Raw genomic sequence first — 121,011 nt, 5'->3', positions numbered from 1 at the left:
GAGACCTGCCTGGGCAATATAGCGAGACCTCATCTCTATTAAACAACAACAACAAAAAACCTGGATATGGTGGTATACACCTGCCGCACAACCCAACTATTCAGGAGGCTGAGGTGGCAGGCTGAGGCTGCAGTGAGCTGTGATCGCACCACTGCCCTCCAGCCTGGGTGGCAGAGCAAGACCCAGTCTCAAAACAAACAAACAAACAGTAGAAATTAGAGGCAGAGAAGTAGATCAGTGAAAAGATTGGTTATAAATCAAAATTACAAATGCACCTAAAATTTTGGTTCACAAATCCACTTCTGGGAATTATCCTACCCATATAGTTACACATTTGAAGTAATTTAGATGCAAGATTACTTATAGCAGTGTGGTTTATAATAGCAAGGGACCATTGTTTATAACAGCAAAACCACGTAAATATGCATCAATCTCAACAAAGCACTAGTTATACCACATCCATCCAATTACATGCTAACTAGTTATAGCACAGAATGAGAAAGGTTTTTGTGTACAGAAATGGAATAATGGCCAAACTCAGTGACTTACACCTGTGATCGCAGCACTATGGGAGGCTGAGGCAAGAGGATCACTCCAGGCCAGGTGTTCAAGACCAGCCTGGTCAACATAACGAGACCCCATCTCTAGAAAAAATTAAAAAATTAGGCCGGGCACAGTGGCTCATGCCTGTAATTCCAGCACTTTGGGAGGCCCAGGTGGACGGATGACAGGGTCAGGAGTTTGAGACCAGCCTGACCAATATGGCGAAACCCGTCTCTATTAAAAATACAAAAATTAGCCGGACGTGGTGGCGTATGTCTGTAATCCCAGCTACTCAGGAGGCTGAGGCAGGAGAATCGCTTGAACAGGAGGCGGAGGTTGCAGTGAGCTGAGATTGTGCCACTGCACTCCAGCCACGGCGACAGAGCAAGACTCTGTCTCAAAAAAAAAAGTTAAAAAATTAGCCAAGTGGCCGGGCGCGGTGGCTCAAGCCTGTAATCCCAGCACTTTGGGAGGCCGAGGCGGGCGGATCACGAGGTCAGGAGATCGAGACCATCCTGGCTAACAGGGTGAAACCCCGTCTCTACTAAAAATACAAAAAATTAGCCGGGCGTGTTGGCGGGCGCCTGTAGTCCCAGCTACTTGGGAGGCTGAGGCAGGAGAATGGCGTGAACCCCGGGAGGCGGAGCTTGCAGTGAGCCGAGATCGCGCCACTGCACTCCAGCCTGGGGGACAGAGCAAGACTCCGTCTCAAAAAAAAAAAAAAAAAAAAAAAAAAAAAAAAAAAATTAGCCAAGTGTGGTGGCTCACACCTGTAGTCTCAGCTACTTGGGAGGCTGAGGCAGGGAGATTGTTTGAGCCCAGGCGGTGGAAGCTGAGGCAGGGAGATTGTTTGAGCCCAGGAAGTGGAGGCTGCAGTGAGTTGTACTCCATTGCACTCCAGCGTGGGTGATAGAGCAAGACCCCATCTTGTTAAAAAAAAGAAAAGTAAAATAAATGGAACAATCTCCAAGGTACACTTAGTTAAAAGAAAGTAGAGGACAGTGTATGTAGTTGCTGTTTGAATTAAAAAGAGGGAAAGATATATACATACATTTGCCCCTCTGAATCTGTTGGGTTCCGCATCTGGATTTAACCAACCACAAATTGAAAATATTAAGGAAGAGCATTTCATTTTTACTGAACATGTACAGACTTTTTCCTTGTTATTCCCTAAACAATACAATGCTATTTACATAGCATTTACATTGTATTAGGTATTATAAGAAATCTATGGCTGGGGGAGGGTGGCTTACGCCTGTAATCCTAACACCTCCAGAGGCCGAGGCAGGTGGATCACCTGAGATCAGGAGTTCGAGACCAGCCTGGCCAACATGGCAAAAACCCATCTCTACTAAAAATACAAAAATTAGCCGGGCATGGTGGCGCATGCCTGTAATCCCAGCTTCAGGAGGCTGAGGCAGGAGAATCGCTTGAACTTGGGAGGCCAAGGTGGGTGGATCACCTGAGTTCAGGAGTTCAAGACCAGCCTGGCCAACATGGCAAAAACTCATCTCTACTAAAAATACAAACATTAGCTGGGCGTGGTGGCACATGCCTGTAATCCCAGCTACTCGGGAGGCTGAGGCAGGAGAATCGCTTGAACCTGGGAGGCGGAGGTTGCGGTGAGCTCAGATCGCGCCATTGCACTCCAGCCTGGGGGACGAGAGCAAAACTCTGTCTCAAAAAAAAAAAAAAAAAAGAAAGAAATCTAGAGATGAATTCAACAATATGCAAATACTATGCCTGGTTTTTTTTTTTTTTTTTTTGAGACAGAGTTTTGCTCTCATCCCCCAGGCTGGAGTGCAATGGCGCGATCTGAGCTCACGGCAACCTCCGCCTCCCAGGTTCAAGCGATTCTCCTGTCTCAGCCTCCCAAATAGCTGGGATTACAGGCATGCGCCACCACGCCCAGCTAATTTTTGTATTTTTAGTAGAGACGGGTTTTGCCATGTTGGTCAGGCTGGTCTCGAATTCCTGACCTCAAGTGATCCACCCGCCTCGGCCTCCCAAAGTGCTGGAATTATAGGCGTGAGCCATGGTGCCCAGACATACTATGCCATTTTATATAAAGGACTTGAGCATCCACAGATACTGGTATCTGCCAGTCCAGGAGAAAATCTCAACAAATGGATACTGAGAGACAACTGTATTTACATTTGAGTAGAAATACATAAAATCTCTTGGACTGAAAACAAGAAACTTATTAATTGCCTGGGTGGCTGGAGACAGAGGTGAAAGGGAGTCGTCACCTTACAAACACCCTTGGTATCTTTTGTATTTTGAGCCATATGAATGCTTTATTCCAGAATAGAATTACTTATTTTAAAAAAGAGATTGGCGGTCTGGCGCGGTGGCTCAAGCCTGTAATCCCAGCACTTTGGGAGGCCGAGGCGGGTGGATCACAAGGTCAGGAGATTGAGACCATCCTGGCTAACATGGTGAAACCCCGTCTCTACTAAAAATACAAAAAATTAGCCGGGCGTGGTGGCGGGCGCCTGTAGTCCCAGCTGCTTGGGAGGCTGAGGCAGGAGAATGGCGTGAACCTGGGAGGCGGAGCTTTCAGTGAGCCGAGATCATGTCACTGCACTTCAGCCTGGGCGACAGAGCAAGACTCCATGTCAGAAAAAAAAAAAAAAAAAAGAGAGATTGGCAGCCGGGCGTGGTGGCTCATGCCTGTAATCCCACTTTGGGAGGCTGAGGCGGGCAGATCACTTGAGATCAAGACTAGCCTGGCCTGGCCAGGCGCGGTGGCTCACGCTTGTAATCCCAGCACTTTGGGAGGCCGAGGCGGGTGGATCACGAGGTCAGGAGATTGAGACCGCGGTGAAACTTCGTCACTACTAAAAAATACAAAAAAATTAGCCGGGCGTGGTGGCGGGCGCCTGTAGTCCCAGCTACTCGGAGAGGCTGAGGCGGGAGAATGGCGTGAACCCGGGAGGCGGAGCTTGCAGTGAGCCGAGATTGCGCCACTGCACTCCAGCCTGGGCGACAGAGCGAGACTCCGTCTCAAGAAAAAAAAAAAAAGACTAGCCTGGCCAACATGGTGAAACACCATCTCTACCAAAAATACAAAAATTAGCTGGGTGGGGTGGCACATGCCTGTAATCCCAGCTACTCCAGAGGCTGAGGCAGGAGAATTGCTTGAACCCAGGAGGCAGAGGTTGCAGTGAGCCGAGATCGTGCCACTGCACTCCAGCCTGGGAGACAAAGCCAGGCTCCGACTCAAAAAAAAAAAAAAAATTTGCAATAGTTAAGTCAAAGATGGCCGCGGGGCTCACGCTGTAATCCAGCACTGGGGCCGAGGCGGCGACACAGCAGGAATCGAACCACGTGAACCCGTCTCTACTAAAAATACAAAAAATTAGCGGGTGTGGCGCGTATCCAGCTACTCAGAGGCTGAGGCAGGAGAATGCGTGAACCGGAGGGTTGCAGTGAGCCGAGATCGGCACTGCACTCAGCCTGGGAAGAGCAAGACTCCGTCTCAAAAAAAAAAAAAAAAAAAAAGTCAAAGATAGCCTAATCTGAAGCAGCAGGAATGAAAAGACAGATTTGTTCATTACAGAAGTAAATACTTGAAACTGAGAGCTGCCCATCACACAAGCATTGCTAGCTAAGACAAAGAGAGAGAAAGACTCATGGGACTGGGTGTCCTCGTCCTCCCTCTTTTAGGTCTTGGCTATCTCCTCTGATAGTTTTCTTATATATTTTGTCCAACCAAGGGAATTTAATGAGTGAGATTACCTGGGCAGAGAAAGGTTTGTTTACTCCACCCCTTGGTTCTCCATATTTATACATCCTGCACTCTTTCTCCTCCAGATATGGGGAGACTTAATGAAATTTATTTCTTTTTCATATCTTGGTAACAGCAAAAGAGACCTGTGACATTTATATGGCTTTATATGCCTCAGGAAAAGACAGAAACCTGTTGCACTCGTTCCTTCTCCACCAAATCTCACCTCCCTTTGAGGGAATGGGGCAAACCCTCTGACCAAGGTCAAAGACCAAGGCCAGGGCTCACTCTCATAGTACAGCCTGCCCTACTCAGGCCACGCTGTCCTTTTTTCTTTTGCGATAAGGTTTCGCCCTGTCACCCAGGCCAGGGTGCAATGGCATGATCTGGGCTCACTGCAACCTCCACCTCCCAGGTTCAAGCGATTCTCCCGCTTCAGCCTCCTGACTACAGGCCCGCGACCAGGCCCGGCTAATTTTTGTATTTTTAGTAGAGACAGGGTTTCACCAAGTTGGCCAGGCTGGTCTCGAACTCCTGACCTCAAGTGATCCGCCCGCCTCGGCCTTCCAAAGTGTTAGGATTACAGGCGTGAGCCACCGCGCCCGGCCTTTTTTTTTTTTTTTATTTTAGAGACGGGGTCTCGCCGGGCGCGGTGGCTCACGCCTGTAATCCCAGCACTTTGGGAGGCTGAGGCAGGCGTATCACGAGGTCAGGAGTTCGAGACCAGCCTGGCCAACATAGTGAAACCCCTTCTCTACTAAAAAGACAAAAACTATCCAAGCTTGGTGGCGGGCGCCTGTAATCTCAGCTACTCGGGAGGCCAAGGCAGGACAATTGCTTGAACCCGGGAGGCGGAGTTTGCAGTGAGCCGAGATTGCGCCACTGCACTCCAGCCTGGGGACACAGCAAGACTCCGTCTCAGGAAAAAATAAAAATAAAAATAAAAATAAAAACGGGGTCTCACTATGTTGCCCAGGCTGGTATCGAATTCCTGGGCTCAAGTGATCCTCCGCCGCCTTGGCCTTCCAAAGTGCTGGGATTACAGACGGGAGCTACCATACCCAGCCAAAGCCATGCTTTTCTACTCCTACTCCTTCCCTTCCTTGTCCTCTTTCCAAGCTCTCTCGGGCCCATCCCTGACTTCGCTACTGGCAGAAGCCGGAGTCATCCTCCAGCGGCCCGCGGCGAGGACTTCTTTGTCTCCCAGACTCCGTCTTGGGCTCGGACGCCGCCAGGGTTGCAGGTACAGGCTCTCAGGTCTAGCTGGCTCTTCCGGCCCCAGGCGCGGCAGTCTGGCCGGAAAGGCCGGATTCAGCGATCCAGAACGCGAGCCCGGCCTGGGAGTCCGCCTCCTCACGGCTCCCGTTGAGGCCGCGTGGGAACCCGTTGGCCGCGCAGGCGCCGATCTCCCCTTTTTGACACTGCAACTCCCATGAGGCCCTGCAGCGTTCCTGGCGCCGCTGAAGACGCCCTGGAACTCGGCTGGCTCCGGAGGGCTCGGTGAGTCTGGCCGCGCTGCATTATGGAATACAGAGTCTAAGAGAAAACTAGCCCGGCACCGACTCCGGACCAAGCACACGTGTTTACCTTGTGCACTGGGGTGGGGGCGTCAGTGAAGAGCAGCTAACAAGATTTCGTCATAAGACCGCGACCAGACAGGCGGCGCCATCTTCGAACTTAGACTTCCGGAAGGACTTTGGCGAGGGTGAGTGTACCGCCGCAGCGGGTGTGTGGGGGGCCCCACAATTACTCCTCCCCCTTCTTTTGCCATAGCACTAAGGTATTGGGAACAAACTCCTGGCTCCGCTCTTCTCCCAGCCACAGCAGCGCGCCCTTCAGCGTCTGCGCTCCTACAGAGCACCATCATGCTCCGCACCTTCCCTACTGTGGCCACCGTGCACCCCCCATCTCTGCAAGCCTCGGCTCTTGCCCTCCTCCCCTAACGCGGTGTCGGTAACGCGGAAGCCTGTGTCCGGGCCTAGGCGCTGCATACATAGCGTCCCTCGAACTCGGCGAACCTACAGTAGTCCTTGTTAGAAAAACCAGGGCTCCTCTCCCGCACAGGCTAGTGGAGAAATCTGCCTTCACGCCCAGGATTGAAGAAGGGCAGGTGATGGCCCCTAGAGTAGTTGTGGGTCAATCTCTTTCAGCTGTGTCCCAGCCTCTTCCTCGAGGAGGCTCTTTAACCCCGAGGGTTGTGCCCAGCGCGCTGCAACGCCATTGGCGTAGCCAAGGGCTAGTTGTGTTTCCCTGTCTAGTCCTTTTGTCCCGTGGCAAGTTGGCTGTCTGTTGGGGAAGTCAGAGGTGGCGACTTCAACTCCGTCGGAGGCAACTCACTTTGTTGGAGGGATGTACAGGGTATGGACAAACCTCTTTGTGCCAGAGGCATATACAATTTTAAGTCAATCCCGTGCCATCACTATTTTTGCAATCTCTTCTTATCAACTGTACTATTGTTTTCTGAATAGTTCTCTTTAAATTGACTTACTTAAAAAGTTTAAATGCATTAGTCTCGACCTAAACAATATAGATGAAACCGTGGGTTTCGTGGGCTATTTATAATTGTTTATGTAAGTTGAAATAAAAGCACTAGTCATTAAAATGTTCGTTTTCGTACCATTAAAATCATCTTGCATACCGCCAGTTGTACCCTAGGAAGACTTTAGGAAACAATATATTAAGCCAAGCAGTGTATTCAAAGTAATTTCATACTTAAGGTGCAGTGTTGTGTCATTATTTTTTCTTGGTTGGGGAGGTCGGGCTGGCATCCTGGAGCAACATGGGAACCAGACAGATTGGGGTGCAATGGAAGATTTTAGAAACTCTAGTACGAATTTACTGATCATCTGTTCCTTTACTGTGTATCCAAAATTTGTACCCATCACATCCTGCTGCTGCCTTCCATGAGAAGTGTATTTTTTTTTTTTTTTTTGAGACGGAGTTTTGTTCTTGTTGCCCAGGTTGGAGTGCAGTGGCGTGATCTCGGCTCACTGCAACCTCTGCCTCCTGGGTTCAAGCGATTCTCCTGCTTCAGCCTCCTGAGTAGCTGGGATTACAGGCGCGTGCCACCACGCCCGGCTACTTTTGTATTTTTAGTAGAGACGGGGTTTTACCATGTTGGTCAGGCTGGTCTTGAACTCGTGACCTCGTTATCCGCCCACCATGGCCTCCCAAAGTGCTGGGATTACAGGCGTGAACCACCGTGCCCGGCCAGGCAAATTATATGTACAGGCAATTCATAAAAGACATATGGATGTCCGATATATAGAAAGAAGTTGCTAACACCAATTATTATCAGTGTAAATAAATGGAGTGGGGAAGAATTCTTTCACCTATCAGACTGGCGAAAATTAAAAAGATAAGTAAGGGTATGATAAAATGGGTACTAATATACATAAATAGTTTTAATTTTGGCGAGCCGTTTGGTAGTATCAAATTTTGAAATGTGCATATTCTTCAGTGTAGTACAGTAATTCCATGTTCAGATGATTATTCGAGAAAAATAATTTATTGATGAATTAATGAAGAGATTTGTACTAGAATATTTATTTCAGTATTTTTTGCAATAGTTTTTTTTTTTTTTTTTTTTTTTTTTTTGAGACGGAGTCTCGCTCTGTCACCCAGGCTGGAGTGCAGTGGCGCGATCTCGGCTCACTGCAAGCTCTGCCTCCCAGGTTCACGCCATTCTCCTGCCTCAGCCTCTCCGAGTAGCTGGGACTACAGGCGCCCGCCACCACATCCGGCTAATTTTTTGTATTTTTAGTAGAGACGGGGTTTCACCGTGGTCTCGATCTCCTGACCTCGTGATCCGCCCGCCTCGGCCTCCCAAAGTGCTGGGATTACGAGCGTGAGCCACTGCGCCCGGCCTTGCAATAGTATTTTAACTCAATTGTTCATTAAATGAAGATTGTCTAAATAACTAATTCTATGGAATGCCATGCAGCAATTAGGAAGAATGAGATAAATATGTGTATACTGAGGTAGAAAATCCTTAAAAAAAAAAAAAAAAAAAAAAAAACCGGAATCTTCCTCTGTCACTCAGGCTGGAGTGCAGTGGCTTGATGTCAGCTCACTGCAACCTCTCCCTCTGCCTCCTGGGTTCAAGTGATTCTCCTGTCTCAGCCTCCCAAGTAGATGGAATTACAGGCGCCTGCCACCACGCCAGGCTAATTTTCGTATTTTTAGTAGAGATGGGGTTTCACCATGTTGGCCAGGCTAGTCTCCTGACCTCAAGTGATCCATCTGCCTTGGCCTCCCAAAGTGCTGGGATTACAGGCGTGAGTCACAGCGCTTGGCCTAGAAAATCCTTAAGACGTGTATAGAAGCTCTCTTAACTGATTTCCATTTAGCTCCTTATGTTAACTGACATACCCTGTTTCCTCTCTAAATGCCTGAAGCTTGAAGGTTTTTCTCCTGTAGACCTGGTCAGTCTGCTTCCCCTAGTTGAGTTGAATGCTTGCCAAGAGTCATTGTATTGGTTCCCACTTTTTTTGAGAGAAGATCTTGCTCTGTCACCCAGGCTGGAGTCGAGTGGCATGATCACAGCTCACTGTAACCTTGAACTCCTGGGCTCAATTGATCCTTCTGCCTCAGCCTCTCGAATAGCTAGAGCTACTGGCATTTGCCATCACACCCAGCTAATTAAACATTTTTTTTTTTTTTTGTAGAGACAGGGTTTTGTTATGTTGTCCAGGCTCCCACCTTTTTTTTTTTTTTTTTTTAATGTTTTGCTTTGTCTTTATATATAGGCTGGGCGTGGTGACTCAAACCTGTAATCCTAGCACTTTGGAAGTTGAAGGGAGAGGATCACTTGAGCCCAGTAATTTGAGACCAATCTGAGTAAGATAGTTGAGACCCTGTCTCTACAAAAAAAAAAATAAAAATTAGCTAGGCCTGGTGGTGTGTGCATGTGGTCCCAGTGACCTGAGAGGCTGAGATGGGAGGAGCACTTGGGCCCAGGAGGTCAAGGTGGCAGTGAGCCATGATCGCACCACTGCACTCCAGCCTGGGTGACAGGGGAAAGAAATTTTAATATGAAAGAGTTATTGTTTCTATTAAAACTAAGTTGACTGGGAGGCTAAGCTGGGTGGATCACCTGAGGTTGGGAGTTTGAGACCAGCCTGGCCAACATGGTGAAACCCCATCTCTACTAAAAGTACAAAACTTAGCTGGGCGTGGTGGCACATGCCTGTAATCCCAGCTACTCAGGAGGCTGAGGCAGAAGAATCACTTGAACCCCAGAGGCGGAGGCAGCGGTGAGCAGAGAGCATGTCACCGCGCTCCAGCCTGGGAGACAGCGTGACTCTGTCTCAAAAAAAAAAAAAAAAAAAAAAAAAAAAACTAAGTTGAACCATAGATGGTTGTTTGCTGCTTTTTTTTTTTTTTTTTTTTTTGAGACGGAGTCTAGCTCTGTTGTCAGGCTGGAGTGCAGTGGTGCAATCTTGGCTCACTGCAACCTCCTGCAAGCAATTCTCCTGCCTCAGCCACCTGAGTAGCTGGGATTACAGGGGTGTGCCGCCACACCCAGCTTCTTTTTGTATTTTTAGTAGAAACGGGGTTTTACCATGTTGGCCAGGATGGTCTCGATCTCCTGACTTCATGATCCGCCCACCTCAGTCTCCCAAAGTGCTGGGATTACAGGCATGAGCCACTGCACCCGGCCTTTTGCTGCCATCTTTATAGTATTTTATATCAAGTAAAAGTTTTGTAAAAACAATTCTAAAATAGTAAAGGAAGCAAACTAAAACTAAATTGAATGCTTTAGAAAGACAAAAGAGGTGAGTTTGCAAACAAAAAAGCTGCCAAATAGATGTGAATGAGACAACTGTAAAAATTTGAGAAAATTTTGTAAAACTCTGGAATTTTACTGCTCGTGAATTGCTTCTCAAGAAAAGTGAATGTTTCAAGAAAAGTGAATGTTTCAAGAAAGTAGTGTTGGAGCTGCTGAGAGGTCAAGTTGAATGAGGCTGAGAAATGTCCATTGGATTAATAATACAGTGATTATTGATGATTTTAACTTCACTGATGAGTTGGGGGACAATATGCTTGTTAGGATGATGCAGGGAAATTAAAATAATCAAAGAACTTTTATTTATATCTTAAACTATATACTTTTATTTATGTCTTAAAAGTTTGACTGTAGGAGGAGGAGAATATTAGTGGGAGGAGGAATATGGGGTAAAGGATTGTTATGTGTGAAGATGAGAATTATAAACGTATTTAAATGCTGTTTGGAAGGAGCCAATAGAAAAGAAATGGATAAACAATAATTCCAGTTCCATTAGGATATGGGAGAATGGGGCTAGAACACAAGTGAAAGGTTTGGTGTTAGAGAGTGAATGAAGGTTTCAGAGACAGGGAGTGTTAGCTTACTTGGCAAGAAGTTGAAGTATCTCCCACCTAACGGGTTTGGTTTTATTTCAGAAATCAAAAGCAAAATCATTTGCAGAGAATCAGGGGATCAGAGAATGTGTAGGGGGAGAGCATGTAGGGGCTGACTAGAGAGAAAGTGGGATTGCCAGTGCTCAGCAACTTAGATTCACACATAGAAGAGTTGGATGGTTGAACTTACCAGGGCTTGAGTTTTGCTAAGCATGTGGAACAAGATGATGAAAAGAATATCAACGAGAATCTGATTGAAACGAAGGAATCTAAACTAGATAGGATGTGGCTGACATACAGAGAAATTAGAGAGATCAAGGGATAGCGGCTTGATATAGCTGGAGAATAAAAGTGATAGTGGGTAAGCAGTCTAGCTGTAATGATGGGAGATCAGATAGATGTCTTAGTGATTTTGGAGGTTAAGAGGTTTGGGTGATGACAAGGTTCAGAGAGTGACAGCAAAGTGAGTAGCTGCGGTTTAGGTGAATGTTCTAAGCATCAAAGGAACAAGATTTTTACAAGATGGGGGGAGTGTGGGACTGTTGGTCTGCAAGTGGCATCGCAGAGGAATTGAAGAGACTGATCCCACTTTGAACCCTGAGGTAGGTGGGATGTGAGTGAATGAGCAACCTCCACTTGAGAGCCTGGAAAGTGAGAAATTTCATTTTCTGGAATTTTTTGCATCCAAGATTCTGAATATGATTTAGGTTTTACACATCAAATATGCCCCTGGAGAACTTTGAATCTGATTTTAGAGAGGAGAGAGGCAGACCAGGAGGCATGTATTTGCTGATGCAGATTTTGGCAGTGATGAGGTTCTGGATCAGGAGCTAGAGAAGCGGCTTTCTCATTTAGTTAGGTCACGTTCTGATTACTGCAGACACAACTTGTTTATGGAGCCATTGGCTGTGGTAGGGGCTTCTTGATTCAGCAGGTGGTTTCCCATCATAGCAAATGTTTTGTTATTATTTTATTTTATATTTTTGAGATGGAGTCTCACTCTGTCGCCCAGGCTGGAGTGCAGTGGCACGATCTCAGCTCACTGCAGCCTCCACCTCCTGGGTTCCAGCGATTCTCCTGCCTCAGCCTCCTGAGTAGCTGGGACTACAAGTGCATGTGGCACCACGCCCAGCTAATTTTTGTATTTTTAGTAGAGACGAGGTTTCACCGTGTTAGCTAAGCTGGTCTCAAACTCCTGACCTTAGGTGATCTGCCTGCTTTGGCCTCCCGAAGTGCTAGGATTACAGACGTGAGCCACCATGCCCGGCCTGCTATTTTTTATTTTTAGATGCAGGGTCTTGCTCTGTCAGGATGGAGTGCAGTGCCACAATCATAGCTCACTGCAGTCTTCAACTCCTGGGCATAAGTGATCCTCCCACCTCAGCCTCCCAAGTAGCTAAGACTGCATGCAGTTGCATGCCACTACACTCAGCTAATTTTTTTCTTTTTTTTTTGAGATGGAGTCTTGCTGTGTCGGCCAGACTAGAATGCAGTGGTGCAGTCTCGGCTCACTGCAAACTCTGCCTCCTGTGTTCAAGCGATTCTCCTGCCTCAGCCTCCTGAGTAGCTGGGATTACAGGCATAATCCACCACGCCTGGCCAATTTTTGTATTTTTTAGTAGAGATGGGGTTTCACCACTTTTGGCCAGGCTGGTCAGGAACTCCTGACCTTAGATGATCCACCTGCTTCAGCCTCCCAGAGTGCTGGGATTACAGGCATGAGCCACCGCACCCAGCCTCAGCTAATTTTCAAAAAAAAAATTTTTGCAGAGACAAAGTCTTGCTGTGTTGCCCAAGCTGATCTTGAGCTCCTGGCCTCAAGCGATCCTCCCACCTTGGCCTCCCAAAGTGTTGAGATTACAGGCATGAGCCACTGCGCCCAGCCCAGCATATGATTCTTGAGCCAGCAGCTGTAAATAAGAGCACCTTCCCAGTTTGATAAGCACTTGTTCCTACCAGCTGTTTTTCCCTCAACCCTCCTCGTGATCATTTATTTATGCAAGTGTTTTTCAGCTTGAGTGTGCGTCAGAATCCCCTGAAGGGCTCGTTAAAACACAAGGTGCTGGCCCCCATCCAGAATCGCTGATTCGGTAGGTCTGGGGTAGAACTAGGAATTTGCATTTTAACAAATTTGCAGGTAATACTGATGCTGCTGTTTCTGGGGCCACACTTTGTGAACCACTGATATGAACTGTTTAATACCGTGTAGTGAATTCCTTTCTGCTTGAACTTATTGGAGAGGATTCTGTTCTATGCAACTGAATCAATATAGGGGGGAATATTTATTTTATTTATATCTTCTTTCTTATCTACTTTGTCATTGATTAAAAGAAGTTATTCTATGTCATGAACATTTTGCTTTTATCTTTTGATGCTGTTATTTGATGTTTAAATGTTCATGACATTTATATCTTTTATATGATTTGAAGTTTTATTCATTATAAACTACTCCCTTTTGGGCTGAGCACAGTGGCTCATGCCTGTAATCCCAGCACTTTGGGAGACTGAGGCAGGGGGATCATTTGAGGTCAGGAGTTCAAGACCAGCCTGGCCAACACAGCCAGACCCCATCTCTACTAAAAAATACAAAAGTTAGCCGGGCATGGTGGCACATGTCTGTAATCCCAGCTACTCGGGAGGCTGAGGCAGGAGAGTTGCTTGAACCCAGGAGGCAGAGGTTGCAATGAGCTGAGATCACGCCACTGCATTCCAGCCTGGGCAACAGAGAGGCTCCGTCTCAAAAAAAAAAAAAAAAAAAAAAGTACTCCCTTTATTCCTATTTAATATTTTCCCCCTAAATTCGACTTTACTATTGTCATCAAAACTCCTCCTTTGTTTCTGCTTAGATTTTGCCCTGTACATTTTAGTTGATCTTTGTATTTTCAGCTTTTTGAGTTATTTTGTTTTAGGCATCTCTTGAAAAGCATATAGTTATTTGTCTTTTAAAATCAAATCAGGGCCGTGCGCAGTGGCTCACGCCTGTAATCCCAGCACTTTGGGAGGCCGAGGCAGGCGGATCACGAGGTCAGGAGATCGAGATCATCCTGGCTAACACGGTGAAACCCCGTCTCTACTAAAAATACAAAAAATTAGCAGGGCATGATGGCGGGCACCTGTAGTCCCAGCTACTCGGGAGGCTGAGGCAGGAGAATGGCATGAACCCAGGAGGCGGAGCTTGCAGTGAGCCAAAATCGTGACACTGCACTATAGCCTGGGCAACAGAGCAAGACTCTGTCTCAAAAAAATCAAATCAGGCTGGGCACAGTGGCTCACACCTGTAATCCCAGCACTTTGGGAGGCCAAGGCAGGCAGATCACTTGAGGTCAGGAGTTCGAGACCAGCCTGGCCAACATGGTGAAACCCCATCTCTATTAAAAATACAAAAATTGTCCGGGCGCGGTGGCTCACGCCTGTAATCCCAGCACTTTGGGAGGCCGAGGCGGGCAGATCACGAGGTCAGGAGATCGAGACCATCCTGGCTAACACGGTGAAACCCCGTCTCTACTAAAAATACAAAAAATTAGCCGGGCGAGGTGGCAGGCGCCTGTAGTCCCAGCTAGGCAGGAGGCTGAGGCAGGAGAATGGTGTGAACCCCAGGGGGCGGAGCCTGCAATGAGCTGAGATCGTGCCACTGCACTCCAGCCTGGGTGAAAGAGCGAGACTCTGTCTCAAAAAAAAAAAAAAAAAAAAAATACAAAAATACAAAAATTAGCTGGGTGTGGTGGCGGCCGCCTGTAATCCTAGCTACTGGGGAGGCTAAGGCAGGAGAATCACTTGAACCTGGGAGGCAGAGGTTGCAGTGAGCTGAGATCAGGCCACTGCACTCCAGCCTGGGTGACAAGAGCAAGACTCCATTTCGAAAATAAATAAATACAAAATTAAAATCAAACCAAATCTTTATTATTTTTTCTTTTGAGATAGCATCTTGCTCTGTCTGCCCAGGCTGGGATGCAGTGGTGTGATCTCGGCTTCACCTCCCAGGCTCAAGTGATTCTCGTGCCTCAGTCTCCCGAGTAGCTGGGATCACAGGCGTGTGCCACCATGCCCAGCTAATTTTTGTATTTTTAGTAGAGATGGGGTTTCGCTATGTTGGCTAGGCTGGTCTCAAATTCCTGGCCTCAAGCAATCTGCTCGCTTCAGCCTCCCAACATACTGGGAATACAGGCATGAGCCTTTACCTGGTCCTATTCTTTCTTTTAATGGATGAGTTTAAATGATATGTGTTGTCATGATACATGTTTTTGTTTTTTTTGTTTGTTTTTTTGAGACAGAGTCTCGCTTTATTACCCAGGCTGGAGTGCAGGAATGTGATCTCTGCTCACTGCAGCCTCCACCTCCCGGGCTCAAGTGATCTTCCCACCTGCAATTCCTGAGTAGCTGGGACTACAGGTCCCTGCTGCCCACCATGCCCAGCTAGTTTTTTTTTTTTTTTTTTTCCTCAGACGGAGTCTTGCTCTGTCGCCCAGGCTGGAGTGCAGTGGCACTATCTTGGCTCACTGCAACCTCCACCTCCCGAGTTCAAGCAATTCTCCTGTGTCAGCCTCCCAAGTAGCTGGGATTAAGGCACGTGGCACCACACCCAGCTAATTTTTGTATTCTTAGTAGAGACAGAGTTTCACCATGTTGGCCAGGGTGGTCTCGACCTCTTGACCTCGTGATTGGCCCACCCTGGCCTCCTAAAGTGCTGGGATTACAGGCGTGAGCCACTGCACCTGGCCCTGTTTTGGCATTTTTCTGTAGAGACAGGGTTTTGCCATCTTCCCCAGGCTGGTCTCAAACTCCTGGGCTCAAGGGATCCTCCCACCTCTGCCTCCCTAAGTGCAGGGATTACAGGCATGAGCCACTGGGTCCTGCCCTAAACTCACCCTTTTATAATGACACTAATCTGACCGGTCAGGGTGGAGCCCTTGGGGCCTAATCATCTCTTAAAAGTCCCACCTCTTAATACTGTTACAAATGGCAATTAAATTTCAGCATGAGTTTTGGAGGGGATGTTCAAACCCTAGCTGTTGGATTTCACAATCCATTTGATGTTTTTGAAAGTGCAGGAATTTTTTGTTGGAAATTTGCTTCTGTTTTCTTAATCACTTCTTCAAAAGGGTACTCTTCATCTTTCTAATCCTTTTTATTCTTTTGGTAATCTATGCATAGGTCCTTTTGGTTTGTGACTAATTTTGAATGGGGTAGTTCTGTCAGGGCTTCTTATTTATCAAAGGAATAATATAGATGGATTTTCACTGACCTTTATTTACCTTGGCAGTGTTATAATGTATCTTTAGCACATGTGTTTTCTTGTATCCTCAGAACCTGCCTCAGAACGTTGGCCATTGCTATAGTTTATAATCTGGTTAGACTGTAGCTTCTTCAAGTGAGACAGTTGGAAGCTTTTGTTTTATATTTCTTATGGGATTTGTATAAGCACACTTTTCCACTGAGACTGATGAATTGTTTATTCTTAAGACATATATAGATCTATTCGGTTAGGGGGGGGATCCCATCCTGGGATTTGAACTATGTCTGCCCCTTTGTCACAGACAGGCAGGTTATTCTGGCCAAAAACTGGACCCTTGGAGAGTTCTATGTTGCTTAGGTTTCGGGTTTGGTGGTCAGTGATTTATCTTAGTTTACTTTGGCCCATGGTTATACAACTAATTTTTTTGGGTTTGAAGAAAATGAAGACTCATGACAATTTAGTTAATTCTTCAATGTGAAAAGGTTTCTTGGCCAGACGTGGTGGCTTACGCCTGTAATTCCAGCACTTTGGGAGGCCAGGGTAGGAGGATCTCTTGAGGTTAGGAATTCAAGACAAGCCTGGGCAAAATAGCAAGACCCAATCTGCACAAAAAAATTAAAAACTTATCTGGGCGTATTGGTGCAATTTGAAGTCTTGGCTACTTGGGAAGCTGGGGAGGGAGGATTGTTTGAGCCCAGGAGTTAGTGGCTGCAGTGAGCTGTGATCACACCACCACACTCTAGCCTGGGTGACAGAGCGAGATCCTGACTCAGAAAAAAAAAATTTTTTTTTAATTTTTAAAAATTAAAAAAGGCAAGGCATAGTGGTTTATGCCTGTAATCCCAGCATTTTGGGAGACGAAGTTGAGAGAATTGCTTGAGTCCAGGAGTTTGAGTATGTAATCACGCCACTGCACTCCAGCCTGGGCAATATGGTGAAACTTAGTCTCTACAAAAAATACAAAAATTAGTCAGGCATGGTGGTGCATGCCTGTAGTCCCAACTACTCAGGCGGCTGAGGTGGGAGGATCACTTGAGCCTGGGAGGTCCAGGCTGCAGTGAGCTGTGATTGCACCATTGCACTCCAGCCTGGGTTACAGAATGAGACTCTTATCTCAAAAAAAAAAAAAAAAAAAAAAGGTATCAGGATGGGCACGGTGGCTAACACCTATAATCCCAACATTTTGGCAGACTGAGGTGGAAAGATTGCTTGAGCCCAGGAATTCAAGACCATCCTGGGCAATGTAGTGAGACCTCATCTCTACAAAAAATTTAAAAATTAGCCAGGCATGGTGATACATGTCTGTAACCCTAGCTACTTGGGAGGCTGAGGCAGAAGGATTGCTTGAGCCCTGGAGGACAAGGCTGCAGTGAGCTGTGATCTCACCACTGCACCACTCCAGTCTGGGTGATAGAACAAGAGCCTGTCTCAAAAAAAAAAAAAAAAAAAAGTGGCCGGGCACGGTGGCTCAAGTCTGTAATCCTAGCACCTTGGGAGGCCGAGGTGAGCAGATCACCTGAGGTCAGGAGTTCAAGACCAGCCTGGCCAACATGGTGAAACCCCATCTCTACTAAAAATACAAAAAATTAGCTGGATGTGGTGGCAGGCACCTGTTGTCCCAGCTAATCGGAAGGCCGAGGCAGGAGAATCGCTTGAACCTGGGAGGCGGAGGTTGCAGTGAGCCGAGATCACGCCACTGCACTCCAGCCTGGGCAACAAGAGCGAAACTCTGTCTCAAAAAAAAAAAAAAAAAAAAAAAAGAGGAAAAGCTTTCTTAACGTAATAGGATGTTCCTTAATTATCCCATAGCCTACCCATCACCCCCATCCAGGTGAAATATTGATAGCAGGGCACCAGAGAACTCTTTGACTCATTCTTTTTTTTAAAGACAGAGTCTCACTCTGTCACCCAGGCTGGAGTACGGTGGCATGATCTCGGCTCGCTGCAACCTCCGCCCCACGGGTTTAATTGATTCTCTTGCCTCAGCCTCCTGAGTAGCTGGGATTACAGGTGCCTGCCACCATGCCCAGCTAATTTGGGGTTTCAAATGGGGAGATGGGGTTTCACCATGTTGGCCAGGCTAGTCTCGAACTCCTGACCTCAGGCGATACACCTGCCTCAGCCTCTCAAAGTCCTGGGATTACAAGTGTGAGCCACAATGCCTGGCCAACTCATTCTTTCTAAAAAATAAATTATTTATTTACTTGAGACGGTGTTGCTTTGTTGCCCAGGCTGGAGTGCAGTGGTGTGATTACAGCTCACTGCAGCCTCGACCTCCTGGGCTCAAGTGATTCTCCCACTTCAGCCTCCCAAGTAGCTGGGACTACAGGTGTGCACCACCATGTTTTTTTGTAGCAAAGGAGTCTCACTCTGTTGCCCAGGATGGTCTTGAATTCCTGGATTCAAGCCATCCTTCCGCCTTGTCCTCACAAAGTGCTGGAATTACAGGCATGAGCTATCATGCCTGGCCAGAAAATTATTTTTAAATGTTTTCATTTAAAATACCATACCCAGGCTGGAGTATGGTAGCACCATCATAGCTCACTGTAACCTTGAACTCCTAGGCTCAAGCAATTCTCCTGTCTTAGCCTTCCAAGTAGCTGGGACTACAGGTGCGCACCACCATGCGCGGCGAACTTTTAAAATTTTTTGTAGAGATGAGGTCTCCCTATGTTGCCCAGACTGGTCTTGAACTCCTGGCCTCAAGCAGTCCTTCTTCCTTGGCCTCTCAAAGTGTTGGAATTACAGGCATGAGCCATCCTGCCTGGCCTTTTACTTATTCTTAAATAAACTTATTCCTTGACTAATCTTTACAGAAAGAGATGTTAATATTAAGTATGCCTCTTCACTTTGGTCTAAATTTTGTAGTATCTGGCAGCCCTTTTTTGTAGTATAAGGAAGTTGTGTGCCTTTCCTGGATTCATGATAGACAAATTTTTCTCTCTCTCCTTTTTTGGAGTGTGTGTATGTCTGTGTGTGTGTGTTTTATTTCATTGGGTTTCAGAGATGGAGGTAAAATAATTGTGCATTCACTGCTTCATCCTTACAAGAAAATATATGAGCTTTAAATTAGATAATGTATGTATAGCACTTAGTATAGTGCTTGGCACATAGTTAGCATTTAATAAATGGAAGCTTTATGGCCAGACGCAGTGGCTCATACCTGTAATCCCAGCACTTTGGGAGGTTGAGGCAGGTGGATCACCTGAGGTCAGGAGTTTGAGACCAGCCTGGCCCACAAGGTGAAACCTCATCTCTATTAAAAATACAAAAATTAGCTGGGCGTGGTGGTGTGTACCTTAATCCCAGCTACTTAGGAGGCTGAGGCAGGAGAATTGCTTGAACTCGGGAGATGGAGGTTTTAGTGAGCTGAGATTGAGCCATTACACTCCAGCCTGGGCAACAAGACTGAAACTCCGTCTTAAAAAAAAAAAAAAGTGGAAGCTTTATTTGTTTACTTGTTTATTGTCTGCTTCACCAAAATGTAAGTTCCATGAGGGCAGGCACCTTGTCTGTCTTCTTTATTGTCACATCACCAGTTTCTTCTTTTGTTTTTAATTTTTTAATTTTTTTTGCTAGAGAAGGGGTCTTGCTGTGTTGCCCAGGCTAGTCTCAAACTCCTAAGCTCAAGCTGCCTTCCTGCCTCAGCCTCCCTAAGTGCTGGGATTACAGGTGTGAGCCACCGCACCTGGCTCGTATTACCAGTTTCCAGAACAGTGCCTGACATATAGAAGGTGCTTAGTAAATATTGTTGAATAAGTGAATAATCAGGGAACTTGGGTATGAGTGTGAGAATGAGAGAGAAAAGATGGGGAAACAAAAATCTGAGCTAGTACAAATAGTTTTTGTCTTCTACTCATTTGTATGTCTCTGTATGCAGGGGCAGCCATTTTGGGGGGTGCTGATGGATACCTGCGGGGTCGGCTATGTTGCCCTGGGGGAGGCCGGCCCCGTGGGGAACATGACTGTGGCAGACTCTCCTGGACAAGAGGTGCTAAATCAGCTTGATGTCAAGACCTCTTCAGAAATAACCAGTGCAGAGGCTTCCATAGAGATGTCATTACCTACCCCTTTACCTGGATTTGAAGATTCTCCTGATCAGAGGAGGCTCCCTCCAGAGCAGGAAAGCCTCTCCAGACTGGAACAGCAAGGTATGTACCTTGTCCTCTTATCTTTTTATTCCCCGTGCTGAGCCTAAGATGAAAGAGAGCAGGTTGAGCTCATAGGATCTTACAAACCTGGGTACAGTGTAATCTTTTCCAAAGAGGTTTGAATTCTGGTCCCATCTCACAGACCCATATTCTTCTCTACAGATCTTTCTTCAGAGATGTCAAAGGTCTCAAAGCCTAGGGCCTCAAAGCCTGGCCGGAAGAGAGGTGGTAGGACACGAAAAGGCCCCAAAAGGCCCCAACAGCCTAATCCTCCATCAGCCCCTCTGGTTCCTGGTCTCTTAGATCAATCCAACCCTCTGTCCACCCCCATGCCTAAGAAACGAGGTCGAAAGTCCAAGGCAGAGCTGCTACTGCTGAAGTTGTCAAAAGACCTAGATCGGCCAGAATCTCAATCTCCAAAGAGGCCCCCTGAGGACTTTGAGACCCCTTCTGGGGAACGACCCCGCCGAAGGGCTGCCCAAGTGTAAGGATTGTGGGGCATAGCTTGGTGGAGGGGGGTTGGGTGAAGGGATCAGGGTGGGGCAGATGTTGGAGAGAGAAGACTGATGAGGTATTAGGTAAGCAGGGGTGGTGTCTGGATTCTAGGGACTTGAGCAGTCCTTTAGGCTCTTACCGCAGCACTGTTAATGGTGTGTATTGCTAACTTGGTTTATCTAAGAATTACTGTCTGTACTTTATGTCCTGTGCCATTTTTCACAAGCTTTACCCAGCTCTTTACTGTTTTACTATCCAGTATATGTCTATATATATATGCTGTTCCATTCTTTCTCTTGCCCTCTGTGTTCTTTGACTGTGGTAGAATGAAAAATGTATTGAACTTGGAGTGAGAAGACCTGGGTTCAGATTCCACATTTGTTATCTCAGTCATCTCGGCCAAGTCACATAACTTAGATTTCTGGTTTTTCATCTTCCAAGGGGGAAGGGGAAATTAATAGAGTTAATTGGTTAATCATGGGGTTATTGGGAGGCTCCATTGAGATAAAAATCAACCATGTCTGGAAACGTGGGTTCTCAGTTATATGTGAGAATGGCTGTGACTCTGTCTGTTCCCACAGGGCACTTCTGTATCTTCAGGAACTGGCTGAAGAGCTCTCAACAGCCCTGCCTGCTCCTGTGTCCTGTCCTGAGGGCCCCAAGGTGAGCAGCCCCACCAGACCGAAGAAGATCCGGCAGCCAGCAGCCTGTCCAGGTGGAGAAGAGGTGGATGGTGCTCCACGGGATGAAGACTTTTTTCTCCAGGTTGAGGCTGAAGATGTGGAAGAAAGTGAGGGCCCAAGTGAGAGCTCATCTGAACCTGAGCCTGCAGTGCCCCGAAGCACCCTGCGAGGATCTACTTCAGGGGTAACCTCAATGAACAAGAAAGTGAATGGGGACATAGTAGGATTTTAGGGGACCAGCAAGGTACTGAGAAAGGAAAGACAGCTTTGACCTGGTAACTATAATAGACAAAACAGGTTAAAGAAAAAAGGGTCCATTTCAAAAACAGTTGGCGTATTAGGGAGAGCGCAGAAGAAGGGGTATGGTAAACAAGATTATTCATTCATATATTGAGTATCTATTCTCTGTTAGGAAACACAAACGTAAATAAGACAGTGTGTCCTGCCTCACAAGTTCACAGTGCAATCAGCACTACCCTAGGAGTGAACAAAATGATTTAGGCATATAGAGGAAGGGTAATTAACTGCTTAGGCTTCACAGAGGAATGATAGTTGAATTGCTTCTTGAAGGATAAGTAGAAGTTTGCCAGAGAGGATGGTTTTCCCATAAATTGATTATGGCTAGAGCATAGAGCCTGGAGTAAAGTTGTAGACGAGATTAAACTGGAGAATATGAAGGGACATAGACCGATAGGAACCAGCAAATATTGTTTTTGTTTATGTTTTTTTTTCGGTGGTAAAATGTATATAACATGAAATTTGCCATTTTAACCATTTAAAAATACACAATTCAGGCCGGGCATGGTGGCTTATACCTGTAATCCCAGCACTTTGGGAGGCCAAGGCAGGTGGATCACCCGAGGTCAGGAGTTTGAGACCAGTCTGACCAATATGGTGAAACCCTGTCTCTACTAAAAATACAAAAATTAGCCAGGCATGGTGGTGCGCACCTGTAGTCCCAGCTACTTGGGAGGCTGAGACAGGAGAATCACTTAAACCCGGCAGGCAGAGGTTGCAGTGAGCTGAGATCATGCCACTGCACTCCAGCCTGGGTAAGAGAGTGAGACTCCATCTCAAAAACAAAACAGAACAAAACAAAACACACAATTCAGTTGTACAGAAACTCTGTACAATGAACATTTTTAAGTAGAAAAATAACATCAATTTGGAAAATAGGTCAAACTATGGTTGACAGAAGACAGTTTTGCCAGGCACGGTGGCTCACGCCTGTAATCCTAGCACTTTGGGAGGCCAAGGCAGGCGGATCACAAGGTCAAGAGTTCGAGACCAGCCTGGCCAACATAGTGAAACCCCGTCTTTACTAAAAATAAAAAAAAATTAGCTGGGTGTGGTGGCGCACGCCTGTAATCCCAGCTACCCAGGAGGCTGAGGCAGGAAAATCGCTTGAACCCAGGAGGCGGAGGTTGCAGTGAGCTGAGATTGCACCATTGCACTCCAGCCTGGGTAACAGTGTGAAACTCTGTCTCAAAAAAAAAAAAAAAAAAAGTTTCAATTATCCAGGTAAGAGATAGTGAGGTCCTAAATCAAGCAGTGAAGAAAGAGAAGAGCAGGGAGGGGGCAGATTCAAAAGATATGTAAGAGGCCAGGTGCGGTAGCTCACACCTGTAATCCCAGCACTTTGGGAAGCCAAGGCAGGTGGATCACTTGAGGCCAGGAGTTTGAGACCAGCTTGGCCAACATAGTGAAACCCTGTCTCTACTAGAAATACAAAAATAATTAGCTGGGTGTGGTGGCATATACCTGTAGTCCCAGCTACTGGGGAGGCTGAGGCAGGAGAATCCCTTGAACCCAGGAGGCAGAGGTTGCAGTGAGTTGAGATTGCGTCATTGCACTCCAGCCAGATTCTGTCTTTAAAAAAAGAAGAGATATGTAAGATAATTTTTTATTTTTTATTTTTGTAATTCTTTTGTTTCTGTGTTCTCTCACAGAATGGAATATGTAAGAGAATTAAGGGTATTTGGGAATTGAAGGGAGGGGGAGGAAGTCGAATAGCAGTTTCCAGCTTAAATGGTGGCATCATGCACTGAACCTGGGAACACGAAAAGGGTGAGGGATGTGGGAGGGGCAAAGGTGGGAGGGGAGAAGATGAATTCACTTTCTTTTTTCCTTTTTCTTTTTTTTGAAACAGAGTCCTGCTCTGTCGCCCAGGCTGGAGTGCAGTGGAGCAATCTCAGCTCACTGCAACCTCCACCTCCTGGGTTCAAGTGATTCTTCTGCCTTGGCTTCCCAAATAGCTGGAATTAAAGGCACGCGTCACCACGCTCAGCTAACTTTTGTATTTTTAGTAGAGATGGGGTTTCGCCATGTTGGCCAGGCTGATCTTGAATTCTTGACCTCAAGTGATCTGCCTGCCTCGGCCTCCCAAGGTGCTGGGATTACAGATGTGAGCCACCACACCTGACAGAATTCACTTTCTGACATGTTGAGTTTGAGGTGCCCATTGGCCATGGGTCATTCTGCTGGAGATGTCTGATCACCAGTTGCATATGTGAGACCAGTGCCTTACTTACCTCATGTGCAACATTTAAGGGAGAACAGAAACCCTCAGTAATTCAGATAAATGCTATTTTGATGCAACATTTAAAAAAATCAATACAACAAATCATGGATATTTCGTTCCATGATGAACACAATATCAAAATTTTAAATAAAGACAGGATCTTTACTGATTTTTTTAACTGATTACTGTTTTTTGTTTTTTTTTTTGTTTGTTTGTTTTTGTTTTTGAGATGGAGTCTCGTGCTCTCACCCAGGCTGGAGTGCAGTAGCCCAATCTCGGCTCGCTGCAAGCTCCGCCTCCCGGGTTCACGCCATTCCCCTGCCTCAGCCTCTCCGAGTAGCTGGGACTACAGGCGCCCGCCACCACGCCCGGCTAATTTTTTGTATTTTTAGTAGAGACGGGGTTTCACCGTGGTCTCAATCTCCTGACCTCGTGATCCGCCCGCCTCGGCCTCCCAAAGTGCTGGAATTACAAGCGTGAGCCACTGCTCCCGGCTTAACTGATTACTGTTTTTTTCCATTTGCCTCATGCCCTAATATGGCTTGCCACAACACTGTCTAGAACTTGTAGAGAAGTTGAGACTGAGTCAGGTTTACATTACGGAGATGTAAACTTGATAATCAGGCATAAAGATGGTAGTCAAGCTGGGTTTGGTGGTATGCATTTGTACCTCCTGAGTGTACTTTGAACTACTCAGGAGGCTGAGGCAAGAGGATTGCTTGAGCCCAAGGAGTTCAAGTCTGGCATGGGCAACACAGCAAGACCCTGCCTCTAAATTTTAAAAAAGGCCAGGTGTGGTGGCTCACACCTGTAATCCCAGCACTTTGGGAGGCCGAGGGGGAAGGATCGCTTGAGCCCAGGAGTTCAAAACCAGTCTGGGCCATGGTGAAACCTTGTCTTTACAAAAAAATACAAAAAAATTATCCAGGTGTGGTGGGGTGTGCCTGTAGTCCCAGCTACTCAGGAGGCAGAGGTGAGAGGATTGCTTGAGCCCAGGAGGCAGAAGCTGGGGCTGCAGTGAGCCAAGATTGTGCCACTGCACTCCAGCCTGGGCAACAGAGTGAGACCCTGTCTCAAAAACAACAAACAAACAAAAAGACAGTAGTCAAAGCCATGGGACATGAGATGAGATTACCAGGAGTGTGTGTGTGTCTGCCTGTGTAGAGGGATGAGAAGACGACAGGAACTCTGGGGAATACCATCATCGAGGAGACCTGTCAAGAAGGGAGAACCTGTGAAGGAATATTAAGAGAGGGGAGAGGAGTAAGGGAGACTATTCCATAGGGCGGGAGTTTCAAAGAGGCATAAGGGAATCCTGTGAATCAAATGCCATGGAGATGTTGAGGAAACTGAACAGAAAATAGGTAACAGATTTTGCATTTTTGATGGAGGAGTAGAGCAGAAGGTGAAGAAGTCACTATAATGGTTGAAACACAGATCTTTTAAGATGCTGATAGGGCAGTGATTGGAGGGGGAAGTATTGTCAAAGAAGAGAAAAACTGGGAAAGAGCTGTCTCTGGGACTTTGTCCAACCTGTAGAATTCGCTCCCTTATATTTTCTTCAATTTGATCCTCAGAAGCAGAAGCCACACTGCCGGGGAATGGCTCCCAATGGTTTACCAAATCACATCATGGCTCCTGTTTGGAAGTGCCTCCATCTCACCAAGGACTTGTGAGACTTGGGGACGGGGGGCTGGGGATAATAAAGGGGTGGTAGAGGAGTGCAAGGACGGTAATGAAGTGGGCCCGTGGGAAGGAGAAGCACTCATGGGTGGAATACCGTGATGACATTCATTACTAAAAAGCACTGCTCTAGAGGCAAGAGCACTAGAACTCTTTAATTAAAGTGAAATAAAATGAAAGGCTGTTTCTCAGCTGTGCTAGCCGCATTTTAGGTGCTCAGTAGCTAATTGGAGCTAGCAACTGGTATATTGGGCAGCACAGATAATGGATCATTTCCATCCCCACAGAAAGTTTTATTGGACTGTGCTGCTCTAGAATCCCTCCTCCTTCATTAATGCTTCTTCTGTTTCTCCAGCCGAGAGCAGAAACATTCATACTGGGAGTTTGCTGAATGGATTCCTTTAGCCTGGAAGTGGCACTTGTTATCTGAGCTGTAAGTTGAAGCAACATATCTGAAGCTTAGGGAGGGTGACACTACTGGAGACGAAAGGGTGACAGAGGCTCTATAATGGGAACCCTGAGATGGGTGAAACGCTTCCAAATTTAGACTGTTCCCTTTGTCTTCCCCTAGTGAGGCCGCTCCCTACCTGCCCCAGGAGGAGAAGTCTCCATTGTTTTCTGTACAACGTGAAGGGCTACCTGAAGATGGCACGCTCTACCGAATAAACAGGTGAAGATTGCACATCCACCCTTTTTTCTGACTCTAGGAGCCAGAAACAAGAAAAATGAATGTTGAAAGAGATGACAGATAAGTCCTGTCTTTCCCCTGATGCTGGTTCAGTTGGTCCCAAGAATAAGAGTGCTGGCTAAAGCTGGTCAGTCGTCTCTGATTTGTAGTGTTCATTCCTGGCAGGCTGAGGGAAGCTAGAGAGATTTAGGGGCCAAAGCAATTCACAAGGTTACATCTACTCAGAACTGGACAGACTAGCCTTAGGGAGAATACTATAGTATTCCAGAATGAACAGCCCTCAAGATGAGCTGGAGCTAGACAGACTTTGGAGGCCGGGTGTGGTAGCTCACGCCTCTAATCCCAGCACTTTGGGAGGCCAAAAAGGGAGGATTACTTGAGCCCACGAGTTCAAGACCAGCCTAGGCAACATAGCAAGACCCCTATCTCTACAAATAATTTAAAAATTAGTGGGGTATGAAAAATTAGTGGGGTGCCGGGCGCGGTAGCTCACGCCTGTAATCCCAGCACTTTGGGAGGCCGAGGCGGGCGGATCACGGGGTCAGGAAATCGAGACCACGGTGAAACCCCGTCTCTACTAAAAATACAAAAAATTAGCTGGGCGCAGTGGCGGGTGCCTATAGTCCCGGCTACTCGGGAGGCTGAGGCAGGAGAATGGCGGGAACCCGGAAGGCGGAGCTTGCAGTGAGCCGAGATCGCGCCACTGCACTCCAGCCTGGGCGACAGAGTGAGACTCTGTTCAACAAACAAAACAAAAAACAAAAAAAAAAAAAAAAAAAGAAAAATTAGTGGGGTATGGTGGCATGTGCCTATAGTCCCAGCTACTCCAGAGGCTGAGGTGGGATAACCACTTGAGCCTGGGAGGTCAAGGCTGCAGTGAACCATCGATCATGCCACTACACTCCCTCCTGGGTGACAAACCCCGTCTCAAATAATAATAAGACAGACTTTGGGAAGCAAAGGAGGAAGATACAAGTGATAGTCAAGGACTGTTCTCACTTGTAAACTGTTTTTGATATTCAGGCTCTTGTTTGAGCCAGTTCATACTGGCTCTGGGTGGAGCACCCATTCAGTCCTCATTACCTTTCATTAATTCCTTTCTTCATCCCATCTTTGATTTTTCTCTAGATTTAGCTCGATCACAGCACATCCAGAGCGCTGGGATGTGTCTTTCTTCACGGGGGGACCGCTCTGGGCTCTGGACTGGTGCCCAGTGCCAGAGGGGGCCGGAGCCTCCCAATATGTGGCTCTTTTCTCCAGCCCTGACATGAATGAGACACACCCACTGAGCCAGCTTCATTCGGGTCCTGGGCTGCTCCAGCTCTGGGGCCTTGGGACTTTGCAGCAAGAAAGCTGGTGAGGTGGGGTTGGACACTGCCATGGGAGGGTGGTTGAGGACAGCAGGATGGGTTCTGGACAGGATAGGGGGAAGGGCTTGGATTGGGCTGAGACAAGGGGAGCTTACCTCTGGCAGCCGTACGTCCCTTCTTCCTACCCACCATCCCCACATGCTCTCTCTCCAGTCCTGGCAACAGGGCCCACTTTGTCTATGGCATTGCTTGTGACAACGGCTGCATCTGGGACCTCAAGTTCTGCCCAAGTGGAGCATGGGAACTTCCAGGCACCCCTCGGAAGGTACTTCCCAGTCAACTGTGGGATGGCCCTAGGACTCAAAGCCAGGACAAAGAGGCCCTGGGAATTCTTAGAGTTGAAGGAAGGAAGGTTGGAGTGTGGTGGATGGAGTTTTTCCAGCAACTTCATACACTATTTTCAGGGACTAGAACCTCAAAGGTTTTCTGTGAGTCAACTGAAGGCAGCAAGCCTCAGCATACCTTTTACCCTTTAGGCTCCTCTCCTGCCCCGGTTGGGTCTCTTGGCTTTGGCCTGCTCAGACGGGAAAGTACTGCTATTCAGTCTACCCCATCCGGAGGCCCTGCTGGCTCAGCAACCCCCAGGTGAGTAGCACAGCAAGGAGAATTGGGCTGCTGTAGTGGCGGTCAGAGCATAGCAGGGCCTGTCTCTCTCCCTGGAAACTCCTCTGGGCCAGTCTCTCTAGCACAGAGCCTTACTCAGCCACACACACACCCTGCATTGTGACTCAAGTTTGTTCTCGAGCCCTCTCTCTTTTGCAGTCTTAACAGCTGTACTCTTTCAGCACATTTTCTTTTATCTCCCCCGTCTTCCCTCTTCTGTGCTCTTGGGACTTTTCCTCCTCTTGCTGCCACAGGTAACTGGCTGTGTAAAGAGCTGCTGAGGGCTTGGGCTGATGGATAGGGCCCATCTCCCCTGCCATACTCTTGTTCCCCCAATCCTGTTCTTAGCCTCTCCTGCCCTCACCACCACACAAACACAATGTTTTGTTCTGAAGAGAGGGATGGAATAGAGAGCTGAAGATGAGCAAAAGGAGGAAGGAGTCAGGAAAAGGCAGTTCCTATATATTGAATTTATTTTTCATTAGTACTGAGTATTTAAAGAAGAGGGCACCCAGGTTGGAGCCCTGGGAAGTCCCATATGTGGTGGTCTGGTGGAGTGGGTTGAGGAGGTGAAGGTCAGAAAGTAAAGATAGTAAATATAGACCATTCTTTCAAGAAGTTTGGCCATGGGGCTGGGCATGGTGGTCCATGCCTTAATTCCAGTACTTTGCGAGGCCTAGGTGGGAGGATTGCTTGAGCCTAGGAGTTTGAGACCAGCTGGGGCAATATAATGAGATGTCGTCTCGACAAAAAAATTTTAAAAAGTAGCCAAACATAGTGGTGCATGCCTGTAGTCCCAGCTACTTGGGAGGCTGAGGTGGGAGGATCACTTATGCCCAGGAGGTTGAGGCTGCAGTGAACTGAGATTGTGCCACTGCACTGTAGCCTGGGTGACTTAGTGAGACGCTCTCAAAAAAAAAAAAAAAAAAAAAAATTTCGCTGTGAAGGGGAACCAGTAATTGAAGGTGGTGGATTGCCTAAGTGTGGTCAATAAAGGAAGATTTTTGTCCCTTTATTTGGATAGGAGACATTAGGGCATGTTCACATGGCAATATGGGAGTGACCTAGACTAGGGAGGGAACAAGTGGATGGATGACACAGGAGGAAGGAGGATAACAGAATGAGCAGTGTTCTGGAAAAGGTGCTAGAGGGTGGGAAGAGAGTAGAGTGAAGGGATTGCTCTTCTGATAGGAGGAAGGGTACTATCAGGTGTAACAGAAGGAAAGAAGATGGGAGCAGATAGAGGTAGGTTCATAAATTTGGTGATGAAAAGATAAGGACTTTCTCAATAAAGGATAAGGGAACGTCATTATTCAAAGGATTGGTTGCTGATTTAAGAGCAAGGCTTGTGTCCACAGAGGAGGTCTAAAGGAAAAAAAAAAACAACAAGGCCTGGCTAGGCATGGTGTCTCACACTTATAATCCCAGCACTTTGGGAGGCTGAGGCAGGAGGATTGCTTGAGCCCAGGAGTTGGAGGCTGCAGTGAGCCATGATCATGCCACTGCACTTGGGCCTGGGTGACAGAGTAAGACCTGCTGAGTCCTCGGGACCCATAGAGTTAGTTACTGCTCTTTTTCCCTCACAGATGCAGTGAAGCCTGCCATATATAAGGTGAGTGAGGAACCTGCTACCTTAGCTGAGGCTCCATCTTCTTAGAGCCTCACCTTGCTGATTCCACAGTGAGTCTCCTTATACTTCTGAAAAATACCCTCATCCTGCTGGATTAAACATTGATTTGAGTTTTCGTTCCAAACAGTGTAGGTGTCCCTAACCTAGTCCCATCTCTTCTTTCCCTGCAGGTACAATGTGTGGCAACTCTGCAGGTGGGGTCTATGCAAGCTACAGACCCCTCTGAGTGTGGTCAGTGCCTTAGCCTGGCCTGGATGCCTACCAGGCCCCACCAACACCTAGCTGCTGGATATTATAATGGTAAAAAATAACAAAATAAAACATAAGGAACTATTGCTCTTTAAATTTTTTATATATGCTTGTTTTTTGGTTGTTTCTTTGGTGGTTCAATACTGGACACATAGTTAGAAATATTCAAGCAATGTAAAAAAAATACAAAGAAATAAGTCACTAGACTATTTCTACCCAGAAAAAAAATTAAGAGTACATAGATGCTGGGCCAGGCGTGGTGGCTGACACCTATAATCCCAGCATATTGGGAGGCTGAGGCAGGCAGATCACTTGAGGTCAGGAATTCAAGACCAGCCTGGCCAACATAGCGAAACCCTATCTCTACCAAAAAAATACAAAAAATTAGCTCAGGATGGTGGCGCACGCCTGGAGTCCTAGCTACTTGGGAGGCTGAGGCCTGAGAACCCGGGAGGCAGAGGTTTCAGTGAGCCGAGATCACACCCCTGCACTCCAGCCTGGGCAACAGAGTGAGAGCCTGTCTGAAAAAAAAAAAAAAAAAAAAAAAGAGTAGAGCCGGCCAGGTGTGGTGGCTCATGCCTATAATTCCAGTACTTTGGGTGGCCGAGATGGGAGGGAATCACTTGAGGCTGGGAGTTCAAGAGCAGCTGGGCAACCTAGTGAGACCTCATCATTAAAAATAATAAAATTTTGCCAGGTGCAGTGGCTCACACCTGTAATCCCAGCACTTTGGGAGGCTGAGGTGGGTGGATCATGAGGTCAAGACATGGAGACCATCCTGGCCAACATGGTGAAACCCCATCTCTACCAAAAATAGAAAAATTAGCTGGGTGTCATAGAGTTCACCTGTAGTCCCAACTACTGGGGAGGCTGAGGCAGGAGAATCGCTTGAACCTGGGAGATGGAGGTTGCAGTGAGCCAAGATCATGCCACTGCATTCCAGCCTGGCAACAGAGGGAGACTCCATCTCAAAAAAAAATAATAATAATAATAAAATTTTTAGGCCAGGCACAGTGGCTCACGCCTGTAATCCCAGCACTCTGGGAGGCTGAGGTGGGCGGATCACGAGGTCAGGAGATAGAGACCATCCTGGCTAACATGGTGAAACCCCGTCTCTACTAAAAATACAAAAAATTACCCGGGCGTGGTGGCGGGCTCCTGTAATCCCAGCTACCTGGGAGGCTGGGGCAGGAGAATGGCGTGAACCCGGGAGGCGGAGCTTGCAGTGAGCTGAGATGGTGCCACTGTACTCCAGCCTGAAGGACAGAGCGAGACTCCGTCTCAAAAAAGAAAAAATAGAAAAATAAAATTTTTAAAAAATTAAAAAGTGAGGAACATCATTTCATGCAGTTCTTTATATATAAAAATAAAAAGATCAGAGGAAAGAAAGAGTTTTATAAAAATGGGATCAGCCAGGCATGGTGGCTCACGCCTGTAATCCCAGCACTTTGGGAGGCTGAGGCAGGAGGATCACAGCCCAGGAGTTGGAGACTGGGCAACATGGTGAAACCCCATCTCTAACTAACTAGCTAACTAAATAAATGAATAAAAAATGGGATCATACTGTGTAAGGTATTCTAAAATAAAATATTAAATTTAATTATATCTTAATTTTATAGAAGAAAAAGACACTAAAGTCAGACTGAAATATTGGCTAAGCTCCTGATGAATGTTCCTTCACTATAAGTGACACTAGTTCCTCAAAGATACTTTTAGAATTAAAAAGACTATAAATAAATTACAAATAATATTAAGTAGTTGGAGTTATTAGGTTTTGTTTTGTTTTTAGAGAGGGTCTCACTCTGTCACCCAGGCTGGAGTGGCAGTGGCAAGATCTTGGCTCACTGCATCCTGGACTTCCTGGGCTCAAGCGATCCTCCAATCTCAGCCTCTGGAGTAGTTGGGACTACAGGAACGAGCCACAATGCCTGGCTAATTTTTTGTATTTTTTGTAGAGACGGGGTTTCACCATGTTGCCCAGGCTGTTCTTCACCTCTTGAGCTCAAAGTGATCTGCCTGCCTCAGCCTCCTGAAGTGCTGGGATTACAAATGTGAGCTACCATGCCTGGCCTACATTGTTATTTTTAAATGACAGTTATTGGCCAGGTGCAGTGGCTCATGTCTGTAATCCCAGCACTTTGGAAGGCCGAGGCGGGCAGATCACGAGGTCAAGAGATCGAGACCATCCTGGCTAACATGGTGAAACCCTGTCTCTACTAAAAAATACAAAAATTAGCTGGGCAGGATGGCGCGTGCCTGTAGTCCCAGCTACTCAGGAGGCTGAGGCAGGAGAATCGCTTGAACCTGGAAGGCAGACGTTGCAGTGAGCCAAGATCGTGCCACTGCACTCTAGCCTGGCAACAGAGTGAGACTCCGTTTCAAAAACAAAATGACAGTGTTGTTTTTAGATATAAGTAGACTTTCTGCTGGGAAAATAAGGAAATTAGCACTATTAACACGTCTTTTTATCATCCCTTTCACCATGTTCTTTTTCTTTTGGTGGTATTATTCTTACATTGTCAAGGTACATGATTCTTGATGCTGTTCTGCTTTCTTAATTCCTGAACTTGAGTGCCTCCGCCAGTCCATTTATCTTAGTCTCCCCTCCAGTTGCTGAATTATTTATATTGCATGGCTATAATTCATCATCAACAAACTTTTTCAAGAAAGGTTCATAGGTGCTGCATTCATTCCCTGAGTGGCTCAGCCTTCTGAGTAGCTGAGACTACAGGCATGTGCCACCACACCAGGCCATTTTATTTTTTTTGAGACAGGGTCTCTGGGGTCCAGGCTAGAGTGCAGTGGCACGATCTCGGCTCACTGCAACCTCTAACTCCCGAGTTCAAGCAATTCTCCCACCTCAGCCTCCTGAGTAGCAGGGATTACAGGCACATACCACCAAAGGCTGGCTAATTTTTGTATTTTTAGTAGAGATGAGATTTCACCATATTGTTCAGGCTGGTCTCAAACTACCGACCTCAGGTGATATGTCCACCCTGGCCTCCTAAAGTGCTGAGATTACAGGCATGAGCCATCATGCCTGGCCTTATTTTATTTTTTAGAGGTGGGGTCTCACTATATTGCCCAGGCTGGTCTCAAACTCTTGGGTGCAAGTGTTCTTCCCGCCTTTACCTCCCAAAGTGCTAGGATTACAGGCATGAGCCACTGCACCTAGCAACATTGTGTTGCTTTTGACTTTTTGCCTGTTCTCTTTGTCTTGGGGCAGAGTTAGCGAACATTTTCTTTCTTTCTTTTTTTTTTTTTTTTGAGATGGAGTCTCGTTTTGTCTCCCAGGCTGGAGTGCAGTGGCGTGATCTCAGCTTACTGCAACCTCTGCTTCCTGGGTTCAAGTGATTCTCATGTCTCACCCTCCCGAGTAGCTGGGATTACAGGCGTGCACCACCACACTGGCTAATTTTTTTTGTATTTTTAGTAGAGATGGGGGTTTTACCTTGTTGGCCAGGCTGGTCTTGAACTCCTGACCTCAAGTGATCCACCCGCATTGGCCTCCCAAAGTGTTGAGATTACAGGCGTGAGCCACTGCGCCTGGCTTCTGAGAGTTCTTACGCTTTTTTTTTCTCCTTTTTTTTTTTTTTTTTTTTTTTTTTTTTTTGAGACAGAGTCTGCTCTTGTCACCCAGGCTGGAGTGCAGTGGCACAATCTCATTTCACTGCAACCTCCGCCTCCTGGGTTCAAGCAATTCTGCTGCCTCAGCCTCCCAAGTAGCTGGGATTACAGGCACCCACCACCACATCTGGCCAATTTTTTGTATTTTTAGTGGAGATGGGGTTTCACCATGTTGACCAGGCTGGTCTCGAACTCCTGACCTCAGGTGATCCACCACCTGCATTGGCCTCCTGCAGTGTTGAGATTACAGGCATGAGCCACCGTGTGCCCCGCCTATGCTTTTTAAAAGTCTGTTGACTTTTATTTATAGGGAGTAGAGAGAGGTGCATTCTACTCTCTGCACTAGGTGTGTTCACCCTATCATTTTTCAACTGTAGATTCCAGACAAAGCTATTACTTTTTTGTTGATGAGAATTGGGGTTAAAATATCAGGTTGAGTCTTTAAGCCCTGGAAGGAGTGTTGGATAGCTAATCAGGATCCCCACATCCTTTCATAGTGGTTTGGATCTGAGGGTAGAAGACAAAGGTCCTAGGAGCCCAGAGAAAGAAATTAGAGCAAGGAAGAGAGAACTTGCTTTTAATGCTCACACATTCTGTCCCTATTTCAGGCATGGTGGTTTTCTGGAACCTTCCCACTAACTCACCCTTGCAGCGGATACGGCTCTCTGATGGCTCCTTAAAGCTCTACCCCTTCCAGTGTTTCCTAGCCCATGACCAGGCTGTGCGTACCCTTCAATGGTGCAAAGCTAACAGGTATGGAATAGGTGGTGGTTGGAGGGGGAAGGTGAAGACTGGGACAGGCTGAGTTTTCCAGATTTGTTCGGATTTGACCTTCTTCCATCTTTTTACAGCCATTTCCTTGTCTCTGCGGGGAGTGACCGGAAAATCAAATTCTGGGACCTTCGACGACCTTACGAACCCATAAACTCTATCAAGCGCTTCTTGAGTACAGAACTGGCCTGGCTGCTCCCTTACAATGGTGTCACTGTGGCTCAGGACAACTGCTATGCCTCGTACGGCAAGATGGAGCTAGGACCTTTAGGGACAGGCCCTAAGGGTTGGAGTGCAAAGCGTGCCAGATTGTTGTGGGGGGAGGAGGGTAGAGAGTTGGTTCACTGAGGTGGTTTAAATTCTGGAAGAGGTTAAGGAGAAGAAATGAATCTAAAGAAAAGGAAGGTTTAAATTTATTTCTCTTTTAACAGTTATGGACTCTGTGGGATTCATTATATTGACGCTGGTTACCTTGGTTTCAAGGCCTACTTCACTGCTCCTCGAAAAGGCACCGTTTGGGTGAGCCCCCCTTTCTTTTGCAGTCTTCATTACACAGGAAAATGGCTTATTTATGCTCTATTAGTAGTCAGAAAGAGGCGGTAGTTTTGGGTAGAAGGAGAAGATAGGTACGTGGTAACTATCATCAGGGCTGTCGGTTATGATAAACTCATTTTTGTTTGTGTGTCTGTCTCTCAGACTGTGCAGTTGTTACCAGTTCATAGCTCGGAATGAATATATGAATGAATGAATGAAATCTGTCTCTTTCTATTAGAGTCTTTCAGGATCCGACTGGCTTGGGACAATAGCTGCAGGAGATATATCCGGGGAGCTCATTGCTGCTATATTACCAGATATGGCACTGAATCCGATAAATGTCAAGCGACCTGTAGAGCGAAGATTTGTACGTATATGAACATCTAACAGCAGCTGTTGGATCCTAACCCACATGCCCTCCCAAATTCTGGTAGAGTACAAATTTGTGCTAGGTCTCCCGGCCCTGATATTATCCCAGAAAATCTTAGCACACAGTTGTGTATAATCTTCCCTACCCTACTACATCTGAGCATATATTTAAAGATACTACTTTCTTCCATCTTTAAGCCTTTCCTGCCCAAACCACTTTCCTGCTTTTATTGTCTTGAGTATTATAGAACCTAATTTCATGGTCTCCTTTCCAGCCTATATATAAAGCAGATCTGATACCATATCAGGACAGTCCTGAAGGTCCAGACCATTCTTCTGCTTCCTCTGGGGTCCCCAACCCTCCCAAGGCTCGAACTTATACTGAAACTGTCAACCATCACTACTTGCTCTTTCAAGACACAGATTTGGTAAGCTGAGTCCAGGAGAGTGGATGTGGTATTAGAAAAGGTAGAAAACTTTAGTCTTTGTATAGTACGCAATCCTGAGTTCAGCACAAAGATGTAAAACTAAGGAGCCTTGGCCAGGTGCAGTGCCTCGTGCCTGTAATCCCAGCAGTTTGGGGGGCTTAGGCAGGCAGATCACGAGGTCAAGAGATCCAGACCATCCTGGCCAACATGGTGAAACCCGGGCAGATCACGAGGTCAAGAGATCCAGACCATCCTGGCCAACATGGTGAAACCCTGTCTCTACTAAAAATACAAAAATTAGCTGGGCGTGGTGGCGTGTGCCTGTAGTCCCAGCTATTCAGGAGGCCGAGGCAGGAGAATCACTTGAACCCAGGAGGTGTAGGTTGCAGTGAGCCAAGGTCGCACCACTGCACTCCAGCCTGGCGACACAGCAAGACTCCGTCTCAAAAAAAAAAAGAAGGGCCAAGTTGGCCAGGCGCGGTGGCTCACGCCTGTAATCCCAGCACTTTGGGAGGCCGAGGCGGGCGGATCACGAGGTCAGGAGATCGAGACCATCCTGGCTAACACAGTGAAACCCCATCTCTACTAAAAATACAAAAAATTAGCCGGGCGTGGTGGTGGGCGCCTCTAGTCCCAGCTACTTGGGAGGCTGAGGCAGGAGAATGGCGTGAACCCGGGAGGCGGAGCTTGCGGTGAGCCGAGATTGCGCCACTGCACTCCAGCCTGGGCAACAAAGCGAGACTCTGTCTCAAAAAAAAAAAAAAAAAAAAAAAAAGAAGGGCCAAGTGTAGTGGCTCACACCTGTAATCCTAGCACTTTGAGAGGCTGAGGCGGGCGGATCACCTGAGGTCAGGAGTTCGAGACCAGCCTGACCAACATGGCGAAACCCTGTCTCTACTAAAAATACAAAAAATTTGCTGGGCGTGGTGGCGGGTGCCTGTAATCCCAGCTACTCAGGAGGCTGAGGCGGGAGAACCACTTGAACCTGGGAAGCGGAGGTTGTAGTGAGCCGCCAAGATCGCACCACTGCACTCCAGCCTGGTGACACAGCGAGACTCCGTCTCAAAACAAACAAACAAACAAACGAGGCTCTCACTTTCTCCTATTCCATTTCCCTTCCCCAGGGTTCATTCCATGATCTGCTCCGTAGAGAACCAATGCTGCGCATGCAGGAGGGAGAGGGGCATTCTCAACTCTGCCTGGACAGGCTGCAGCTGGAGGCTATTCATAAGGTAGTCTCTCATCCTCTCCACCCTCCACTCTCATTTCCCCCCATTTCTGGACCTGGGGCTGATGAAGTGGGAGATGAAAAGGTTACACAGATGATAACCTCCTCCTCCAGAGCATGACAGACGTACCTCATTCACTGGCTTCTCATTCTTACCTCTCTCACCCCTCATGGTCCTGTCCTTTCAGATTGTGGCTCATTTTTTTTTTTTGTTTATACAGCTAGGAGTCACCCTAAAGCACCACCCATGAGCATCTCTCTTGTTTCCTGTTCTCTTCACAGGTACGTTTCAGCCCAAACCTGGACTCCTATGGATGGCTGGTATCTGGGGGGCAGTCAGGGCTGGTTCGAATCCATTTTGTCCGTGGACTCGCCTCCCCACTGGGCCACCGTATGCAGCTTGAAAGCCGAGCCCACTTCAATGCCATGTTCCAACCACCCTCCCCCACTAGACGGCCTGGCTTCTCTCCAACCAGCCATCGCCTTCTGCCCACTCCCTAGCCTTGGCCCACACCAGATCCTTGGAGTGAAGTCGGTCAAGAACAAATGGCCCCTATGCACAGAGCCATAGGAACTGGGGGCCTTCCCTGGACAGTGATCATGCCAGGCCTGGACCTTTAGGCCTGCCTCCCCAGGACTCCTTAGATCCCACTCTTTCTACAGACTTCTGTGATCACAGCCCCCTGCGGGCAGGGGGGCTCTCCCTCCACCAATTCTCAAGGCTCCTCAGCCTAAGACTATGGCTCATGAGAAACACTCAGGCCTGACCTAGGCTTGGGAGTCAAACTGCTCATATTGAGCATATTGTTAAGTGGGTAAAGCCAAGTAAAGGTACTGGGTGTTTTTGCGACCACTTGTGAATGGGTGTATGGAGAACTGAAAAGGGTATCTGCATGAAGGCTCCTGTCTGACTATTCCAGGATCCAATATTACTGCCTTCTGAAACTTCCTCTTTAGGGTAACCATCATGTATGCCCATGAGGGTGATAGTAATTTGTGAGACTGAAGTTGCTTAGAGTACTTCTTTGACCAAGGAATACCACAGACACCCTACCGATAGAACAGTGGCTCAGATCTTACTTGCTCCCGCTTACAAAGTATTCCCAATCACTGGTCATCTGACCCTACTTGAACACTCCTGAACAGTCATGTTTTTTAAAATCTTCCTTTATATCAAGTCAGAGAGTATACTTCTATAAATTTCACTCATGGGTGTTAGGAAATCTAGTCATCTTCCCTGTGATTGCCCTGTTAAGTATTTAACCATAGCTATCATGTGTTTCCCAAATCTTCTCTAGATTAAATATCTTCAGTTACTTCAACCATTCTTTTACACGTCATGATTTTTGATCCTTCATGATACTGTCACATTGTTGACTCATTAGAATGTTTACCTACTTCAGTTCTATGTATAGGAGGTGTTTAGAACCCAGGTACAGTAATGTATTGTTATATCTCATCTTGTTAGAGTCCTCTTGTGGGATGCTGCAGACTCACAGTGACTATGATACTGCCTCCTAAGCAAGGACACACCCCAGTGATGAGAAATAGGCAAACCATGGTCTTGAAATGCTTAGGAGTATAGGCTGGGGTTTGGAGGGAAATAGTTGGATGACCTCAGGAAATAGAAAAAAACAGGCAGCTGCTTTTTGGAGAGAGTGGAGATGAGATCAGTGCCTACCTGGGACAAAACCCTCTGGCATTCTAGACTGGCCAAATATGTAGTGTAGGGACTTTATCATCTATCAGAAAATCCTCTTTAAGAAGAAGCGATCAAGAAGTTTAGTCCCAGCCAGGTGTGGTGGCTCACACCTGTAATCCCAACACTTTGGGAGGCCAAGGCAGGCAGATCACTTGAGGTCAGAAGTTCGAGACCAGCCTGGCCAACACATGGTGAAACCCCGTCTCTACCAAAAATATAAAAAATTAGCCAGGTGTGGTGGTGCACACCTGTAATCCCAGCTACTCGGGAAGCTGAGGCAGAAGAATCATTTGAACCTGGGAGGCAGAGGTTGCAGTGAGCCGAGATCCTGCCACTGCACTCCAGCCTGGGTGACGGAGTGAGACTCCGTCTCAAAAAAAAGTTCAGCCCCTATCCTGTACAGATGAGAAAACAGACCTGGAGGAAACCCAAGTCTATCAACAGCAGAGACCACAACCCATGTCAGTGCAAAGAAGCCAAGTATTGTACTACCCTATTGGGATCCAGCTCACATTGAGCCAGTTTTGTTTTTCGAGCTGTTAGGCAAGTGCCTTCTGTCGAAGAGAAGCTTTACTCAATTCTGCAGGGCAGCCCCCTTCCTATTTTCAGTGGTAGAAAAGATGAGACCTGGGGATCCACACTTGAGGCTGTAGATTGGTGCTGGCAGCCCTGCTTCTGCAACTGAGTCTCAGCCCTAGTCTTGACCTTGTTCTTTTTCTCTACCAGAAGCTTTTTCTCTTTCTAACCCTCCCTCCCAATATACCCACTTCATACTATCCATTGTTCATACACTTCTCTACCTTTATTCCTCTTCTCATACTCCTCCCTTCGCCAGAGTGTCTTTCTCCACCATCTTCACCTGAGTTCAATTCATCCTTCAAGGTCCCAGCTCAAATTCCACCTTCACCAAAGAGCTTCCCAGTTTTCTCCAGTAAAAAATAGTCTCCCTTCCTTGTGTTCCCAAAGGGGAAGGAAGGAAAAAGGATAAACAAGCATTAAGCACTTGATCCATTTTAAGCACTTGCATATGTCACTTGTATGAGGTAGGTATTGCCATTTTACTTAAAAGAGTTGGAGAGGGTAAGCTGTCTGTTAAAGGTCAAGGTCATATAACTAGTAAGTGGTGTTTCTGGGGATTTGAACTCAGTCTAACTTAAGAATATAACTTTACAGCCTACCACATTTGGTCTCCTATTACATTTTTGTCAATTTACTCCTCTAGCATGCTGTTTTGCAAATAGCGTTTTAGTTAAATGTTTGTGACATTGACTTCTCTTGCTTCCTTACTCTGTTTCTCCAGGATTTGTGGCAGGAGTCTCCCTGCCTTAATCATAAAGGAATTGAGTAAATTGGGGGTGGAGCTGGGCAGGTAGAGAGCCTGAAAGAGTGTGCCTCCTGACGTGGGCTCCCTGGAGATAAGTAAAGCCTGCCAGCCTGACAAGTCCATTGCCAGGGATATTGTAGAGATTTCCAACGCTCTAGAAAGGATATTGCTCTATATTCACAGACTCTTAGAATGTTAGAACTGGAAGGGGATTAAGAAGTCACCTAGCTTACTGGTTTTCAAACATGCAGTTGTGGGCCCCGTTGTTAAAAATGGGTCTTTTGAGAAGTACATACTTAAAAAAAGTTGAAGAGAGAAGCAGCTGTAGTAATGCTGCCCCTCTCATCCCCACACACAAATATCTGAAAAATCCCTAGAACTGAGGAGCTGAGTTTGGAAAGTCAATAGTGTAATCTCCCTCGTTTTACAGATGCAGAGCTTTAAGATCAAGTCCAGTCATGACAAAGGCTGCACAGCCCGTTAGTTTGGGAGCCAATACCTAATGTCTTCTGAGGTTCTAATTCCAATGCTTTCTGTGGAAGAATCATACATACGCAGTATTTCTTAAGTGGCTGCGGCAAAGCACTGAAATAGTTGCTATGAGGACGACAAATATGAACGACCCCAGTTTTACCCACTCATGAGCTCACAGTTGAGGCCAATGAAGAACCTAGAGACAAAACACGCACTTAACTATAACTTATAGTTCCCTAACTACGATTGCTGAGACAAAGATCGTAGTTGTGGCCAGTTATGCGGGGAGGGTGGGCTGAACAATGAGACTACCGGATTGAGAGAGGCCCGGGCCTCGCGGGGAGAGAAGGGGCAGGAGGAGGCAGAGGGTCGAACTCAGGTGAGAAATATGGCTGGCGGGCCCCACACCAGGGTCCGGCATAGTCCAGCTGGAAAAGGGGGTCGCTCACAGAGTGGGTGGCCGAGTTAGGCCGCTCTCCACGGGTATTCATGGCTCGGTCCACCCCCATTCCTATCCTGGCTGCGTAATCCAAAGGACGCTGGGAGGAAGGGGCGGGACTTGTGGCGGAAGATCCTAGGCCAGCCTGTCACGTGGGAGGGAGGCTCCGCGCCCAGCTCGCGCTCAGGTGAGTGGCGGGTGATCTGCGGTCTCTGGCTCAAAGCGTCGCAAGCCATGAGTGCCCACAAGGTGTGTGGTCATCCTATATCCGGGCAGTGACGGGCCCTATTTTCGGTTTGGAGCTGGACTCGAAGGTTACAAACTGGTTCCAACCAAGTCTGAATCTGGAGACGGACCAAGATATCTTTTGAGGCATCCAAGCTCTGGGTAGAAGCCAGAGCAAAGCTGTCCTCATTAGTGTCTCTGTCGGGAACGGAGGCCTCCAGGTGGTCTGGCTTCAGGACTGAGGGTGGGGTGGCTGGTGGCTGCTACCAGGAGTCCATAGCTTCCCACAGCCTTTCTCTCTTCCCCATTTGTCTAAGGCGACTCCTGCGACAGGAAGCTGTCTGGGAAGCATCCCTCATGTGGCCTCTGCCCCTTTAAGTCACATTGGAAGTGGGAAGGGGAAGGGAGTGGGCACAAGGGAATGTCAGGTGGCTTCTTAGTCGCGGAGAGGGACAGTGGGGGTGACCCCCTCTCCTCTTGGCTTGACAGGAAGCATGGCACTCTGGCGGGCATACCAGCGGGCCCTGGCTGCTCACCCGTGGAAAGTACAGGTCCTGACAGCTGGTGAGTGTCCCTCTAGGACTTGAGTGAGACCAGGGCAGACTGATTGGGAAGCCAGAGTCTTGCCCCACTGCACCACCCTCGCTTCCTGTTTCTATTCAGCTCTCTCGAAGGGTTGGCTGTCTTTGATCCTACACTGTCCCCAGTCTGTTTTGAAGGGTGGTCCCTAAGGCCGTTTTTAGGGGGTATGCATAGTTGGCCAAGCTGTGCAGTAGGGTTTTAGGATTTCAAAGTCTTCAAAAAGCTGAACAGTCAGTCCTGAAGGATACAGGCATTGCCCCAGGAGGCCTCAACTTGGAAAACATTTTACCGTATGTAAAGCACTTTCATATACATTATGGCATAGGGCCCCCACAAAGGTGTGTGAGCTAGGAGGGTTACTTGAGTCCACATTCGATCACACCTAATAAGTGCTGAATCAAGACTGTTACCCCAGTTTTTCTTGGTATTTATTATTGTGAAACATACAAAAGAATGATTAAGACGTGTATGTACAGTTTAAATGGCATTAAAACTGAACACTCCTATGTCAGTAATCAGCTTTGAGACCTCTTGAGCGCCTCTCCATAATTCACCCAAAATTTCCTGAGTTTTGTTTATATCATTCATTTGCTTTTGTTATCATTTACTGCCTAAATATGTATCTCCAAACAATATACTAACCAAGGTTAGTATATTGGCATCTGATCACTCCATCCTGATCCATTTGGAGTGATCAGATACCAGTCATTCCAAATGCAGTGATTGAGTACTAACCTCACAGAGGTAATGCAGTGACCTACCTGCATTTGTTACCATCTTCATTTTGCAAGTTAGCTAATGTAAGAGGATGGCACGAAGATAAGGAAGTCTTAGAGGGAACAAAAGGCCTTAGAACATTGGGGTGCAAAGAGTGATCACATTAAGATGAGGTCTTGCCCATGTTTAGAGGAGGGGAACAGGATTCTAGTGATGACTGGGCTTCTGAGAAGAGGACTATTGGAAGGGATTGGGGGGCTACTGAAAGCCAGAGTGGAACAGGGATCCTGTGACCAGAATAGCCCTACATCAGCACAGAAATTTAACTGCATGAATGGCCAGGAGATGGATTTTTTGGCCCTTCCCTGGGCCCCCCTCCAGTCTCTGGTGCCCAACCACCTCTCGTCCTGTCCTCAGTGTCTTTTCGCCTGTATGACTCACCTAGCTGCGTGTGTGGTGACTCATGCTGGACAGTGTGGCTGTGATGGGAACTGACACGCTGGGCCCTTTGCCCAGGCTTAGATTCCCTCAGGGCCCATAACTGCCAGATGGAAGGTTCCCCCTTGTGGTCATCAAGAATAGGGAGGGAAAGAGTCCTTATATTTCCCTACCTAAGGCATCTGCAGCTGACAAGGGCAGGAGCTAGAGCTCCAAGGAGGCCTAGGTGCCGACATGTGGCTGGAGTTCTGGGCTCCTGGTGCCGGAGCCCTTCAGCTCCACAGGCTCAGTCTTCCTGAGGCTATGCTGATGTCCCAGCTCAGCCCTGAAGCAAAATGTAGCCTCCCACTTTTCCCAGACTTTTTCAGACCATTCAGACTTTTCCTTCCCTGCTGTTCACTGTATTTGGATCAAACTACAAATAAAAGGTGAAAGTGGCTTTAGTTCACTGAGCCATTTTTGGACCCCAGCACAGTAGTTCCTAAGGTCCCGTGGGATAGCTCATCACACTGGAAAACAGTACAGAGATTTCAGACTTAGAAGACCAGGATTTGAATCTTAAAACCATAGCACCTAGTAGGTGCATTAATCAGGACAAGTCAGTAAGCTTCTTTGAGCCTTAGTTTCCTCTTTTAAAACTTGAGTTTAGGGGCTGGGCATAGTGGCTCACGCCTGTAATCCCAGCACTTTGGGAGGCCGAGGCGGGCAGATCACGAGGTCAGGAGATCGAGACCAACCTGGCTAACACGGTGAAACCCCGTCTCTACTAAAAATACAAAAAAAAAATTAGCTGGGCATAGTAGCGGGCACCTGTAGTCCCAGCTACTTGGGAGGCTGAGCCAGGAGAATGGCATGAACCCGGCAGGCAGAGCTTGCAGTGAGCCGAGATCCCGCCATTGCACTCCAGCCTGGGCGACAGAGTGAGACTCCATCTCAAAAATATATATATATATTAGCCGGGCATGGTGGCACATGCCTGTAATCCCACGTACTTGGGAGGCTGAGGCAGAAGAATCACTTGAACCCGGGAGGCAGAGGTTGCAGTGAGCCAAGATCGTGCCATTGCACTTTAGCCTTGGCAACAGAGCGAGACTCCGTGTCAAAAAAAAAAAAAAAAGAAAACCAATTTTAAAAATGGGCAAAGGGGCGGGCACAGTGGCTTATGCCTGTAATCCCAGCACTTTGGGAGGCCGAGGTGGGCAGATTACCTGAGGTCAGGAGTTTTAGACCAGCCTGACCAACATGGTGGAACCCTGTCTCTACTAAAAATACAAAATTAGCTGGGTATGGTGGCGCATGCCTGTAATCCCAGCTACTTGGGAAGCTGAGGCAGGAGAATCACTTGAACCCACGAGGCAGAGGTTGCGGTGAGCCAAGATCATGCCATTGCACTCCAGCCTAGGCAACAAGAGCAAAACTCCATCTCAAAAAAAAAAAAAAAAAATCAACAAAAAAAAAGCTTGAGTTTAGTTATATGACCTCACAGGGTCAGTATAGGAGTATCACTGTGAAAAGTTTTGGAAATTTTTTTTCTTTTTTTTCTCTTCGAGACGGAGTCTTCTACTGTTACCCAGACTGGAGTGCAGTGGCGTGATCTCGACTCACTGCAACCTCCGCCTCCCGGGTTCAAGTGATTCTCCTGCCTCAGCCTCCCCAGTAGCTGGGATTACAGGCACGCGCCACCACGCCCAGCTAATTTTTTGTATTTTTAGTAGAGACAGGATTTCACCATTTTGGCCAGGCTGGTCTCGGACACTTGACCTCGTGATTCACCCGCCTCGGCCTCCCGAAGTGCTGGGATTACAGGCGTGAACCACTGAGCTCAGCCTTTTTTTTTCTTCTTTTTTTTTTTTGAGACAAAGTGTCACCCTGTCGCCCAGGCTGGAGAGTGGTGGTGCTATATCAGCTCACTGCAACCTCCACCTCCTGGGTTCAAGCAGTTCTCATGCTTCAGCCTCCTGAGTAGCTGGGACTACAGGTGCACAGCACCACACCAGGCTACTTTTTTGTATTTTTAGTAGAGATGGGCTTTCTCCATGTTGGCCAGGCTAATCTTGAACTCCTGACCTCAAGTGATCTGCCCACCTCGACCTCCCAGAGTGCTAAGATTACAGGTGTGATCCACTGCACCCCATCTGGAAATGTTTTTAAATGCTCAATGAACTTAAAGACTCAACAGGTTGGTTCTTTCTATGAGTGTTGGCAACCCAGGCACAATAAACTACGTATTATTATTATTGTTGTTATTATTATTTTTTTTTTTTTACAGGGTCTTGCTCTTTTGCCCAGGCTGGAGTGCAGTGGCATGATCCCATACTGAACTGTGACTGTGCCACTGCACTCCAGCCTGGGCAACAGAGGATCCTCTGCCTTAGCCTCCCGAGTGGTTGGGACTGTGGGCTTGTACCACCATGCCCAGCTAATTTCTTTTGTTTTTTGGTAGAGATGGGGTTTTGCCATATTGCCCAAGCTATATTCTTTTTATAGTGGCGTTTGGGTTAGGTTTGTTCCACTTGCCATAATCTGAACATAGATAACCATCTTAGCCTTGGGTTCCAGAAAGTAGAACCTGAAGCTTATGTGCAAATACCTTGTTAGGTAGTAGGAAGTGATCCCATGGAGGGAAAGAGGGAGAGCCACTCTTAAGGATGCATTATTGAATTAGCCACTGCTAAGGGCAGCAGTTACTCAGTCCCTTGGAACTGAGAAGCTTTTTGAAATACTTCTTAAAGTGGCTGGGCATGGTGGCTCACGCCTGTAATCCCAAAACTTTGGGAGGCTGAGGTGGGCGGATCACCTGAGGTCGGAAGTTTGAGACCAGCCTGGCTAACCTGGTGAAACCCCGTCTCCACTAGAAATACAAAAATTAGCTGGGCATGGTGGCGGGCGCCTGTAATCCCAGCTACTTGGGAGGCTGAGGCAGGAGAATTGCTTGAGCCTGGGAGGTGGAGGTTGCAGTGAGCTGAGATCGTGCTACTGCACTCCAGCCTGGGTGACAGAGTGAGACTCCATCTCCAAAAAAAAAGAAAAGAAATACTCCTTAGGACTGTCTGGATGAATAGCTATTTTCTAGAGAAACTAAGAAACCTTTATCTGCCACTCCCATCCCACATTGGTCAAAGATTCCAAAGACTTACCCCAGGCTGGGTATGGTGGCTCACCAGCACTTTGGGAGGCCGAGGCGGGCAGATCACTTGAGGTCAGGAGTTCGAGGTCAGCCTGGCCAACATGGTGAAGTCCCGTCTCTACTAAAAATAGAAAAATTAGCCGGGCATGGTGGCGCATGCCTGTAATCCCAGCTACTCAGGAGGCTGAGGCAGGAGAATTGCTTGAACCCAGGAGGTAGAGGTTGCAATGAACCAAGATCGTGCCACTGCACTCCAGCCTGGGCGACAGACCGAGACTCTGTCTCAAAAAAAAAAAAAAAAAAAAGGCCGAGCACAGTGGCTCACGCCTGTAATCCCTGCACTTTGGGAGGCCGAGGTGGGTGGATAACCTGAGGTCAGGAGTTCGAGACCAGCCTGACCAACAAGGCGAAACCCCATCTCTGCTAAAAATACAAAAATTAGCCGGGTGTGGTAGTCCCGTAGCACAGTCCCAGTAGCAGGTGCCTGTAGTCCCAGCTACTTGGGAGGCTGAGACAGGAGAATTGCTTGAACCCGTGAGGCAGAGGCTGCAGCGAGCTGAGATTGTGCCACTGCACTCCAGCCTGGGCGACAGAGCGAGACTCTGTCTCAAAAAAAAAAAAAAAAGACTCACCTGTGGGATAACTCCCCTCCGCTACTAGTTTGCACATGCGTAGTCACTGAAGCCATCAATAGCAAAGGCCCAGGTGTGGCATAGGCCTGAAGCAAGAATCTATCCGGTTGAACTGCAGTAATGGCTGGAGTAAGAGATAGGTGAATCAAGAACATTTGAAATGATTCCAAAGAAATGTCTAGTGTACCAGTTTTGGCCAAGCCAGAGTCTGGACCAAGGTAGCCTGGGGAAAGGTTTGCTGTATGTTCTATAGAGTGTGAGTCAGCCTTATCCCTTCCTTCTTTGAGGGCCTTTCCACTCTCCAGTGGGCCCAGGGCCGAGCTTCATCCATCTTAGTCTACTTGGTCCTGCTGCGGAAGCAGCTGAGCTCCTACAAATACTGGTTTCCCTGGAGTCTGAATTAAGCCAGGGTATGAGAGCTCAATAGGCCTTACAGACAATCCCGTCCAGCCCAAGAGACTGCAGAGAAGGAAACTGAGGCAAGAGTGGGAGTGTCATGCACTGAGGTCTCAGATAGCCAGTGGTTGAGCTGGCGTTATAACCTAGGGCACTGCCCACCACACTGCCTTGCACTTGAGACTACTGGAGCCTCCAGATGCTGAATGCAGCCTCAGCTGATCTGAGCTTAGATACGTGACAAGCTGCAAAACTACCCATTTTGTCTCATTTTCTAGCAGTAGGATGGGTTCAGGTCAGAAATGGGAGAGCATTCAGAATAATCCCAGAGGATCTACTCCCCTCCCACTGCTGGGCTTCCACTCCCTCTGGGCTCTGTGCCAGACTGAGCCCCTACCCTAGGCAGCTAACTAATGTTTGCAGATTTCTGGGGAGGAAGGCAGCACTGCTGGCCCTGTGCCAGTAGCTATACCTGCCGACCCAGGCCTCCTGGACTGAAGGACACGCTTCCTGCTCCTCATTCCAAGAAGCCACTTCTTGCCCCTCTGCCTTCTGCACATGAAACTCAAAAGCCACAAAAGTAAGTAGAGGAACAAAATAGGAGAAGTAGGGAATTTACCCCGCCCATGCCTGGGAAGAGGGTGTGGAAGTTGGGGCTTTTCCACTAGTGGGCAGGAAGTGGTCCCAAATCGATCTGCTCTGAGGCAGGCTCCCTTCCCCCTGGCCGCTGGATCTGGTCGGGAGTGACGGCATGAGAACTGGCACCTACCCAGGGGCATGATGTCACACGTGCGCCAGCATCTGCTCGCTGGGCTCCACACCCAGCCTGTCATTGGGCATCACTGCCCAGCAGCCCCTAGCCCTGCCCCATCAGGCCTCTGGCCATTATGTGTCTGCAGGCCTCCAGTCCCAACTCCCTAGAAACAAGTCCAAGGGGAGGGGGCCCAGAGCACTGGAGAGTCCAGACCAACCAAATATATCCAGGAGATCTCCCAGAGGCTGGGGTGGTTTGGGTCTGTTTGGGCTCTGGGTTGGGAAATGTGGGATGAGGAATCTGAATGTCTGGGTCCTTCCTGCCCAAAGGGTCACTTGGGCTGGAAAAGCAGGCTTGCTCTATGCTTGTTCCAAAGCCTTATACCACCTTGGAGTTGCTGCAGGCACAGGGGGCCTGATCGTCTGTGGGCAAAGGAATCCCTGGAGCTGCTCTTCTGAAATGAACTGTCAGGGACTGCAGATCTACATACCACCTACTCACCCCTACTGCTGCCCTGTCACTTGGTAGTCCCTCAGGCTTGATGGGCACAGTCTGGGGGACTTGAATCCGTCTTTCTCCAAGACTGCAGGCTTCCAGAACTATGGGGCTAGAAGTCAGCGACTTGGCTTTTCATTCCAGCTCCGCCTCTAGCCTGTTGTGTGACTGTTGGCGAGTCATGAAGAGTGAAAACACACACTTCTCTGTTTCTTTCCCAGGAATATTGCTGTCTGCCATCCCCACGAGGTGACAAGGAGCAGAGTGATGGAATTTGGGGGAGTAAAGCCAGAGAGGAAATGCATTAGTCTAGGGAATGTCCTTTGATATGCAGGCCCTTTGGGGCCTCACTTGGGCTAGAACACCCAGCAGGGGAGCAGCCATAGGGGCCTCCTGGTGCCGCCGACCTCTGAGCCCATCTCAGCCCATGCCAGGAATACCCTGGCCTCCTTGGTCCTCCTTGAGAGAAGGCCTGGGTTCAGTTCCAACTGCACTCCTTACCAAGTCACCTCATCTTTCAAAGACTCATCATTAAATGGGGGTGTAGGCCGGGTGCAGTGGCTCACACCTGCAATCCCAACACTTTGGGAGGCCAAGGCGGGTGGATCACCTGGGGTCAGGAGTTCGAGACCAGCCTGGCCAACATGGTGAAACCCCATCTCTACTAAAAATACAAAAATCAGCCAGGTGTGGTGGTGGGCACCTGCAATCCCAGCTACTCAGGAGGCTGAGGCAGGAGAATCGCTTGAACCCGGAAGGCGGAGGTTGCAGTGAGCGGAGATCGCACCACTGCACTCCAGCCTGGGGGACAGAATGAGACTCCATCTCAAAAATGAGTGAACGAATGGATGAATGGAGGTGTGACCACCTACCTCCCAGATCTTTTGTGAAGATTAAATGTTTAAGAGTCTTTTGTAAACACCTTACCAAAGTAGACCATTACACTGTTGGTCCCTTCATTTGAGAAAGGACTGCCTTTTCTGCCTCACCATCCCCTGGCCTTCTTGGCAGCACTCTTCCCTTTCTGCAGGGCTGCAGCAGCTCCCTCTCATCCCTGACTGGAGGGATAGGGAACCGGGTGCTGATTGCTTGGGGGTGGGAGCAAACCTGCAGTTCCCCCGACGTCCTCGCACCTTCTACCCGACTTGGACCTTTGGGTGACTTAAGAGTTCTTCAGGTCCTTTCTCAGAGTTGTCCTGCTGTTTGGGACAGTACATTTGACATTTTTCCTTTATTTTCTGAGCACCTACCAGTGGCTCGCTTAGCTGTATGGTGGGGGGATGGGATACAAAGGTGTCTAGGATTCTATCCTTGGCCCTGGAAGGTCATGTCTCACAGTGTTCTGGGAAGACCCCCACCACTTTGGGAGTTTCAGGGAGAGACGAGGCAGGACTGGGGGTGCCCAGAGCTGCTCCATGGCCAGTAGCCCAGGTGCCCATCCCCAACCCCAGCTCTCAGCCATACCCAGCTGCCACTGACTAGGCTGCTCAGGGGCAGGGCCAGGCAGAGGGTGTGGAGGAAGAGCGCAGCAGTGAGTGTGCAGCCAGCATGGACGTCAGAGCCAGCTCCAGGCCAAGGAATGGGGCAGAAGGATGTGTTTGCCCAGTGCTAATTGAGGGCACAGGGACAGTGTGACTGCGGGTCTGGAGGGGGGCTCTCATTACTCGGTGAGATAGACAGGCGAGCTGGAAATCATATGGTCACTCCCAAGTGGCCTGGTAAGTGTGTATTTGCTAGAAACCATCAAGCCACCATAACGGACTGGGGGCTCTGTAAACAGTGATGATTTCTGTCATAGTTTCTGGGTGTGGGTGTCTACATCGGGCTGCTTGGAGTGGGGTATCTATGCAGTTAGGGCAAGGGAAGCAGGTGCAGAGTCCTGGAGGGGAAATGGCCACTATATCCATTGCCAACTCAATAAGGTTGTGAATGGGGGAAATCTCGGTTTAGCTGATTGATTGTGCTAAGAGGTGGCCAAGACTCTTTCTTGTGGAGACTCTTACCAGCTCAACCAGTCATCTTCCTGCCTATGACCATTTGAGCACTCTTGTTTTATTACTTTTTTTTTTCTTTTTGAGATAGGGTCTTGCTCTGTCGCCCAGGCAGCAGTGTAATGGCGTGATCACTGCAGCCTCGACCTCCTGGGCTCAAGCAGTCCTCCCACCTCAGCCTCCTGAGTAGCTGGGACTACAGGCACGTGCCACCATGCCCAGCTAATTGTTTAAAAAAAGTTTTTGTGGAAGTCGGGTCTTGCTATATTGCCTAGGCTGGACTCAAACTCCGGCTCAAGCAATCCTCCTGCCTCAGCCTCCCAGAGTGCCGGGATTACAGGTGTGAGCCACCATTCCAGGCCGGCACTCTTGTTTTAGAAAAAGAGTTATTCTGGCCAGGCACAGTGGCTCATGCCTGTAATCTCAGCACTTTGAGAAGCTGAGGTGAGCAGATCACCTGAGGTTAGGGGTTCAAGATCAGCCTGGCTAACATGGCGAAACCCCATCTCTACTAAAAATACAAAAAATAGCCAGGCATGGTGGTGGGTGCCTGTAGTCCCACCTACTTGAGAGGCTGGGGCAGGGGAATCGCTTGAATCTGGGAGGTAGAGGTTGCATGCCACTGCACTCCAGCCTGGATGACAGAGCGAGGCTCAGTCTTTAAAAAAAAAAAAGTTATTTTTGCTGTTCTCTACAAATAGAGATCCCCTAGACCAAGGTGGAAGCTGTTGGCAGGGTCTTCCATTGGGCTTGGGGGAGAAAACAGGGTTTCCTACCATTCTACACATGATTTATTCATTGTGCTGTGTCCTGGGAAGAACAGTGTCTGGGAATCCAGCCACCTGGTTCTTGCATTAGCCCTGCACCTGCTGGTTATGTGGGACCCTGGACTTCGTTTCCATACCTCTAAAATAAGTGGTTTGCATTAAATTATCTTAAAGCCCCTTTTGATTCTGACAGTCTGTGGTTCTCAGCCCTGTGGCCTTAAATTATCCTTCCTCTCTCTATACTTTCTGACTCTGACTTCCCTTTACTGCTAAATGCAAAGTTCCTAGACCTGGGTCTGCTCATCCCAGTTTCTGACAGAATACACATGAGGTGTCACCATCATTGGGGAGATGAGGGCTTTGAGGCAGCAGGAAGGGACTAGTCATTTGTTTCCAGAATGAAGCCCTGGGGTTCAGAGTACCAGAGCTTCAGTGGAGGTCAGCAGATGTCCCTCCCTCCTTGGAATGGCAGCCCATCTCAGGAGATGTCCTGACAACACCTGTGTACCCTGCATAGGGTCCCTGATGGGCCTGGGTGACATTATCTCACAGCAGCTGGTGGAGAGGCGGGGTCTGCAGGAACACCAGAGAGGCCGGACTCTGACCATGGTGTCCCTGGGCTGTGGCTTTGTGGTAAGTTTTCCCCTCAACAGGGCTTCAGTGGACTCAACAGTGGTCTTAGTTCTTTGCCATCCTTTGGCTTCCCTTGGACTCTCATACCTAAGCCAACCTGCTGCCCTCTTTTTTCTTAGTGTCCACTTCCCCTAAAGGCTTTCTGATACTTGGGGCGGGGAGCTTAGTGAGGTAGAGGCCTAGTGCTCCCTCACTGCAGCCTGCTGTTATCTGGGGTTTACTTCCAGGGCCCTGTGGTAGGAGGCTGGTACAAGGTTTTGGATCGGTTCATCCCTGGCACCACCAAGGTGGATGCACTGAAGAAGATGTTGTTGGATCAGGTGAGCAGGAGAACGAAGTGGGGAGGGTGAGCTGTGTTGGGGGTAGGTGGGGATTTCAGCACTCATAGGATTTTAATTTCTCTTCCCTAGGGGGGCTTTGCCCCATGTTTTCTAGGCTGCTTTCTCCCACTGGTAGGGGCACTTAATGGACTGTCAGCCCAGGACAACTGGGCCAAACTACAGCGGGTGAGCTGGGCAGGTGTGGAGAATGTCTCTGGCTGGCAGGCTGACAGCCCAGGGGAAGGAGACAGGTTTTACAGGGATAAAGAAGGGGGTAAGTGCAGGTAGAGTCCCAGGCCATGGAGGAGAGGAGCTGAGGGTTATGGTGCAGGAATGTGCTCTTTGAACCCAAGTCTGTGTGTGACACACTGGGAAGTGGGAGCTGCTTGGAGGTGCAGGTGTTAATTTGTTCCTTCTCTGTCTCCCCAGGATTATCCTGATGCCCTTATCACCAACTACTATGTAAGAGCTGACACCTCAACTGCTTGTTCTCCTGCTTCCTTAAGTCTAGAACTGTCCTGGGATTGGGGGTCCTCCTGACATGGGAAACCCTTCCGTTGGGATTACTCTTTCATTCCCAGGATGGGCACCATAAATAGGGAAGCCATCACCCAATTGTTCACCTTTTTCTTGTGTGCAGAAGTTGGGGTAGGGCCAGGCAAGACAGTGAGTCTGGGGTCAGGTGGTGGGGCAGCCACCAACCTTTACATTCTCTCTTGCAGCTATGGCCTGCTGTGCAGTTAGCCAACTTCTACCTGGTCCCCCTTCATTACAGGTATGTTGCACCCCTATCCCACCCATCAAAGAAGACCCATGTTACCAACAACAGTTGGAGACAAAATGATTCTCATTTTAACCTTGAGCTACATTAGACCCCCAAACGGAACACTGAGCCGTGATCAGAGTTCCTCAGATTCCCAAGCGTGTTATTCAGAATGTCTTGCCATTTCCAGAAACTGTCCCAGAGTGTCTGCCCACTGACCTTCTTCATCTCCCTAGGGAGGATCCTGCTTCTACCACCCTTGTCTCCATCCCACCTGAGCTCCGCCTTTGATGGCATATCTGGAGGGACAGTGGTTGGGGTGCTGCAGCCTAGGTTAGACAGAGAGGTAGACCAGAAAGCCAAGTAGGAGCCTGGCCAGACACTCATGATAAAGACAGTTGCTGAACTGCACCCAAAAAGATAGTGGAACTGAAGATGTGTGGTTCAAATGCTTGAAGGTGAAGGATCGTGGGAACGCGAAAATATGGAACGCTTCAGAGGGAACAGGACCAAAATGTACATGAATAGCATAGCTAAAACGAATACAGACTGGCTGGGCACGGTGGCTCACACCTGTAATTCTAGCACTTTGGGAGGCTGAGGCAAGAGGTTTGCTTGAGTCCAGGAGTTTGACACCAGCCTGGGCAATATAGTGAGACCTCATCTCTACAGAAAATACAAAAAATTAGCCAGGCACATGGTAACATGTGCCTGTAGTCCCAGCTACTTGGGAGGCTGAGGTGGGAGGATCACTTAAGCCCGTGAGATGGAGGTTGCTATGAACTGAGATTGTGCCACTGCATTTCAGCCTGGTGACAGAGTGAGACCCTGTCTCCAAAAAAAAAAAGGCTGGACACAGTGGCTCACGCCTGTAATCCCAACACTTTGGGAGGCTGAGGCAGGCGGATCACAAGGTCAGGAAGTCGAGACCAGCCTGGCCAATATGGTGAAACCCTGTCTCTACTAAAAATACAAAAATTAAAAAATTAGCTGGGTGTGGTGGCAGGTGCCTGTAGTCCCAGCTACTCAGGAGGCTGAAGCAGGAGAATCGCTTGAACCTGGGAGGCGGAGGTTGCAGTGAGCCAAGATCTTGCCACCGCACTCCAGCCTGGGCAACAGAGCAAGACTCCGTCTCAAAACCCAAAAAACAAAAAAGGAATACAGACTTATGAACCAAATCCTAAACATTAGGGTCCTTTGCAACACTCTTTGAAACCAGAGCAAGGTTAATTTAAAACAGAAAGATGCTACTTTATATGGGTAGTCTGTACATTTTGGAAGATGAAATCTCAGCTGGTACAAGACAGATCAATGAATTTAGAAGGGGCCCAGATAGGGGCCCTTTCTGTGATTAACAGAGCTACGCATGGCAAGAGAGCTGCTGAATATTTAGCCTTTGAGGCTCTCAGCCAGGAAACAGAGCTCTGGGATGGCACTAGAATTTGAGTCAGTTGTCCTTTAGTCCAAGCCACACAGGCCCTTCATAGGGTGCTGAAGGGGCTGGGTGTGGTGGCTCACACCTGTAATCCCAGCACTTTGGGAGGCCGAGGTGGGTAGCTCACTTGAGGTCAGGAGTTTGAGACCAGCCTGGCCAACATGGTGAAACCCCGTCTCTCCTAAAAATACAAAAATTAGCCAGGTGTGGTGGAGCACACCTGTAGTCCCAGCTACTTGGGAGGCTGAGGCACGAGAATCGATTGAACCCGGGAGGCAGTGAGCCAAGATTGTGCTGCTGCACTCCAGCCTGGGCGACAGAGGAGACTCCATCTCAAAAAAAAGGTGCTGAAGGAAAGAGACGTAAACCTGCCAGTCCTCTGACATGATCCCTCCTTTGCCATTTCATGCTCCCATCTCCAGCCCTTGCTCACTGCTTAGCCTTCCTCCTCTTCACTGTGTTATTCCTGTTCCTTAGGTTGGCCGTTGTCCAATGTGTTGCTGTTATCTGGAACTCCTACCTGTCCTGGAAGGCACATCGGCTCTAAGCCTGCCTCACTCCATCGTTTCCACCTTGCAGTGATGCAGCTTGACCCTGGAACGGTCAGACAACCTCCTCAAAGTGGGCACACCAGTTTCCATGGGTTTGGGTTGCCGGTCAGAGCTTAAGAGGACTAGCACCCTGCAATGCCCCTCTTCACTCTAAAATGTACACTGACTGCTTTAGAGCCCTTGATAATAGTCTTATTCCCACCACATACTAGGCACTCCATAAATATCTGTTGAACCTTCATGACCTTATCAACTCTACACCCATATCCCAGCAAATGCCACTCATCCCCACTCTTCATAGACACATTTGTTACTCTAACCCTGTCTAGCCTTCTTGTAGCTCCAGCTCTTTAGAGACTCCTGGAACCCTTTATGTGGTGCCTCAGTAAATATGTTATTAAATGTGTAATCTGGAATCTGCAGTGGTAATGAGTAAGTTTTTAAGCAGAAAACTATTGGGGAGTCATTTCTAGAGCTGGAAAGAAGCCAAGAGACCACCAAGCCCAATCTTTTTTTTTTTTTTTTTTTGAGACAGAGTCTCACTCCGTCTCCCAGGCTGGAGTGCAGTGGCACAATCTCGGCTCACTGAAGCTTCCGCCTCCTGGGTTCAAGCAGTTCTCCTGCCTCAGCCTCCTGAGTAGCTGGGACCACAGGCGCATACTGCCACGCCTGGCTAATTTTTGTATTTTTAGTAGAGATGGAGTTTCGCCATATTGGCCAGGCTGGTCTCAAACTACTGACCTCGTGATCTGCCTGCCTCAGCCTCCCAAAATGTTGGGATTACAGGTGTAAGCCACCACGCCTGGCCAAGCCCAGTCTTACAAATGAGGACCCTGAGGTTGGTAGAAGGGAGGTGACCTGTCCACACCAGGAGTTAGCAGAAACTTGAACCCGTATTTCTTTACTGCTCATGGGCAGAGTAATACTGCTGCTATGATTCCCAGGAGAGAAACTGAACTTTGCTAAACTACCACTTTGGCAAACTCAAAAGCAGATGGGCCAGCCATTTGTGGTCTGAAAGCACTCGGAGGCTAGAGACCCTCTGTTACATGGTGCCTCTGTCAGACAGCCCTACAATTTGGATCCTGGGGCTGGAAAAAGATAAGAATGCTGGGAGACTTTAGTTGTGGCAGGCTGCCTCTCAGTGGGTCCCACTGTGTTGACTGAGTGCCAGCGGTGGACTCCTGATGCCTGCATTTGCAGAACTGATAGCTGCAGGGAGGCAGTGGGTTCCAGCGGCACAGCGTTCTCACATTTCTGGCCACTTCTAGAGGCAGAGGACGGGATCAGCACCATGGACAGCCTCACGGTCCTGCCTCCCTTTAGTGTGTCAGAACACGCGACCCGGACTAGTCTGGTCTGGGGACGGCCCTAGTCATTGCTGGCTGTTCTAAGCGGGGCGAGGGACTCCCATGGGTCCCAGAGCAGTCTTTACACCCCATCCGGCTTCTCGCTTTCCTGCGTGCAGTGCTGCTTCCAGCGCTAGCCCCAGGGGCACGAAGGCTGGTGTCGGGAGGTGCGCCCCTCCGGGGGCCCGCCAGCCGCCAGACTCGAAGCTGTGGCTGTCATTGCTTCTACAATCAGTGCATGTTCTTCGCTGACGTCAGTCGGAGCTGTCCTGGCACTATATAAGGCTGGCGGCAGACCCGGGACAGACCCTGTGTTCCCCAAGGCGCCTTCAGCCCGCCCCGAGGGACAGAGATTGGAGCTCAATCTTGGACCGTACAAACGCTCGCCAACAACCTGTGAGTGGCTCAGAGCGTCCGCCCAGCCTCCCCCAGCACCAGGACTCCGCTCAGCTCAGCCACCGCGCTCCTCTGGGGAGGGAGGCTGGGTGGAAGAGATGGAACAGCACTGGCGCAGTGGCTGGGGCTGGAGGGCAGGCTGCGGGCATTGGGCGGCGGCCGGAGGGGTCGCCGGGCGAGCGCGGGGAGGGGAGCGGCCTCCTGCAGCTGCCCCAGGCGCACCTCACCCTGCGCTGCCCCTTGTGTGTCCAGGGCCGGCGGCACCATGAAGCAGGCAGGACGCGCGGCGCTGCTGACCGCGCTGCTGCTCCTGGTACAGCTGTGCCCCGGGAGCAGCCAGAGGAGCCCCGAGGCGGCCGGGGTCCAGGACCCGAGTCTACGCTGGAGCCCTGGGGCACGGAACCAGGGCGGCGGGGCCCGTGCGCTCCTCTTGCTGCTGGCGGAGCGCTTCCCGCGCCGCGCGGGGCCCGGCCGATGGGGACCCGGGACGGCAGGCGAGCGGCTGCGGCGGGACAACCCTCCTCTGTCCATTGACCTCACCTTTCACCTGCTGCGGACCCTGCTGGAGCTGGCGCGGACGCAGAGCCAGCGGGAGCGCGCCGAGCAGAACCGCATCATATTCGACTCGGTGGGCAAGTGATGGCCCGGTTTGGGGCCGCGAAAACTTTGACCCCTTTCCCCCACCCCAGGGTTGGGATGCGGGGCAGAGCCACCAGGGCACTGTCTGCGTGACTATTTTTTAATAAAAGTACTGAAGACCCGTTGGCTTCTGTCGTGGGGGCAGGGCAGTCACAGCAGCGTGGGAACCCTTGGGAAGGTGGGGCCCCCGGGCCAGCGGGAGGGGAACAAAATGCTGTGGGGGGCTCCGAGAGAGCGGCTTTCAGCCAGGTCAGCCAGGTGCCTGTGGACCCCAGAGGTCCCCAAATCCCCAGGACCTCAGAGGTCCCGGCACCACCGCCCCGCCCTCGACCCTCTTCCCAGGGCGCTGGGCTCACCAGTTCGCTCCTGGCATCACAGAGGTGCCCAATAGGGGTTCATTTAGCTTCCGCCCCCGAGACGGTCTCAGGTTCTGGGAAGGGCAGGATGGTGGGCGGGTCGCCTCCGAAGCCGAGGCTGCGGGATTGGGCGGCGAAAGGAGATACCGGTCTGGGACGCTCGAGTTCTTTATTGAGATCCTCCCGGGGCCGGCGCCGATTTGGGTGATGCCGCGGTCTCTGCGCAGATCCTCCCCGACTCTAGCGCGGGCTCTCGAGCAGGGTCGGGTCGGCGCAGGTCTGTGCCCGGGAAAGAAGGCTCGGTGGGCGGGTGCTGCGAAGGCGCGAGGCAGCTCGAGCCCCGCTCACTGCGTCCCCCGCCACGTGGGTTTCTCCTCTACTCAGCCTGCCTTGCCTGCCCTCCCCAGCACCCAGGAGGAACAGCGGGTGAGGAGGAAAATGTACTTTTCCGCCCTAGGGGGCGCGCCTTTGTGGCTCCGGGGTTGGGTTGCACCGAGGAGTGGGGGCTCCACGCGACCCGCAGGGAGGACAATCACTGGGGGAGGGGACGCGAGCACACCAGCCAGGCCCCACCCCAAGCCCCTCAGGCCGCTCTCACCTTAAGGCCCATCTGGCCGCTCTTCCTCCGGCCCCGCGCTGCCCTCGTCTCCGTCCGGGGCCACCTCCTCTTCCTCCCCGGAAGCGCCTGAGCCCAAGGAAGGCCTGGTGAGGTGGAATCCCTGCCTTTCCAGCCATCGTGCCCGCCGCACCCCCCACACAGAGGGTCCGAACCCCAGTCCCAGTAGCCCTCGGCCACCTCCCTCACCCGGCTGGAAGTCGATGGTCCGCAGCATTTCGGCCACGTGCTCCACGCTCACGGTGAATTGCTCCATGCTCTCATAGCCTGGCTCCGGCCGCCCTGCCAGCTCCACCTTCGACATGGCCCCGACCCTGCAGTGGCCACACGGACTCAGCTGGCAATGCCCCAGCACTCTCAAGCCCCACCCCAGCCAGGGTAGCAGTGCAGCCCCCTTCCTTTCCCTTCCCACTGGGCCTACTCACTTATTGATCAGCTCCTTGGCCTGCTGCAGGAAAGAAAAGGAGGGTGAGAGTAAGCACTGGGCCAACCTGGGCAAAGTCCCATTTCTGATTCTCACCACAGTCCTGCAGGGTAGGTGGGAAGGCACATCCCAATTCGTTAAGTAGAAAACGAACTCAGAGGGGGTGACTTGCCCAAGGTCGTAGGGGCAAGCAGGTGCAAGAGACAGGACTTGAACCTGGGTCTCCAGGTACCAAGGCCCCGACTCCAGCCACTGTGCAGCGCTGCCACCCTCCCCTAGGGCCCACCTGGAGGTAGAGCGCCATCTGTGGCTCTTCCATGGACTGGATGGCAGACTCCACCAGCTTAGAGGAGGCCTCCAGGTGGTCGCCATACTGACGGATGAGGCCGCGGACACGCTGCAGCTTCTCCTCTTGCTCCCGGGCCAGCGCCTGCAGCAGCTCACCCTTGCGCTCCTCCAGCACTGCGCACAGGCTCTCAAACCTCTGGTTTAACAACTGCTTCTGCCTCCGGCTATTGTCCTAAAAGATGGGGAGCAAGGATGAGGGAAGGCGTGGCTGAGACCTGGTGGCTGGGAAAGTACAGGGTACTCACAGAGAACCAACACAGAAAGTGACCCATCCATAGTGACACTGTGAGTTAGTGGCTGAGCCAGAATCCAGCCCAGATCTTTTCCATAATAAAAACACAATGCTTTAAAGTAGCTTCACTGAGTGCTGTCTATATCCCTAGCCCTGGTTTTTATTTGCATTATTCCATTTAATTCTCAAAAAGAACCCATGAGGTAGCTGGAGTATCATTATCATCATCACTGTTCTATGAGGTTAAACAAAACCAAAGCACAGAGAAGTTAAATAACTGGATGAAAGTTTTGCGGCAAAGCTGGAATGCACACCCAGCAGCCTGGCAAAAGCACCTCCCACCACTCCCAGGACCCCAGAAACTTTCAGACCAGTTTGGCCAGAGGTCAGAGAGGAGCAGTTCTCTTGGGAGCCCGAGGTCTGCAGGCCAGCCAGTTGCTGTTCCTCCCTCCCTCCAGCCCAGGCTCACCTCGATGGTCTGGCACACCTCCTCCATCTGCGTGATCACTGCTTGCACACGGTCATTGCCTGCCACCAGCATCGCGATGCCATCGCTGAGCTCACTCTGATACACACACAGGTCAGCACTTAGAGCTGGGACCTGGCCTAGAGCTACACCCCTCACCCCAGCCAGGGTTGCCTAGGAGAGGGCTGGCCCCTCCACCTCACCCCCCATGAGGGCATCTACAGCAATCTAGAAGGCTTGAACCATCAAGAGGTACGGAAGCACATTCTAGTGATTCTGGAAGGAGGTGGAGAGAAGCCCTCTACCACTAAGTGGAGAAGGAACAGACAGTTTCCAAACATCCACCAGATACCAGACACTGGGCTAGATGCTTTATCTGTAGATTCATTTCTTGCATCAATTATGAGAAAGTCTTCGTGATTATCCATTTGCATAATATTGCCTCTTCTCTATTCTCTTTATCTTCTCATTCTGGGAATCTGATTAGACCTGTTAGACCTTCTCACTCTCAGCCTTCTCATCTCCCAGAACTGCACATTCTGTCTTTCTTTCAGTCCTCTCATACTGGTCACTAGTTCTGTTTTCAGACAAATCTATCATTTAATTCATTCATTGATTTAAAAAAAAATTTTTTTTTGAGACGGAGTCTTGCTCTGTCACCCAGGCTGGAGTGCAGTGGCGTGATCTCGGCTCACTGCAAGCTCTGCCTCCCGGGTTCACGCCATTCTCCGAGTAGCTGGGACTAAGGCGTCTGCCACCACGCCCGGCTAATTTTTTGTATTTTTAGTAGAGATGGGGTTTCACCGTGTTAGCCAGGATGGTCTCGACCTTGTGATCCGCCTGCCTCGGCCTCCCAAAGTGCTGGGATTACAAGCATAAGCCACCGCACCAGGCCGATTTTTTTTTTTTTTAAGAGACAGTCTCACTCTGTCACTCAGGCTGGAGTGCAGTGGTATGATCATTGCTCACTGGATCCTCAAACTCCTGCACTCAGGTGATCCTCCTGCTTCAGCCTCCCGAGTAGCTGGGATTACAGGCACATGCCACCACTCCCAACTAATTAAAACAAAAAAATTGTTTTAGTCCAGGCACAGTGGCTCACACCTGTAATCCCAGTACTTTGGGAGGCGGAAGCGGGTGGATGATGAGGTCAGGAGATCGAGACCATCCTGGCTAACATGGTGAAACCCCGTCTCTACTAAAAATGCAAAAAATTAGCCAGGCGTGGTGGTGGGCGCCTGTAGTCCCAGCTACTTGGGAGGCTGAGGCAGGAGAATGGCGTGAACCTGGGAGGCAGAGTTTGCAGTGAGCCGAGATCACAACACTGCACTCCAGCCTGGGCGACAAAGCGAGACTCCGTCTCAAAAAAAAAGAAAAAAAAATTTTTTTTTAGAGATGGAGGTCTCTGTCGCCCAGGCTGGTCTCGAACTCCAGGTCTTATCCTCCTGCCTCAGCCTCCCTAGTCACTGGGTTTACAGGTTCCAGCCACCATGCCCAGCCCTCTGTTGAATGTTATATATATATATATATGTATATTTGAGACAAGGTCTCACTCTGTCGCCCAGGCTGGAGTGCAGTGGCTCGATCTCAGCTCACTGCAGCCTTGACCTTCCAGGCTCAGGTGATCCTCCCACCTCAGCCTCCCAGGTAGCTGGGACTACAGGTGCATGCCACCACGTCCGGCTAATTTTTTGTATTTTTTTGTAGACGGGATTTCAACATTTCCCCAGGTTGGTCTCCAACTCTTGGACTCAAGTGATCCTCCCATCTCAGCCTCCCAAAGTGTCGGGATTACCAGCGTGAGCCACCACACCCAGCTACATGGTTGTTTTTTGATATTCTATTATTGTTTGGTTTTTAAAATTTTTTCATCTTTTTTTAAAAAGCATTTGATTTATAGTGACTTCCAATTATTTAATAATTCCAATATCTCAGTTCCTTTTGGAGGGGGTCCTAAATCTGTAATTCTTGTTTCTGCTGACTTCACTCATGGATTACGTTTCTCTGTGCACCTTCAATTGTGAGCTAATATTTTGTTGATATTAATTACGGAATACCTACGGGCCTAAATTGAGTATATTTTCCTCTAGGCAGTCTTTGCATTTGCCTCTGTTGAAAGCCAGGTGGCGCAATTTACTGCTTTAGCTCCTAGGATCCTAGTTTAACCTACGGTCTCCGGAAATTTTTTTTTTTTTTTTTAAGACGGAGTCTCGCCCTGTCGCCCAGGCTGGAGTGCAATGACGTGATCTCAGCTCACTGCAACCTCCGCCTCCCGGGTTCAAGCGATTCTCCTGCCTCAGCCTCCCGAGTAGCTGGGATTACAGGGCCTGCAACCACGCCCGGCTAATTTTTTGTATCTTTAGTAGAGACAGGATTTCACCATGTTGGCCAGGTCTCCAACTCCTGACCTAGTGATCCGCCCGCCTCGGCCTCCCAAAGTGTTGAGATTACAGGCGTGAGCCACTGCGCCCAGCCGGGTCTCTGGAATCTTAGCTGCAGGTACCCCTCCTTTTAGGGGTTTGGAGGAATAGTCTGTTCTCTCTAGCTCGGTGACATTGCCAGCACTGGTCCTCTGGGAAATGCTGACTTTTCTGTGCTTGCCACTCAGGGTTCTGCTTTCAGCTCCACCTTTTCTCTTCGCCCCTCCCCACCCCCACTGATTTCCTTTGCTTCTATGTACCAAGCAATATAATTTGAAAATTCTGTTTTACACAGAATCTAGTTGTGTGATAGTGAGAGGACCCTGCAAGTATCTCATCCACCATACTGAAGTCTCTGCTTTCATCCATTATCGAATTGTATCCTTATAGCTACTATCACAAGTAGGCATTTTCACCTTCATTTTACACATGAGGAAAGCGAGGGCCACAAAGGTCCAGTAACATACCTAGGTCACATACCGAGTCAAGCACAGAGTTAGGACTTTCATCCCAATCTGCTTGACTTTTATTTTATTTTATTATTTTATTTTATTTTCGAGACAGAGTTTCACTCTTTTTGCTCAGGCTGGAGTGCAATGGCGCAAACTCAGCCCACTGTAACCTCCGCCCCCGGAGTTCAAGTGATTCTCCTGCCTCAGCCTCCCGAGTAGCTGGGATTACAGGCGCCCGCCACCACGCCCAGCTAATTTTGTATTTTTAGTAGAGAAAGGGTTTCACCATGTTGGCCAGGCTGGTCTGGAACTCCTGACCTTAGGTGATCCATTCACCTTGGCCTCCCAAAGTGCTGGGATTACAGGCATGAGCCACCGTGCCTGGCTTAATCTGCTTGATTTTATTTTTATTTATTTATTTATTTTATTTTATTTATTATTATTATTATTATTATTTTTAGACGGAGTCTCGCTCTGTCGCCCAGGCTGGAGTGCAGTGGCGCGATCTCGGCTCACTGCAAGCTCTGCTTCCCAGGTTCAAACAATTCTCCTGCCTCAGCCTCCCAAGTAGCTGGGACTACAGGCGCCTGCCACCACGCCTGGCTAATTTTTTTGTATTTTTAGTAGAGACAGAGTTTCACCGTGTTAGCCAGGATGGTCCCAATCTCCTGACCTCATGATCCACCCACTTTGGCCTCCCAAAGTACTGGGATTACAGGCGTGAGCCACCGCGCCTGGCCTATTTATTTATTTTTGGACAGAGTTTTGCTCTTGTTGCCCAGGCTGGAATGCAATAGTGCGATCTCAGCTCACCGCAACCTCCGCTTCCCGGGTTCAAGCGATTCTCCTATCTCAGCCTCCCAAGTAGCTGGGATTACAGGCACTTGCCACCACGCCTGGCTAAGTTTTGTATTTTTAGTAGAGACAGGGTTTCATCATATTGGTCAAGCTGGTCTCTAACTCCTGACTGCAGGTGATCCGCCCACCTCAGCCTCTTAAAGTGCTATGATTACAGGTGTGAGCCACCGCGCCCAGCCTGCTTGACTTTAAAACTAAGTGGAGTAACACTTTGGGAGACTGAGGTGTCAGGGGCGTGTGAACCAGAGCAGCTCCATCTTGAACAGGGGCTGGGTAAAATGAGGCTGAGACCTCCTGGGCTGCATTCCCAGATGGTTAAGGCATTCTAAGTCATAGGATGAGATAGGAGGTCGGCACAAGATACAGGTCATACAGACCTTGCTGATAAAACAGGTTGCAGTAAAGAAGCCGGCCAAAACCCACCAAAACCAAGAAGCCAATGAGAGTGACCTCTGGTGGTCCTCACTGCTACACTCCCATTAGCTCCATGACAGTTTACTAATGCCATGGCAACGTCAGGAAGTGACCCTATATGTTCTAAAAAGGGAAGGCATGAATAATCTACCTCTTGTTTAGCATATCATCAAGAAATAACCACAAAAATGGGCAACCAGGCTGGACCCGGTAGCTCACGCCTATAATCCCAGCACTTTGGGAGGCCGAGGAGGGTGGATCACCTGAGTTCAGGAGTTTGAGACCAGCCTGGCCAACATGGTGAAAACCTGTCTCTACTAAAAATACAAAAATTAGCCAGGCATGGTGGAGGATGCCTGTAATCCCAGCTACTTGGGAGGCTGTGGCAGGAGAATCGCTTGAATCTGGGAGGCAGAGGTTGTAGTGAGCTGAGATCGCGCCATTGCATTCCAGCCTGGGCGACGAGCGAAACTCCGTCTAAAAAAAAAAAAAAAAAAAAAGAGGGCAACCAGCAGCCCTAGGGGGCTGCTCTGTCTATAGAGTGGCCATTGTCTTATTCCTTTACTTTCCTAATAAACTTGCTTTCACTTTACTCTATGGACTAGCCCTGAATTCTTTCTTGCGCAAGATCCAATAACCCTGTCTTGGGGTCTGTGTCAAGACCTCTTTCCTCTAACAGAGGCAGGAGGATGGCCTGAGCCCAGGAATTCAAAACAAGCCTGGGCAACACAGTGAGATCTTGTCTCTTTTTAATATTTTATTTTTGTTTTTGAGACAAGGTCTCACTCTATCACCCAGGCTGGAGTGCCGTGGTGCAATCATGGCTCACTGCAGCCTCAACCTCCCGGGCTCAAGTGATCCTCCCACCTCAGCCTCCCGAGTAGCTGGGACTACAGGCATGCCACCATGCCCAGCTAATTTTTTGTAGAGACAAGGGTCTCACTATGTTACACAGCCCAGGCTGGTCTCGAACTCCTGGACTCAAACAATCCCCCTGCCTCGATCTTCTAAGGTATTATTAGTACTACTAATAAATATTACTAGTAGTAGTATCCTCCCAAAGGATTACAAGTGTGAGCCACTGTGCCCTGCCGGAGACCCTGTCTCTATGTAAAAATAAAAAATTAGGGTCAGGCTCAGGGGCTCACGCCTGTAATCCCAGCATTTGGGAGGCCAAGGTGGGTGCATCACCTGAGATCAGGAGTTCCAGACCAGCCTGGCCAACATGGTGAAGCCCCGTCTCTACTAAAAATACAAAAAATTAGCTGGACATGGTGGTAGGCGCCTATAATCCCAGCTACTCTGGAGGCTGAGGCAGGAGAATCACTTGAACCTGTGAGGCAGAGGTTACAGTGAGCCGAGATCGCGCCATTGCACTCCAGCCTGGGCAACAAGAGCAAAACTCCATCTCAAAAAAAAAAAAAAAAATGAAATAAATAAATAAGTAAATTAGCTGGGCATGGTGGCACATGCCTGTAGTTCCAGCTTCTTGGGAGATTGAGGTGGTAGGGATCATTTGAGCCCAGGAGTTCAAGGCTGCTGCAGTGAGTCACAATCATACTAGTGCATTCCAGCCTGGGCGACAGAGATCCCCACATCTCTTAAAAAATAAATAAATGGAGCTGGGCACAGTGGCTCACACCTGTAATTCCAGCACTCTGGGAGGCCAAGGTGGGTGGATCACATGGGGCCAGGAGTCAAAAAAAAAAATACAAAAAAGCTGGGTGTGGTGGCACATTCCTGTAATCCCAGGTACTTGGAAGGCTGAGGCATAAGAATGGCTTGAACCCGGGAGGCTGAGGTTGCTGTGAGCCAAGACTGCACCACTGCACTCCAGCCCGGGTGACAGAGCGAGACTCCATCTCAAAATAGATGATAGATAGATAGATAGATAGATAGGGCTCAGTGCAGTGGCTCACATCTATAATCTTAGTGTTCTGGGAGGCTAAGATGGGAGGATCACTTGAGCTCAGGAGATCAAGGCTGCAGTAAGTTGGGTTTGTGCCACTGCACTCCAGCCTGGGCAACAGAGTGAGATCCTGTTTCTAAATAAATAAAGAAATAAATAAACAAAAGATAAGTGGAGTAAGAGGCTGCCATTGAGACCCTGTCCTAAGCCCCCATCTCCCACATATCTACTCCTTCCCGTTTGATACCTTCTGGCGTTTGTAAATCGTGGGCAGTGGGGCCACCTCACAGTCCTTGTGGGCACCGAAGACCTTGCAGAGAGAGCAGGTGGGCACCTCACAGCTCAGGCAGTAGATATTGATCTTCTCCTCTTCATGCTCCTCGCACATGAGGTGCTGCTCAGCCTTGGAGTGCAGTGGCCTAGAGAGGAGTGGGCAGGGGGAGGTGGACCTTAAGCATGAAGGGTCCTAGGAATACCTTCTCTTCAGCCTCCACCAACCACCACCACCTTCTCCGCCCTTGCAGCTAGTGCTGTGGCTGAACTGGTGAGTACTTCCACAGAGCTCTGAATTTGGGGAATAGAAGGAGCTAAGAGATAGAGGAGGCCTGGATTCAAGAATAGTCTGTATTACAGAGGGCAGGGAAGTCCCACAGGACAGGAAGCCTTGGGGGGTTGGCGAGGATCTTGTTGGTGGACTGCCAGCCTCTCCCAGGAGGAGAGGGTAGGAGTGAAGTACTGGCTAGGGAATCAGAGACTGCCCTCTCTGGGAGGCCTGAGGCAAGTCCCTCTCCAGATCTAGCCCTATTGTCTCTAGACAGAACAGGCAGGTTGACCATTTCAGTCTCTCCCTTTTGGCTCTGATGGGTTCCTTGGCTGTGTCCTAAGCCCTGCCATTAGAGAGGCAAGAGACTCTGGCGGCTCACCTGGACGACTCCTGCTTGTAAATGTCGATAATGTTCTCCACTAGCAGGTTTCGCTGCAGGCCGTAGACACCGTGTCTGTCCAGGACAACCTCATGCCTGCAAGATGGGCAGCGGAAACGGCCTCCTGAAGACACAGTGGTGGAGCCCCGGGACTGCCACAGAGGATTCGAGGCCTGCAGGGACAGATGGCTTGAGAGAACAGGCACGGGGAGGCATGAAGGGACTCGGAGGAGGCAGCGGGAAAGGGCTTGGGGGCTAGGGAGTAGGAACTTGATAGAGGGGAAGATGTCACCTCTTCTCTGTGGCTGGATCTACCTCTGAGAGCAGCGCATGGTGGACGGCCATGGAGACCCTGCTTCCCACCTTTGCCTCATTACTCAGCCCACCTCCTAGAGTGCCCCTGCATCCAGAGCCCAGCTTTGGTCAAGGTGTAGTCAGGATGGGATCTCTCCAAAGGGGCCAGCTTGGAGCTGTGGCGAGACATTGGCCTTGGCAATAAGGCCGAGGCAGGAAATGGACTCTGAGTGGTGCAACCAATGTCTTCCAGTCTGGGGCCCTCTTGGGCCACAACTGGGGGAGATTTTCTGCAGTCCTGGGCAGGGGTACAAGCAGACACAAGTGCTCAACAATGGGGTTCACAAAGTGTAACTAGCCAGGTAATTCTAGAAAATTGTTCCAGGAACTGGAAGTCACGAGTCCTGAGTTCTTGTGCTGTCTCTGATGCCCTCCCCTCGGCCTTTTTTTTTTTTTTTTCTGAGACAGGTTCTCTCTGATGCCTAGGCTAGAGTGCAGTGGTGGGATCACAGCTCACCGCAGCCTCAACCTCCTGGGCTCAAGCAATCCTCCCATCTCAGCCTTCTGAGTAGCTGGGACTACAGGTGTGTGCAACCATGCCCAGATAATTTTTTTTATTTTTAGTAGAGATGAAGTATCACTATGTTGCCCAGGTTGGTCTTAAACTCCTGACCTCAAGTGACCCTCCCACCTCGGCCTCCCAAATTGCTGGGATTATAGGCGTGAGCCACCATGGCCAACCTCTTAACTATATAAATTTAGACAGGTATTCAACCTCTGTAAAGCTGAGGATAAAATTAGATTATTCATTTATAGTGCGCCAGGTAGCTGCTAGACTCTGAGTTAAAGATACAAAGAAAATGCATCCTGTCCTAAGGACAAGCACCTGACAACTGCATCCAGCAGGATGGGTGTTGTGATAGGGGTAGGCACAGAAGGAGGACTTAACAGACACTCATCACTTCCTCCAGCTTACATCTCTTTCCTAGAGAAGTTGCTCCATCCTATCCTAGAAGGGAGATCCCTGCCACAGATGACTGATTCAGAGCTAAGGAGGTGATCACCTGACCAAAGCAGAACCAATCAAATATTCTCTCCTAAGAATTTGGACTTGAGACTCAGGGGCTTAGCTGGCTACGCCATGTGCTGCTTAGGAATTGAATAGACCTGTGGAATTGGGCTAAGAGCTGACATCACGGCCACCCTGGAAAGTGTTAAGGGGTCAGAACCTCTGAACAGAAAAGGCTGGTCTACAGAGAAAAGAGTCTATGCATGGGGAGATGCAGAGATGAAAGACTGGCAGACACTGTTTATTGTTCCCTGATGTTCACCACCTTTTCTTCTTCAATAATAAGTGCCCTGAGTTTTAACAAGACACATGGTATAAAGGGCTGGGTGTGGTGGCTCATGCCTGTAATCCCAGCACTTTGGGAGGCCGAGGTGGGCAGATCACTTGAGCTCAAGAGTTTGAGACCAGCCTGGGCAACAGAGCAAGAACTCATCTCTACTAAAAATAAAAAAATTAGCTGGGTACGGTGGCACACACCTGTAGTCCCAGCCACTTGGGAGGCTGAGGCAGGAGAATTGCTTGAAACCAGGAGACGGAGGCTGCAGTGAGCTGAGATAGTACCACTGCACTCCAGCCTGGGAAACAGAGGGAGACTCCATCTCAAAAAAACAAACAAAAAAACCCATGAATCTAAGCCTCCCTTCCAGCTGGGTGTGGCCAACTGGCTGTGCTCTGGGATGTAGATGCAAATGTTTTGTGTAATTTGCAGGAAACTGCACAAACCGTCTTTCATGGGAGGGGCATGCCCTGCTCCTCCCCTTTTCTCCTGCCTGCTGGCTGGAAAGAAGACGGGATGGCTCAAGTTGAAGCAGCCATCTTGAACCAAGAAGTGGTAGCCACATGTTGAGAATGGTAACAAGATGAAAGGAGGTCTCTGATGAGGCAGTCCTGCACGGTCCACCCATACTTTCACTTGAGAATAAAGCAAATTTTTACCCTCTTTAAGCCACTGTTATTTTGGGGTTTCTGCCACTTAGAACCTAATCCTAACTGGCTGAAAGATTATGCATTCCTAGAGAGTAATGGAGACAGTGGTCACCTATGACCTAGCATATTGAGATGCACTTCCTACAACTGGGATGCATGAAATTCTCCAAACCCTTATACCATACACAAACCAGAAGACAGTTTGGAAGGCCCCTTGCATGTGGGCAGCAACACCCCCATCATGTACAGAGTGCAGCCAAGTCAAGGGTCTTGTGTGGTCCTTTGGTAGCAAGGGCTGTAGGCAAGGCAGGAAACGTGGACCCACTGTGAAGTGAGCAGCTTATCTTGGGGAGAGTAACTGGTGTGTGCCATAAATACCACATCTTTCTTGGGATTTCTTGAGAATAATGTTAACCTTTAGCCCATCATAAACCCGGGGCAGATTAGTTTGAGATAATTCAAGGCATGTTTGTACATCTGCCTTCTCAGTAGCTAGAAAGATATGAATATTGTTGAGTTTAGTTTAGGGAATGCGTTAAAGTGTATTAATCACTTGCCTTTTGTTTGCTTAATACAATTACTTTTCAATATTTAGAACCCAAGTGACGAAAGAGGTGTTGGGAGAACTCTAAGGCTGCAGATTCCTGTCTTTCTTATCTTTGATTTGCTGATGGCAAGCATATAGAGATATTTGAATGGGAGGAAGGCGGACCTATATCCCACAGCAAAGATAAGCTCTTGAGCAGCCGCTCTCCCCAACCTCCATCCCTCACTGCACCCTTCCTCTTCCTGAGCCACAAAGGCAGGGATACCCATTACTTAACATTCAACAAATGTTTTGAGGTCGGGCACACTGGCTCATGCCTGTAATCCCAGCACTTTGGGAGACCGAGGCGGGTGGATCATGAGGTCAAGAGTTCGAGACCAGCCTGGCCAACATGGTGAAATCCCATCTCTACTAAAAATACAAAAATTAGCTGGTGCGGTGGCAGGCGCCTGTTATCCCAGATACTTGGGAGGCTGAGGCAAGAGAATCGCTTGAACCCGGGAGGTGGAGGTTGCAGTGAGCCGAGATCATACCACTGGACTCCAGCCTGGGAGACGAGTGAAACTCTGTCTCCAAAAAAAAAAAATGTTTTGAGGGCTTATTATGTGTCAAGCATTGTGTCATGAGTTTTCCAGACATTAAAGTATTTATTCCTCAAGAACTTCTTGTAAAGATTGTTGAGGATCCCAGCTACTCAGGAGGCTGAGGCAGGAGAATCACTCGAACCCAGGAGTCAAACCCAGGAGACAGAGGTTGCAGTGAGCCGAGATTGCGCCACTGCACTCCAGCCTGGGCGACAGAGCAGGACTCTGTCTCAAAAAAAAAAAAAAAAAAAAAAAGTCGAGGAGATGAACAATCACCCCTAACTTAGACTACAAGAAATAGAATAATAATGCCTAACATCTACTGAGCCAGGATTTGCTCTAAGTCTTTCATTTGTATTAATTCACTTAATCCTCATATCAACCCTGAAGTAGGTAATACTCTTTTTTTTTTTTTTGAGATGGAGTCTTGCTCTGTTGCCCAGGCCGGAGTGCAGCGGTGCAATCTCAGCTCACTGCAACATCCATCTCCTGGGTTCAAGCGATTCCCCTGCCCCAGCCTCCCAAGTAGCTGGGACTACAGGCGCCTGCCACCATGTCTGGCTAATTTTTTTGTATTTTAGTAGAGACAGGGTTTCACCATGTTGGCCAGATGGTCTCAATCTCCTGACCTCGTGATCCGCCCACCTCAGCCTCCCAAAGTGCTGGGATTACAGGCATGAGCCACTGTGCCTGGCCTTCAAGTAGGTAATACTCTTAGCCCCATTTCAAGGATGAGGAAATTGTGTCCCAGTGAAATTAAATAAATTGTACACGGTCATGAGCTAATAGGTGGCAAAGCCAGTACTGGAACTTAGTCACTCTGACTCCAGAGCCTGTCCTAATAATCATTGTGTTCTATTGTCAGACACAATAAAACTTAGGCCAGGCTGTGCACGGTGGCTCACACCTGTAATCCCAACACTTTGGGAGGTCAAGGCAGCAGGATGGCTTGAGTGCAGGAGTTCAAGACCAGCCTGGGCAGTACAGTGAAACTCCATCTCTACAAAAAAAGAAAAAGGTGGCTCATGCCTTTAGTCCCAGGTATTTGGGAGGCTGAGGTGGGAGGATCACTTGAGCCCAGGAAGTCAAGGCTACAGTGAGCTGTGATCATGCCACTGCACTACAGCGTGGGTGACAGAGTGAGACCTGTCTCAAAAACAAAACAAACAAAAAACAAAACAAAAAAACGCTTAGAGCTAATATTCATTTCTCTGAGTCTCAGGCAGAGGCAGTTTTTTTTATTGTTGTTGTTGTTGTTTTGTTTTTTTTTCTGAGACAGAGTCTCACTCTGTCATCAGGCTGGAATGCAGTGGCAGGTTCTTGGCTCACTGCCACCTCCACCTCCCAGATTTAAGCGATTCTCCTGCCTCAGCCTCCTGAGTAGCTGGGAGTACAGGCACGCACCACCATACCCGGCTAATTTTTTGTATTTTTAGTAGAGACGGGGTTTCCCCATGTTGGCCGGGCTGGTCTTGAACTCTTGACCTCAGGCAATCCACCCACCTTGGCCTCCCAAAGTGCTGGGATTACAGGTGTGAGCCACCACGCCTGGCTGTTTTTTGTTTTTGCTTTTTAAGTAAAAAAAGTAAAAGGGTAATGAAGGAACAGACCTCAAACCTTCATAGAGGAAAGAAACTACAGCCTGAAAATCAACTATGCAACTGTGGACTAAAGCTATTTAAGCAAAGATCAACAAAAGATGACTCATCAAATTAAAACCCTGTGTGCCATGGAGCTCTATAAGGGCCCTGCTTTCAAACAGAATGACCTGTTTGTCTGTGAAATGGAGAGGAAATAGCTCAAATCTCAGGGGAGACCTCCTCCCATGGACCTGTATGTGCCTCTATGGTAGATAAGTCACCGGATTCTGCGTGAAAAATATTCCAAGACAACACAACCAAATTGAGACACTCAACTACCTATTAATTCAGGTCATACCCCTCTATTCACCAAAGAAGGCACAGAACTAAAGAGAGATTGCAAAACCAATGACAACATCCAACCAGGCAGCTTATATTTAAGAGGCTAGTGAAAGAAAGCCAAGATAAACACAGTGGGTTGAGTCAGGAATTCACCTTCAGCTCCAGATAAAAGTACCCTGATAAAAGAGGAGTGATAAGCAGACAGAATCCAACAAAAGATGCAAACCAGATAATACAAAAAGAAAAGAAAAAAGAAAGCTTGACAAACAAGGGACAGATACTCTAAGAATCAATGCCATTTCGATACACCATTTTAAAAGAAATAACAAAAACAAAGAGATATAAGTGATCAAAGCTGGAGAAGAAAAGAGCTGGCAGAATTAAGGAAAGAAATCGAGTAAATATCAACACAGAAAAAAAATCCACATTTGACAGTAGAATGGATGACGCTGATAATAGTCACATAGCTTGCAATAGAAATTATCAGCTAAAAGTAACCAGGTCTGCAGTCTGTAACATGGATAAACCTTGAAGACATTACGCTAAGCAAAATAAGCCAGACACAAAAGGACAAATATTGTATGATTCCTCTTAAATGAGGTACCTGGCATAGGATGGATGGTGGTTGCCAGTTGCTGGAAGGAGGGGGAGTAGGGAGGTATTGTTTAAGGGGTGTGGGGTTTCAGTTTGGGGTGGTGATAAAGTTCTGGAGATGGATAGTGGTGACGGTTTCACAACAATGTAAATGTATGTAATGCCATTGAACTGTGCATTTAAAAGGTTAAGATGGCACATTTCACGTTATGTGTATTTTACAAAAATTAAAAAAAAATTTTTGAGACAAGATCTCTCTCTCTGTTGTCTCAACTTCCTGGGCTCAAGGGATCCTCTCACCTCAGCCTCCTGAGTAGCTGGGACTGCAGGTGTCCCACCATGCCCAGCTGATTTTTAAAAAAAGTTTCTGCAGAGATAGGGTCTTGCTAGTTGCCCAGGCTGATGTCAAACTCCTGGCCTCAAGCGATCCCCCTACCTCAGCCTCCCAAAGTGCTGGAATTTCAGGGGTGAGCCCCCATGTCAGGCTTACAATTTTTAGAAAGAAAAAATCAGGACTTGGGTTATCTTGGCCAATGTCTTCCTTCAAACTCCCCACAGCCAGAACTGACTTCAGGACTTGACCTGAGGGAGGCACACTAACACTACCTCTTCACCACTCTCCCACCTGCCAAAGCAATTTCTTTAGCAGCTCATTTCATTGGTTAGTCATTGCATTTCTTCTGGAGCCCAGAAGGCTAAGAGGCATCAGTACTCAGGCAGTCCAACCCAAGTCCTTTGAAGAGTTCCTTTTTTGGGAGAGAGAAATCGGGAGTGTGTGAGCTCAGGGGACAGGGCGGTGGGGATAGGCTGCACCTCTGCTTTCCACACCGTCTGGCTCAGGGCTGGTGCTGCTCCCTGCTGCTGACACCACAGTCCTGTATTTTGCATGTAGCCTTTCATCCCCCAGTCCCAGAGTCCCCTCCTGATTCACAAGTCCAATTCCTCCTGCCATATCTCCATCAGGCCTGGCTGGCTTTCCTCTTAACCTCCAGGGCAGCCCTTCCCTTCTGTGATTGCTTCAGCAATGCTAGCCCCCAGCCAAATCCTAACCCCACTTCCTTTGCTAGTCTCTCTGACCAATATTTACATACATGTGCTTTTTGGCATTAAGACTACATTTGACTTGTAATAAAATAGTAAAGTTTATCCTTCGGACTTTCTAGGGCCTCTGGCTCATATTGCTTAGAGGCCCTCATTGTGTTTCCCAAAATACGGTATAATACTGATGACAAGCATGAAGACTGGAGGTGGTATGGGGATGGATGTTCAAGATTTTTTATGTGTTAATTCTAATGCATATTAGGAAAAAAACAGTCCACAAAACTGACAACTTTTCATGGATTTCATCGTATAGAATAAGGATAAAGTAAATATTTAAGGTTTAAAAGTCATTTTTTGTTTGTTTGTTTTTGTTTTGAGACAGGGTTTCACTCCTGTAGCCCAGGCTAGAATGCAGTGGCACGATCTTGGCTCACTGCAACCTCTGCTTCCCAGGCTCAAGTGATTCTGCAGCCTCAGCCTCCCGAGTAGCTGGGACTACAGGCGTTCACCACCACGCCCGGCTAATTTCTTTATATTTTAGTAGGGACAGGGTTTCACCATGTTGGCCAGGCTGGTCTCAAACTCCTGAGCTCAAGTGATCTGCCTACCTTGGCCTCCCAAAGTGCTGGGATTACAGGTGTGAGCCAGTGCACCCAGCCTAAAAGTGAGTGTTTTAAAATAGAACTATTAAATTATAGTACAGGTGGTACATAGCTATGGCAAAAATCAGGAAGGTGAAATCAGAATGAAATTTGCTAACCATTTCCTGACTTTCCCTACCAAAATTTGTCTGACTTGTGTTCCAAACCTTTTGCAAATGTTGAGTGGCTACTTTGAGAAAGTCTTCTACACTGGCTATATGGGTCAAATTGTTGCCCTTATAGGTAACATCTCTGGTTTTTAACAGAAGCATTTAATGGAGCACAATATAGGGGAAGTAGCACATAACCACAGCCGTTTTAGCAGCCCGTGACTTTGTCACCAACGGAAATCACAGCTGTTTTCATATCGCATTACGGTTGTTGCTAAAATTTCAAAAAATAATGTATGCTTATCATTACTTATTTATTTATTTATTTATTTTTAGACGGAGTCTTGCTCTGTCACCCAGGCTAGAATGCAGTGGTGCAATCTCGGCTTACTGCAACTTCCACCTCCCGGGTTCAAGCGATTCTCTTGCCTCAATCCAGGCGCGTGCCACCATGCCTGGCTAATTTTTTGTATTTTTAGTAGAGACAGGGTTTCACCGTGTTAGCCAGGATGGTCTCCATCTCCTGACCTCGTGATCTGCCTGCCTCTCCCTCCTATAGTGCTGGGATTACAGGCATGAGCCACTGCGCCCGGCTGCTTATCACTACTTCTAAATTACAGCAGTTCAGACTCACTGCCAGACCTCATTCTTTAATGTGTTAGTTAAGAAGCACATGTATTACTCCATCAAATGTGCTTTAAATATTTTGGTGATTATATTCCAGTGTTTCCAAAGCTTTCTTCATTATTGTCCCCTCTGGGAGCCTTTTTAATTAAAAAAAAATTTTTTTAAGAGATAGTGTCTCTTAAAAAGATAGCACGGTGGCTCACACCTGTAATTCTAGAACTTTGGAAGGCCGAGGTGGGCAGATCACTTGAGGTCAGGAGTTTGAGACCAGCCTGGCCAACATGATGAGACCCTGTCTCTACTAAAAATACAAAAATTGGCTGGGCATGGTAGCATGCACCTGTAATCCCAACTACTCAGGAAGCTGAGGCATGAGAATCACTTGAACCTGGGAGGTGGAGGTTGCAGTGAGCCGAAATCAAGTCACTGCACTCCAGCCTGGGCTACTGAGCAAGACTCTGCCTCAAAAAAAAAAAAAAAAAAAAAGGAGAGAGAGAGATAGGGTCTCACTATGTTGCTCAGGCTGGCCTCAAACTCCTAGGCTCAAGCGATCCTCCTGCTTCAGCCTCCTGAGTACCTGAGACTGTTGGTGTGTGCCACTGCTCAGGAACCTTTTTAGACATTTCCCCCCAATAGCTCCCATTCCCCTCATTAAATATTAATATCATAGATGTATCTGTTTATGTACCGCATGCTTATCTACCCTTTACACATAAAAAGAGTAAAATTTGGCCACATGTGGTGGCTCACGCCTGTAATCCCAGCACTTTTCGAGGCTGAGGCGGGCAGATCACCTGAGGTTGGGAGTTTTGAGACCAGCCTGACCAACATGGAGAAACCCTGTCTCTACTAAAAATACAAAATTAGCCAGGTGTGGTGGCACATGTCTGCAATCCCAGCGATTTGGGAGGCTGAGGCAGGAGAATTGCTTGAACCCGGGAGGCGGAGGTTGTGGTGAGCCGAGATCATGCCATTGCACTCCAGCCTGGGCAACAAGAGCCCCCTTCCAAGAATTAATTTTTTCCCCTTGAGAGCAATATCACTCCCATTGAGAATACATGCTGTATTCTAATGCCATCAGTTTCCTTTACCATATGTATTATATTGTATGCATTTAAAAAATTGTTGTTAGAAAGGATCCATAGGTTTCACACACTGACAAATCGGTCCACGGCACACACAAAAAATTACTCCCTACCCTGATTATAAGTCCCTCAATTTTCTCATCACAAATAAGGATTTTATACTCTAATGGATACATGACAACTTCCTTAATACATCTTCATAGCTGACAGTCTCTACATTAGGCTAAAGATCTTTCAGCTGACTAATACCCAGTTAGAAAAATCCTATCTTCTGCTTCTGTTTATCTTTCCATTTCAAGACTAAGAGATAACTGATTGGCTCTATTATACACATAGATGTCTTGTCCTTTCCTTAAATCTTACATTTATGCAAGGAAGCCAGCCCCATGAAGTAAAATTTCATGTGCCAATGATGTGATGTGTAGAGGAAATTCCATCACTCTAGGAAACATAACAGAACACCTAGTCCTTAGTCTGTCCCTTTGTTTGTGTGACTGTGACCTGTTTCCTGTGTTCTCTTCTGTAAAATGGAGATAATGTCCATTCGCTCTAACTCAAATGGAATCATATTTGTGAATGTATTCTATAAATTATAAGGCACTGAACAAACACAGAGGACTGTTAACAGTCCTAATCTAGACCTTAAAAAGAAATGACCACACAGAACCACAGGGTATGAAATGACTGTTCTTTCTCCACTGTGAAGGATAAGATGGAATGGAACAAATAAATGGAATTTAATTCTAGACTATGTTCAAAGCTGTTGTGTGGAATATATGCCACGAGCTCTCTCTCTTTTAGGCTTTACGGTGCCTTCTATTTCCTTTGTAATGTTCCATAGCATCTAATAGAACTATTCCATCTAGAAAGATGCTCTGTAAATGCAGCTAGTCTAGCAAATCCATACTTATGTCAGAATGTTTTCCCTCTTCCCTGGCTATCCAGAGAGGTGCTAATTTGGGACACAGGCTCTGGATGCAAGGGGGCTTTTTGGAGGCTATTTCCCTCAACCTGAAGGCCTGGCCAATGATGAATGATGGACCATGCAAGTTCTGTGAGCCAGACACTCAGAATATGTTGGAAAAACCTTGGGAAAACAGTGGGCAGAAGACCAGACATTTGGAGAAAAGCCGATGAGCCTGAGAAGAATCCAGGTTTTGGTAACAGCTGAGCTGCAGGTGTAAGAGGGACTGTAAATGGAGGGCTAGCTATGGGCGGCAGAACCTAGGGAGGAGCCTGGCCCAAGGGGCTGGTAAACCAAGCCCTACTGCTTGAAAGGAGGAGTGATAAGCAGAAGAGTGGGCCAAATTAGGACACTGGTCACAGAATGGAAAGCCCTCAAAAAATAGAAATCCCTAAAAATAGTTTTCGACTTTGTGAAACCAATCGTTAGAATTGCAAGAGATGTTAAAGGTCAGTTTAAGGCCAGGTGCAGTGGCTCACGCCTATAACCCCAGAGCTTTCGGAGGCTGAATTGAAAGGATCACTTGAGGTCAGGAGTTTGAGACCAGCCTGGGCAACATAGTAAGACTTTGTCTCTACAAAAACATTTGTTTTTAATTAGGTGGGTGTGGTGGTGCATGCCTGTAATCCTAGCTACTCGAGAGGCTGAGGCAGGAGGACTGTTTGAGCCCAGGAGTTCAAGGTTACAGTGGACTATGATCGTGCCACTGCACTCCAGCCTGGGTGACTGGAGTGAGAGACTCTGTCTCTGGGAAAAAAAAATCAGTTTAAAACACCCTTTTTGGTCAGGCACAGTGGCTCATGCCTGTAATCCCGGCACTTTGGGAGGCTGAGGTGGGAGGATCCCTTGAGTCCAGGAGTTGGAGAACAACCTGGGCAACATGGAGAGACCCTCGTCTCTACAAAAAAATACAAAAATATTAGCCAGGCATAGTGGTGCACGCCTGTGGTCCCAGCTACTCAGGAGGCTGAGGTGGGAGGGATGGCTGGAGCCTGAGAAGTGGAGGCTGCAGTGAGCCGTCATCACGCCACTGCACTTAACCTGGGCGATAGAATGAGACTCTGTCTCAAAAATAAATAAGAAAGAAAACACTCTTTTCATTTACAGTTATGTAAACAGGCTTGAAGTGGTGAAATAGCCTGATTTGCATTGTGTGGCAAATTAACAAAGAAACCCGTCAGAGGAGAATCCAGGAGTGCTAAGCCTCAGTCTAGGTTTTCTTTCTCACTAAATCAAGATCTTCCCTACAGAAGTAAGAGCCCTAACCCTGCTACAAATTTAATGCAATTCACAAAATTTTAGTGAACCAATTTTGCATCAGGGAGACCTGCCCAAAGTTGCACTGAAGAAGTCCTGGTGCCTTCAGAATGGGTAGAAGTGGTTGAGGAGGCAGGCTGGGTAGGATCTTCTCTGGCAGGCCTGTACCTGATGACACCTGGTCCTAACAACTAAAGGACAAAGAAATGGAATTTGGGTGGCGCGAAACAAAAGTCATCTCTCTCAGACTGCCCCTTGTTAGAGAAGGAGGCTCCTTTCTTGGCAATCCCCTCTCTGCAGGTCCCTCTGTAGACAGACCTCCTCCAGAAAAGCTGTTCCAGAACAACCTTCTTACAAGGCCTTTTGGTCGTCTGTTAAATTACAACAGGTTGCAGGCTCAAAAACAAGTGCCCACAGTGAAGTGGAGGCAGGTATAAAAATAAACTGAAGGCTTGCTTTAAAGCCGTTTAGGAGTGAATCGAATTTACAAATACAGAAACACATGGGAAGATGTTTGTGTCAAATTCCCACACCAACAGCTTTCCTTTAGTGGAAGTTCTTGGTAGCTGAGTGGGTGCAAGTGTGGGGAAAGAAGGAGGAAGAAATTAGAGGGGGTTAATGTGGTGTCTTGGTGTTTCATTCTGTTTCAATTCAGAGAGAAAGAGTTGTTACAGCTCTAAAAAGAATTACATTAAGATGGCCACTATGTAAAAATGTTTGGGGACATGGGCTTGAATGTAATATGCAAAAATTGCTGGGCTTGGTGGTGTGCACTCCAGAGGCTGAGGCAGGAAGATAACTTGAGCCCAGGAGTTCAAGATCAGCCTGGGTAACATAATGTGACACCATCTCGAAAAAAAAAAAAAGTGATATGCAAAAATAAAAATAACTGTGTTGGGGAGGTAAGATTATGGATGATTTCCTCCCACCCCTTAACACTGTTCAACTAACGGTATTTTCTTTTTTGTAGAGATGAGGTCTCACTATGTTGCCCAGGCTGGTCTCGAATTCCTGGGTTCAAGTGATCCTCCTGTCTCAGCCTCCCAAAGTGTTGGGATTACAGGCATGAGCCACCTCACATAGACAGTATTTTTAAATAAATTGTTTTCAAATTTTGCTTCCTGGCTGTCTAGTTAACTTGGTCTTATAAAATCACAATTCCCAAAAACTCTTGTTTGTTGTCCATCACAGCAGTTTTTAGGACAACAAAACACAGGAAACCATCTAAATGTTTTAGAGGACAGATTATTTAAATAGACTGTGGTCCAGTCATAACAATGAAAACTACACAGCTATTTAAAAAGGAAGACATAAATCTGAATGGTGGATACGGAACAATCACCCACAGCGAGTAAGTGAACAAAGGCAGGTGGGGGGCGATGGGTCTCACCCGAGAACATATATACGTGCAAACGTGCCGATTTGTGGAAATTTTCTGGAAGTATTCCCAAGAAAGTTGGTAATAGTTACTTCTATCTGGTGAAGACAACTGAGGGTCTCAGGTGAATAGCAGATTTGCTTTTCATGATATGAACTCCTATACTGTTTGAAAACAGTATGTTTACATGTTACAAATTCTAAATGATATACTGGTATCACTTTGATAACCGTTAACTTTCTAGGCAACGCTCTAAGGGTATTCTTCCTAAGTGGTTTGAAGATAGAGGAAAAGTCCTATTCTTTCCAAAAGTCCTATTCTTGCCCCATACTTAGAAAACAGACAATCTGATTATGCCTACAGTTGTCAAAATGTGGAGGCAATGTGTGAAAAAACTAAATATGCTCATCTTTCAGAGGGAGATCTACTGAGATATATTGAGAGATACAGATATAAGTGCAGCTGAAGAACTGGGTCAGCCTCCCACCAGGCCCTCCCAAATAAGCAGCAAGGGATGAGCTGTTCACTCTTCCTCCTTGGAGGGCCCAGGGGTGCTTTGCACCTCAAAAGATACACCACTCCAGATCCACAGAGCCACCCCAAAGCCCTGGGTATCATGTTATCTCCAAATATTCTGTACAGGGTTTGCCCCAAGCCATTCCAAGGTCTCTCTGAGCCCAGGTCAGTATTCTAGAGCTTTTTGGAACTGAAACAGTGTGCTTGGATAGAGAGAGTTGACTTAAATAAGCAGGTCATTTAAACATATTCTAGCCTCCATGTATGGGGCCTATTCCCGGGTCCCTCTGCCAGATGACAGAGGGACCCAGGAATGCACTTGGACATTCTGACCACTTTTCTACAGGACACGTCACCTTAGCTTTCAAAACTTCTCTTTGCTTTCACACATTTCAAGTTCCAGTGAGAGGATGTTTCACTGTAAGTTCATGAGAAAGGATGGTAAAATCTTTCTGCCATTCTCTCCTAGGCATCTCAGCCTGAAGGATGTTCAGAGTTACTTAGACCAAGGAAAAATCAAGATGGTGGGCAAAGCATTGCCTCTCACGTAGGACTTCATGCCCAGGACGAGGAGGCATAGCATTTGCTCTAGGCCCCCCAAGAGGGAAAATCTACTGGCTCTGAGATACTCTGGAGCTGAATAATGGCAGGTTTGGACACATAAAGAATAGGAGAGGGAATGTGCCTCAATGGGAAGATGGCAGGAGAGACCACAGAGTGCTGGTCTTCAGTGAAGATGGCACAGAGCAGACACACAAGGGGCGGGTTACAGGGTACATCGTGGGATGGCCTGACCTAGCCAGCCCATTCCTTTCCCAAACAAGCTGCCCCAAGGAACTTAAAAGGGAAGTATTTTCTTGGTTAGGTTAAAAATCACTTGTGTTTAACGCATTTCCTCATTTCTGACACAGATGAAGAATACTTGTTTGGGATGTTCCATGTCACTGACACACATACTAAACCAGCCAGCTCTGGTCTATTCAGGGTTTGTTTTTGTTTTTGTTTTTTTGAGACAGAGTCTTGCTCTGTCGCCCAGGTCAGAGTGCAGTGGCATGATCTCAGCTCACGGCAACCTCCGCCTCCCGGGTTCAAGTGATTCTCCTGCCTCAGCCTCCTGAGTAGCTGGGACTACAGGTGCCTGCAACCACGCCCGGCTAATTTTTGTATTTTTGGTAGAGATGGGGTTTTACCATATTGGCCAGGCTGGTCTTGAACTCCTGGCCTCGTGATCCACTGGCCTTGGCGTCCCAAAGTGTTGGGATTACAGGCATGAGCCACCGCGCCCGGCCATATTCCGGGCTTTTACTTTATCAGCAAGGCCGTGTGTGTGTGTGTGTGTGTGTGTGTGTGTGTGTGTGTGTGTGCCTTTGCCCCTCACTCTCCCTGATCTCTGTTCCATTTCACAGCCTACTAGAACCTCCCCAGTAGCACAGGAAAAGAAAAAAAAAGCCCACTTATAATCCATTCTGGTGTATGCTGCTTTTATTTCTAAACCAGTGGCTGTAATGCTATCTGTGAATTTGATTAGCTCTGCTTGGCCCCATGACCACAAATAAACCAAAACTGGCTAGACTTCTACGAAGTAAATTTCTTTGCCTTCTCTCTGCTTGTCAAGTGACCTCAATAGCTTTTAACCAGTAGGCCTCTTTACTGAACAATCTGGCGGGTAACAGGTATGAACTCAAGTTGGGGTGAGTTCCCAGTCTCCTGCCCACTATGCCTAACTCTGTCCCCCACAATGGATGCCTTAAACTTTCCTAAAATACAAATAGTTTTACTGCCATTATGGAGCTTTCTCACAGGGTTGGGTTTTGTTTGTTTTTTAACGTTTCATTATCTCATTAATCTTTTCTCCATATTTTCCACAATGCTCTCAAAGTCTGAAACTCCAAACTGGAATGCAGAGTCTGGCACAGGCTCTTATAAAGCCCAGTGTAGGATCCCCTCCCTCCCAGTTTCCACAGGGTCTCCTTTCCTTGGTAGATCCCAGCACTCCAGCTGCCGTCTATGCACAGGCTGTACCTGCCAGCCTGCAGGGCAGCTGCTGACTCATGCTTGCTCTGGGATTTGCTTGGACCCCAGCCCTTCTGCTCTCCACCCACGACAGCCACCACCCATCTCAGAGAGCACTCTATCCATCACCTTCTGGGGTCTCAGCTCTGACCTGATCAGTCCCCCACAGGTCTGCATTGCTTTACCTGGCCCTGCCCCATCCCTGGCACCCACCTGGAAGACGTCATTGGCACACTTCCGGCACAGGTTGTGTTGGCAGGGCAGGATCACCACTGGTTTGGAGAACATCTCCAGGCAGATGGGGCAGATGAGCTGCTTCTCCAGGTTGTCCATGCTGTGTGCATCCCCTAGCAGCGGCTTGAACCCCACTGTGAAGTTCATCCCCTCGGTGGTCGTGCCTGCCCTGGTCTGGGCCCTGCTCCTGGCCTTCACTCACTGCCTGTAGACCCTTCCTCGCTTAGATGGCCTGTGGATTCCCTTCTGTGGCTCACTCTTGAAATAGCTCTGCTATCTCTCCTGTCCCTTTAACAACTTGTCTCGTCCCAGATAGCAGTCTTCGGACACTTCTCTGTCTCTACTTTCTGCTCTGCACCCTTGCCAGGCTCACGTAGTTTTAGCTATCCCTCTCTCTCTGTAAAATTCTCCTTTTGTTTCCCAAATAACTCTCTCTTGTTCACTCTGTGGGTAGCACTGTTTGTCCCTTACTCCCCAGAGAAGAGATTAATTTTACTGTGGGGGTGGGGAGACAAGGGGCATCTGCATGACATTCCAATTCCCAATTTAGCTCATGTAAGGCGAGCCACAGCTGTCACGGAGTGAGTGACCCTGACTCACTCAGGAATGGGTGACTCCCTTGAGCAAGGGCAGGGGTGAGTGCCACTGCTTACAGTGAAAGGTGGGTCAGCAAAGGTGCTGCCCTCTCACTCTGAAGGCTCCTCTCAGCCCAGGACCCCTGCTCTGGCTTGGGCCCTTCTTCCAGGACAGTGACACAGAATCTAAATCTGCCTGTGTGAGAGGCACCCATACATAGCTCAGGGTGGGAGGAAAGATCTTGCCAGACTTAGAGTCAGTAGCGGTTGCCTCCTCCACAGGCTCAGCCAGTGACCCTGGTCCTCCTCCTCAAGACTGTGTGATTCAGAACAGCAGCTCCAGAGACTACATCAAGCCTCTTGTCCAACACCTCTGGCTCATTTTTGTTCTTGCCTGGCCTTTTCTTATATCGCCCTAGGAAAAGAAGCTCAAGAGGCTAGAAATGACTGTTGTGCCAAGGCCTGGACCTACCTATGAGCATGCCCCCGAGGAAATGTGGGATTCTGGTCCGTGAGCACATCCCTGGAGCCACTCCAAGGACTCAAATTTGTTAGGAAATTGGGAGAAGGTGAGCTGGGCAGAAAGGACCTGAATGCCAGGGACCTATTTTGGGCACCCAGGGAATCAATCTCCAGGGAAATTTTAGAGCACTGACAAAGTCATAATCACAAGGCTCCAGGAAGCCTCTGCCCCAGCTCCACAGTTGTTCAGGACTCCTAATCTCCAAGCCAGGCTTGCCCCACTTGTGAACACTGGTCTTTTTTCTCCTACAGGTCTTTTTCTCCACTTGATCTTAGCCAAAAGGCCAAGAAGCAATTTCTTTAGGCCTTTTTTCTCCACCCCAGACACAATTTGTCTTTTTTGGGCATAACATATGCCTTGAGATTGGACAAAAGCTCTTTTATTTACTGACATTCTTTAGCCCTTCTCCTAGTCCAGGGAGAGAAGTTTGAGGAGTTAGTAGGCTGTGACCCTGAGTGGGTGGGAAATACACGATGTGAGGAGGATATGAAACAGCAGCACAAAGAGGCAAGAGTGGGAAAAGAGTCCAGAAAGTACAATCTTTTCCGGATCACATATTTCATGCCCCTATTTTTAAGAACAAATTATACGTCAATTGGCCTGCATAAGATGTGAAAAGGATGGAGGCAAGCTGGCATTGATGTTTGAACTTCAGTTAACCTACAGGACCAAGGCTAATGCATGCTGTGCTGGTAGCTGAAGTCCAAGGATAACCTAAAGATGGAATGACTACCCCTAAGCCTCAAATGCACTCGCAGTTTTCCTGAGTTGACTCATAGTGGCATGGAATGAGGCTGGCAATGCCAACGGCCGTGGGCACCAGAAGGTGAGACCAGCTCCATAAAGGCGTTATTGGCTTATGAATGAGGCTGATGCTAGGGGTTCTTGGTACACAGAGTTGCAACAAGGCAGAATTAACTGGTGCAGCAGCTCCAGGGACAGGATCCACCCTGCTCAGTTATCAGGCTCTTGGTGGTGATATCGCAAGGGGCTCAGGGACCCTACCAGCTGGCATTGGTTCCAATAACAAGGCAAACACAGGAAAAAGACTCTTCAGGAAAAATCTGCCACCACTGCCTGAGACCTCATAAGGGAAGGGAGGGGAGGGCTGCTTTCTGACGGAGTAAAATTGGGACTGCAGCTAAAAAGAAGAGTAGCTGGGCAACCCCATACAGAGTTGTGGTACCAAGGGCAGAGGTGATGGCCTTACTGGGACCAACGTCATCAATGCTTCTGAAGAGATTCTTGAGATTCTTTTAAGAAGAGGGGTCAAATCAGGGTCAGTGTCAGGACAGGGCTACTTGCTCCTCTCTTCAATGTGTCCAGGGGACCGGGCAGCAGAAGGCACCCTCACTGGGTCAGCACCTAGTGGCAGAAGAAGGTGGCACTTTATTAATCAGAAGGAATAATTACCTAGAACTTAAAGCAAACCCCTACATGTAAGGATATAAACACATAGTCCATACTATAAGGATGTAAACTTTCTACTAATGACTCATCTGATGTTAGCTTACATGCTTTTCTTATCTGATAACTATTGCTGCCTTTCGGTTTACATATCTCATCCTTCTTCATCTCTTAAAAATCATCTTCGCTATTTTCCTTGCTTCTAAAATCACGTTTGGCTCCTATGATGGAATTATATATATGTTTACATATACAAACGTTTAGTAACTTTTTGTAGTGTACTGATGAGAAAACCATTAGCTTGCAGTTACTCATTAACATCACCAGGTGGCACTGGTGTGAAGTTCAATCAGCTTATAAAAGTTTATTTGGGGTGGGAATGATCTGACTTTCCTTTTCTTTTTTCTTTTCTTTTCTTCCTCTTCCTCTTCCCCTCCTCCTCCTCCTCCTCCTTTTCTTGTTCTTCTTCCTCCTCCTTTTCCCCTTCCCCTCCCCCTCCTCCTCCTTTCCTTCTTCTTCTTCTTCTTCTTCTTCTTTTTTGATATAGGGTCTCACTCTGTCACCCAGGCTGGAGTGCAGTGGCATGATCACAGATCACTGTAACCTCAGCCTCCCAGACTCAAGTGATCCTCCCACCTAAGCCTCCCCTGTAGCTGAGACTACAGGTGTGTACTGCCATGCCCGGCTGACTTTTGTATTTTTTTTTTTTTTTTTGTAGATACTGGGTTTCATGATGTTGCTGAAGCTGGTCTCAAACTCCTGAGCTCAAGTGATCTGCCCACCTTGGCTTCCCAAAGTGCTGAGATTACAGGCACAAGCCACTGCAACTGGCCCTTTCTTTTGAGTAGATGGAAAAAATTGCATCCCGCCAGGCACAGTGGCTCACGCCTATAATCCTATCACTTTGGGAGGCCTAGACAGATGGATCACTTGAGGTCAGGAGTTGGAGACCAGACTGGCCAACATGGCGAAACCCTGACTCTACTAAAAATAAAAAATTAGCCAGCTAATTTTTTAGTAATCCCAGCTACTCAAGAGGCTGAGGCAGTAGAATCACTTGAACCCGGGAGGCAGAGGTTGCAATGGGCTGAGATCGCGCCACTGCACTCCAGCCTGGGTGACAGACTGAGACTGCATCTCAACATCACCACCACCACCACCCACAAAACAACAACGAAAATTGCATCCTCAAATCTGTCTTCACCTACTATCCTCTCTAGACATACTCTCCCACCCCATTCCTTAGCTTAACAGGAGCTGACACTACTACTTTCAAACTGTCAGTCTGTTGTGTGGTGCACAGAAACATATCGATCTTTTTTTTTTTTCCTTCACTTTGTCCCAGTGCCAGACTTGAAGACTTGAAATTATCATATTTAGGAATTAACCTGCCATTTTCACAGGTCTTTCTCACCCCCAACCATTTCTTTCTTTCTTTCTTTTTTTTTGAGATGGAGTCTCATTCTGTTGCCCAGGCTGGAGTGCAGTGGCATGATCTTGGCTCCCTGCAACTTCTGCCTCCCGGGTTCAAGCAATTCTCCTGCCTCAGCCTCCTAAGTAGCTGGGGTTACAGGCGCCCGCCACCACACCTGGCTAATTTTTGTATTTTTAGTAGAGACAGGGTTTCACCATGTTGGTCAGGCTGGTCTCGAGTTCCTGACCTCGTGATCCACCCGCCTCGGCCTCCCAAAGTGCTGGGATTACAGGTTTGAGCCACCGTGCCCAGCCTCTTTCTTTTCTTTTCTTTTTTTTTTTTTTTTGTTGAGATGGAGTCTTGCTCTGTTTCCCAGGCTGGAGTGCAGTGGCACGATCTCAGCTCACTGCAACCTCCGCCTCCTGGGTTCAAGCGATTCTCCTGCCTCAGCCTCCCAAGTAGCTGGGACTACAGGCGGGTGCCACCATGCCCAGCTAATTTTTGTATTTTTAGTAGAGACAGGGTTTTACCATGTTGGCCAGGCTTGTCTCGAACTCCTGACCTCAGGTGATCCACCTGCCTCACCCTCCCAAAGTGCTGGGATTATAGGCATGAGCCATTGCGCCCGACCCCAATCATTTCTTTCATTCCCAATCCAGACATTTCCTACCTTACAGTCCCTGCTTACAGTTCTCACCTGACCTTGGAGGCTGACTCTGGACATTCTGCTGATATTTTTTCCCACTACCCTGCTCAGGTGGTGGTTTAAGTGCTCCACAGCAAAAACAGCAGCAACAACAGAAACAGCAACAAGTGAGCAGAGTACACAGGATGACAAGCGTCTAAAAGGTAGGCGAGAATGGCCTCAGTCCAGCAGTTTTCTATATGACTGCTCAAGCTTCCCTCCCTCAATCCTCCTGGCACCCAGAAAATGAGACAACAGAAGCATTTGTCATAAGGAAAGGAAGGTCACCCTTCTTTCCTTATTCTTAAGGGACTTGGAGAATTGTGTACCTTGAACCAACAACTATTCAGAATAAAATAGTATCTGACGCCTTCTTCACCAACGTGATCATACAGATATATTCCCAGTGAGCCATGCTGGTCGTAAATTTTCCGCTTCTTAGAGTCGCTCAGTATGGCATGAGCTGCGTTGATCTCTTTGAATATTTCTGCTGCTTGAGCATTCCCTGGATTCTTGTCGGGATGATACTGCAAGGCCAGTTTCCTACCCAGGCGATACCCAAAAGGAGGGTGGGGAAGCAATGGAGAATGGCTGGAGAAGGAGGCTTAGGATGAATGACATGGATTAGTCTCTAGAGAGTGCAGAAGGAATTCATGAGACGTGGTACAAAGGATGGAGGCAAGTATCCAAGGTCTAAACTCCTTCCCATACTATAATGAAGAGGGTGATGGCGCCATTTGGCCCCAAAGTGAGGGCTTGTTGGGACTTAAAAATGGGTCATAGGGCCGGGTGCACTGGCTCACACCTGTAATCCCAGTGCTTTGGGAGGCCGAGGTGGGCGGATCATGAGGTCAGGAGTTTTGAGACCAGCCTGGCCAACATGGTGAAACCCTGCCTCTACCAAAAATACAAAAGATTAGCTGGGCATAGTGGCAGGAACCTGTAATCCCAGCTACTCAGTAGGCTGAGGCAGGAGAATCACTTGAACCCGGAAGGTGGAGGTTGCAGTGAGCCGAGACTGCACCACTGTACTACAGCTTGGGCAACAGAGCGAGACTCTGTCTCAAAACAAACAAACAAACAAAAGGGTCATAGGCTGAGCACAGTGGTTCACACCTGTAATCCCAGCACTTTGGGAGGCCGAGGCGCGTAGATCACCTGAGGTCAGGAGTTTGAGACCAGCCTGGCCAACATGGCGAAACCCTGTCTCTACTAAAAATAAAAAAATTAGCCAGGCATGGTGGTGTACGCCTGTAGTCCCAGCTTCTCAGGAGGCTGAGGTGAGAGAATTGCTTGAACCCGGGAGGCGGAGGTTGCAGTGAGCCAAGATAGTGCCACCACACTCTCAACAGTCTCAGTCTCTGTCTCTGCTCTGCGACAGGGCGAGACTTCCCCTCAAAAAAAAAAAAAAAAGAGAAGAAGAAGAAGAGTCACATAGCAAAACAGATACAGAAGGAAAAAGGTTTAAGGGGGAAATTCCAAGGATCAATAAAGGGCTGAGGTCTGAACCTGTAGGATTTTTTGATGTCTCCAGGTGAGGCACCCTTCTTAAGCTCCAGCACTGCATAGAGGCTCGTCCCACTTCTGGACAGCTGGTGGGCTGCTTCGTTCATGGTAGACATGATCTGAGCCAGAGGAGAAGCAGCATCTGTGAGAACTTCTACAAGTAAGAGCACGGAGAAGTGCACTTCCAGTGACAGGAAACTCACTACCTTCAGGGATTAGGCAAGTAAACGATGACAGAAGGACAAGGATAAGATAACAGTGAGTGGGATCTGTGGCTAGCAGGAGAATTCAGGTGATCAGAAAGATTCCAATTTTAAGGAAGAAACATCTTCTCCTTACATTTCCTCCAGCTACACAGACCTCCAGACATCCCACATCCTAGAGGTGCTGTAAGCAAGGAGAGGTCTAAGCCAGGAAAAGAGCCTGATTTTGTCTAGAGCTCCTATTACCTGGAGTAAACACCTCTGGGTCTGTCCAAGCTCACTGCTGGGTTTGAAAGACCAGGGCGGCCCCAGCCTGAACGGACAGGATCAGGAATCAGAAAGATCCACAACTTTTTTTTTTTTTTTGATGGAGTTTTTTGCTCTTATTGCCCAGGCTGGAGTGTAATGGCACGATCTCGGCTCACTGCAACCTCCACCTCCTGGGTTCAAGCGATTCTCCTGCCTCAGCCTCCCGAGTAGCTGGGATTACAGTCGCCCGCCACCACGCCCGGCTAATTTTCTGTGTTTTTAGTAGAGACAGAGTTTCACCATGTTGGTCAGGCTGTTCTTGAACTCCTGACCTCAGGTAATCCACCCACCTCGGCCTCCCAAAGTGCTGAGATTACAGGCATGAGCCATCGAGCCTCACCAATCCACAACTATTAAGAGAGAAACACTTCAGACCAAACCGTGTGCGGCCTAACAGAAGTCAAGTGTCCTAGAGCCTGGCGGGGGCGGGGGCGGGGAGTGCTTGCAGCTAGGCCCGGACTCGCTTCTTCCCTCCAGTCTCCTGCTCTCAAATCACCCCACTTCTGTCCCTCAGAGGTGGGACAGTGGGGAGAGGAGAAAGAGGACTCAGAGGCTGGAGAAGGGAGAAAAGGCGTTGCTGTGGGAAAGACCTGGCAAGGAACAGGCAGCAGAACCCCAGAGAGCAGGGTAGAGGCCTGCGGCCCAGGAGAACCAAGCAAGGCAAGGAGCTCAAAGGGAGAGCTCTGAGCGTGCAGGGCACCTCTGACCCTGTGCCGACTCCTCACCTGGGTCTGGCCCTTTACCTGGGAGTCGTTCTCTTAAGCCAGGTGGGTGCCCTTCATCCTTTTGGGTGTGAAACTTCACACCGGCCGGGTCCAGCAGCTGACTGCGCGTGCGCGCGCAGCTTCCGCGTTGCGGGTCAGGGCAGGTCGTTTTTTGGCGCCCCCGGAAGCAGTGGATGGGGAGGCCACATTGGCCCTGGGACTTATTTTGCGCGCAGGGAAGCGATAGCGGAGGGCTTAGCAGGCCTGCGGCCCAGGGCAGCAGAGGAGCGTTGCTGCCAGGCCTTGGGGCAGGGATTCCCGCCGAGCCCCTCTTCTCCAGCAGGAGGGCACCACCCATCTGGATGGCCCAACTCACTCCAGGAAACACAATGGGTTTGCTGACCGTGGCGGATGAGAGGTATGGCTGCTGCATGCCCTTCTTAAGAGGTGTGTTACCTTCCCAGTTGTCTTCAGGACTTAGGGCTCTCCGCTCGGTCCCTCCTTCTCTTCCACCCGGAAACACCTCCACAACCTGGAAAACCCAAGTCGTATGCCCCTGTTCCTGACTCTCCATCACTCACTCTCCCAGTTGTTCCCACTTCGTCTGTCAAAGCATTTCTCCTAGTATATCGTAATGATGAGTTTGCACATCTCATTAAAATGTGTTGAGCCTTTTCCAAAAGTCACTACCGTGCTTCAAAAACGTCACTTAAATATGATGCCATCATGAGCATGTCCCATAATGTAACCCAGCTTGGCTGTTTCAGTTGTTTCTATTTGATAATATAATAACCTTATAAGGAAAATTCAACAGAAATCCGTGAACAAATCTCTAATTTTTTTCTTAAGGATACATTCTTGGAAGTGGAATTATTGGGTCGAAATGATTTTTTCCTTTTTCTTTTTTTTTTTTATGCTCTTGATCTCTATTGCTAACTTTCTTCCAGAAAGGTAGCAGAAGGAGGATTTGCATCCCCACCTGCAGGCGTGGGAGCATGCCTCTACCTGGCCTCCCTTCCTGTGAGTTTCTACAGGAGGTAGTGTTTGCATCACTTATAATTTACTACTTTGTAGTGCTGGTTTTCTTTACAAGAGCACTCAATGGCTCCTGTAACATGTAGTAGAAAAAGCTTTATTACTTGGAAAATGCTTATCTGTTAACCCTTTTGTAGCTTTTATCACTCTCCCTTTTATTACAGTTATTTGTGCACATTTTCTTCCCCTTGTTGGTTTGTTGTTGTTGTTGTTGTTGTTTTGTTTTGAGATGAAGTCTCACTCTGTCACACAGGCTGGAGTGCAGTGGCACAATGTCTGCTCACTGGAACCTCTGCCTTCCAGGTTCAAGTGATTCTCCTGCTTCAGCCTTCCAAGTAGCTGGGATTACAGGTGCCTGCCACCATGCCTGGCTAATTTTTTTGTATTTTTAGTAGAGACGGGGTTTCACCATGTTGGCCAGGCTGGTTTCAAACACCTGACCTCAGTGATCTGCCCGCCTCAGCCTCCAAAAGTGCTGGGATTACAGGCGTGAGCCATTGTGCCAGCCCCCTTGAAGGTGTGAGCCATTGTGCCAGCCTCCTTGAAGCCATTGCGCTAGCCCCCATTGCGCCAAACCCCTTGAAGATTACTCACCTAAAAAGAAGCTGAAACTGATAATTTTTTTTGGTGGTTTGTCTCATGCCAAATTTCTTTAACCCCCAAGCTTTCATGACTATCATGGGAGGACAGAACTAGCAGAACAAACCAGCTCATTTCTTCCCCAGCACTGGGTAGAGAGAGCAAAAGGCATTAGAGGTGCACTTGTAAATCAGTATTCCACCTCAAGAACCATCTAAGCAAACGAACTAAGGAGTCCATCTGCAGCAGACACGATGACTGCTGAATTAATTAATTTATTTTTGTAGGCCTGTGTTCAGTGCAGTGAGAGGGGATGAAGACCTTTGCATCACCCACCCAGTCCATAGTCTCTGGGTCAGATGAGTTTAGAGGTCACTCACTTAAAAAGAAGCTGAAGCTGATAATTTTTTTTTGGTGGTTTGTCTCATGCCAAATTTCTTTAACCCCCAAGCTTTCATGACTATCATGGGAGGACAGAACTAGCAGAACAAACCAGCTCATTTCTTCCCCAGCACCGGGTAGAGAGAGCAGAAGGCATTAGAGGTGCACTTGTAACGAATTCCTTGCCTCAGGCTGTAAGACCCAGCGTGGTCCTGCCCATCCCTCTCCAGTCTTTTCTGGAACCACTGTCCTGCTTGCTCTGGGCTCTGCTCCACCGCTTTCCTCTTTCCTGCTAGTTATTTGAAAACATCATGTTCCCTCCCATTTCAAGAGCCTTTGACCACGTTGTTCCCTCTGCCTGGAGGGCTTGACCTCTCATCCTTCAGGGATCTCAGCTTCAGGCCTCCTCAGAGAGGCCTTCTAAACTGGGTTCTACTCCTCTCTCCTCACCTCATAACAGCCTGCAAACCACACACACGCACGCACACACACACACACACTCTATATGTATCTTTACCTATCTATCTATGTATAGATATATATATATTTTTGAGACAAGGTCTTAGTCTGGAGTGCAGTGACACAATCACAGCTCAGCAGCCGCAACTTCCTGGGCTCAAGCCGTCCTCCCACCTCAGCCTCCCAAGTAGCTGGGATTAAAGGCATGCACCACCATGCCCAGCTAATTTTCATATTTTTGGTAGAGGCAGGGTTTCATCCTGTTGCCAAGGCTGGTCTTGAACTCCTGAGCTCAAGTGATCTGCCCACCTCAGCCTCCGAAAGTGCAGGGATTACAGGCGTGAGCCACCACGCCCAGCTGGTGAACATACGTTTATTTGCATATTGATTTAAAAGCTGCCATTGGCCAGGCTCAGTGGCTTATGCCTGTAATCCCAGCATTTTGGGAGGCCGAGGCGGGTCGATCACGAGGTCAGGAGTTCAAGACCAGTCTGGCCAACATGGTGAAACCCTGTCTCTACTAAAAATAAAAAAATTAGCTGGGTGTGGTGTTGCGTGCCTGTAATCCCAGCTACTCAGGAATCTGAGGCAGGAGAATCACTTGAACCTGGGAGGCGGAGGTTGCAGTGAGCCGAGATCATGCCATTACACTCCAGCCTGGGCAATAGAGTGAGACTCCGTCTCAAAAAAAAAAAAAAAAAAAGCTGCCTTCCCCAGGTGACAGCTCCACGAGGGCAGGGACCTTGTTTGTTTGTTGACCATTGTATCCCCAGCACCTAGAGCCATGCCTGGCTCACGTGAGTGAATGAATGATTTCTTGAATGAGCTATAGCTGAGGGCCCTCTGCTGATCCAATGTAACCTGGAGGTTGGGCTCAGAATTCCCTGGGACAGAAGCACTTAGCTAGGGAATTGGACAAGACTACAGGGCCCATCTTCCCTCATATGGTCCTAGACAAGAAGAAACCATGATACAGAAAGAAGATGAGAGGGGAGATAATAACGTGATCCTGAACTCCCTGTTACTTATTTGTCTTAGTATTCCCTCCAGTTCCTAACACACTTCCTGTGTTCAGTAAATGTTGGTTGATTGAATGAACAAGCAAAAATGTGAGGCTTTTCCGAGACACTCTTACCTAATTATCTCTTTGGATCCTCACAACAACCCGAGAGGCGATCGCATCCTTGCTTCATAGAAGTGAGCCCTGAGAAAGAAGGCAAATTCGGTTCTGGGAAGAGTTAGTAAACACCTTTTGCATCTTGACAGAGGCTGCAGAATGTTTTCACTTCTTATCACGGCCCTCTGACATTCTAACTAATCACAGTTCATAGCTCTTGAAATAGCCATTATCTGTAAGTCTTGCGAGGCTCTGCTCTGAATAGAATGTCACTTCAGACAGGAAGCTGCAGAGATGGGAGTAGCACGGCCCAGTCGGCCTGGCCTCCTTTGGCCAGTGGCTCTCCTCTTTGCCTTTACCTAGAAACCAGAGCCTCTTTAACTGAGTGTTCTATGCCTGGGCTCTTCTCACACCCAGCTCAGTCCTAGGAAGAACACACAAGCCGGGGGTCAGAAGCCCTAGATCTTAGCTCTGGCTCTGGCCCTCACAGGCTGTGTGATCTTAGACAAATCATTTCATCTCTGAGTCTATTTTTCCTCTTCTATAAAAACCTGTGCCATTTCACAGGGTTGATGTCAAGACTTAATTGGATTTGGTTTTAAAAAGAATGAAAGTAAAAAACCAAAAATCACTGCCAAAGAATGATTACAGACTAAAACCATTTCTTGGATCATTTGCCCTCCCATCATACCTTGAGTCAGTGATCTTTTTGTTTACTACCACCCAGAGCCATTTGGTCTCTCATGAAGAAAACCAAGAAGCATCCCTTGTTTACCCACAAACAACTAAAGTTTTAGTCATATAGCTGGAATACAGACACATACAGACAGCAGACATTGGCTATTTATACCCAAAATACCACGCTCTGGAACATATGCAGTGGGAGAGAGAGAGAGAGATCACAATTTGTCACATTCAACCACCAGGTTCTCAAATTGTACAGTTTTTGAGCTGGAAGGGACCTCAGAGATTTAACTTGAATCCAACGCCTTCATTTTATAATTGAGGAAAGTGCAGCCCAGAAAGACAGATTGACCTGCTTAAGGTTATCCAGTGAGATCTGACCTGACTTTTCTGACTCCAAGTTCAGTATCTACACCGTGACTGTTCCTTCCTACTTTAAAATCCAAGTCTATAGACAGACCAAAGCTGTGAGGGATATTCACATCCTCTCATGGGTGATGTCAGGTAATGTTCCTCTTTCCCCTCCCCCGGCAGAAGGCATGTATACTACATGTGACCAAAACCACCATCACCCACCCAATTGTGTTTGCCTCTGCTTCCCAGGCCAGACATCTCAGGATGGGAGGTGGAAGGCTTTCAGCTAGAAAGGAGACTGCTTCATGTCCCTGTCCTCTCTGACCTGCAACCCCAAACTTTGCAGACCCAACACTAGGCTAATAGCACCTGTCTTACCTGTAAACTGGAGATAATAGTGTCTGTCTCCTCGGGTTGTTATGAGGATTAAATTTGAATAAAGCACAAGGCACATGCTTTATTATTATTACTATTATTATTATACTAGCTATTTCTATCCTATCTCCTGATTTTATAAGGAGAGAGGTTGCATTTCATTTTGTTCCTGGGAAGAAAGGAAAAATCAGGGTCCTTCCCCTCCCCTAAGATTTGCAAATTGTTACTGGTGTCTTTCCATGCTTCTACATCCTTCTCCTCAGCCTCTTAGAACCCCATTTTCTTGTTCTCCTACCCGGTGCCATCATGCTGCCCTCTGGCTATCCAAAACACCGCCCCCAGTCCTCCCAAGCAGCCAGAACTCCAAAATTACCACTCTCATTTCCTGTTTTAATACTTCTAATAAAAACTATTGCTTTCATAGAATGATCTCATCCCTCAGGGTAGACAGAAGGCAATCTTATTCAAACACTGTAATTTAGATTATAGTGAAAAGACAGTTAATACCTCACCCTCTTAATTGTCATTAATTGTCATCAATGCAAAAGGAATAACAGATAAAATTTCAGGCAGAATGACTAAATGGAGTGAAAAACATCGGGTTATGTTTTGGGGAGAGACTTTGGCCCTTAAATCACTTCTTTCTGTTTAACCCACTGTCTTCTCATTTCTTGAGCTCTGCACATTTCTCTGGTTCTCTTCCTACATCTCTGATACGTTTGCTGTTTCCCTTACTGGGTCCTCTTCCTTCTCTGACGTCCTGACTGGATTTTCTTTTCTTCTTCTTCTTTTTTTTTTTGTTTTTTGTTTTTTGTTTTTGAGACAGCGTCTTGCTCTGTCACCCAGGCTGGAGTGCAGTGGCACGGTCTCGGCTCACTGCAACCTCTGCCTTCTGGGTTCAAGCAATTCTTCTGCATCAGCCTCCTGAGTAGCTGGGATTACAGGTGCACACCACCATGCCTGGCTAATTCTGACTGTGGATTTTCTCTGCAGTTTGGTCCGTAAGCTTCTGCTTGTGCTCTTTCTTCTCTTCTTTAGAGAGTCAGTGTACACCCATGGCTTCTGCTGTCACAACTGTGCTTTGGTGTCATCCACATGCCAGTGTTCTATTGCCTCAAAACCACACTCCATTGGATGCCACATGCAGGGTTTGTAAAAAAAAGAAAAGAAAGGCCGGGTGCGGTGGCTCACGCCTGTAAGCCCAGCACTTTGGAAGGCTGAGGCAGGCGGATCACAAGGTCAGGAAATCGAGACCATCCTGGCTAACACAGTGAAACCCTGTCTCTACTAAAAATACAAAAAAAATTAGCTGTGTGTGGTGGCACATACCTGTAGTCCCAGCTACTCGGGAGGCTAAGGCAAGAGCATCACTTGAACCCGGGAGGCTGAGGTTGCAGTGAGGCAGTGAGCCGAGATTGTGCCACTACACTCCAGCCTTGCAACAGAGCAAGACTCTGTCTCCAAAAAAAAAAAAAAAAAAAGAAAAGAAAAAGAAAAACCACACTCTAAAATCTGAATTCATAATTTGCCCCCAGGCTATTTTTTTTGTTTGTTTCTCCATTTCTGTTGATGTTACGACTATTTGTAAGACTGTAGACTCATTCTTTTTCCCAAATTTAGGTTAAAAAAGCTTGATAATTTTTTTTTCAAAATCTCTCTTTCATTTGTCTCTTCTTCTCAGCTCCCACAGCCTTGATGCGCCCCAGTTAAAGGATTTTCATATCACACTGGCTGGTGTCCTAGTCTCCTAACTTTTCTCCCCATTGCTGGCCTCATCCTGGATACTGCTCCCAGATCACTGTTCTTAAAGCATGCTTCCATCTTACTACTTTGCTCATAGCATCACACAGGATGCAAAACCACCTTTGAAATCTGGCAGTGAACTCTGACCTTATGCCAATTTACCCCTTCAAACTCATTGTCTGCTATTGTCCTAAAGTGAACTTTTTTTTTTTTTTTTTTTAGACAGAGTCTCGCCCTGTCGCCCAGGCTGGAGTGCAGTGGCGCGAGTTCACGCCATTCTCCTGCCTCAGCCTCCGGAGTAGCTGGGACCACAGGCGCCTGCCACCATGCCCGGCTAATTTTTTGTGTTTTTAGTAGAGATGGGGTTTCACCGTGTTAGCCAGGATGGTCTCGATCTCCTGACCTTGTGATCCACCTGCCTCGGCCTCCCAAAGTGCTGGGATTACAGGCGTGAGCCACCGCGCCTGGCCTAAAGTGAACCTTTCACAGCAATCAAACGGGTCTCCTCACTAAATATTTCTGTTTTTCTTCACCTCTGTACCATTGCTGTCACACCATTTCTCCCCATAAACTGTTCTTTTCCTTAATCAATTCACTTACTTAACAAATATCAACCAAGCACTGATATATGCCTAGTACCTTGGATACAATGATAAGTGGTCAAACTCTTTTTCTTCCCTCATAGATTAGAGCCTAATATGGGAGACAGAGTTTATTAAGACCTTCAACAAATATTTACTGGGTACTATTATGTACGGACCCTGTTCTAGGGATATAGCAGCATGTAAAACAGACAGAATTTCTGCCATCATGGAGCTTACATTCTGGCGAGAGGGGCAGACAGTAAACAAAATGAGTAAAATATGCAGTATGTTAGATGGTAATGATAGCTATGGAGAAAAATAAAACAAGGAATAGAAATAGAGAATGTCTGGGGAGAGGTTTCAGTGTTTTTTTGTTTTTGGGTTTTTTTTTTTTTGTTTTTTTTGTTTTTTTTTTTTTGAGATGGAGTCTTGTTTGTTGCCCAGGCTGGAGTGCAGTGGCAAGATCTCGGCTCACTGCAACTTCTGCCTTCCAGGTTTGAGTGATTCTCCTGCCTCAGCCTCCAGAGTAGCTGGGATTACAGGCACATGTCACCACGCCTGGCTTATTTTTGTATTTTTAGTAGAGACGGGGTTTCCCCATATTGGCCAGGCTGGTCTCGAACTCCTAACCTCAGGTGATCCACCCACCTCGGCCTCTCAAAGTGCTGGGATTACAGGTGTGAGCCACCACATCCAGTCAGGTTGCAGTTTTTAAATGGACAAGCAGAGAGGGCCTGGCCAGGTGATATTTGAGTCAAGACCTGAAGCATGTGAGGAGGTAGGTCGTGAGCACATCTGGCAGAGTGCATTACAGCTGGTGAGATAAGCAAATATGAAGGCCCTGGGGTGGGAGCATACCTGGTATGTTGTAGGACTCACAAGAAGGTCAGGATGGCTGGGGAGTGAGGTGGGAGAAGTGTGAAATGAGATCAGAGGAGCTAAATTCCGTAGGACCCCTTGCAGGCCATTAGAAGGACTCTGGCTGGTACTCTGAGTATGATGGGGAGTGACAAATCTGACCTATGTTTACCTAGCTGCTTGGTTGAGGATAAACTATAAGGCAGTAAGGATGGAAACATGGAGACCATGGAGGAGGCTACTGCAGTAACCAAGAAGACAGATGATGGTGGTTTGGACAAGGGCAGGATCAGGATTTGCTGACAGCTTGGATGTAGAGTGAAAATAGAGGAGTCGAGGATGACCCTAGGATGTCTGGCCTGAGCAGATGGGAGGATGGAGTTACCATATTCTGACATGGGAAGACTGCAGAAAGAGAAGGTTCAGGATGGGGTGACAATCAGGGGCTCAGTTTTAGACTTATGGAGCTTGATAGGCCAGCCTACCAAACAGTAAGGAAGAGACATCAAGCTGACATGTGGATATATGAGTTTGGAGTCCAAGTGAGAGATCTGAGAATCACCACCGAACACGTGCCATTTATTATTTATGAGATGGAGTCTCACCTGTCATCCAGGCTGGAGTGCAGTGGCACAATCTCAGCTCACTGCAACCTCTGCCTCCCAGATTCAAGTGATTCTTCTGCCTCAGCCTCCCGAGTAGCTGGGACTATAGGTGCATGCCACCACACCCAGCTAATTTTTGTATTTTTTAGTAGAGATGGGGTTTCACCATGTTGGCCAGGATGGTCTCGAACTCCTGACCTCAAGTGATCTGCCTGCCTTGGCCTCCCAAAGTGCTGGAATTACAGGTGTGAGCCACCAGCCAGGCGATTTGTAATCCTTTTTAATAGAAAAATTCAAACCCCTACAAAAATAGAATGGTACAGTGACTCTCTATGTACCCAGCATCTAGCTTCAACAATCATTACTTTCTGCTGTTATTGGATAGTATTTAAAGACCAGAAACTGGATGATAGCTCCATGGGAATGAGTGTGGAAAGAGAAGAGAAGAGAGTGACCAAGGCCTAGGCTAATTCAGCAAGAAAAGATTGAGAAGGTGGAGAGGACCCAGCAAAGGGGACTGAAAATAAACAGCCAGTGAAGTAGGAGGAAAACCAGATTATGGTAGCCTGGAAGCCAAATGATGAAACAAATAATTCCCAAGTAACAATTTAGTTACAATATGATCAGTGCTGAAAGAAAAAAATAGTGTGTTGACCCAGCATGGTGGCTCACACCGGTAGTCCCAGCACTTCGGGAGGCTGAGGCAGGAGGATCGCTTGAGTCCAGGAGGTTGAGGCTGTGGTGAGCCATGTTTGTACCACTGCACTCCAGCCTGAGCAACAGAGTGAGACCCTGTTTCCAAAACGAAAAAAAAAAAAAACAACCCAGAAAAAGTATTGTGCGATGAGAGTGTATGACATGAGAATTAACCTAGTGTGGGGGGCCAGGGAAGGCCTCCCTGAGGCAGTGACATTTAAGCTGTTGCCCTCCCTCATTCTCCCTGTGACCAGCTAAAATCCTACTTCCTCCATCCTGCTTCCACTCAACTAGCTCCTCCTTTCTGGGATGGCTTAATCTGTGTGTGAGCCATTAGTGGGGTTTGGGGACACAGATGAGAAAGAAACGATTCCTGCCTTCAGGGAGCTTGCCCTGTAGCAGGGAGACAGACAAGCAAAGGACTTCATCACCATGAGGTGAGTGCTGGGATCAGATAACCACAGTGTGAGCCTTGAGAGAAGCAGGGAGGGACACATACCCAGTCTGGGAGAAGTCAGGAAAGGCTTCCTGGAGGTGACATCTGAGTGGAAAATGGAGTAGAAGTTGGGCCTCCAGGTTGCCTCCTCTGTCCATGCTCTTCAGCTTGGCTTGGACTTGTCAGGTGTTGACTCTTGTCCACATGCTTACATTTTAAAATTTGCCTGAAATCTCCAGCCCAGCTTAAATCCTGACCTCAGTGCAGAGAATCGCACTTGAGGCCTGGCATTCGCGAGGACCCTTTGCAAAGATGTTCACGGGGCCATTTGATAGCTCTTTGAGGAACAGGTGGAAGCATCCTGTTTCGCTGCCAAGCTTTCCTTACATAAATTTTCAAGCGAAGGTTGGTATTCCCACCGCCGGCGCCCTCGGCTTCTGGAGGCGGCACGTTTGGCCACGCGCTGCGAGGCGCCTCTGCCTTCTCCGCCTGCTGGCTCCCGGCAGGGGAGGGCAGGGCACGTGAGGGCGTCTGCGCCCCCTCCCGGCACTCGGTGCTGCTGGCCGCGCGGGCTGCCCGGGAAGGGAAATCCCGGAGGAAGCCATTGTTGTTATGTCCCCTGTTGTCGTCATCGGCTGAGCCGTGCCAAGAATCCTGTTCCCCGCATGGGACCCCGCAGTTTCTCCCCATTCTCGAGCTCACCCGCCCGGGTCGCTACGGGCCAGGCTGCCGCATCCGAGCCGCGGAGTGCGCGGTGGCCGCTGCGCATCCCAGCTCCAGGGTTCTCAGAATTGGGGAGAGCCCTAGGATGGGTGCGGCGCTTAGAAAACCGACGGCGCCGGGCCCGACGTACCCAGAGCCCTGGCATAGCTAAGCGGGGACTTGGGTTCCACCTTGGCTCTGATAAGTAGCCCGAAAAGGTGACCTTAGCCGGTGGTTTCCTGCTCTCGCCGCCCCAATTTGCTTCCCTGTGACCCGAGGAGAAACAGAGGTCCCTCAAGTCCCGTGCCTTAAAGAGAGGTTACAGGGAGAAAGACCCCCTCGCTCCCTTGCCCCCTCACCCCGCATGGGCTTTGGACTGGGGAGGAGAGGCTGGCGCAGCCGGGGGCGGGGACGGCGCGGAGGGCGCGCGCAGCCCCTGTGGCTCTCCCGTGCCGCTCCGCAGCCGCGGCGCAGGACAGTCCCTTCGCACGCGCCGCCCGCACACCTTGGCACGGGCCAAGCCACACTCTCCCCCGCCGGAACAGCCAGCCCGCCGCCCAGCTTTCCTAATCCGTTTAAGCCTCACCTCCTCCGCGAAGCTCTCCCGGGTTAACCCCATCACTTCCAACCACTGTATCTGGCACGTGCTCCCGTTTTTGTTTTGTTTTGTTTTTTGCAAGCGCACTCTCGGGTTCGTTGGAATAACAATATCGAGGGTAGATGTCTGTCCCCAGAAGCCTAAGTTCAGGACGCCCAGTGTGTTCTGAAGGATGCGGCTGATGAGTTTCTTGCCTGGGCTCACTAACCATTCCCACCCTCCACGCTTCCCCATCCCTGCTCACTCTCTCCCCTCCTCCTACGGACCCTCCTCTTCACAGACTGTCACAGCCTCGAGTGCACAATCCTCTTCCCACCTCCTCCCATTCTACAGTGGCGGCAGGTGCGAGGGGAGAGAACATTGAGCATTTGAAGCTTCGATTTGAGGCTCGGCCACCGACTTTGCTGTAAGTCGCTCCCTCCCCTGGGTTTTAGTTTCCCCCAAATGAGGCAGAATGCGGTAATGTCCAGGAGGGCGCTGCAGGTGTGGAGGATGGGAATCACTAGCTGACACGCTGCCCCGCTGCCCCTCAGCCCCTCTCCGTGAACAGTGGCCGTGACACCAGATAGGCGGCTCGACTCCACTGGCCGCCCCCGCCGGTAAGAGGACTGTGAGCGCTCTCCAGTTGCCAGTGCGGCGTCCAGAGCCGGGGAGGGAAAGAGGATGGGGGTCCAGGCCGGGCCCTTTATTCACAACCTGCATGACCTTGGACTCTTCTTCCTCTGGGTCTCAGTTTACTCATTTGAAAAGCAGGGATAACAATGGGTTGAAGGAGAGCAGGAAGCTTGTCACCCAATGTTTCTGTATAAAAATAAATGATCATTCGCGGTACAGTGATTGGCAGCAGACTGGGCTCGTGAATTCCGACCCCAGATTCTCCGTAGAGGGGTTTCTGGAGTCCCTGGAATCTCCTTGTGTCACCGCTCACCTCACGTTCTTTCTGGTTCCCTGGAGATAGGTAATGGGTCCACTCCTGTTTCTGCCTCGGCGTGAGGGTTGGGGCTACAGGGTGACGGCGTGGTGGGCGACACCCCCGCGCAGGCATGCACAGAGTGGTGGACGTTGGACGAAGGTTGGTCGTGAGGTCCTTGGGCTTGAGGAGCGAGGCTTGGAACCGGTGGGCGGGACTGTGTGCAGAGGTGGGGCTAGCTCGCCTGGGGGACGGGGCTGTGGAGATGAGGAGTTCTCCAGAACTCGGGTGGTGGGGCGCTCCCGCCGCCCTCACCGGGCTCTGGCGCGGGGAAATGGGGCTTTGGCAGTGGGGGCGGGGCTTAAGGGTGGGGAGAGGCCGGGGAGCCTGGAGGCGGGGCTTGGGGAGCTCGCCCCACGCGGGGCGGGGCTCCGGCGGCAGCGGGATCTGCAGTTCGGACTCCGCGCGCCACAGTCGCTGCAGTTCGCTCCACTCTGGTGGCCCCGCCGCCCTGCGGGGATCCCGGGGGTCGGCGGGCTGCTCGGACTTGGCGCGGGGCCGGCCCGGCCTCTCCCTCCCTCGGTGGGGCCTAGACGGTCGGGGCAACGGGAACATGGAGCCCTCTCCCGCCGCTGGGGGCTCGGAGACCACTCGCCTGGTGAGCCCCCGGGACCGCGGTGGCGCCGGCGGCAGCCTGCGTTTGAAGAGGTAGGACAGCCCAGGCTGGCCCTCGGCCCGGGGGCGCCATCCTACTACCCTCCGTCCATTTCGTTGTCTCTCTCGGCGCGGGCCCCGGCGGCCGCCCCGGCGCACCGCGCGTCCCTCGGCTCCGCTGCACCCCGCTTCGTCCCCTCTGGCCGCACGGAGCGCCCAGCCCTACACAGCCGGCTACGCCTCCTCCCGGCCGCCTGATTTCCTCGGGTGAAGCGGCCTCCCACTCCCCTCCGGCCGGCGTCCCAAGCCGCCGGACCCCTCCGCCGCCCCCGCGGCGTCTGCCTTCCCTGGGAGCGGCTGCCGCTCCGTCGGGCCGGAGCCTTCGCCCGGTGCCCCAAGGTCCGCATTGCCCCGGGCCGAGGGCGGGAGCGCCTCGCTGCCCAGGCTTCAGAGCTCCCTCTGTAGGCCCCGGGGGCTCCCCTCCGCGCGCCCCCTCCAGCCGCGGCCAGCTATGGGGGCCGGGGCCCGAGGATGGGCCGGGCTCCGCGCGGGTCTTGCGGTTCCCTGGGGGGCGGACGGCCGCCGGGAAGCGAGGGGGCGGCGAGGAAGGAGCAGGTGCGGTCTGGGCAGCGGGGGTATTCCCGGCTCCGCACAGACGGGGCCGGGGGCGGCGAGGTGTGAAATGAGGCGCGCGGAGCGGCCGGGACAGCGGGCCGGGGGTGGCAGGAGAACCGCCAACGCGCCCTGCCGGCCCCCGCGCCCGCCGCCGCCGTCCACCTGCCCCTCTGAGCGGCCGCCCGGCCTCCCTGCCCACCCCCCGCGGGCCATCTTGTGTGTCGGCTGACCGTCCATTTGTCTCCGGAATTTGGCAGGGTCGCCGGCTTTTTCTCTTCCCCCACCTCTCTCAATCTTTCTGTTTCTCTCCTAGTCCCTCTCCCTTTGTCTCTTACGTGGTGCTTCTGTGTGCTTCTCGCTCTCTCTTTGGGTGGGGGCCTTCAAGCCGGGTTGGGGGCGGGGGCGAGCAGAAGGGAGCTGGACCCCTTCCTGCAGGAGCCTGCAGAGACGCGGTGGGGGCTCTGCCGTAGGCCTGGCATCTCTTCAGGTGTCCTTTTGACTTTGGTTCAGCCCCTGCTACGTCACCTCTCTTCCCCGCTCAATATCGGTTGTTTGTTGGGGGTTTCGGAGGGCCAGGGAGAGGAAACAGCTTTTCCTCGTCTCTAAAACAGCATGTAGCCACCCCACATGCCCACACCCCCACACACCAACAGCCAGGCTTCCTTAGTGCCCAATTTATGCAGAACAAAAGGGAGCAGCCTGTTGATGGTGGCCACCTTGATGACTGGCTGTGCTGTGCCTTACAAGGCCAGGGAATGAATGTTGCCCACTGCCCCCAAAGCCACCCAGCCTCTGCGCTTCAGACTCGCGTCTCCAACTCCAGTCCATCTTCACTCTCATATAACCATTAGTCACCGAATCCTGCAGCATTTTCTGAAAGGCGACCTGCCCCTCCAGGGAAGCTCTGGCCTGGTCTGTTCTAGACCCCTCCGTCTCCTCTCCTCTCCTCTCTTCCTCCCATCAGCAAGGTCATCTCTGTGCTCAGGAGATATTTGTTCAAGCAGTCAGTATATCTCCCTTTATGTTCGTTTGAGCCCATCACTTTCCTCCTCAGCCCTCCCCTGACACTTCACGCTTAGACTCCAGGCCACAAACCTCGTCTTTGTCATTCTACATGTCTGGAACACCCGTCTCCAACTAGGTCTCATCTCCTTAAACATGCCTTTCTCTGCAAAGTTGTCCGAGCCCCTTGTGAGGGAGTGCTCCCTTCCCTGCACCCCAAAGTGCTTTGTTCATAACCCTCCTAGCATCAACCTGTCCTTGTGTAGTAAGCCATTTGTTACAATCTGTCTTTCCCACCAGACCAGACTTCATTATGTGTGCTCTGCCTGGTGCACCTCATTGAATGAATGAGGATCGGTTTCACAGCCTCCTTCACCACCCCATCTCCTCTGGAAACACATCCAGAATCATACACGCCCAGATTCTAAGTCTTGGATGGGGCTTTGGAAATTCAAGAAATTAATCTACCAGTATTTCAGTTTTCTGTACAAGCACCAAATGTTCCCCCTACCTCCCTCAAAACTCAGTTCACCCACTTGGCAGAATTGTCTTTAGCCAGAAGGCCCCAGACATCCTGCCCCACTTTGCTGCTATGATCACGTTTCTATCTGGAGCCATCGTTTTTACTCGTGGGTATTCTTGTCACACCTCCATGAGTATTTCTAGTACTGTATTTTCTATTTAGGTCCTGAATTCTGTGGAAAATTCTGTCCTTGCTGGGTTCAGGTTGGGTAGTGGCAGGGGTGAGAATTGGACCAGAATGGACTTAGCACTCAGCCTGACCTCACTCAGCCTCTGGCATGCCCAGGTGAGGTCCCAAGCCCCATTCATTTGTCAAGGGAGACTTATGGTACCATGCAGTTAAGGTGGGCTCTGCTGGGTGCTTACAGTCGGACTGAAGTCCAATTAATATGCTCCTCCCACTGCCATCCTCAGCCATAGCAGGCTGCATCCCTTCCTCCCATGACAACCCCAGCTCTGGAATCTAGCCATCAGTTCTCTGTGCCAGGAATCAGACTTTTTGGCCCCAACGTCCCACTTGTCTCTTAAAGGGCCACACTTCAGCTGCGTGTCTAGAGAGGGCGGGGGCAGGATCCAGGAGTGGAGGTTCTGGGAGGTGGGCCTGGAAAGGAGGCACACCAAGGCCAGGAACACATGCTGAGTCCCACTCCACACTTCACTCCACCTTCCCTTCATACTGCCTTGGCGTGCGTGGCATAGCATTCACCTGTCTTTATCAAAATCCTTCCCATTCTTCAAGGCCCTTCGCATGTTACCTCTTACAGCTGTTTCCCTGATTTCCTCATTATAATTAGTCTGGCCCTCCATCCTCCGAACCCTGATAGCACTCTAACTGCCCTAATGACAGTGGCCACCTTCGCTGTATATCATTGTGTAGGTACATGCTTGCCCTGTTCACCAAAAGCTCTCAGAGATCAGCAGGAGTCCTGCTCATTTTGGGGTGCCTAGCATAAGAAATTGATTTGGTTGGGGTCTAGTCTCAGCTCTAGCAACTAGCTGGTTGGCCTCCATGTGTCCCCCAACTCTGTGAGCCTCATGCTTCTAATTTATTTAATAAAATGTTAGACGAGAGCCGGGTGTGGTGGCTCACACCTATAATCCCAGCAACTCAGTAGGCTGAGGTGGGAGGATCGCTTGAGGCCAGGAATGCAAGTGTGCAGTGAGCTCTGATCACACCACTGCACTCCAGCCTGGGCAACAGAGCAAGACCCCATCTCTTTTTTTTTTTGAGACAGTCTCTCACTCTGTCGCCAGGCTGGAGTGCAGTGGCACGATCTCAGCTCACTGCAACGTCCAACTCCCTGGTTCAAGCGATTATCCTGCCTCAGCCTCCCAAGTAGCTGGGATTACAGGCACGTGCCACCACACCCAGCTAATTTTTGCATTTTTAGTAGAGATGAGGTTTCACCATGTTGGCCAGGATGGTCTCGATCTCCTGACCTCGTGATCTGCCTGCCTTGGCCTCCCAAAGTGCTGGGATTACAGGTGTGAGCCACTGCTCCTGGCCAACCCCATCTCTTAAAAAAGTTAGACTAGACTGTCTATAAGGTGCTTTCCAGCTGTGAAATTCTATGGCTCTATGTATGGAAGGAAAAGGGAGGCTGGGCTCTGACCTGTTCATTTAGCCCCCATCTCTCATGTGGCCCTCTGCTCATGCAGCTCCCAGATACGACCAGGCCTGGGGAAGGAGATGGTCTGATGAGGCCAGCATTGGGGACTGAGGACGTGGAGTGAGCAGGCCAGCCTGTGGGCCAGGCCCGGGTTGAACCATGTTGCTTGCCTCAGTCTCTTCACAGAGCCCTCAGAACCCCTCCCTGAGGAGTCCAAACCTGTGGAGATGCCCTTCCACCACTGCCACAGGGACCCCCTGCCGCCGCCGGGCCTCACCCCCGAGAGGCTGCATGCACGGAGGCAGCTGTATGCTGCCTGTGCCGTGTGCTTTGTCTTCATGGCTGGGGAGGTGGTCGGTAAGTTGTGGAGCAGCCCTTAAACCCCATCCTTCCAACACCTGCCCAAGCCACTCTCCACCCAGAGTCCCAGGAACGTTCCTGGGTGCAGATGCAGAGATGGGGATGGCTGGGATAGGGGAGCTGGGTGCCCAGGACTCAGGAAGTAGGAGGGGTGAGGGACAGAGCAACAAAGGGAATTCCAGCCGAGGTCCTGAGCCGGTAGGTCAGGGCTGACTTCTTCTAAAAACCCTATTTTCTTGTTATTAAAATAAAATATATCATTGTAGAAAAGAAAAGACAGATGAATGAAAAGAAGAACATAACAGTAGTTAATTATACCTGTAGTCCCATCACCTGAGAAAACCCCAATTCACATTTTTGGTGTATATCCCCCAATTTATTTTCCATGCCTGTACACACTACATGATATTTTCTAAATGGAAGCAGACTCCATCATTTCACCCTGGCAGGCGGGTATCTGGCACATAGCCTGGCCATCATGACCGATGCAGCCCATTTGCTGGCGGATGTGGGCAGCATGATGGGCAGCCTCTTCTCCCTCTGGCTCTCCACCCGTCCAGCCACCCGCACCATGACCTTTGGCTGGCACCGTTCAGGTAAGGCCCCTGCATGGCCCAGTGACTCTCCAATCTTGACAGAGGGCACCTGTCAGGGTCCCAAGCAGGTCTCTGACAGCTTGTCTCCCCCCTCCACCCACAGAGACTCTGGGGGCTTTGGCCTCTGTGGTCTCCCTCTGGATGGTCACTGGCATCCTCCTGTACCTGGCCTTCATCCGCCTGCTGCACAGCGACTACCACATCGAGGGGGGTGCCATGCTGCTGACCGCCAGCATCGCAGTCTGTGCCAACCTGTTGTACGTCCCAGTATGGAGCAGGCACCTTGTGGGGCCCAGGGCGAGAGGTCTTCCTCCAGGATGGGAGAGCTGGCTCTCTCCTCCCCACCAGACACACAGACATGCACACACAGCTCTCCACGGGCTGCCCTGGGTGTGCCTGAGAAGGGTCTGGGATAGAGACCTAAAATTCAGTCAGCAGATCTCTGTTAAGGGCCTGCCATGGGCCAGCCACTCGGATGAGGGCTTTCATCAACATGATTGCATTTAAACCCCACAGCCACCCCATGAGGTAGATAGTATTACCCCTAGTTTACCATTAATGCAGTCAGTCCCAACAGGTGACTTGCCCAAGTCACATATCTATTTAGGTAACGGGGCCAGCTTCCGAATCCATATGTGTGGTATGAAGTCTAGCATTCTTTCTCCCAGGCTGCATTGTTTATCTCTCTTGCAAAACGCTATTTTCTTCCAGGGGCTGGGAAAGGGCTACTGGGGAGGTGAGACATGGAGATGGGGGCATAGGAGGCCAGGAGCAGGCCCCTGGGCTGAGCTGCTCTGCTTCCTCCTCAGAATGGCCTTTGTGCTGCACCAGGCTGGGCCCCCCCACAGCCACGGGTCTAGGGGAGCAGAGTATGCACCGCTGGAGGAGGGGCCTGAAGAGCCCCTGCCCCTGGGGAACACCAGCGTCCGGGCAGCGTTTGTGCATGTGCTGGGGGACCTCCTGCAGAGCTTTGGGGTACTGGCTGCCTCCATCCTCATCTACTTCAAGGTACCATCGTTGGAGACCTGTGCCAGCCTTCCTCCACACAACCACATCCCAGCCCACTCCTTCCCAGGTCCCAAAGCTTCCTTCCCCCTCCCTCCAGCTCCTCCCTCCCACCTCCCAGGAATCTCCCAGACATGAATCATGTTCCCTGTCCCCTCTTCAGGGTCTTGAGGGGCTTCTCAGGTCGTGATTGTTCAAGATACCCCTAGATCTTCCTCTGAAAGGTCCCTGGTTGTTGGGCTTAGGGGTCTCTTTCTCTGCAGCCTCAATACAAGGCAGCCGACCCCATCAGCACCTTCCTCTTCTCCATCTGTGCCCTTGGATCCACGGCTCCCACCCTCCGAGACGTTCTTCGAATCCTCATGGAAGGTGAGTCGGGCACCACAGCTCCCCATCCCTGTGGCCCTCTCTGACTTCACTCTCGCACTGGGCCACCACTTTTTTCTTTGAAGATAGTACGGGAAGAAGGCTTGGCTCATGGGGTCTGCTGCTGGAACAAGGATTTGGGCATAGGGTGAATTGTAGGGGTCAAAAGGAGAGTGGATACAGGATAGGAAAGGTGGAATCCAGTGGTGGGGGTGCTGCTTCTGGGCAGGAGTGGCCCTAGCAGTAAGGCGTGGCTGGTGCTGTTGCAGGTACCCCCCGCAATGTGGGGTTCGAACCTGTGCGGGATACGCTGTTGTCGGTGCCAGGAGTCCGGGCAACCCATGAGCTGCACCTGTGGGCCCTTACACTCACTTACCACGTTGCCTCTGCACACCTGGCCATCGGTGAGTCCCACTGGCCCCAGCTAGTTACTACCTGGAACATACCCCACCCCAAACATGGGACCATAGCTTGAGTTACTGGAATTGTTTCAGTCTTTCTTGATCTGTCTCTGTTTCTCTGTGTCTCTCTGTCACATACAGACACACACACACACACACACACACACATGCACGTGCGCTCGTGCATGTTGGAGACAAGGAGTCTCCATCCACTGGATGCAGTGTTCTGGGCACGGTTTCACCCTCTTTGAAGTAGCACAGGGAACCAACAACCCTTTAAAAGATCATTAGTACCTACAGGTCTAGTGATGGGGCAGTTAGGTAAATTACAGCACCTCCACCCTGAGGTATCACATAACTGTTAAAAATGATGCTTATGAAGACTACGGCAACTAGGAAAAATGTTTATGTTATAATGCTGAGAAAAAAGCTGAATATAAAATTGCATCTACATTATGATTCAACTATTAAAAATATATATGGTGAGTCATGAGCTGACAAAGGATTTTTGAGTTTCTTCCAGATGCAAGAAGCAATCAGAGTCATGCAATTTGGATGCCAAAAATATTATAATTTGTGGGATATTTGATGGAAACTCTAGAGGGACAATGAGACAGATATTTAACATCTGGATTGTCCTGGGAAATCGGGTCGTATGGCTGCTGAAACATTGAGCTGTATGTTGACACTCAATGACAGGAAAGAATAGGAGACTGGAAAGAGTTTAGTGTGTTAGCACGGTTGACTGGGGTGAGACTCTCCAACATTTGACACTTTTATGCTGTTCATACAATACAGAAAGAAAAGCAGGCTCCCATTCACGCCTGGCTTTAATGCTGTGCAGCCCCTTTCCCTGTCCTTATCTCAGTCCCTGCCTGTTCTTTCTCCCCCGGGATGGATGCCGGCTCTTATCACTCTCCCACAGACTCCACCGCTGACCCTGAAGCCGTCCTGGCTGAAGCCTCATCCCGGCTCTACTCCCGGTTTGGATTCTCCAGTTGCACCCTGCAGGTAGAGCAGTACCAGCCGGAGATGGCCCAGTGCCTGCGCTGCCAGGAGCCACCCCAAGCCTGAGCCATGGCCCTGCCCTCACCCCACTGCCAGGCCGAGGCTCAGCCCCAGACTCTCAGCATCTGCTGCCCTGATCACAGAGACGGGACCGAGCCAGGTCCATACCCCTTCCTCTCTCCCTCCTTCCACCTGCCAGTTTCCCCAGCCTCAGCCCCAGCCCCAGCCCCAGTGGGCAAGACCAAAGTGTGGCGGGGAGTGGGGTGGGAATCAGGGGAATAGATGTGACTAGTTCAGGGGCGGGGACTCCCAGGCCTCAGTGTGGCAGGGTGTGTTGAAGGCCTGTGGTGCCCTCTCCCCATGGTTCATGTGGAGCCACAAACATCCTTTCCCTGCAGTCCATTTGTCTGTGTGGCAGGCTGGCTGGCTGGGGGCATCTGCCTGTCTATGTGCTGTTGGTGTGCCTATGCCTGGGGGAGGTCAGTAGGGGCCCCCTCCCCACATGGCCCTCACTCTGTCTATGCAGGGGCCCCAAAGCCCGCACTTTGTCCGTGTGTCTTAGCTCTGTGGTTTTGTCTCTGTGTGTGTGTGTGTGTTCTTGGTGCTGTGGCCTGTGTGTCTCTGTGCCTATGTGGCTGTGCTACGGTTTCTATGAGTGCTCCATCCATGTGTCTGTTTGGGGGTCTATCTCTCCATCCCTCTGTTGGTGCTGTGCCCTTGGCTATCCCTGAAAGAGGGAGGACTCCGCTGCAGCTCCACCAATAAACTCGTGTCTCACTGCATCTTTCAGCCTGTGTGCTGACTCCTCAGGAGGGGGAAATCAAATAGGTCACTTGAGAACAACAGAATCCCTCCTGTCCCTTCCCAGCCTCTGGAGTGACCTCCCACAGACCTCCTGTCTCTTCCCAGCCCCTCCACCCTCAGATGGAGGGTAAAAGCCATCAGTCTCTTTACTCCCCTTCCCCTGGCTCACAGCATGCCTGGGTCCTTGGCTCAGGGAAAGTCCCATGTGCCCTGGGCTTGGTTGCAGGAGAAGGCTGGAAGGTAAGGGGCCAGGGAATCCCTGGGAGTCAGTCGTTCTCAGAGGTCCCTGCATGCTAGTGGGCCTCAGGCTGGCTGGAGGGAGGCTGGGTCCCTTTGAGGGAGAATGGCTAGACCATAGCACTGATGTGGGCTTGGTTCTCAGGCCATCTAAGGTGTCCAGTGGTAGGGACCCCTCAACCCTGATAGCAGCCAACCCTGAGTCCAGGTTTAGGCTGTGAACACCAAGGACCTCTTTTACACCTATTCCCCCTTTGTCTTAAGAACTGCATATTTTGACACATTAAGTCTTAAAATCAGGCTCATTAAGGGATTGTTGATTTTCTCTTTTAAAAAAATCAAACTCAAGCTGGACATAGTGGCCTGTGCCTGTAATCCCAGCCCTTTGGAGGCTGAGGCAGAAGGGCTGTTTGAGCCCAGGAGTTCAAGACCAGCCTGGGCAACCTAGGGAAACCCCTGTCTCTACAAATAATTTTAAAATTAGCTGGGTGTGGTGGTGCATACCTGTAGTCCCAGCTATTCAGGAGGCTGAGGCAGGAGGATTGCCTGAGCCCAGGAGGTCAAGGCGGCAGTCAGCCATGATCATGCCACTGCACTTTAGCCTGGGCAACACAGCAAGACCTTGTCTCAAAAAAAAAAAAAATCAAACTCACTGGGTTCAGTGGCTCACGTCTGTCATCCCAGCACTTTGAGAGACAGAGGCAGGAGGATTGCTTGAGGCCAGGAGTTCAAGACCAGCCTGGTCAACATAGTGAGACCCTGTCTCTACAAAAAGTTTAAAAATAAAAATAAATTAGCTACGTGTGGTGGTGCATGTCTGTGGTCCCAGCTACTCAGGAGGCTGAGGTGGGAGGATCACTTGAGCCCAGGAAGTTGAGGCTGCAATGAACTATGATCATGCCATTGCACTCCAGCCTGAGTGACAGAGCGAGACTCCATCAAAAAAAAAAAAATCAGCTAGGCAAGATGGCTTACGCCTGTAATTCCAGCATTTTGGGAGGCTGAGGCAGGCAGATCACTTGACCCCAGGAGTTCAAGATCAGCCTGGGCAACATGGTGAAACCCTGTCTGTACAAGAAATACAAAAATTAGCTGGGCATGGTAATGTGTACCTGTAGTCTCAGTTACTTGAGAGGCTAAGTGGGGAGAATCACTTGAGCCCAGGTTGTCGAGGCTGCAGTGAGCCATGATTGTGCCACTGCACTCCAGTCTGGGCAACACAGTGAGACTGTGTCTCAAACATGGTGAAACCCTGTCTCTACTAAAAAATACAAAAATTTGGCCAGGCACAGTGGCTCATGCCTGTAATCCCACTTTGGGAGGCCGAGGTGAGTGGATCACCTGAGGTCAGGAGTTCGAGACCAGCCTGACCAACATGGAGAAACCCTATCTCTACTAAAAATACAAAATTAGCCGGGCGTGGTGGCGCATGCCTGTAATCCCAGCTACTCAGGAGGCTGAGGCAGGAGAATTGCTTGAACCCAGGAGGCAGAGGTTGCGGTGAGCCGAGATCGCGTCATTGCACTCCAGCCTGGGCAACAAGAGTGAAACTCCTTCTCAAAAAAAAAAAAGGAAAAAAATTAGCTGGGCGTGGTGGTGGGCACCTGTAATCCTAGCTACTCGGGAGGTTGAGGCAGGGAGAATCGCTTGAACCCGGGAGGCAGAGGTTGCGGTGAGCTGAGATTGCACCACTGCACTTCAGCCTGGGCGACAGAGGGAGACTCTGTCTAAAAAAAAAAAAAATTAGACTCTGTGCTTTGATTTTAGATCTAGTGCTTCAGGCCTTCCCACCATGTTGATAAAATCCCAGCCCAAAGCAAAGACATTGAGCATTTTCAATAGCCCATGCATATTTCTGTGAGCCTTCCTCATAATAGAAATATCTTTATTATCAGATTATTTTTATTATAAAAGCAATATATACTTGTTTTAAGGGTACAACAAAGGAAAAGTATATAAAGTAGAAAGTGAATGTTTCCCTTGTAACCTTACTTCCAGAGAAAACTGCTAATCCTAGTATGGGGTCAGTATTTCTACATAATAACAAAAATGGGGTCGTCTTATAGGTGAGATCGCGTAACCTGTGTTTATGACTCAGCCATGCAGCCTGGACTCATCTTTCCATGTCAAGACCATAGATTTCATTCCTTTTTAAAGGTGAGGCTTTTGGACTCATCAGAGCTAGCCCCCTCCCTGATGTCCAGCTGGGAGCTTTAGCCTAGGCTGGGTGAGATGCCACTGCCCATGTCAGGGTGTGGGAGGCTGGCGAAGCGAAGGGCTGGCAGTCCATCACACCCGGCAGCAAGGCCGCCCCAGCTGCTCGCCATGCTTTGCTGGTTCCTGATACTTTCTCATTTTATGTCTCATTGATTATAGGCCCCAAGTGACAGGATGGGGGTGGGGAAGAGTGAGGAAATCGAAGAGAGGGAAGGAGAGTGGGCAAGAGGAGGACTCGATTTTCACCCTATGAAATGCTTTAAGCCACAGCCTGTCCTATCTGTGCCATGCCGGGTCCCTTTGCAGGGGAATGCTCAGGGCAGGTGAATGCCTTCACCAAGCATCCAGTCCATCTTCTGCCCATAGAAGGAGGAGACTCAAGGAGGGAAGGAGACTCAGGGAGGGAAAAAGAGTTCCCCAGGGTCAGCCAGCACACGCCCAGGCTCTCACTCCCACTCCAGGCCCCTTTGAAGCTCTTGCCTAGTTGAGTTTCTCAGCAAACCTTTCCTCAGCTCCTCTAGCAGCCTGCTGCCGCTGGCACTCCCGTCCTGGGGCTCTGGGGTCAGGCCTTCTGGTTCTGCTCTGCCTTTACTATTATTCTAGTCACAGTTAACCTCTCTGTGTCTCAGCTTTCTCAATTATAAAATAGTGATTACATGATATCATGGGCGTGAATGTACCTGGTATATAGAAGGTGTATACAAGAGTTAGCTTTTGGGTTGAATCCAGGATGCAGGGGAGTGATTTCAGGGGAAAAGAGTGGCCCAGCACCCTGACAGCAGGGACAGGAAGCAGCAGTCATTGAGCTTACTTTGTGCAAGGCACTGTGGTGCAGACAGTATCCTGTGCACCTGACAGATGGAGAAGCAGGCTCACCTGCCCATGGTTGTGCAGCTGGTCCCACTTGGTTCTGGGTTCTGGCCCCTGGACGTCCCCAGCCCTTTCTCCATGCCACCCTGCCTTTCCACTCACCTTCGGGCATCGGGAGGATGAGGAGACAGGTCTCTGGAGCATTCTCCCACCTTCACACTGGGCCGCCATCCCCGGGAGCCCAGGAAATCCTTATCTGCAGAGCTGCCTGCACTCCCCCATTATCCTCCTATCCTCCTTCTCCACTTGCTTATCCAGAAGTCCCTTTCCCCTGGGTGCCCTTCCTTGATGATAGATGGAGGAGGGAGAGTCGAGGGGAAGGGACTGGGCCTGGGAGGGGTGAGGGGAAGGCAGGGGAGAGCAACGCAGGTGGGGGAGAGCCCAGCCCCAGCTCTTTACACAGCTGATTAACTAGGGGAGAGGAGGGCTTTCGGGTCAGAGAGGAACCAGAGAAGAGGGACAGCCAGGGAAGGGGTGAAATGCAGAGTGGAGGGAGAGAAAGGCAGGCCGGGTTTCCCTGCTGAGAGCTGCAGGGCTGTTCAAAGGAGAAACTGGAGACCAAGGGGCCAGAATGCAGGGTGCAGACCTGAGAGGCTTCGTGCTGCAGTGACTGGGCGGGGGAGCCTGGACACATGGGCAGGTTCTGCCCTTCTCCCCAGGCTGCCCACTTGGGGGTGGCCCAGGGTGAGTCCTGCACCACGTTTGAGAGGCGAAGGCCAAGGCCCAGGACCCAGCCGGGCAGGGTCAAAAGGATGCCTGGGTGATAAGCACCACCCTCCAGCGGCCCTCCCACCTGGTCAGGGCCCCGGTGCAGCCGGCTTAAAGGAGGCATTTGGCCCTCCCACTTCCTAGAGCTCAGCTGGCTGGGGAGCAGCGCCCCCAACTGGGGCCTGCACCACCGTAGCGGCAAAGGCAGCCAGAAGTCTCTGCAGGGAGTCTCAGGACTGGGGTCAGGACGGGAAGACCCTTTTCCCCTCCGCCAGGCAGAGCCCCTCACTGTGGAGAACTGTAGTCAGGGTGTTCCTTTTATAGTTGGAGTACTCTTCTCTCTTAACTCTCCAACCTCCCTTCCCCCAACTCTGGCAGTTCCCAGGGCCTCCCTGTCCCTGGCCTAAGTCCCAGGGACACCTCGTCAGTACCTGGTCAGTACCTTCCAAGGGGTGCTTGGAAGGGCAGTTCCCAGGCCCCAACAGGGCAAAGCCTGAGGCCCCAGATGCAGCTGTGTGGGGGCTTTTTCTTTTTCCTTTTTTGAGATGGGGTCTTGCTATGCTGCCCAGGCTAGCCTCAAACTCCTGGGCTCAAGCAATCCTCCTGCCTCGGCTTCCTGAGCAGCTGGGACTCCACGTGTACACCACCACACCCCCAGATACAGCTGTGATCACCAGCAATCCCATACACAAAGCAGGCCCTGTTTCCTTAACTGGCAAGAGAAAGAACGTGGGGAGAGTGGGTAGGCAGGAAGGCCCGGGTTGCCAGAGCCTGTGCCTCCCTCCTTCAGCCCTGGCCCTAGCCTCTCTCTGCTCTTGCCATTCCCCATGCGGTACCCCAGACCCCCTCACCAGCTCTCTGGCTACAGCATCCTGGGGACAGGAAGAAGCCCAGACCTGGAGAAGCTCACTCAGAGGACATGACCCAAACAGCCTTAACCTCCGATTCCATTCTCTTGTTTGCTTTGGCTCAACAATGATGGCTATAAATTTTTAAAGGACTGTAGCCAAAAGCCTGGGGAGAAATAGAAGGGAACTGAACCCAGAATATTAAAAAGATAAGAAAGCTTACCAAAATAAGCAGGGTTCAGACCCTACAACAACAAACTTGCTTTTTGCTGACCACAGAGTCTGCCCAAGCATGGCCTCCCTGCTTTCCCCCATCCTGCTGGACCAGGACGTGGTCACACAGGACTGCTGGGAGACACAGTAAAACGGTGAGTGGCCTACTGACTGCACACTCCTTGAAGGAAGGCATGCTCCCCCAGCACCTAGCTCACAGCCAGACACCAAGTACATGCTCAGTATGACTGCTGGTGATGGAAGGAATGGGTGGAAGGATGGTGAACAGATAAACGTCAGGCCAATGCAAAGTCCATAAAATATCCTCTAATCCCCAGCTCCTACCAATGCGCCAACAAGCAGGTTTCATACATGCTGATTCCCGAGGTATAAATCTGTATCTGATGGTAGCATTTGATGGTAGCAATTCAGGTGTTCTCAAGCAAGCAGTCATTTCTATTTCTTTTTTTTTTTTTTTTTTTGAGATGGAGTCTCGCTCTGTCGCCCAGGCTGGAGTGCAGTGGTGTGATCTCGGCTCACTGCAAGCTCTGCCTCCCGGATTCACACCATTCTCCTGCCTCAGCCTCCCGAGTAGCTGGGACTACAGGTGCCCGCCACCACGCCCAGCTAATTTTTTTTTGCATTTTTAGTACAGACGGGGTTTCACCGTGTTAGCCAGGATGGTCTCGATCTCCTGACCTCGTGATCCGCCCGCCTCGGCCTCCCAAAGTGCTGGGATTACAGGCGTGAGCCACCGCGCCCGGCCAGTCATTTCTATTTCTTGGGTCCTCCAGGGAGTGCAAGCCCTTCCACGCCTCTGCCCTGGACATGGCTTCCCTCAGCCCACCACAAATTCAGTGTTTAGCTTCCCCTTGAGTCCTGCTTGTGACTCTATTAATCTCCTGCAGATTCATCACAGCTTCCCCGATGTTCTCTAGAGCCTTTGAGTTCCCAATCTCAACACCCATTTTTTTCCTTGCCACTTGGTAAATGACCTCAGCTTCTAAACCAGTCCCTCAGTAACCTCATGAAACCTGGTTACCACCACAAAGCATCAGCCTAACAACTATTGTGACAAGGTCCTTGCCTCAAATTTCCTTCTCTGTGGCCTGCTACAGGATTTGAATCTGCCAATACATCTCCTGTCCCTCACACACTTGGAATTCTGGGCCTCTTGAGGGCTTTCTTCTGAGTTCTCCTGCGGCCCTTGCTGAAATTGAGGCTTGCCCCCATTCTCTTGGTGAACAAATACGCATATTTTAAAAGCTTCAATTACCTTTATGTTGATGCTTCAGTCAACACATTTATTGAGCACCTACTATGTGCTCAACCCTGTTCCAGTGTTTGGGATACATCAGTGAATAAAGTCCCTGCTCTCATGGCACTTGTGTTGTCACATATAAATGCCACCTGTCTCTATTGTGCTTGCTCCAACTCCCCAGCTCCATTACCTCCATGACATCTCCATATAGATGGCCCACGGCAGCTAGGTATCATGCCCAAATGGAATCAACCCTCCCCTACCCTAGACTGGCTATCTGGTCTACCTTCATCAGTCTTCTTTCTTCCAGTCTTGAGGTCCCACACTGTGCAGTCATTCTTCATTCTCCTCTCTCCTCAGTCTTATAACATCTATTCCTATCTCTGAATCCAGACCCTTTTCACCCATGATCTGTGTTTACTGCAACAACTTCCTAATTGGCTTCCTGATGGTGAAATGGCTCCTTTCCCTCTTCTAGGCACTGCTGCCAGATGAGTCTTCCATAAGCACTCATCCCATCCTGGCCCTCATTCTCTGCTCCTCACCTCCACCAGCCAATGCCCCCTCCTTGTCTCTGGGGATATTACTGCAGAACTACAGACACTTTGCAGTTTTACACTGGTAATTGCCAACTACTCTTTTAAAGCCTATAGGTGGGTTGGGTGTGGTGGCTCATGGCTGTAATCCCAGCACTTTAGGAGGCTGATGCAGGAGGATCACTTGAGCCCAGGAATAGACCAGCCTGGCTGGGCGCGGTGGCTCATGCTTGTAATCCCAGCGCTTTGGGAGGCTGAGGTGGGCAGATCACGAGGTTAGGAGATCAAGACCATGGTGAAACCTTGTCTCTACTAAAAATACAAAAAATTAGCCTGGTGTGGTGGCGGGCACCTGTAGTCCCAGCTACTTGGAGAGGCTGAGGCAGGAGAATGGCATGAACCTGGGAGGCGGAGCTTGCAGTGAGCCGAGATCGCGTCACTGCATTCCAGCCTGGGCAACAGAGCAAGACTCCGTCTCAAAACAAACAAACAAAAAGGAATAGACCAGCCTGGGCAACATGGCGAATCCCCATCTCTACAAAACAAAAACAAGAACAAAAATTAGCCAGGTGTGGTGGCATGTGCCTGTGGTCCCAGCTATTCTGGAGGCTGAGTGGGGAGGATCACTTGAGTCCAGGAGTTTGAGACCAGCCTGGGCGACATGGCAAAACCCCATCTCTACAAAAAAACACAAAAAATTAGCCAGGCATGGTGGTATGGCAATGGTGGTCCCAGCTACTTGGAAGGCTTAAGTGGGAGGATCACTTGAGCCCATGAAGTCAAGGCTGCAGTGAGCTGAGATCGTGCCACTGAACTCCAGCCTGGGTGACAGAGCGAGACTCCGTCTCAAAAAAAAGCCCACAGGCATACTGACTTGCCCATGGTTGCAGGTAGTTAGTTGTAAGGGCCAGGACTAGAGTGCAGCTGACAAAGCTCCAGGTGGACTACCTATGTTGAGGGGGATGTCTCCTTCACTAGGGTGGACAGTGAAGAGGTGGAAGAAAATGGCTGTAATAGAAACCCAGTGTTAGCCAGACTTCTTTCAAGGTGGGGGATAGAGTCAAAGGATTCATCCGAGTGTCAAAGGGATGTATCTGTAAAGTGCTTAGAACAGTGCTTGGCATATAAATGTTTCTTATAGAAGAAATAGATCAAACCTCTTAAGTACCTCAGGAAGGAAACTAACTTTTTATGCTTCATGACAATTACATTGCACATACGAAGTTGTTTCTCAGTGGATGTGGAACAGGCTCAAAGGTATTGTATTAAAGGGCTAATTTTGTCTGGGTACAGTGGCTCACGCCTGTAATCCCAGCACTTTGGGAGGCCGAGGCGGGCGATCACTTGAGGTCAGGAGTTCAACACCAGCCTGGCTAACATGGCAAAACTACTAAAAATCTCTACTAAAAATACAAAAAGTTAGCTGGGTGTGGTACCACATGCCTGTAGTCTCAGTTACTTGGGAGACTGCGGCAGGAGAGTCACTTGAACCTGGGAGGCAGAGGTTGCAGTGAGCCAAGATCGCACCATTGCACTCCAGCCTGGGCGACAGGGCGAGATGCCATCTCAAAATGATAAAAATTTTAAAAAATGAAGGGCTAATTTTGGTTTTTGCTGATGAGTTTTTCATTTATTTCCCAATATAATAAGATCTACTTTCTGGTCATACGGGGAAAAAGTTTATTCAACTCAGAGCTGTGTTATGATTAGGAGAGCCTAAGAAAGGCTCAGGACAGGAACACCTCCCACCACTTAACAACTGAGTAAAATGCATTTGCTACTTGGCAGCAAACACTGCTTCTACTTGAGGGTGAGGCTATCCAAGTTCTGTGGGAATCTGGGTGTGAGTCCCAAGTACTCATGAGTACAATTGGGAAAATAATCTCTGACTTGTTCTAAGGGTTTAAGCAAGGAAATGGAGTCTCTAGAAAGATGAGGAAGAGTTCTGGAAATGACACTCTATTTTCCAACCAATAAAGTCCTCCAGGTACCTGAGGGAGACTTTGTCAGGCAGGAATCTGGGTTTGGAAAGACTGGAAAGGGTTAACATTAGTGTGACCGGAGGCCTCCACACTCTAGGACTTAGCATTATACTTAGTACCCTCCTTCAAATAGTACCTGTGGTTGTAAATTAACATTTCTGTTGGAACTGACATCCAAGCCCTCTGGTCTGGTCCGTCACTCTCAACGCTCACAATATTCAGTAGGAATCCTCTGCTGCGTTCAGTGTCTCCTCACTGTACCACAGACACAATTTCCATTCCTCTCGAACTGTACTGTAAAGGAGACTCTTCGTCCTTCCTCATGACACAGCTCACACCCCATGGCACAGGGTTCTCCGACTCCGTATCTGTGCTGAACTCTTCTGAAAACTGGTTCCCTACAGGACACCTTAGGTTTGTTCTCTGGCTGCTTAGATTTGTGGCTTGGCTTTCCCAGTGGTTTTTGGACGCCCTTAAAGCCAGAAATGACCTTTTCCTTTTTAACAGAAAGGTGGGTTGTTAAGTCAAGAAGTCCTGTGTATGAGTCTCAAGGTGAGTGGCCCAGCAAGCTTTTTTTTTTTTTTTTTTTTTTTGAGATAGTGTCACTCTGTTGCCCAGGCTGGAGTGTAATGGTGCCATCTTGGCTCACTGAAACCTCTACCTCCTGGGTTCAAGCGATTCTCCTGCCTCAGCCTCCCAAGTAGCTGGGATTACAGGTGCACGCCACCAAACACAGCTGATTTTTATATTTTTAGTCGACAGGGTTTCACCATGTTGGCCAGGCTGGTCTCAAACTCCTGACCTCAGGTGATCCGCCCACCTCAGCCTCCCAAAATGCTGGGATTACAGGCGTGAGCCACCGTGCCCAGCCCCCACCACTTCTCTGAGCCAGTGTCCACATCTGTGAAATGGGTGGAAGGCTGGTGTGAGAAGTGAGAATACACATCAAGTTCCTGTTCACACTAAGTTCTCAAAAAACGAGGTCCTTCTTCTCATCTCTAAAATACGCTGTTACTCTCTGGATGAAGTAGGTGCTTCCTGAATGGTGTCAGAGCAGTTTGCACTATCACGTGCCAGTGTGCAGCAGTTTTATCTGTAAAAGCCACTGGAAGCCTTATGACCTGAGGCTGAAAACTGAGGGTGAGAATTGCCTTATTCATCCTCATACTCCCACTGCACATGGTGCTTTGTACCCACAGAGTGCTAAGTTTTGTTGGAACAAGAAACGAGATTTCTCCAATGCCACTCAAGTTCACCGGATGGCACAGCCGCTCCTCAGAAGCCCTCATCCACAGACACATAAGCTACTCCCTTTAGGCTCCTGCCCTGGGGTCTCTAAGCCAAAGTGCTCCTCAGCCCTCCATGGCATCTGCCCCTCTGTCCAATGTCAGGCAGAGGCTCCCAGGGATGGGAAGTAGGAGGGGCTCCTAATAGTGACAGTGCCTGAAGAACTCCAGGGTGGTTTTG

At 49.2% G+C, this 121,011-nt stretch overlaps 6 protein-coding genes across 14 annotated transcripts; 4 read left to right on the top strand and 2 right to left on the bottom strand.

The window, feature by feature from the left end:
• Positions 1–5,682: 5,682 nt before the first annotated feature.
• GTF3C2 (general transcription factor IIIC subunit 2) lies at positions 5,683–38,244 on the top strand. Of its 3 annotated transcripts, none has more exons than XM_012497598.2 (19): positions 5,683–5,978; positions 19,768–20,038; positions 20,201–20,522; positions 21,115–21,400; positions 25,315–25,409; positions 25,776–25,853; positions 25,992–26,090; positions 27,237–27,464; positions 27,632–27,743; positions 27,955–28,063; positions 29,668–29,693; positions 29,882–30,011; positions 34,196–34,340; positions 34,439–34,600; positions 34,790–34,877; positions 35,131–35,259; positions 35,537–35,689; positions 36,814–36,921; positions 37,200–38,244. In XM_012497598.2, the coding sequence occupies exons 2-19, from the start codon at positions 19,792–19,794 to the stop codon at positions 37,416–37,418; spliced, it is 2,736 nt and encodes a 911-aa protein (XP_012353052.1). In that variant the 5' UTR covers positions 5,683–5,978; positions 19,768–19,791; the 3' UTR covers positions 37,419–38,244. The 3 variants fall into 3 exon arrangements, with proteins under 3 accessions (XP_012353052.1, XP_030655374.1, XP_030655373.1); XM_030799514.1 differs by lacking the exon at positions 5,683–5,978 and adding an exon at positions 5,995–6,631 and having other exon boundaries at positions 37,419–38,244; XM_030799513.1 differs by lacking the exon at positions 5,683–5,978 and adding an exon at positions 6,226–6,631.
• Positions 38,245–38,966: 722 nt separating this feature from the next.
• MPV17 (mitochondrial inner membrane protein MPV17) lies at positions 38,967–55,098 on the top strand. Of its 4 annotated transcripts, XM_030799516.1 has the most exons (9): positions 38,967–41,043; positions 41,571–41,645; positions 47,397–47,553; positions 51,498–51,613; positions 51,841–51,933; positions 52,024–52,119; positions 52,363–52,395; positions 52,656–52,708; positions 54,609–55,098. In XM_030799516.1, exons 3-9 carry the CDS (start codon positions 47,532–47,534, stop codon positions 54,676–54,678), a joined length of 483 nt encoding a protein of 160 aa, XP_030655376.1. In that variant the 5' UTR covers positions 38,967–41,043; positions 41,571–41,645; positions 47,397–47,531; the 3' UTR covers positions 54,679–55,098. The 4 variants fall into 4 exon arrangements, with proteins under 4 accessions (XP_030655376.1, XP_003270693.1, XP_003270694.1 ...); XM_003270645.3 differs by lacking the exon at positions 47,397–47,553; XM_003270646.4 differs by lacking the exon at positions 47,397–47,553 and having other exon boundaries at positions 38,967–41,105.
• A 204-nt stretch (positions 55,099–55,302) lies between these two features.
• On the top strand, positions 55,303–57,188 carry UCN (urocortin). Its single transcript, XM_003270647.3, has 2 exons — positions 55,303–56,427; positions 56,680–57,188. The coding sequence occupies exon 2, from the start codon at positions 56,693–56,695 to the stop codon at positions 57,065–57,067; it is 375 nt and encodes a 124-aa protein (XP_003270695.1). The 5' UTR covers positions 55,303–56,427; positions 56,680–56,692; the 3' UTR covers positions 57,068–57,188.
• Positions 57,149–86,932, bottom strand: TRIM54 (tripartite motif containing 54). Of its 4 annotated transcripts, XM_030799993.1 has the most exons (10): positions 86,904–86,932; positions 82,267–84,750; positions 66,485–66,657; positions 65,809–65,980; positions 59,512–59,607; positions 58,749–58,982; positions 58,464–58,486; positions 58,228–58,352; positions 58,021–58,107; positions 57,153–57,701 (listed from the first exon to the last, which is right to left on the bottom strand). In XM_030799993.1, the coding sequence occupies exons 2-9, from the start codon at positions 82,432–82,434 to the stop codon at positions 58,022–58,024; spliced, it is 1,077 nt and encodes a 358-aa protein (XP_030655853.1). In that variant the 5' UTR covers positions 82,435–84,750; positions 86,904–86,932; the 3' UTR covers positions 57,153–57,701; position 58,021. The 4 variants fall into 4 exon arrangements, with proteins under 4 accessions (XP_030655854.1, XP_030655855.1, XP_030655853.1 ...); XM_030799994.1 differs by lacking the exon at positions 86,904–86,932 and having other exon boundaries at positions 57,149–57,701; positions 58,464–58,483; positions 82,267–84,866; XM_030799995.1 differs by lacking the exon at positions 86,904–86,932 and having other exon boundaries at positions 57,149–57,701; positions 66,485–66,580; positions 82,267–82,380.
• Positions 84,964–101,084, bottom strand: DNAJC5G (DnaJ heat shock protein family (Hsp40) member C5 gamma). The gene is made up of 8 exons (XM_030799996.1): positions 100,808–101,084; positions 99,583–100,487; positions 93,203–93,271; positions 90,070–90,145; positions 88,401–88,551; positions 87,221–87,482; positions 86,904–87,048; positions 84,964–85,013 (listed from the first exon to the last, which is right to left on the bottom strand). The coding sequence occupies exons 5-8, from the start codon at positions 88,511–88,513 to the stop codon at positions 84,964–84,966; spliced, it is 570 nt and encodes a 189-aa protein (XP_030655856.1). The 5' UTR covers positions 88,514–88,551; positions 90,070–90,145; positions 93,203–93,271; positions 99,583–100,487; positions 100,808–101,084.
• A 905-nt stretch (positions 101,085–101,989) lies between these two features.
• On the top strand, positions 101,990–110,650 carry SLC30A3 (solute carrier family 30 member 3). The gene is made up of 8 exons (XM_003270638.4): positions 101,990–102,437; positions 106,308–106,489; positions 106,942–107,088; positions 107,192–107,345; positions 107,898–108,096; positions 108,357–108,462; positions 108,729–108,863; positions 109,786–110,650. Exons 1-8 carry the CDS (start codon positions 101,995–101,997, stop codon positions 109,932–109,934), a joined length of 1,515 nt encoding a protein of 504 aa, XP_003270686.2. The 5' UTR covers positions 101,990–101,994; the 3' UTR covers positions 109,935–110,650.
• Positions 110,651–121,011: the final 10,361 nt, after the last annotated feature.

This window comes from Nomascus leucogenys, chromosome 19 (assembly GCF_006542625.1).
Source record: "Nomascus leucogenys isolate Asia chromosome 19, Asia_NLE_v1, whole genome shotgun sequence".
NCBI lineage: Eukaryota > Metazoa > Chordata > Mammalia > Primates > Hylobatidae > Nomascus > Nomascus leucogenys.
This window is presented reverse-complemented; position numbering and strand designations above follow the sequence as displayed.

Bases quoted from the DNA above. Each gene is read 5' to 3' on its own strand.
- GTF3C2 (XM_030799513.1), top strand. The intron at 27,744-27,954 runs GTACTTCCCAGT...TTTACCCTTTAG, and splicing joins TTCCAGGCACCCCTCGGAAG to GCTCCTCTCCTGCCCCGGTT. The intron at 34,601-34,789 runs GTACGGCAAGAT...CTCTTTTAACAG, and splicing joins CAGGACAACTGCTATGCCTC to TTATGGACTCTGTGGGATTC.
- MPV17 (XM_003270645.3), top strand. From the start codon at position 41,576: ATGGCACTCTGGCGGGCATACCAGCGGGCCCTGGCTGCTCACCCGTGG. The intron at 52,396-52,655 runs GTAAGAGCTGAC...TCTCTCTTGCAG, and splicing joins CCCTTATCACCAACTACTAT to CTATGGCCTGCTGTGCAGTT. The intron at 52,709-54,608 runs GTATGTTGCACC...CCTGTTCCTTAG, and splicing joins CTGGTCCCCCTTCATTACAG to GTTGGCCGTTGTCCAATGTG.
- UCN (XM_003270647.3), top strand. From the start codon at position 56,693: ATGAAGCAGGCAGGACGCGCGGCGCTGCTGACCGCGCTGCTGCTCCTG.
- TRIM54 (XM_030799993.1), bottom strand. From the start codon at position 82,434: ATGAACTTCACAGTGGGGTTCAAGCCGCTGCTAGGGGATGCACACAGC. The intron at 65,981-66,484 runs GTGAGCCGCCAG...ACTCCTCTCTAG, and splicing joins TACAAGCAGGAGTCGTCCAG to GCCACTGCACTCCAAGGCTG. The intron at 58,487-58,748 runs GTGGGCCCTAGG...TCTTTCCTGCAG, and splicing joins AGATGGCGCTCTACCTCCAG to CAGGCCAAGGAGCTGATCAA.
- DNAJC5G (XM_030799996.1), bottom strand. From the start codon at position 88,513: ATGTCTACCATGAACGAAGCAGCCCACCAGCTGTCCAGAAGTGGGACG. The intron at 87,483-88,400 runs GTTCAGACCTCA...CTCCTTCTCCAG, and splicing joins GACATCAAAAAATCCTACAG to CCATTCTCCATTGCTTCCCC. The intron at 85,014-86,903 runs GTGAGAACTGTA...ATTCCATCATAG, and splicing joins GAGTCAGCCTCCAAGGTCAG to GAGCCAAACGTGATTTTAGA.
- SLC30A3 (XM_003270638.4), top strand. From the start codon at position 101,995: ATGAGGAGTTCTCCAGAACTCGGGTGGTGGGGCGCTCCCGCCGCCCTC. The intron at 107,346-107,897 runs GTACGTCCCAGT...CTTCCTCCTCAG, and splicing joins GCAGTCTGTGCCAACCTGTT to AATGGCCTTTGTGCTGCACC. The intron at 108,097-108,356 runs GTACCATCGTTG...CTTTCTCTGCAG, and splicing joins CCATCCTCATCTACTTCAAG to CCTCAATACAAGGCAGCCGA.